General features: G+C 46.8%; 6 protein-coding genes and 1 pseudogene across 7 annotated transcripts; 6 read left to right on the plus strand and 1 right to left on the minus strand.

Annotated features, from left to right (window-relative positions):
* Positions 1-5,758: 5,758 nt before the first annotated feature.
* Positions 5,759-41,819, minus strand: arl11 (ADP-ribosylation factor-like 11). Its single transcript, XM_075477050.1, has 5 exons — positions 41,696-41,819; positions 31,441-31,506; positions 31,257-31,372; positions 6,046-6,223; positions 5,759-5,947 (listed from the first exon to the last, which is right to left on the minus strand). The coding sequence occupies exons 1-5, from the start codon at positions 41,789-41,791 to the stop codon at positions 5,819-5,821; spliced, it is 585 nt and encodes a 194-aa protein (XP_075333165.1). The 5' UTR covers positions 41,792-41,819; the 3' UTR covers positions 5,759-5,818.
* Positions 41,820-43,769: 1,950 nt separating this feature from the next.
* On the plus strand, positions 43,770-47,089 carry eef1b2 (eukaryotic translation elongation factor 1 beta 2). The gene is made up of 7 exons (XM_075477236.1): positions 43,770-43,913; positions 44,873-44,995; positions 45,070-45,202; positions 46,262-46,328; positions 46,512-46,637; positions 46,809-46,876; positions 46,965-47,089. Exons 1-7 carry the CDS (start codon positions 43,834-43,836, stop codon positions 47,049-47,051), a joined length of 684 nt encoding a protein of 227 aa, XP_075333351.1. The 5' UTR covers positions 43,770-43,833; the 3' UTR covers positions 47,052-47,089.
* Positions 47,090-47,473: 384 nt separating this feature from the next.
* zdbf2 (zinc finger, DBF-type containing 2) lies at positions 47,474-85,784 on the plus strand. Its single transcript, XM_075477237.1, has 11 exons — positions 47,474-47,619; positions 49,604-49,691; positions 50,657-50,691; positions 50,761-50,791; positions 50,873-50,969; positions 51,066-51,214; positions 72,058-72,526; positions 72,621-72,734; positions 77,619-77,959; positions 84,440-84,584; positions 84,657-85,784. Exons 3-11 carry the CDS (start codon positions 50,670-50,672, stop codon positions 85,428-85,430), a joined length of 2,142 nt encoding a protein of 713 aa, XP_075333352.1. The 5' UTR covers positions 47,474-47,619; positions 49,604-49,691; positions 50,657-50,669; the 3' UTR covers positions 85,431-85,784.
* Positions 85,785-93,759: 7,975 nt separating this feature from the next.
* LOC142391284 (CD59 glycoprotein-like) lies at positions 93,760-99,890 on the plus strand. Its single transcript, XM_075477051.1, has 5 exons — positions 93,760-93,783; positions 94,017-94,102; positions 96,633-96,734; positions 98,312-98,385; positions 99,470-99,890. Exons 2-5 carry the CDS (start codon positions 94,042-94,044, stop codon positions 99,590-99,592), a joined length of 360 nt encoding a protein of 119 aa, XP_075333166.1. The 5' UTR covers positions 93,760-93,783; positions 94,017-94,041; the 3' UTR covers positions 99,593-99,890.
* A 10,922-nt stretch (positions 99,891-110,812) lies between these two features.
* Positions 110,813-129,098, plus strand: LOC142391475 (sorting nexin-9-like). Of its 2 annotated transcripts, none has more exons than XM_075477238.1 (16): positions 110,813-110,933; positions 113,742-113,828; positions 113,900-113,974; positions 118,063-118,147; positions 118,288-118,435; positions 120,250-120,334; positions 120,415-120,540; positions 123,574-123,691; positions 123,952-124,082; positions 124,162-124,265; positions 125,387-125,490; positions 127,190-127,344; positions 127,421-127,510; positions 127,776-127,890; positions 128,746-128,837; positions 128,913-129,098. In XM_075477238.1, the coding sequence occupies exons 1-16, from the start codon at positions 110,922-110,924 to the stop codon at positions 128,958-128,960; spliced, it is 1,575 nt and encodes a 524-aa protein (XP_075333353.1). In that variant the 5' UTR covers positions 110,813-110,921; the 3' UTR covers positions 128,961-129,098. The 2 variants fall into 2 exon arrangements, with proteins under 2 accessions (XP_075333353.1, XP_075333354.1); XM_075477239.1 differs by having other exon boundaries at positions 118,291-118,435.
* A 3,664-nt stretch (positions 129,099-132,762) lies between these two features.
* On the plus strand, positions 132,763-139,002 carry ackr3b (atypical chemokine receptor 3b). The gene is made up of 2 exons (XM_075477052.1): positions 132,763-133,002; positions 137,446-139,002. The coding sequence occupies exon 2, from the start codon at positions 137,462-137,464 to the stop codon at positions 138,566-138,568; it is 1,107 nt and encodes a 368-aa protein (XP_075333167.1). The 5' UTR covers positions 132,763-133,002; positions 137,446-137,461; the 3' UTR covers positions 138,569-139,002.
* Positions 139,003-143,277: 4,275 nt separating this feature from the next.
* The window catches only part of LOC142391286 (E3 ubiquitin-protein ligase TRIM63 pseudogene), a 1,356-nt pseudogene continuing 454 nt past the window's right edge, over positions 143,278-144,179 (plus strand).

A 144,179-nucleotide genomic window follows, 5' to 3' on the forward strand; every position in this document is an offset into this window, starting at 1 on the left:
CCTGTGGTGAAGTTCTGAGGTGCTCTCACCGACGTCTCTCCTCGCGGCTCTCCCGTGCCCGTACGCCTCCTCACCGGCCTCTGCTCACTCGCTCGAGATCCTGTGTCCTCACCCGCGTGTCCAGTTGGCAGGTGAGCAGCTGACGCTCAGCTGATCCCAATCACGACACCAAGCCTGCTCCTTGGCTTTCTCCTCCTTCCGTCCACCATCAAACGCAACAAAGTCCAACTTCAAATCTCCAGCAGTTGTCGACTATTCAGACAGTTTTTGACTTGAATTGTAGAAGCTAAGCCAATGCTTTAAGCCACTGAGGTGTTTCGCTTGTTAAAACCTAATTGACGCGCTTGGACCAAACCATCACGGATGAATGAGTACCCTGTTGCCTTTGAGTTTATACAAACAACTCCGTTTATTTGCCTCTCATGGTCCACGTCTCATGATTACATCCGTACGGAGCATAATATGTTGCTGCACAGCGGTCAAAAACTGTTTTGTTGTCCGGAAACACCTGACGAGCCCCCAACATACATACAATATATATAGGCTGACCCGCCAATCACAATCCGACAACAATTAGACAACAATTAACAAATCTGCTCTTACAGCATTACTACAGCATTACTACAGCATTACTACAGTATTACTACAGCATTACTACAGTAATACTACAGCATTACTACAGCATTACTACAGTAATACTACAGCATTACTACAGCATTACTACAGTAATACTACAGCATTACTACAGTATTATCAAATCAAATTTATTTATATAGCACATTTCATGTACAAACAGTTCAAAGTGCTTTACATAAAATAAAAGCATTGCAGCAGGGAGTGGAAGAAGCATTAAAATACATAAAAGAATATAAAGAGAAACAAATAAAATCATTTAAATGAATTTAAAAACCAGCAACAGTCTAGAGAAGTTAAAAGATATTTCATGCATAGACACATGAGAACAGAAATGTTTTTAACCTGGATTTAAAAATGTCTCCATTTGGTGAAAGTTTAATCTCCACTGGCAGTTTGTTCCACTTGTTTGCAGCATAACAGATAAATGCTGCTTCTCCATGTTTAGTCTGGACTCTGGACTGGACCAGCTGACCTGAGTCCTTGGATCTAAGAGCTCTGCTGGCTTTATATTATCTGAACAGATCACAGACTGTAAACCATCAGCAGGCTTTTAAAATCTATTCTGTGACTGACTGGAAGCCAGAGTAAAGATTTTAAAGCTGCTGTGATGTGTTCAGATCTCTTAGTCCGGGTTAAAACTCCAGCAGCAGCGTTCTGGATGAGCTGCAGATGTTTAATGCTCTTTTTGGGAAGTCCAGTTAAAAGAGCATTTTTTTTTTATTTGACCTTTATTTATCCAGGAAGGTCCCATTGAGGTGTGAAACCTCTTCTCACAGGGAGTCCTGGCCAAGACGGCATATGCACATGCATAAGACATAAAGACAAACAAATATTAGACAAAGGCTAGTAAGCCAGACAGGCAAGCACTAAAAAAAGGAAAAAAAAATGTGAAAAAAAAAGCAAACACACAACAGACAGGAATACAGGGGACCACAAAAGACACAGAATGACATAAAAAAACAAACAATAAAACTGATAACCTAAAAACAGTACAGCATTACAGTGATGGAGTCTACTGGAGATGAATGCATGGATGAGATTCTCCTGGAAACCTTTAATTCTGTTGATGTTTCTGAGGTGGTAAAAAGCTGCCTTGGTGACAGCTTTGATGTGGCTGCTGAAAGTCAGATCTGAGTCTATCAACACTCCGAGGTTACCGACTCGCTCAGTGATTGTAAGGTCCCGAGTCTCAAGATATTTACCAACGCTGACCCTCTTCTCTTTGCTACCAAACAGAATGATCTCAGTTTTGTCTTCATTTAATTGTAGAAAATTCTCTCTCATCCAGGTGTTTACTTCCTCCAGACACTGACACAGTACGTCTGCTGGGCTGCAGTCGTCCGGTGACAGAGACACATAAAGTTGTGTATCGTCTGCATAACTGTGATAATTGATGTTAAAGTTCTGCAATATCTGACCCAAAGGGAGCATATACAAGTTAAACAGAAGAGGTCCAAGAATCGACCCCTGGGGGACTCCACAAGTCATGGCCACTCGCTCAGATTCATAGCTGCCAACTGTAACAAAATAACTCCGGCCTTCTAAGTAGGACCTGAACCAGTTAAGGACGGCTCCAGAAAGTCCAACCCAGTTTTCCAGCCTGCGCAACAGGATTCTGTGATCTACAGTATCAAACGCAGCGCTGAGGTCCAACAGAACCAGGACTGAAACATTACCAGAATCAGTATTCAACCTAATGTCGTTTAACACTTTGACCAGAGCTGTTTCAGTGCTGTGATGACGTCTGAAGCCTGATTGAAAGTTATCAAGACTTCCACTTTCATTCAGAAAGTTGTTGAGCTGGTTAAATACGACTTTCTCAATAATCTTAGATATAAAAGAGAGATTAGAGACAGATCTGTAGCTGTTCATCATAGAGGCGTCTAGAGTTCTCTTCTTTAGGAGTGGCTTAATGGCAGCTGTCTTTAGTGACTTGGGAAAAATGCCTGATGCCAGTGAGCTGTTAACTATTCGTAGGAGATCACTTTCTACTGAGGTAAAAACAGTTTTTAAAAAGTCGGATGGTATTAATATATTGACTACCAGCGGTTTTTACAGAATTATGTCGTAGACTCCCAGCGTTCTAAACCATTTTTTTGACATTTTTTGTACAGTCACAGCATATTATGTGATAGGGCCACTGAAACATGTTATGGCTCGTTTGAAAGCTGAGACTTTAAACTCTTTGTGGGTCAAAACTGCGTGTCTCTAGGTGGCGCCATTAGCGAGCTATCCTTAGCTAAACCAAGGCGGGTATCCACCAAAATCAACAACAAACTGAGATATCGGGGCTTTTGTGAAACGTGCGCTCTTTCAGCCTGTCGCACTTTAGATACTTACATATCCGGGTCAGAGGATTTGCGTCGTGTCGCATGTTGCAAAGCTAACCTGTTCATAAGACCGCCTCCTTAGACTTGTCGCGTGTCTTCTTCTCCTTCTTGTTGTTTGTTTATGTTACTTTACCATCACCCTCTGGAAACCGACACGTGCGATTGGACAAAATGCGGAAATGTACAACAATCAATGCAGCGTTATCAAAATTGTTCTTGAGTTGACGCAAAGCCATTGGCGTAATGATCAAAATGTCCAGATGATGACACCAGTTTTTGACTGCCATCTATGTCAGTTCTGTTCATCACATAATTACAAAAATCACACAGAATGTGCATTAGAATGTATAGATTCAGAATCCATAAAAAAAAACGTAAAAACGTATTTTTATGGTTTGGGAGCCAACGCATGGGCAGTAAAAACGTAGTTTTACGTGACTTGGGAGTCAATGTGTTAAGTCCAGAGAACAAGTTGTTGATTTCAGATGCTGAACTGTTTCCTCTAGGATTTTTAAATCAACAATATTAAATTGTGACATAACGTCAGAGTTATTTCTAGGTTTTAGACACAGATTAGTTTTCTTGTTTGTCTGTGTTGCGTGAATGTTTTGTCTAATCGTTTAGATTTTTTGGCTAAAAAACTTTGCAAATCCGTTGCATTTCTCTGTGGAGAGGAGGTCTGGGTTTGACTGTTTAGGAGGATTTGTGAGTTTTTCAACATAGCAAACAGAGTTCGAGACTAGTCTCTGGTCCTTTATGTCCCCGGCAGGGTCTGTTTGTTGACTAGTCTCTGGTCCTTTATGTACTCGGGAGGGTCCGTTTGTTGACTAGTCTCTGGTCCTTTATGTACTCGGGAGGGTCTGTTTGTTGACTAGTCTCTGGTCCTTTATGTCCTTGGCAGGGTCCGTTTGTTGACTAGTCTCTGGTCCTTTATGTCCTTGGCAGGGTCCGTTTGTTGACTAGTCTCTGGTCCTTTATGTACTCGGGAGGGTCTGTTTGTTGACTAGTCTCTGGTGCTTTATGTCCTTGGCAGGGTCCGTTTGTTGACTAGTCTCTGGTCCTTTATGTACTCGGGAGGGTCCGTTTGTTGACTAGTCTCTGGTCCTTTATGTACTTGGGAGGGTCCGTTTGTTGACTAGTCTCTGGTCCTTTATGTACTCGGGAGGGTCCGTTTGTTGACTAGTCTCTGGTCCTTTATGTACTTGGGAGGGTCTGTTTGTTGACTAGTCTTTGGTCCTTTATGTACTCGGGAGGGTCCGTTTGTTGACTAGTCTCTGGTCCTTTATGTACTCGGGAGGGTCCGTTTGTTGACTAGTCTCTGGTCCTTTATGTCCTTGGGAGGGTCCGTTTGTTGACTAGTCTCTGGTCCTTTATGTACTCGGGGGGGTCTGTTTCTTGACTAGTCTCTGGTCCTTTATGTCCTCGGCAGGGTCTATTTGTTGACTAGTCTCTGGTCCTTTATGTACTCGGGAGGGTCCGTTTGTTGACTAGTCTCTGGTCCTTTATGTACTCGGCAGGGTCCGTTTGTTGACTAGTCTCTGGTCCTTTATGTACTTGGGAGGGTCCGTTTGTTGACTAGTCTCTGGTCCTTTATGTCCTCGGCAGGGTCTGTTTGTTGACTAGTCTCTGGTCCTTTATGTACTCGGGAGGGTCCGTTTGTTGACTAGTCTCTGGTCCTTTATGTCCTCGGCAGGGTCTGTTTGTTGACTAGTCTCTGGTCCTTTATGTACTCGGGAGGGTCTGTTTGTTGACTAGTCTCTGCTCCTTTATGTCCTCGGCAGGGTCCGTTTGTTGACTAGTCTCTGGTCCTTTATATACTCGGGAGGGTCCGTTTGTTGACTAGTCTCTGGTCCTTTATGTCCTCTGCAGGGTCTGTTTGTTGACTAGTCTCTGGTCCTTTATGTACTCGGGAGGGTCCGTTTGTTGACTAGTCTCTGCTCCTTTATGTCCTCGGCAGGGTCCGTTTGTTGACTAGTCTCTGGTCCTTTATGTCCTTGGGAGGGTCCGTTTGTTGACTAGTCTCTGGTCCTTTATGTCCTCGGCAGGGTCCGTTTGTTGACTAGTCTCTGGTCCTTTATGTCCCTGGGAGGGTCCGTTTGTTGAATAGTCTTTGGTCCTTTATGTCCTTGGGAGGGTCCATTTGTTGACTAGTCTCTGCTCCTTTATGTCCTCGGCAGGGTTCGTTTGTTGACTAGTCTCTGGTCCTTTATGTCCTCGGCAGGGTCCGTTTGTTGACTAGTCTCTGGTACTTTATGTCCTCGGCAGGGTCCGTTTGTTGACTAGTCTCTGGTCCTTTATGTCCCCGGGAGGGTCCGTTTGTTGAATAGTCTTTGGTCCTTTATGTCCTTGGGAGGGTCCGTTTGTTGAATAGTCTTTGGTCCTTTATGTCCCCGGGAGGGTCCGTTTGTTGACTAGTCTTTGGTCCTTTATGTCCCCGGGAGGGTCCGTTTGTTGAATAGTCTTTGGTCCTTTATGTCCTTGGGAGGGTCCGTTTGTTGACTAGTCTCTGGTCCTTTATGTCCCCGGGAGGGTCCGTTTGTTGAATAGTCTTTGGTCCTTTATGTCCTTGGGAAGGTCCGTTTGTTGACTAGTCTCTGCTCCTTTATGTCCCCGGGAGGGTCCGTCTCTGGTCTTTGGTTGGGACACCTCTGAGGGTCCGCTGGCTGAACTGTGTGAATTTAACTCAGTTTGTTATCTTATATCACATGTATTCACTTTGATGATGGAAGTGGAAAGGAAATCAAAAGGAACTGATCGAGGTATTGATCTATAATCAGACACAATCAGACGTCTGTGTGGTCACCAAAACATTTATTTAATCACAGTAGAATACATAGAAGGTCGTTGGTTCCTCAGCTCCTCTTGATCAGCTTGCTGACCGACAGGAAGGCCTGCTGCAGACCCAGTCCCTGCAGGGCGCTGCAAGCCTGCACCTCCCACAGCCGGTCCAGGTAGCTTTTCAGGTCCAGCTGGGTGGACACCTGAGGGGGGGGAGAACAAAGTGTCAGCCAGGTTCTGGTTCTGGTTCTGATTCTGTTAAACTCTGAGCGGGTGTGTTCTGGTTCTGATCCGTTCCTACCTCCCGTATGGTCATGGAGTTGGGCAGATCCTTCTTGTTGGCCAGCACTATCAGAGGAACCCCCCGCAGCCTCTCATCACTCAGGACCATCTTCAGCGCCTTCCGGGCCTCGGGCAAGCGGGCGCTGCTGCTGCTGTCCACCACGAACACCAGCGCCTTGCAGTTATCCAGGTAGAACCTGCAGAACCAGGCAGAACCTGCAGTTATCCAGGTAGAACCTGCAGTTATTCAGGTAGAACCTGTAGTTATCCAGGTAGAACCTGCAGAACCTGCAGTTATTCAGGTAGAACCTGCAGTTATTCAGGTAGAACCTGCAGAACCAGGTAGAATCTGCAGTTATTCAGGTAGAACCTGCAGTTATTCAGGTAGAACCTGCAGTTATTCAGGTAGAACCTTTAGAACCAGGTAAAACCTGCAGTTATTCAGGTAGAACCTGTAGTTATCCAGCTAGAACCTGCAGAACCAGGTAGAACCTGTAGTTATCCAGGTAGAACCTACAGAACCAGGTAGAACCTGCAGTTATTCAGGTAGAACTTGAAGTTATTCAGGTAGAACCTGCAGTTATCCAGGTAGAACCTGCAGTTATTCAGGTAAAACCTGCAGTTATTCAGGTAGAACCTGCAGAACCAGGTAGAACCTGCGGTTATCCAGGTAGAACCTGCAGAACCAGGTAGAACCTGCGGTTATCCAGGTAGAACCTGCAGAACCAGGTAGAACCTGCGGTTATTAAGGTAGAACCTGCAGAATCAGGAAGAACCTGCAGTTATTCAGGTAGAACTTGCAGTTATCCAGGTAGAACCTGCAGTTATTCAGGTAGAACCTGTAGTTATTCAGGTAGAACCTGTAGTTATCCAGGTAGAACCTGCAGAACAAGGTAGAACCTGCAGAACCAGGCAGAACCTGCAGTTATCCAGGTAGAACCTGCAGTTATTCAGGTAGAACCTGCAGAACCAGGCAGAACCTCCATTTAGTCAGGTAGAACCTGCAGAACCAGGTAGAACCTGCAGTTATCCAGGTAGAACCTGTAGAACCAGGTAGAACCTGCAGAACCAGGTAGAACCTGCAGAACCAGGTGGAACCTGCAGTTATTCAGGTAAAACCTGCAGTTATCCAGGCAGAACCTGCAGTTAGTCAGGTAGAACCTGCAGAACCAGGTAGAACCTGCAGTTATTCAGGTAGAACCTGCAGAACCAGGCAGAACCTGCAGTTATCCAGGTAGAACCTGCAGAACCAGGTAGAACCTGCAGTTATCCACGTAGAACCTGCAGTTATCCAGGTAGAACCTGCAGAACCAGGTAGAACCTGCAGTTATTCAGGTAGAACCTGCAGAACCAGGTAGAACCTGCAGTTATCCAGGTAGAACCTGTAGAACCAGGCAGAACCTGCAGAACCAGGTGGAACCTGCAGTTATTCAGGTAAAACCTGCAGTTATCCAGGCAGAACCTGCAGTTAGTCAGGTAGAACCTGCAGAACCAGGTAGAACCTGCAGTTATTCAGGTAGAACCTGCAGAACCAGGTAGAACCTGCATTTATTCAGGTAGAACCTGCAGAATCAGGTAGAACCTTCAGTTATTCAGGTAGAACTTGCAGTTATCCAGGTAGAACCTGCAGTTATTCAGGTACAACCTGCAGAACCTGCAGTTATTCAGGTAGAACATTTAGAACCAGGTAGAACCTGCAGTTATTCAGGTAGAACCTGTAGTTATCCAGGTAGAACCTGCAGAACAAGGTAGAACCTGCAGAACCAGGCAGAACCTGCAGTTATCCAGGTAGAACCAGGCAGTTATTCAGGTAGAACCTGCAGAACCAGGCAGAACCTCCATTTAGTCAGGTAGAACCTGCAGAACCAGGTAGAACCTGCAATTATCCAGGTAGAACCTGTAGAACCAGGTAAAACCTGCAGAACCAGGTGGAACCTGCAGTTATTCAGGTAAAACCTGCAGTTATCCAGGCAGAACCTGCAGTTAGTCAGGTAGAACCTGCAGAACCAGGTAGAACCTGCAGTTATTCAGGTAGAACCTGCAGAACCAGGTAGAACCTGCAGTTATCCAGGTAGAACCTGCAGAACCAGGTAGAACCTGCAGAACCAGGTAGAAACTGCAGTTATCCAGGTAGAACCTGCAGAACCAGGTAGAACCTGCAGTTATCCAGGTAGAACCTGCAGAACCAGGTAGAACCTGCAGTTATTCAGGTAGAACCTGCAGTTATCCAGGTAGAACCTGCAGTTAGTCAGGTACAACCTGCAGAACCAGGCAGAACCTGCAGTTATCCAGGTAGAACCTGTAGAACCAGGCAGAACCTGCAGAACCAAGTGGAACCTGCAGTTATTCAGGTAGAACCTGCAGTTATCCAGGCAGAACCTGCAGTTAGTCAGGTAGAACCTGCAGAACCAGGTAGAACCTGCAGTTATTCAGGTAGAACCTGCAGAACCAGGTAGAACCTGCAGTTATCCAGGTAGAACCTGCAGAACCAGGTAGAACCTGCAGTTATTCAGGTAGAACCTGCAGTTATCCAGGTAGAACCTGCAGTTATTCAGGTAGAACCTGCAGTACCAGGCAGAACCTGCAGTTATTCAGGTAGAACATTTAGAACCAGGTAGAACCTGCAATTATTCAGGTAGAACCTGCAGAACAAGGTAGAACCTACAGTTAGTCAGGTAGAACCTGTAGTTATCCAGGTAGAACCTGCGGTTATCCAGGTAGAACCTGCAGAACCAGGTAGAACCTGCGGTTATTAAGGTAGAACCTGCAGAATCAGGAAGAACCTGCAGTTATTCAGGTAGAACTTGCAGTTATCCAGGTAGAACCTGCAGTTATTCAGGTAGAGCCTGTAGTTATTCAGGTAGAACCTGTAGTTATCCAGGTAGAACCTGCAGAACAAGGTAGAACCTGCAGAACCAGGCAGAACCTGCAGTTATCCAGGTAGAACCTGCAGTTATTCAGGTAGAACCTGCAGAACCAGGCAGAACCTCCATTTAGTCAGGTAGAACCTGCAGAACCAGGTAGAACCTGCAGTTATCCAGGTAGAACCTGTAGAACCAGGTAGAACCTGCAGAACCAGGTAGAACCTGCAGAACCAGGTGGAACCTGCAGTTATTCAGGTAAAACCTGCAGTTATCCAGGCAGAACCTGCAGTTAGTCAGGTAGAACCTGCAGAACCAGGTAGAACCTGCAGTTATTCAGGTAGAACCTGCAGAACCAGGCAGAACCTGCAGTTATCCAGGTAGAACCTGCAGAACCAGGTAGAACCTGCAGTTATCCACGTAGAACCTGCAGTTATCCAGGTAGAACCTGCAGAACCAGGTAGAACCTGCAGTTATTCAGGTAGAACCTGCAGAACCAGGTAGAACCTGCAGTTATCCAGGTAGAACCTGTAGAACCAGGCAGAACCTGCAGAACCAGGTGGAACCTGCAGTTATTCAGGTAAAACCTGCAGTTATCCAGGCAGAACCTGCAGTTAGTCAGGTAGAACCTGCAGAACCAGGTAGAACCTGCAGTTATTCAGGTAGAACCTGCAGAACCAGGTAGAACCTGCAGAACCAGGTAGAACCTGCATTTATTCAGGTAGAACCTGCAGAATCAGGTAGAACCTTCAGTTATTAAGGTAGAACTTGCAGTTATCCAGGTAGAACCTGCAGTTATTCAGGTACAACCTGCAGAACCTGCAGTTATTCAGGTAGAACATTTAGAACCAGGTAGAACCTGCAGTTATTCAGGTAGAACCTGTAGTTATCCAGGTAGAACCTGCAGAACAAGGTAGAACCTGCAGAACCAGGCAGAACCTGCAGTTATCCAGGTAGAACCAGGCAGTTATTCAGGTAGAACCTGCAGAACCAGGCAGAACCTCCATTTAGTCAGGTAGAACCTGCAGAACCAGGTAGAACCTGCAATTATCCAGGTAGAACCTGTAGAACCAGGTAAAACCTGCAGAACCAGGTGGAACCTGCAGTTATTCAGGTAAAACCTGCAGTTATCCAGGCAGAACCTGCAGTTAGTCAGGTAGAACCTGCAGAACCAGGTAGAACCTGCAGTTATTCAGGTAGAACCTGCAGAACCAGGTAGAACATGCAGTTATCCAGGTAGAACCTGCAGTTATCCAGGTAAAACCTGCAGAACCAGGTAGAACCTGCAGTTATCCAGGTAGAACCTGCAGAACCAGGTAGAACCTGCAGTTATCCAGGTAGAACCTGCAGAACCAGGTAGAACCTGCAGTTATTCAGGTAGAACCTGCAGTTATCCAGGTAGAACCTGCAGTTAGTCAGGTACAACCTGCAGAACCAGGCAGAACCTGCAGTTATCCAGGTAGAACCTGTAGAACCAGGCAGAACCTGCAGAACCAAGTGGAACCTGCAGTTATTCAGGTAGAACCTGCAGTTATCCAGGCAGAACCTGCAGTTAGTCAGGTAGAACCTGCAGAACCAGGTAGAACCTGCAGTTATTCAGGTAGAACCTGCAGAACCAGGTAGAACCTGCAGTTATCCAGGTAGAACCTGCAGAACCAGGTAGAACCTGCAGTTATTCAGGTAGAACCTGCAGTTATCCAGGTAGAACCTGCAGTTATTCAGGTAGAACCTGCAGTACCAGGCAGAACCTGCAGTTATTCAGGTAGAACATTTAGAACCAGGTAGAACCTGCAATTATTCAGGTAGAACCTGCAGAACAAGGTAGAACCTACAGTTAGTCAGGTAGAACCTGCAGTTATCCAGGTAGAACCTGCAGTTAGTCAGGTAGAACCTGCAGAACCAGGTAGAACCTGCAGTTATTCAGGTAGAAAGGTAAGGTAAGGTAAGGTGACTTTATTTGTACCCGAAGAACCTGCAGAACCAGGTAGAACCTGCAGTTATCCAGGTAGAACCTGCAGTTATCCAAGTAGAACCTGTAGAATCAAGTAGAACCTGCAGTTATCCAGGCAGAACCTGCAGTTATCCAGGCAGAAACTGTAGTTATACAGGTAGAACCTGCAGAATCAGGTAGAACCTGCAGTTATCCAGGTAGAACCTGCAAAACCAGGTAGAACCTGCAGTTATCCAGGTAGAACCTGCAGTTATCCAGGTAGAACCTGCAGTTATTCAGGTAGAACCTGCAGTTATCCAGGTAGAACCTGCAAAACCAGGTAGAACCTGCAGTTATCCAGGTAGAACCTGCAGTTATCCAGGTAGAACGTGCAGAACCAGGCAGAACATGCAGAACCAGGCAGAACCTGCAGTTATTAAGGCAGAACCTGCAGTTATCCAGGCAGAAACTGTAGTTATACAGGTAGAACCTGCAGAATCAGGTAGAACCTGCAGTTATCCAGGTAGAACCTGTAGTTATCCATATAGAACCTGCAGAACCAGGTAGAACCTGCAGTTATACAGGTAGAACCTGCAGTTATTCAGGTAGAACCTGCAAAACCAGGTAGAACCTGTAAAACCAGGTAGAACCTGCAGTTATACAGGTAGAACCTGCAGTTATTCAGGTAGAACCTGCAGTTATCCAGGTAGAACCTGCAGTTATTCAGGTAGAACCTGCAGTTATCCAGGTAGAACCTGCAGTTATCCAGGTAGAACCTGAAGTTATCCAGGTAGAACCTGCAAAACCAGGTAGAACCTGCAGTTATACAGGTAGAACCTGCAGTTATTCAGGTAGAACCTGCAGTTATCCAGGTAGAACCTGCAGTTATCCAGGTAGAACCTGCAGTTATCCAGGTAGAACCTGCAGTTATTCAGGTAGAACCTGCAGTTATCCAGGTAGAACCTGCAAAACCAGGTAGAACCTGAAGTTATCCAGGTAGAACCTGCAGTTATCCAGGTAGAACATCCAGAACCAGGCAGAACATGCAGAACCAGGCAGAACCTGCAGTTATTCAGGTAGAACCTGCAGTTATTCAGGTAGAACCTGCAGAACCAGGTAAAACCTGCAGTTATCCAGGTAGAACCTGCAGTTATCCAGGTAGAACCTGCAGAACCAGGTAAAACCTGCAGTTATCCAGGTAAAACCTGCAGTTATCAAGGCAGAACCTGCAGTTATCCAGGTAGAACCTGCAGTTATCCAGGTAGAACCTGCAAAACCAGGTAGAACCTGCAGTTATTCAGGTAGAACCTGCAGTTATACAGGTAGAACCTGCAGTTATCCAGGTAGAACCTGCAGTTGTTCAGGTAGAACCTGCAAAACCAGGTAGAACCTGCAGAACCAGGTAAAACCTGCAGTTATCAAGGCAGAACCTGCAGTTATCCAGGTAGAACCTGCAGTTATCCAGGTAGAACCTGCAAAACCAGGTAGAACCTGCAGTTATTCAGGTAGAACCTGCAGTTATACAGGTAGAACCTGCAGTTATCCAGATAGAACCTGCAGAAACAGGTAGAACCTGGAGTTATCCAGGTAGAACCTACAAAACTAGGTAGAACCTGCAGTTATTCAGGTAGAACCTGCAATTATACAGGTAGAACCTGCAGTTATCCAGGTAGAACCTGCAGAAACAGGTAGAACCTGCAGTTATCCAGGTAGAACCTGCAAAACCAGGTAGAACCTGCAGTTATTCAGGTAGAACCTGCAGTTATCCAGGTAGAACCTGCAGTTATATAGGTAGAACCTGCAGTTATTCAGGTAGAACCTGCAGTTATCCAGGTAGAACCTGCAGTTATTCAGGTAGAACCTGCAGTTATCCAGGTAGAACCTGCAGTTATTCAGGTAGAACCTGCAGTTATCCAGGTAGAACCTGCAAAACCAGGTAGAACCTGCAGTTATCCAGGTAGAACATGCAGAACCAGGCAGAACCTGCAGTTATTCAGGTAGAACCTGCAGTTATCCAGGTAGAACCTGAAGTTATCCAGTCAGATTCTGCAGTTATCCAGGTAGAACCTGCAGTTATCCAGGTAGAACCTGCAAAACCAGGTAGAACCTGCAGTTATACAGGTAGAACCTGCAGTTATCCAGGTAGAACCTGCAGTTGTACAGGTAGAACCTGCAGTTATTCAGGTAGAACCTGCAGTTGTTCAGGTAGAACCTGCAGTTATCCAGGTAGAACCTGGAAAACCAGGGAGAACCTGCAGTTATCCAGGTAGAACCTGCAGTTATCCAGGTAGAACATGCAGAACCAGGCAGAACATGCAGAACCAGGCAGAACCTGCAGTTATTCAGGTAGAACCTGCAGTTATCTAGGTAGAACCTGCAGTTATCCAGGTAGAACATGCAGAACCAGGCAGAACATGCAGAACATGCAGAACATGCAGAACCAGGCAGAACCTGCAGTTATCCAGGTAGAACCTGCAGAACCAGGTAAAACCTGCAGTTATCCAGGTAGAACCTGCAGAACCAGGTAAAACCTGCAGTTATCCAGGTAGAACCTGCAGTTATCGAGGGAGAGCCTGCAGTTATCCAGGTAGAACCTGCAGTTATTCAGGTAGAACCTGCAGTTATCCAGGTAGAACCTGCAGTTATTCAGGTAGAACCTGAGGTTATCCAGGTAGAACCTGCAGTTATTCAGGTAGAACCTGCAGTTATCCAGGTAGAACCTGCAAAACCAGGTAGAACCTGCAGTTATCCAGGTAGAACATGCAGAACCAGGCAGAACCTGCAGTTATTCAGGTAGAACCTGCAGTTATCCAGGTAGAACCTGAAGTTATCCAGTCAGATTCTGCAGTTATCCAGGTAGAACCTGCAGTTATCCAGGTAGAACCTGCAAAACCAGGTAGAACCTGCAGTTATACAGGTAGAACCTGCAGTTATCCAGGTAGAACCTGCAGTTGTACAGGTAGAACCTGCAGTTATTCAGGTAGAACCTGCAGTTGTTCAGGTAGAACCTGCAGTTATCCAGGTAGAACCTGGAAAACCAGGGAGAACCTGCAGTTATCCAGGTAGAACCTGAAGTTATCCAGTCAGATTCTGCAGTTATCCAGGTAGAACCTGCAGTTATCCAGGTAGAACCTGCAGAACCAGGTAAAACCTGCAGTTATCCAGGTAGAACCTGCAGTTATCCAGGTAGAACCTGCAGAACCAGGCAGAACCTGCAGTTATTCAGGTGAAACCTGCAGTTATTCAGGTAGAACCTGCAGTTATTCAGGTGGAACCTGCAGTTATCCAGGTAGAACCTGCAGTTATCCAGGTAGAACCTGCAGTTATCCAGGTAGAACATGCAGAACCAGGCAGAACATGCAGAACCAGGCAGAACCTGCAATTATTCAGGTAGAACCTGCAGTTATCTAGGTAGAACCTGCAGTTATCCAGGTAGAACATGCAGAACCAGGCAGAACATGCAGAACATGCAGAACCAGGCAGAACCTGCAGTTATCCAGGTAGAACCTGCAGAACCAGGTAAAACCTGCAGTTATCCAGGTAGAACCTGCAGAACCAGGTAAAACCTGCAGTTATCCAAGTAGAACCTGCAGTTATCGAGGGAGAGCCTGCAGTTATCCAGGTAGAACCTGCAGTTATCCAGGTAGAACCTGCAGTTATCCAGGTAGAACCTGCAGAACCAGGCAGAATCTGCAGTTATCCAGGTAGAACCTGCAGTTATTCAGGTAGAACCTGCAGAACGAGGCAGAACCTGCAGTTATTCAGGCAAAACCTGCAATTATCCATGTAGAACCTGCAAAACCAGGTAGAACCTGCAGTTATCCAGGTAGAACCTGCAGTTATTCAGGTAGAACCTGCAGAACCAAGCAGAACCTGCAGTTATTCGGGTAGAACCTGCAGAACAAGGAAGAACCTGCAGAACGAGGCAGAACCTGCAGTTATCCAGGTAGAACCTGCAGTTATTCAGGTAGAACCTGCAGAACGAGGCAGAACCGGCAGTTATTCAGGTAGAACCTGCAGTTATCCAGGTAGAACCTGAAGAACCAGGTAGAACCTGCAGTTATTCAGGTAGAACCTGCAGTTATTCAGGTAGAACCTGCAGTTATCCAGGTAGAACCTGCAGAACCAGGCAGAACCTGCAGTTATTCAGGCAGAACCTGCAGTTATCCAGTTAGAACCTGCAGAACCAGGTAGAACCTGCAGTTATTCAGGTAGCACCTGCAGTTATTCAGGTAGAACCTGCAGTTATTCAGGTAGAACCTGCAAAACAAGGCAGAACCTGCAGTTATTCAGGTAGAACCTGCAGTTATCCAGGTAGAACCTGCAGAACCAGGCAGAACATGCAGAACCAGGCAGAACCTGCAGTTATTCAGGTGAAACCTGCAGTTATTCAGGTAGAACCTGCAGTTATCCAGGTAGAACCTGCAGAACCAGGTAAAACCTGCAGTTATCCAGGTAGAACCTGCAGTTATCCAGGTAGAACGTGCAGAACCAGGCAGAACCTGCAGTTATTCAGGTGAAACCTGCAGTTATTCAGGTAGAACCTGCAGTTATTCAGGTGGAACCTGCAGTTATCCAGGTAGAACCTGCAGTTATCCAGGTAGAACCTGCAGTTATTCAGGTGGAACCTTTAGTTATCCAGGTAGAACCTGCAGTTATCCAGGTAGAACCTGCAGAACCAGGCAGAACCTGCAGTTATCCAGGTAGAACCTGCAGAACCAGGTAGAACCTGCAGTTATTCAGGTAGAAAGGTAAGGTAAGGTAAGGTGACTTTATTTGTACCCGAAGAACCTGCAGAACCAGGTAGAACCTGCAGTTATCCAGGTAGAACCTGCAGTTATCCAGGTAGAACCTGTAGAATCAAGTAGAACCTGCAGTTATCCAGGCAGAACCTGCAGTTATCCAGGCAGAAACTGTAGTTATACAGGTAGAACCTGCAGAATCAGGTAGAACCTGCAGTTATACAGGTAGAACCTGCAGTTATCCAGGTAGAACCTGCAGTTGTACAGGTAGAACCTGCAGTTATTCAGGTAGAACCTGCAGTTGTTCAGGTAGAACCTGCAGTTATCCAGGTAGAACCTGGAAAACCAGGGAGAACCTGCAGTTATCCAGGTAGAACCTGCAGTTATCCAGGTAGAACATGCAGAACCAGGCAGAACATGCAGAACCAGGCAGAACCTGCAGTTATTCAGGTAGAACCTGCAGTTATCTAGGTAGAACCTGCAGTTATCCAGGTAGAACATGCAGAACCAGGCAGAACATGCAGAACATGCAGAACATGCAGAACCAGGCAGAACCTGCAGTTATCCAGGTAGAACCTGCAGAACCAGGTAAAACCTGCAGTTATCCAGGTAGAACCTGCAGAACCAGGTAAAACCTGCAGTTATCCAGGTAGAACCTGCAGTTATCGAGGGAGAGCCTGCAGTTATCCAGGTAGAACCTGCAGTTATTCAGGTAGAACCTGCAGTTATCCAGGTAGAACCTGCAGTTATTCAGGTAGAACCTGAGGTTATCCAGGTAGAACCTGCAGTTATTCAGGTAGAACCTGCAGTTATCCAGGTAGAACCTGCAAAACCAGGTAGAACCTGCAGTTATCCAGGTAGAACATGCAGAACCAGGCAGAACCTGCAGTTATTCAGGTAGAACCTGCAGTTATCCAGGTAGAACCTGAAGTTATCCAGTCAGATTCTGCAGTTATCCAGGTAGAACCTGCAGTTATCCAGGTAGAACCTGCAAAACCAGGTAGAACCTGCAGTTATACAGGTAGAACCTGCAGTTATCCAGGTAGAACCTGCAGTTGTACAGGTAGAACCTGCAGTTATTCAGGTAGAACCTGCAGTTGTTCAGGTAGAACCTGCAGTTATCCAGGTAGAACCTGGAAAACCAGGGAGAACCTGCAGTTATCCAGGTAGAACCTGAAGTTATCCAGTCAGATTCTGCAGTTATCCAGGTAGAACCTGCAGTTATCCAGGTAGAACCTGCAGAACCAGGTAAAACCTGCAGTTATCCAGGTAGAACCTGCAGTTATCCAGGTAGAACCTGCAGAACCAGGCAGAACCTGCAGTTATTCAGGTGAAACCTGCAGTTATTCAGGTAGAACCTGCAGTTATTCAGGTGGAACCTGCAGTTATCCAGGTAGAACCTGCAGTTATCCAGGTAGAACCTGCAGTTATCCAGGTAGAACATGCAGAACCAGGCAGAACATGCAGAACCAGGCAGAACCTGCAATTATTCAGGTAGAACCTGCAGTTATCTAGGTAGAACCTGCAGTTATCCAGGTAGAACATGCAGAACCAGGCAGAACATGCAGAACATGCAGAACCAGGCAGAACCTGCAGTTATCCAGGTAGAACCTGCAGAACCAGGTAAAACCTGCAGTTATCCAGGTAGAACCTGCAGAACCAGGTAAAACCTGCAGTTATCCAAGTAGAACCTGCAGTTATCGAGGGAGAGCCTGCAGTTATCCAGGTAGAACCTGCAGTTATCCAGGTAGAACCTGCAGTTATCCAGGTAGAACCTGCAGAACCAGGCAGAATCTGCAGTTATCCAGGTAGAACCTGCAGTTATTCAGGTAGAACCTGCAGAACGAGGCAGAACCTGCAGTTATTCAGGCAAAACCTGCAATTATCCATGTAGAACCTGCAAAACCAGGTAGAACCTGCAGTTATCCAGGTAGAACCTGCAGTTATTCAGGTAGAACCTGCAGAACCAAGCAGAACCTGCAGTTATTCGGGTAGAACCTGCAGAACAAGGAAGAACCTGCAGAACGAGGCAGAACCTGCAGTTATCCAGGTAGAACCTGCAGTTATTCAGGTAGAACCTGCAGAACGAGGCAGAACCGGCAGTTATTCAGGTAGAACCTGCAGTTATCCAGGTAGAACCTGAAGAACCAGGTAGAACCTGCAGTTATTCAGGTAGAACCTGCAGTTATTCAGGTAGAACCTGCAGTTATCCAGGTAGAACCTGCAGAACCAGGCAGAACCTGCAGTTATTCAGGCAGAACCTGCAGTTATCCAGTTAGAACCTGCAGAACCAGGTAGAACCTGCAGTTATTCAGGTAGCACCTGCAGTTATTCAGGTAGAACCTGCAGTTATTCAGGTAGAACCTGCAAAACCAGGCAGAACCTGCAGTTATTCAGGTAGAACCTGCAGTTATCCAGGTAGAACCTGCAGAACCAGGCAGAACATGCAGAACCAGGCAGAACCTGCAGTTATTCAGGTGAAACCTGCAGTTATTCAGGTAGAACCTGCAGTTATCCAGGTAGAACCTGCAGAACCAGGTAAAACCTGCAGTTATCCAGGTAGAACCTGCAGTTATCCAGGTAGAACGTGCAGAACCAGGCAGAACCTGCAGTTATTCAGGTGAAACCTGCAGTTATTCAGGTAGAACCTGCAGTTATTCAGGTGGAACCTGCAGTTATCCAGGTAGAACCTGCAGTTATCCAGGTAGAACCTGCAGTTATTCAGGTGGAACCTTTAGTTATCCAGGTAGAACCTGCAGTTATCCAGGTAGAACCTGCAGAACCAGGCAGAACCTGCAGTTATCCAGGTAGAACCTGCAGAACCAGGTAGAACCTGCAGTTATTCAGGTAGAAAGGTAAGGTAAGGTAAGGTGACTTTATTTGTACCCGAAGAACCTGCAGAACCAGGTAGAACCTGCAGTTATCCAGGTAGAACCTGCAGTTATCCAGGTAGAACCTGTAGAATCAAGTAGAACCTGCAGTTATCCAGGCAGAACCTGCAGTTATCCAGGCAGAAACTGTAGTTATACAGGTAGAACCTGCAGAATCAGGTAGAACCTGCAGTTATCCAGGTAGAACCTGCAAAACCAGGTAGAACCTGCAGTTATCCAGGTAGAACCTGCAGTTATCCAGGTAGAACCTGCAGTTATTCAGGTAGAACCTGCAGTTATCCAGGTAGAACCTGCAAAACCAGGTAGAACCTGCAGTTATCCAGGTAGAACCTGCAGTTATCCAGGTAGAACGTGCAAAACCAGGCAGAACATGCAAAACCAGGCAGAACCTGCAGTTATTAAGGCAGAACCTGCAGTTATCCAGGCAGAAACTGTAGTTATACAGGTAGAACCTGCAGAATCAGGTAGAACCTGCAGTTATCCAGGTAGAACCTGTAGTTATCCATATAGAGCCTGCAGAACCAGGTAGAACCTGCAGTTATACAGGTAGAACCTGCAGTTATTCAGGTAGAACCTGCAAAACCAGGTAGAACCTGTAAAACCAGGTAGAACCTGCAGTTATACAGGTAGAACCTGCAGTTATTCAGGTAGAACCTGCAGTTATCCAGGTAGAACCTGCAGTTATTCAGGTAGAACCTGCAGTTATCCAGGTAGAACCTGCAGTTATTCAGGTAGAACCTGCAGTTATCCAGGTAGAACCTGCAGTTATCCAGGTAGAACCTGCAAAACCAGGTAGAACCTGCAGTTATACAGGTAGAACCTGCAGTTATCCAGGTAGAACCTGCAGTTGTACAGGTAGAACCTGCAGTTATTCAGGTAGAACCTGCAGTTGTTCAGGTAGAACCTGCAGTTATCCAGGTAGAACCTGGAAAACCAGGGAGAACCTGCAGTTATCCAGGTAGAACCTGAAGTTATCCAGTCAGATTCTGCAGTTATCCAGGTAGAACCTGCAGTTATCCAGGTAGAACCTGCAGAACCAGGTAAAACCTGCAGTTATCCAGGTAGAACCTGCAGTTATCCAGGTAGAACCTGCAGAACCAGGCAGAACCTGCAGTTATTCAGGTGAAACCTGCAGTTATTCAGGTAGAACCTGCAGTTATTCAGGTGGAACCTGCAGTTATCCAGGTAGAACCTGCAGTTATCCAGGTAGAACCTGCAGTTATCCAGGTAGAACATGCAGAACCAGGCAGAACATGCAGAACCAGGCAGAACCTGCAATTATTCAGGTAGAACCTGCAGTTATCTAGGTAGAACCTGCAGTTATCCAGGTAGAACATGCAGAACCAGGCAGAACATGCAGAACATGCAGAACCAGGCAGAACCTGCAGTTATCCAGGTAGAACCTGCAGAACCAGGTAAAACCTGCAGTTATCCAGGTAGAACCTGCAGAACCAGGTAAAACCTGCAGTTATCCAAGTAGAACCTGCAGTTATCGAGGGAGAGCCTGCAGTTATCCAGGTAGAACCTGCAGTTATCCAGGTAGAACCTGCAGTTATCCAGGTAGAACCTGCAGAACCAGGCAGAATCTGCAGTTATCCAGGTAGAACCTGCAGTTATTCAGGTAGAACCTGCAGAACGAGGCAGAACCTGCAGTTATTCAGGCAAAACCTGCAATTATCCATGTAGAACCTGCAAAACCAGGTAGAACCTGCAGTTATCCAGGTAGAACCTGCAGTTATTCAGGTAGAACCTGCAGAACCAAGCAGAACCTGCAGTTATTCGGGTAGAACCTGCAGAACAAGGAAGAACCTGCAGAACGAGGCAGAACCTGCAGTTATCCAGGTAGAACCTGCAGTTATTCAGGTAGAACCTGCAGAACGAGGCAGAACCGGCAGTTATTCAGGTAGAACCTGCAGTTATCCAGGTAGAACCTGAAGAACCAGGTAGAACCTGCAGTTATTCAGGTAGAACCTGCAGTTATTCAGGTAGAACCTGCAGTTATCCAGGTAGAACCTGCAGAACCAGGCAGAACCTGCAGTTATTCAGGCAGAACCTGCAGTTATCCAGTTAGAACCTGCAGAACCAGGTAGAACCTGCAGTTATTCAGGTAGCACCTGCAGTTATTCAGGTAGAACCTGCAGTTATTCAGGTAGAACCTGCAAAACCAGGCAGAACCTGCAGTTATTCAGGTAGAACCTGCAGTTATCCAGGTAGAACCTGCAGAACCAGGCAGAACATGCAGAACCAGGCAGAACCTGCAGTTATTCAGGTGAAACCTGCAGTTATTCAGGTAGAACCTGCAGTTATCCAGGTAGAACCTGCAGAACCAGGTAAAACCTGCAGTTATCCAGGTAGAACCTGCAGTTATCCAGGTAGAACGTGCAGAACCAGGCAGAACCTGCAGTTATTCAGGTGAAACCTGCAGTTATTCAGGTAGAACCTGCAGTTATTCAGGTGGAACCTGCAGTTATCCAGGTAGAACCTGCAGTTATCCAGGTAGAACCTGCAGTTATTCAGGTGGAACCTTTAGTTATCCAGGTAGAACCTGCAGTTATCCAGGTAGAACCTGCAGAACCAGGCAGAACCTGCAGTTATCCAGGTAGAACCTGCAGAACCAGGTAGAACCTGCAGTTATTCAGGTAGAAAGGTAAGGTAAGGTAAGGTGACTTTATTTGTACCCGAAGAACCTGCAGAACCAGGTAGAACCTGCAGTTATCCAGGTAGAACCTGCAGTTATCCAGGTAGAACCTGTAGAATCAAGTAGAACCTGCAGTTATCCAGGCAGAACCTGCAGTTATCCAGGCAGAAACTGTAGTTATACAGGTAGAACCTGCAGAATCAGGTAGAACCTGCAGTTATCCAGGTAGAACCTGCAAAACCAGGTAGAACCTGCAGTTATCCAGGTAGAACCTGCAGTTATCCAGGTAGAACCTGCAGTTATTCAGGTAGAACCTGCAGTTATCCAGGTAGAACCTGCAAAACCAGGTAGAACCTGCAGTTATCCAGGTAGAACCTGCAGTTATCCAGGTAGAACGTGCAAAACCAGGCAGAACATGCAAAACCAGGCAGAACCTGCAGTTATTAAGGCAGAACCTGCAGTTATCCAGGCAGAAACTGTAGTTATACAGGTAGAACCTGCAGAATCAGGTAGAACCTGCAGTTATCCAGGTAGAACCTGTAGTTATCCATATAGAACCTGCAGAACCAGGTAGAACCTGCAGTTATACAGGTAGAACCTGCAGTTATTCAGGTAGAACCTGCAAAACCAGGTAGAACCTGTAAAACCAGGTAGAACCTGCAGTTATACAGGTAGAACCTGCAGTTATTCAGGTAGAACCTGCAGTTATCCAGGTAGAACCTGCAGTTATTCAGGTAGAACCTGCAGTTATCCAGGTAGAACCTGCAGTTATTCAGGTAGAACCTGCAGTTATCCAGGTAGAACCTGCAGTTATCCAGGTAGAACCTGAAGTTATCCAGGTAGAACCTGCAAAACCAGGTAGAACCTGCAGTTATACAGGTAGAACCTGCAGTTATTCAGGTAGAACCTGCAGTTATCCAGGTAGAACCTGCAGTTATCCAGGTAGAACCTGCAGTTATTCAGGTAGAACCTGCAGTTATCCAGGTAGAACCTGCAAAACCAGGTAGAACCTGAAGTTATCCAGGTAGAACCTGCAGTTATCCAGGTAGAACATCCAGAACCAGGCAGAACATGCAGAACCAGGCAGAACCTGCAGTTATTCAGGTAGAACCTGCAGTTATCCAGGTAGAACCTGCAGAACCAGGTAAAACCTGCAGTTATCCAGGTAGAACCTGCAGTTATCCAGGTAGAACCTGCAGAACCAGGTAAAACCTGCAGTTATCCAGGTAAAACCTGCAGTTATCAAGGCAGAACCTGCAGTTATCCAGGTAGAACCTGCAGTTATCCAGGTAGAACCTGCAAAACCAGGTAGAACCTGCAGTTATTCAGGTAGAACCTGCAGTTATACAGGTAGAACCTGCAGTTATCCAGGTAGAACCTGCAGAAACAGGTAGAACCTGCAGTTATCCAGGTAGAACCTGCAAAACCAGGTAGAACCTGCAGAGTTACAGGTAGAACCTGCAGTTATTCAGGTAGAACCTGCAGTTATCCAGGTAGAACCTGCAGTTATATAGGTAGAACCTGCAGTTATTCAGGTAGAACCTGCAGTTATCCAGGTAGAACCTGCAGTTATATAGGTAGAACCTGCAGTTATTCAGGTAGAACCTGCAATTATTCAGGTAGAACCTGCAGTTATCCAGGTAGAACCTGCAAAACCAGGTAGAACCTGCAGTTATCCAGGTAGAACATGCAGAACCAGGCAGAACATGCAGTTATTCAGGTAGAACCTGCAGTTATCCAGGCAGAACCTGAAGTTATCCAGGCAGATTCTGCAGTTATCCAGGTAGAACCTGCAGTTATCCAGGTAGAACCTGCATAATCAGGTAGAACCTGCAGTTATCCAGGTAGAACCTGCAGTTGTACAGGTAGAACCTGCAGTTATTCAGGTAGAACCTGCAGTTGTTCAGGTAGAACCTGCAAAACCAGGTAGAACCTGCAGAACCAGGTAAAACCTGCAGTTATCAAGGCAGAACCTGCAGTTATCCAGGTAGAACCTGCAGTTATCCAGGTAGAACCTGCAAAACCAGGTAGAACCTGCAGTTATTCAGGTAGAACCTGCAGTTATACAGGTAGAACCTGCAGTTATCCAGATAGAACCTGCAGAAACAGGTAGAACCTGGAGTTATCCAGGTAGAACCTGCAAAACTAGGTAGAACCTGCAGTTATTCAGGTAGAACCTGCAATTATACAGGTAGAACCTGCAGTTATCCAGGTAGAACCTGCAGAAACAGGTAGAACCTGCAGTTATCCAGGTAGAACCTGCAAAACCAGGTAGAACCTGCAGTTATTCAGGTAGAACCTGCAGTTATTCAGGTAGAACCTGCAGTTATCCAGGTAGAACCTGCAGTTATATAGGTAGAACCTGCAGTTATTCAGGTAGAACCTGCAGTTATCCAGGTAGAACCTGCAGTTATTCAGGTAGAACCTGCAGTTATCCAGGTAGAACCTGCAGTTGTTCAGGTAGAACCTGCAGTTATCCAGGTAGAACCTGCAAAACCAGGTAGAACCTGCAGTTATCCAGGTAGAACATGCAGAACCAGGCAGAACCTGCAGTTATTCAGGTAGAACCTGCAGTTATCCAGGTAGAACCTGAAGTTATCCAGTCAGATTCTGCAGTTATCCAGGTAGAACCTGCAGTTATCCAGGTAGAACCTGCAAAACCAGGTAGAACCTGCAGTTATACAGGTAGAACCTGCAGTTATCCAGGTAGAACCTGCAGTTGTACAGGTAGAACCTGCAGTTATTCAGGTAGAACCTGCAGTTGTTCAGGTAGAACCTGCAGTTATCCAGGTAGAACCTGGAAAACCAGGGAGAACCTGCAGTTATCCAGGTAGAACATGCAGAACCAGGCAGAACATGCAGAACCAGGCAGAACCTGCAGTTATTCAGGTAGAACCTGCAGTTATCTAGGTAGAACCTGCAGTTATCCAGGTAGAACATGCAGAACCAGGCAGAACATGCAGAACATGCAGAACATGCAGAACCAGGCAGAACCTGCAGTTATCCAGGTAGAACCTGCAGAACCAGGTAAAACCTGCAGTTATCCAGGTAGAACCTGCAGAACCAGGTAAAACCTGCAGTTATCCAGGTAGAACCTGCAGTTATCGAGGGAGAGCCTGCAGTTATCCAGGTAGAACCTGCAGTTATTCAGGTAGAACCTGCAGTTATCCAGGTAGAACCTGCAGTTATTCAGGTAGAACCTGAGGTTATCCAGGTAGAACCTGCAGTTATTCAGGTAGAACCTGCAGTTATCCAGGTAGAACCTGCAAAACCAGGTAGAACCTGCAGTTATCCAGGTAGAACATGCAAAACCAGGCAGAACCTGCAGTTATTCAGGTAGAACCTGCAGTTATCCAGGTAGAACCTGAAGTTATCCAGTCAGATTCTGCAGTTATCCAGGTAGAACCTGCAGTTATCCAGGTAGAACCTGCAAAACCAGGTAGAACCTGCAGTTATACAGGTAGAACCTGCAGTTATCCAGGTAGAACCTGCAGTTGTACAGGTAGAACCTGCAGTTATTCAGGTAGAACCTGCAGTTGTTCAGGTAGAACCTGCAGTTATCCAGGTAGAACCTGGAAAACCAGGGAGAACCTGCAGTTATCCAGGTAGAACCTGAAGTTATCCAGTCAGATTCTGCAGTTATCCAGGTAGAACCTGCAGTTATCCAGGTAGAACCTGCAGAGCCAGGTAAAACCTGCAGTTATCCAGGTAGAACCTGCAGTTATCCAGGTAGAACATGCAGAACCAGGCAGAACCTGCAGTTATTCAGGTGAAACCTGCAGTTATTCAGGTAGAACCTGCAGTTATTCAGGTGGAACCTGCAGTTATCCAGGTAGAACCTGCAGTTATCCAGGTAGAACCTGCAGTTATCCAGGTAGAACATGCAGAACCAGGCAGAACATGCAGAACCAGGCAGAACCTGCAGTTATTCAGGTAGAACCTGCAGTTATCTAGGTAGAACCTGCAGTTATCCAGGTAGAACATGCAGAACCAGGCAGAACATGCAGAACATGCAGAACCAGGCAGAACCTGCAGTTATCCAGGTAGAACCTGCAGAACCAGGTAAAACCTGCAGTTATCCAGGTAGAACCTGCAGAACCAGGTAAAACCTGCAGTTATCCAAGTAGAACCTGCAGTTATCGAGGGAGAGCCTGCAGTTATCCAGGTAGAACCTGCAGTTATCCAGGTAGAACCTGCAGTTATCCAGGTAGAACCTGCAGAACCAGGCAGAACCTGCAGTTATCCAGGTAGAACCTGCAGTTATTCAGGTAGAACCTGCAGAACGAGGCAGAACCTGCAGTTATTAAGGCAAAACCTGCAATTATCCATGTAGAACCTGCAGAACCAGGTAGAACCTGCAGTTATCCAGGTAGAACCTGCAGTTATTCAGGTAGAACCTGCAGAACCAAGCAGAACCTGCAGTTATTCGGGTAGAACCTGCAGAACAAGGAAGAACCTGCAGAACGAGGCAGAACCTGCAGTTATCCAGGTAGAACCTGCAGTTATTCAGGTAGAACCTGCAGAACGAGGCAGAACCTGCAGTTATTCAGGTAGAACCTGCAGTTATCCAGGTAGAACCTGAAGAACCAGGTAGAACCTGCAGTTATTCAGGTAGAACCTGCAGTTATTCAGGTAGAACCTGCAGTTATCCAGGTAGAACCTGCAGAACCAGGCAGAACCTGCAGTTATTCAGGCAGAACCTGCAGTTATCCAGTTAGAACCTGCAGAACCAGGTAGAACCTGCAGTTATTCAGGTAGCACCTGCAGTTATTCAGGTAGAACCTGCAGTTATTCAGGTAGAACCTGCAAAACCAGGCAGAACCTGCAGTTATTCAGGTAGAACCTGCAGTTATCCAGGTAGAACCTGCAGAACCAGGCAGAACATGCAGAACCAGGCAGAACCTGCAGTTATTCAGGTGAAACCTGCAGTTATTCAGGTAGAACCTGCAGTTATCCAGGTAGAACCTGCAGAACCAGGTAAAACCTGCAGTTATCCAGGTAGAACCTGCAGTTATCCAGGTAGAACGTGCAGAACCAGGCAGAACCTGCAGTTATTCAGGTGAAACCTGCAGTTATTCAGGTAGAACCTGCAGTTATTCAGGTGGAACCTGCAGTTATCCAGGTAGAACCTGCAGTTATCCAGGTAGAACCTGCAGTTATTCAGGTGGAACCTTTAGTTATCCAGGTAGAACCTGCAGTTATCCAGGTAGAACCTGCAGAACCAGGCAGAACCTGCAGTTATCCAGGTAGAACCTCCAGTTATTCAGGTGGAACCTGCAGTTATCCAGGTAGAACCTGCAGAACCAGGCAGAACCTGCAGTTAACCAGTTAGAACCTGCAGAACCAGGTAGAACCTGCAGTTATTCAGGTAGCACCTGCAGTTATTCAGGTAGAACCTGCAGTTATTCAGGTAGAACCTGCAGAACCAGGCAGAACCTGCAGTTATTCAGGTAGAACCTGCAGTTATCCAGGTAGAACCTGCAGAACCAGGCAGAACATGCAGAACCAGGCAGAACCTGCAGTTATTCAGGTGAAACCTGCAGTTATTTAGGTAGAACCTGCAGTTATCCAGGTAGAACCTGCAGAACCAGGTAAAACCTGCAGTTATCCAGGTAGAACCTGCAGTTATCCAGGTAGAACCTGCAGAACCAGGCAGAACCTGCAGTTATCCAGGTAGAACCTGCAGTTATTCAGGTGGAACCTGCAGTTATCCAGGTAGAACCTGCAGTTATCCAGGTAGAACCTGCAGTTATTCAGGTGGAACCTGCAGTTATCCAGGTAGAACCTGCAGTTATCCAGGTAGAACCTGCAGAACCAGGCAGAACCTGCAGTTATCCAGGTAGAACCTGCAGAACCAGGCAGAACCTGCAGTTATCCAGGTAGAACCTCCAGTTATTCAGGTGGAACCTGCAGTTATTTAGGTAGAACCTGCAGAACCAGGTAGAACCTTCAGTTATCCAGGTAGAACCTGCAGAATCAGGTAGAACCTGCAGTTATCCAGGGAGAACCTGCAGTTATTCAGGTAGAACCTGCAGTTATCCAGGTAGAACCTGCAGAATCAGGAAGAACCTGTAGTTATCCAGGTAGAACCTGCAGTTATTCAGGTAGAATTTGCAGTTATTCAGGTAGAACCTGCAGAACCAGGCAGAACCTGCAGTTATTCAGGTAGAACCTTCAGTTATCCAGGTAGAACCTGCAGAACCAGGTAGAACCTTCAGTTATCCAGGTAGAACCTGCAGAATCAGGTAGAACCTGCAGTTATCCAGGTAGAACCTGCAGTTATTCAGGTAGAACCTGCAGTTATCCAGGTAGAACCTTTAGAATCAGGAAGAACCTGCAGTTATCCAGGTAGAACCTGCATAATCAGGTAGAACCTGCAGTTATCCAGGTAGATCCTGCAGTTATTCAGGTAGAACCTGCAGTTATCCAGGTAGAACCTGCAAAACCAGGTAGAACCTGCACTTATTCAGGTAGAACCTGCAGTTATCCAGGTAGAACCTGCAGTTATTCAGGTAGAACCTGCAGTTATCCAGGTAGAACCTGCAAAACCAGGTAGAACCTGCAGTTATTCAGGTAGAACCTGCAGTTATACAGGTAGAATCTGCAGTTATCCAGGTAGAACCTGCAGTTATTCAGGTGGAACCTGCAGTTATAAAGGTAGAACCTGCAGTCATCCAGGTAGAACCTGCAAAACCAGGTAGAACCTGTAGTTATCCAGGTAGAACCTGCAGTTATCCAGGTAGAACATGCAGAACCAGGCAGAACATGCAGAACATGCAGAACCAGGCAGAACCTGCAGTTATCCAGGTAGAACCTGCAGAACCAGGTAAAACCTGCAGTTATCCAGGTAGAACCTGCAGTTATCGAGGCAGAGCCTGCAGTTATCCAGGTAGAACCTGCAGTTATCCAGGTAGAACCTGCAGAACCAGGCAGAACCTGCAGTTATCCAGGTAGAACCTGCAGTTATTCAGGTAGAACCTGCAAAACGAGGCAGAACCTGCAGTTATTCAGGCAGAACCTGCAATTATCCATGTAGAACCTGCAGAACCAGGTAGAACCTGCAGTTATCCAGGTAGAACCTGCAGTTATTCAGGTAGAACCTGCAGAACCAAGCAGAACCTGCAGTTATTCGGGTAGAACCTGCAGAACAAGGAAGAACCTGCAGTTATTCAGGTAGAACCTGCAGTTATCCAGGTAGAACCTGCAGTTATTCAGTTAGAACCTGCAGAACGAGGCAGAACCTGCAGTTATTCAGGTAGAACCTGCAGAACCAGGCAGAACCTGCAGTTATTCAGGTAGAACCTGCAGTTATCCAGGTAGAACCTGCAGAACCAGGCAGAACCTGCAGTTATTCAGGCAGAACCTGCAGTTATCCAGTTAGAACCTGCAGAACCAGGTAGAACCTGCAGTTATTCAGGTAGCACCTGCAGTTATTCAGGTAGAACCTGCAAAACCAGGCAGAACCTGCAGTTATTCAGGTAGAACCTGCAGTTATCCAGGTAGAACCTGCAGAACCAGGCAGAACATGCAGAACCAGGCAGAACCTGCAGATATTCAGGTGAAACCTGCAGTTATTCAGGTAGAACCTGCAGTTATCCAGGTAGAACCTGCAAAACCAGGTAAAACCTGCAGTTATCCAGGTAGAACCTGCAGTTATCCAGGTAGAACCTGCAGAACCAGGTAGAACCTTCAGTTATCCAGGTAGAACCTGCAGAATCAGGTAGAACCTGCAGTTATCCAGGGAGAACCTGCAGTTATTCAGGTAGAACCTGCAGTTATCCAGGTAGAACCTGCAGAATCAGGAAGAACCTGTAGTTATCCAGGTAGAACCTGCATAATCAGGTAGAACCTGCAGTTATCCAGGTAAAACCTGCAGTTATTCAGGTAGAACCTACAGTTATCCAGGTAGAACCTGCAAAACCAGGTAGAACCTGCAGTTATTCAGGTAGAACCTGCAGTTATCCAGGTAGAACCTGCATAATCAGGTAGAACCTGCAGTTATCCAGGTAGAACCTGCAAAACCAGGTAGAACCTGCAGTTATTCAGGTAGAACCTGCAGTTATACAGGTAGAATCTGCAGTTATCCAGGTAGAACCTGCAGTTATTCAGGTAGAACCTGCAGTTATAAAGGTAGAACCTGCAGTCATCCAGGTAGAACCTGCAAAACCAGGTAGAACCTGTAGTTATCTAGGTAGAACCTGCAGTTATCCAGGTAGAACATGCAGAACCAGGCAGAACATGCAGAACATGCAGAACCAGGCAGAACCTGCAGTTATCCAGGTAGAACCTGCAGAACCAGGTAAAACCTGCAGTTATCCAGGTAGAACCTGCAGTTATCGAGGCAGAGCCTGCAGTTATCCAGGTAGAACCTGCAGTTATCCAGGTAGAACCTGCAGAACCAGGCAGAACCTGCAGTTATCTAGGTAGAACCTGCAGTTATTCAGGTAGAACCTGCAGAACGAGGCAGAACCTGCAGTTATTCAGGCAGAACCTGCAATTATCCATGTAGAACCTGCAAAACCAGGTAGAACCTGCAGTTATCCAGGTAGAACCTGCAGTTATTCAGGTAGAACCTGCAGAACCAAGCAGAACCTGCAGTTATTCGGGTAGAACCTGCAGAACAAGGAAGAACCTGCAGTTATTCAGGTAGAACCTGCAGTTATCCAGGTAGAACCTGCAGTTATTCAGGTAGAACCTGCAGAACGAGGCAGAACCTGAAGTTATTCAGGTAGAACCTGCAGTTATCCAGGTAGAACCTGAAGAACCAGGTAGAACCTGCAGTTATTCAGGTAGAACCTGCAGAACCAGGCAGAACCTGCAGTTATTCAGGTAGAACCTGCAGTTATCCAGGTAGAACCTGCAGAACCAGGCAGAACCAGCAGTTATTCAGGCAGAACCTGCACTTATCCAGTTAGAACCTGCAGAACCAGGTAGAACCTGCAGTTATTCAGGTAGCACCTGCAGTTATTCAGGTAGAACCTGCAGTTATTCAGGTAGAACCTGCAAAACCAGGCAGAACCTGCAGTTATTCAGGTAGAACCTGCAGTTATCCAGGTAGAACTTGCAGAACCAGGCAGAACATGCAGAACCAGGCAGAACCTGCAGATATTCAGGTGAACCCTGCAGTTATTCAGGTAGAACCTGCAGTAATCCAGGTAGAACCTGCAGAACCAGGTAAAACCTGCAGTTATCCAGGTAGAACCTGCAGTTATCCAGGTAGAACCTGCAGAACCAGGTAGAACCTTCAGTTATCCAGGTAGAACCTGCAGAATCAGGTAGAACCTGCAGTTATCCAGGGAGAACCTGCAGTTATTCAGGTAGAACCTGCAGTTATCCAGGTAGAACCTGCAGAATCAGGAAGAACCTGTAGTTATCCAGGTAGAACCTGCATAATCAGGTAGAACCTGCAGTTATCCAGGTAGAACCTGCAGTTATTCAGGTAGAACCTGCAGTTATCCAGGTAGAACCTGCAAAACCAGGTAGAACCTGCAGTTATTCAGGTAGAACCTGCAGTTATCCAGGTAGAACCTGCATAATCAGGTAGAACCTGCAGTTATCCAGGTAGAACCTGCAAAACCAGGTAGAACCTGCAGTTATTCAGGTAGAACCTGCAGTTATACAGGTAGAACCTGCAGTTATTCAGGTAGAACCTGCAGTCCTCCAGGTAGAACCTGCAAAACCAGGTAGAACCTGCAGTTATCCAGGTAGAATCTGCAGTTATCCAGGTAGAACCTGCAGTTATTCAGGTAGAACCTGCAGTTATAAAGGTAGAACCTGCAGTCATCCAGGTAGAACCTGCAAAACCAGGTAGAACCTGTAGTTATCCAGGTAGAATCTGCAGTTATCCAGGTAGAACCTGCAGTTATCCAGGTAGAACATGCAGAACCAGGCAGAACATGCAGAACCAGGCAGAACCTGCAGTTATCCAGGTAGAACATGCAGAACCAGGTAGAACCTGCAGAACCAGGTAAAACCTGCAGTTATCCAGGTAGAACCTGCAGTTATCGAGGCAGAGCCTGCAGTTATCCAGGTAGAACCTGCAGTTATCCAGGTAGAACCTGAAGAACCAGGCAGAACCTGCAGTTATTCAGTTTGAACCTGCAGAACCAGTTACAACCTGTAGAACCAGGTAGAACCAGGTAGAAGGGTTAGGTAACCCAGGACTCACCTCCAGTTGGGCCTCATGCTTTTCTGGCCGCCCACATCCCAAACTGTCAAAGACGTCTTCTTGTCCAGCTCCAGCGTCCCCACGTTGAAGCCGACGGTTGGAGATGTCTCCATCACCTGAAAATGAACGCAAAATCAGTCTCACCTCCACCCGAACGGTAGCACCACCTGAGCGGGACACTCACCTGTCCTGTGAGGAGCCGGGCCAGAAGGGTGGACTTCCCCGAGGAATCCAGACCGAGGAGGACCACCTGGAGAGAGAGAGACCGGATCAGGGTTAGGGACAACTCACCTGAGGACAGGTGGAGGAGCAGCCCTGACACACACAGAGGGACCACTCACCTGAGGACAGGTGGAGGAGAAGCCCTGACACACACAGAGGGACCACTCACCTGAGGACAGGTGGAGGAGCAGCCCTGACACACACAGAGGGACCACTCACCTGAGGACAGGTGGAGGAGCAGCCCTGACACACACAGAGGGACCACTCACCTGAGGACAGGTGGAGGAGCAGCCCTGACACACAGAGGGACCACTCACCTGAGGACAGGTGGAGGAGCAGCCCTGACACACACAGAGGGACCACTCACCTGAGGACAGGTGGAGGAGCAGCCCTGACACACACAGAGGGACCACTCACCTGAGGACAGGTGGAGGAGCAGCCCTGACACACACACGCAGAGGGACCACTCACCTGAGGACAGGTGGAGGAGCAGCCCTGACACACACAGAGGGACCACTCACCTGAGGACAGGTGGAGGAGCAGCCCTGACACACACAGAGGGACCACTCACCTGAGGACAGGTGGAGGAGCAGCCCTGACACACACAGAGGGACCACTCACCTGAGGACAGGTGGAGGAGCAGCCCTGACACACACAGAGGGACCACTCACCTGAGGACAGGTGGAGGAGCAGCCCTGACACACACAGAGGGACCACTCACCTGAGGACAGGTGGAGGAGCAGCCCTGACACACAGAGGGACCACTCACCTGAGGACAGGTGGAGGAGCAGCCCTGACACACACAGAGGGACCACTCACCTGAGGACAGGTGGAGGAGCAGCCCTGACACACACAGAGGGACCACTCACCTGAGGACAGGTGGAGGAGCAGCCCTGACACACACACGCAGAGGGACCACTCACCTGAGGACAGGTGGAGGAGCAGCCCTGACACACACAGAGGGACCACTCACCTGAGGACAGGTGGAGGAGCAGCCCTGACACACACACACAGAGGGACCACTCACCTGAGGACAGGTGGAGGAGCAGCCCTGACACACACAGAGGGACCACTCACCTGAGGACAGGTGGAGGAGCAGCCCTTACACACAGAGGGACCACTCACCTGAGGACAGGTGGAGGAGCAGCCCTGACACACAGAGGGACCACTCACCTGAGGACAGGTGGAGGAGCAGCCCTGACACACAGAGGGACCACTCACCTGAGGACAGGTGGAGGAGCAGCCCTGATACACACAGAGGGACCACTCACCTGAGGACAGGTGGAGGAGCAGCCCTGAAACACACACACACAGAGGGACCACTCACCTGAGGACAGGTGGAGGAGCAGCCCTGACACACAAACAGAGGGACCACTCACCTGAGGACAGGTGGAGGAGCAGCCCTGACACACACACACAGAGGGACCACTCACCTGAGGACAGTTGGAGGAGCAGCCCTGACACACACACACACAGAGGGACCACTCACCTGAGGACAGGTGGAGGAGCAGCCCTGACACACACAGAGGGACCACTCACCTGAGGACAGGTGGAGGAGCAGCCCTGACACACACAGAGGGACCACTCACCTGAGGACAGGTGGAGGAGCAGCCCTGACACACACACGCAGAGGGACCACTCACCTGAGGACAGGTGGAGGAGCAGCCCTGACACACGCAGAGGGACCACTCACCTGAGGACAGGTGGAGGAGCAGCCCTGACACACACAGAGGGACCACTCACCTGAGGACAGGTGGAGGAGCAGCCCTGACACACACACACACACAGAGGGACCACTCACCTGAGGACAGGTGGAGGAGCAGCCCTGACACACACACAGAGGGACCACTCACCTGAGGACAGGTGGAGGAGCAGCCCTGACACACAGAGGGACCACTCACCTGAGGACAGGTGGAGGAGCAGCCCTGACACACACACACACACACAGAGGGACCACTCACCTGAGGACAGGTGGAGGAGCAGCCCTGACACACACAGAGGGACCACTCACCTGAGGACAGGTGGAGGAGCAGCCCTGACACACACAGAGGGACCACTCACCTGAGGACAGGTGGAGGAGCAGCCCTGACACACACAGAGGGACCACTCACCTGAGGACAGGTGGAGGAGCAGCCCTGACACACACACGCAGAGGGACCACTCACCTGAGGACAGGTGGAGGAGCAGCCCTGACACACACACACAGAGGGACCACTCACCTGAGGACAGGTGGAGGAGCAGCCCTGACACACAGAGGGACCACTCACCTGAGGACAGGTGGAGGAGCAGCCCTGACACACACAGAGGGACCACTCACCTGAGGACAGGTGGAGGAGCAGCCCTGACACACACAGAGGGACCACTCACCTGAGGACAGGTGGAGGAGCAGCCCTGACACACACACGCAGAGGGACCACTCACCTGAGGACAGGTGGAGGAGCAGCCCTGACACACACACACAGAGGGACCACTCACCTGAGGACAGGTGGAGGAGCAGCCCTGACACACACAGAGGGACCACTCACCTGAGGACAGGTGGAGGAGCAGCCCTGACACACACAGAGGGACCACTCACCTGAGGACAGGTGGAGGAGCAGCCCTGACACACACACGCAGAGGGACCACTCACCTGAGGACAGGTGGAGGAGCAGCCCTGACACACACAGAGGGACCACTCACCTGAGGACAGGTGGAGGAGCAGCCCTTACACACACAGAGGGACCACTCACCTGAGGACAGGTGGAGGAGCAGCCCTTACACACAGAGGGACCACTCACCTGAGGACAGGTGGAGGAGCAGCCCTGACACACAGAGGGACCACTCACCTGAGGACAGGTGGAGGAGCAGCCCTGACACACACAGAGGGACCACTCACCTGAGGACAGGTGGAGGAGCAGCCCTGACACACACAGAGGGACCACTCACCTGAGGACAGGTGGAGGAGCAGCCCTGATACACACAGAGGGACCACTCACCTGAGGACAGGTGGAGGAGCAGCCCTGACACACACACACACACAGAGGGACCACTCACCTGAGGACAGGTGGAGGAGCAGCCCTGACACACACACAGAGGGACCACTCACCTGAGGACAGGTGGAGGAGCAGCCCTGACACACAAACAGAGGGACCACTCACCTGAGGACAGGTGGAGGAGCAGCCCTGACACACACAGAGGGACCACTCACCTGAGGACAGGTGGAGGAGCAGCCCTGACACACGCAGAGGGACCACTCACCTGAGGACAGGTGGAGGAGCAGCCCTGACACACGCAGAGGGACCACTCACCTGAGGACAGGTGGAGGAGCAGCCCTGACACACACAGAGGGACCACTCACCTGAGGACAGGTGGAGGAGCAGCCCTGACACACACAGAGGGACCACTCACCTGAGGACAGGTGGAGGAGCAGCCCTGACACACACACAGAGGGACCACTCACCTGAGGACAGGTGGAGGAGCAGCCCTGACACACACAGAGGGACCACTCACCTGAGGACAGGTGGAGGAGCAGCCCTGACACACACAGAGGGACCACTCACCTGAGGACAGGTGGAGGAGCAGCCCTGACACACACAGAGGGACCACTCACCTGAGGACAGGTGGAGGAGCAGCCCTGACACACACACGCAGAGGGACCACTCACCTGAGGACAGGTGGAGGAGCAGCCCTGACACACACACGCAGAGGGACCACTCACCTGAGGACAGGTGGAGGAGCAGCCCTGACACACACACACAGAGGGACCACTCACCTGAGGACAGGTGGAGGAGCAGCCCTGACACACGCAGAGGGACCACTCACCTGAGGACAGGTGGAGGAGCAGCCCTGACACACACAGAGGGACCACTCACCTGAGGACAGGTGGAGGAGCAGCCCTGACACACACAGAGGGACCACTCACCTGAGGACAGGTGGAGGAGCAGCCCTGACACACACAGAGGGACCACTCACCTGAGGACAGGTGGAGGAGCAGCCCTGACACACACACACAGAGGGACCACTCACCTGAGGACAGGTGGAGGAGCAGCCCTGACACACACAGAGGGACCACTCACCTGAGGACAGGTGGAGGAGCAGCCCTGACACACACAGAGGGACCACTCACCTGAGGACAGGTGGAGGAGCAGCCCTGACACACACAGAGGGACCACTCACCTGAGGACAGGTGGAGGAGCAGCCCTGACACACAGAGGGACCACTCACCTGAGGACAGGTGGAGGAGCAGCCCTGACACACACAGATGGACCACTCACCTGAGGACAGGTGGAGGAGCAGCCCTGACACACACAGAGGGACCACTCACCTGAGGACAGGTGGAGGAGCAGCCCTGACACACACACGCAGAGGGACCACTCACCTGAGGACAGGTGGAGGAGCAGCCCTGACACACACAGAGGGACCACTCACCTGAGGACAGGTGGAGGAGCAGCCCTGACACACACAGAGGGACCACTCACCTGAGGACAGGTGGAGGAGCAGCCCTGACACACAGAGGGACCACTCACCTGAGGACAGGTGGAGGAGCAGCCCTGACACACACAGAGGGACCACTCACCTGAGGACAGGTGGAGGAGCAGCCCTGACACACACAGAGGGACCACTCACCTGAGGACAGGTGGAGGAGCAGCCCTGACACACACAGAGGGACCACTCACCTGAGGACAGGTGGAGGAGCAGCCCTGACACACGCAGAGGGACCACTCACCTGAGGACAGGTGGAGGAGCAGCCCTGACACACACAGAGGGACCACTCACCTGAGGACAGGTGGAGGAGCAGCCCTGACACACACAGAGGGACCACTCACCTGAGGACAGGTGGAGGAGCAGCCCTGACACACACAGAGGGACCACTCACCTGAGGACAGGTGGAGGAGCAGCCCTGACACACACACGCAGAGGGACCACTCACCTGAGGACAGGTGGAGGAGCAGCCCTGACACACACACGCAGAGGGACCACTCACCTGAGGACAGGTGGAGGAGCAGCCCTGACACACACACACAGAGGGACCACTCACCTGAGGACAGGTGGAGGAGCAGCCCTGACACACGCAGAGGGACCACTCACCTGAGGACAGGTGGAGGAGCAGCCCTGACACACACAGAGGGACCACTCACCTGAGGACAGGTGGAGGAGCAGCCCTGACACACACAGAGGGACCACTCACCTGAGGACAGGTGGAGGAGCAGCCCTGACACACACAGAGGGACCACTCACCTGAGGACAGGTGGAGGAGCAGCCCTGACACACACACACAGAGGGACCACTCACCTGAGGACAGGTGGAGGAGCAGCCCTGACACACACAGAGGGACCACTCACCTGAGGACAGGTGGAGGAGCAGCCCTGACACACACAGAGGGACCACTCACCTGAGGACAGGTGGAGGAGCAGCCCTGACACACACAGAGGGACCACTCACCTGAGGACAGGTGGAGGAGCAGCCCTGACACACAGAGGGACCACTCACCTGAGGACAGGTGGAGGAGCAGCCCTGACACACACAGATGGACCACTCACCTGAGGACAGGTGGAGGAGCAGCCCTGACACACACAGAGGGACCACTCACCTGAGGACAGGTGGAGGAGCAGCCCTGACACACACACGCAGAGGGACCACTCACCTGAGGACAGGTGGAGGAGCAGCCCTGACACACACAGAGGGACCACTCACCTGAGGACAGGTGGAGGAGCAGCCCTGACACACACAGAGGGACCACTCACCTGAGGACAGGTGGAGGAGCAGCCCTGACACACACAGAGGGACCACTCACCTGAGGACAGGTGGAGGAGCAGCCCTGACACACACAGAGGGACCACTCACCTGAGGACAGGTGGAGGAGCAGCCCTGACACACACAGAGGGACCACTCACCTGAGGACAGGTGGAGGAGCAGCCCTGACACACACACGCAGAGGGACCACTCACCTGAGGACAGGTGGAGGAGCAGCCCTGACACACACAGAGGGACCACTCACCTGAGGACAGGTGGAGGAGCAGCCCTTACACACACAGAGGGACCACTCACCTGAGGACAGGTGGAGGAGCAGCCCTGACACACACACACACACAGAGGGACCACTCACCTGAGGACAGGTGGAGGAGCAGCCCTGACACACACACACAGAGGGACCACTCACCTGAGGACAGGTGGAGGAGCAGCCCTTACACACAGAGGGACCACTCACCTGAGGACAGGTGGAGGAGCAGCCCTGACACACACAGAGGGACCACTCACCTGAGGACAGGTGGAGGAGCAGCCCTGACACACAGAGAGGGACCACTCACCTGAGGACAGGTGGAGGAGCAGCCCTGATACACACAGAGGGACCACTCACCTGAGGACAGGTGGAGGAGCAGCCCTGACACACACACACACACAGAGGGACCACTCACCTGAGGACAGGTGGAGGAGCAGCCCTGACACACACACAGAGGGACCACTCACCTGAGGACAGGTGGAGGAGCAGCCCTGACACACAAACAGAGGGACCACTCACCTGAGGACAGGTGGAGGAGCAGCCCTGACACACACACACAGAGGGACCACTCACCTGAGGACAGGTGGAGGAGCAGCCCTGACACACGCAGAGGGACCACTCACCTGAGGACAGGTGGAGGAGCAGCCCTGACACACACAGAGGGACCACTCACCTGAGGACAGGTGGAGGAGCAGCCCTGACACACACAGAGGGACCACTCACCTGAGGACAGGTGGAGGAGCAGCCCTGACACACACACAGAGGGACCACTCACCTGAGGACAGGTGGAGGAGCAGCCCTGACACACACAGAGGGACCACTCACCTGAGGACAGGTGGAGGAGCAGCCCTGACACACACAGAGGGACCACTCACCTGAGGACAGGTGGAGGAGCAGCCCTGACACACACAGAGGGACCACTCACCTGAGGACAGGTGGAGGAGCAGCCCTGACACACACAGAGGGACCACTCACCTGAGGACAGGTGGAGGAGCAGCCCTGACACACACAGAGGGACCACTCACCTGAGGACAGGTGGAGGAGCAGCCCTGACACACAGAGGGACCACTCACCTGAGGACAGGTGGAGGAGCAGCCCTGACACACACAGAGGGACCACTCACCTGAGGACAGGTGGAGGAGCAGCCCTGACACACACAGAGGGACCACTCACCTGAGGACAGGTGGAGGAGCAGCCCTGACACACACAGAGGGACCACTCACCTGAGGACAGGTGGAGGAGCAGCCCTGACACACACAGAGGGACCACTCACCTGAGGACAGGTGGAGGAGCAGCCCTGACACACAGAGGGACCACTCACCTGAGGACAGGTGGAGGAGCAGCCCTGACACACACAGAGGGACCACTCACCTGAGGACAGGTGGAGGAGCAGCCCTGACACACACAGAGGGACCACTCACCTGAGGACAGGTGGAGGAGCAGCCCTGACACACACACGCAGAGGGACCACTCACCTGAGGACAGGTGGAGGAGCAGCCCTGACACACACACACAGAGGGACCACTCACCTGAGGACAGGTGGAGGAGCAGCCCTGACACACACACACAGAGGGACCACTCACCTGAGGACAGGTGGAGGAGCAGCCCTGACACACACAGAGGGACCACTCACCTGAGGACAGGTGGAGGAGCAGCCCTGACACACACAGAGGGACCACTCACCTGAGGACAGGTGGAGGAGCAGCCCTGACACACACACACAGAGGGACCACTCACCTGAGGACAGGTGGAGGAGCAGCCCTGACACACACAGAGGGACCACTCACCTGAGGACAGGTGGAGGAGCAGCCCTGACACACAGAGGGACCACTCACCTGAGGACAGGTGGAGGAGCAGCCCTGACACACACAGATGGACCACTCACCTGAGGACAGGTGGAGGAGCAGCCCTGACACACAGAGGGACCACTCACCTGAGGACAGGTGGAGGAGCAGCCCTGACACACACACACAGAGGGACCACTCACCTGAGGACAGGTGGAGGAGCAGCCCTGACACACACAGAGGGACCACTCACCTGAGGACAGGTGGCGGAGCAGCCCTGACACACACACGCAGAGGGACCACTCACCTGAGGACAGGTGGAGGAGCAGCCCTGACACACACAGAGGGACCACTCACCTGAGGACAGGTGGAGGAGCAGCCCTGACACACACAGAGGGACCACTCACCTGAGGACAGGTGGAGGAGCAGCCCTGACACACAGAGGGACCACTCACCTGAGGACAGGTGGAGGAGCAGCCCTGACACACACAGAGGGACCACTCACCTGAGGACAGGTGGAGGAGCAGCCCTGACACACACAGAGGGACCACTCACCTGAGGACAGGTGGAGGAGCAGCCCTGACACACACACGCAGAGGGACCACTCACCTGAGGACAGGTGGAGGAGCAGCCCTGACACACACAGAGGGACCACTCAGCTGAGGACAGGTGGAGGAGCAGCCCTGACACACACACGCAGAGGGACCACTCACCTGAGGACAGGTGGAGGAGCAGCCCTGACACACACAGAGGGACCACTCACCTGAGGACAGGTGGAGGAGCAGCCCTGACACACACACGCAGAGGGACCACTCACCTGAGGACAGGTGGAGGAGCAGCCCTGACACACACAGAGGGACCACTCACCTGAGGACAGGTGGAGGAGCAGCCCTGACACACACAGAGGGACCACTCACCTGAGGACAGGTGGAGGAGCAGCCCTGACACACACACACAGAGGGACCACTCACCTGAGGACAGGTGGAGGAGCAGCCCTGACACACACAGAGGGACCACTCACCTGAGGACAGGTGGAGGAGCAGCCCTTACACACAGAGGGACCACTCACCTGAGGACAGGTGGAGGAGCAGCCCTGACACACAGAGGGACCACTCACCTGAGGACAGGTGGAGGAGCAGCCCTGACACACACAGAGGGACCACTCACCTGAGGACAGGTGGAGGAGCAGCCCTGACACACACACACACACAGAGGGACCACTCACCTGAGGACAGGTGGAGGAGCAGCCCTGACACACACACAGAGGGACCACTCACCTGAGGACAGGTGGAGGAGCAGCCCTGACACACACACAGAGGGACCACTCACCTGAGGACAGGTGGAGGAGCAGCCCTGACACACACACACACAGAGGGACCACTCACCTGAGGACAGGTGGAGGAGCAGCCCTGACACACACAGAGGGACCACTCACCTGAGGACAGGTGGAGGAGCAGCCCTGACACACGCAGAGGGACCACTCACCTGAGGACAGGTGGAGGAGCAGCCCTGACACACGCAGAGGGACCACTCACCTGAGGACAGGTGGAGGAGCAGCCCTGACACACGCAGAGGGACCACTCACCTGAGGACAGGTGGAGGAGCAGCCCTGACACACACAGAGGGACCACTCACCTGAGGACAGGTGGAGGAGCAGCCCTGACACACACAGAGGGACCACTCACCTGAGGACAGGTGGAGGAGCAGCCCTGACACACACAGAGGGACCACTCACCTGAGGACAGGTGGAGGAGCAGCCCTGACACACACACACACACACACAGAGGGACCACTCACCTGAGGACAGGTGGAGGAGCAGCCCTGACACACAGAGGGACCACTCACCTGAGGACAGGTGGAGGAGCAGCCCTGACACACACACAGAGGGACCACTCACCTGAGGACAGGTGGAGGAGCAGCCCTGACACACACACACAGAGGGACCACTCACCTGAGGACAGGTGGAGGAGCAGCCCTGACACACGCAGAGGGACCACTCACCTGAGGACAGGTGGAGGAGCAGCCCTGACACACACAGAGGGACCACTCACCTGAGGACAGGTGGAGGAGCAGCCCTGACACACACAGAGGGACCACTCACCTGAGGACAGGTGGAGGAGCAGCCCTGACACACACAGAGGGACCACTCACCTGAGGACAGGTGGAGGAGCAGCCCTGACACACACACACAGAGGGACCACTCACCTGAGGACAGGTGGAGGAGCAGCCCTGACACACACAGAGGGACCACTCACCTGAGGACAGGTGGAGGAGCAGCCCTGACACACACAGAGGGACCACTCACCTGAGGACAGGTGGAGGAGCAGCCCTGACACACACAGAGGGACCACTCACCTGAGGACAGGTGGAGGAGCAGCCCTGACACACACAGAGGGACCACTCACCTGAGGACAGGTGGAGGAGCAGCCCTGACACACAGAGGGACCACTCACCTGAGGACAGGTGGAGGAGCAGCCCTGACCCATTTCTTCTTCTTCTTCTCTTTCAGCTCGACAGAAACTCAGCTGAAGCCTCTGAGCTGCTTTCATGTCCGTTCATGTCTGCAGCCAATAGGAGAGCAGGGAGCCATCAGGGCGGGTCATGTGACCGCAGGGCAGGTGTGACTGCATTTCTGTTCCAGAGACAGAACACACCCACCTGTAAACACACCCACCTGTAAACACATGCAGAGTGGTTAAAGAGAGAGTGGCGACACTCCCACAGACTTCTATAGAAAGAAAGGAATGCGGAAGTCACGTGGGTCAGGGAGACGCCAATAGTTCCAAACAAGACCTCAATTACTTGTCAAGAACAATTACCGTTAAGTTAATAAAATAACAGCATTTTAAACGTTTTTTACATTTTTGAGCATAAGCTATCAGAAGTATACTCTTAGATATCGTTATTTTTACATTTGGTTAGCATGAAATGTTGATGTTGATGTTAAAAATGGAATGGATTTAGAGACCTAACTGAAACCATGGTAACGGAGGCTAACGTGAGGTAATTAACGTGGTCATTTCACTAAAGTCCGTTAACTTTTTATTGTCAGGTGACATTATGTAAAGTTGTTTTAATTGTTAGGTTTTAAAACATTACCAAAATACTATATAGGCCTATAGTAATAATACATTTAATACATTTTTGGTATTTCTGACGTATTTTCTCCGGTAAATTGATTAAATTACAACATTTTTGGCATAGTGAGGCATTAGCTGACTGGTCTTTAATTAAGTAAGTTTTTTTCAGCATGACTTTGCAGCTGTGATAATGAATTTATTAATTTCTCTGTTGTTGTCGTCAGGGAGGTCAGCAGATGTGGTGCTCGCTGCTGTCATGCTGCCATGGATCAACCCTTATTAGGGCTTCAGCCGATTTCTACAATGCCCAAACCCTTAAATTTGATCAAATACAGTTCATTGTTGCAGATTAATCTACCCAACAGTATAAATAGCAGTAAAAAAACTTTATTAAGGCTTGTTTTACATTTTCCATGATGACATTTTATAATAAAATGTTTGGTTTAAATCTGTTTTGTTTATTTTTTTCACAACTGACACATTTATTTTGTCATTAATATGGTTTTAACCAGAAAAAAGTTAAATTCATATTTTAATCCATCCATTATACCCGCTGAATCCGTCGGTTGGGTCGCAGGGGGGCTCATTGTCCATCTGACACCAGAGAGAACAGACAGACTGAATGTTTGGGACAACAGGAGTAAGTCCTGGGAACAGACAGTAACGTCAGGCTCTGTTGGAGGATGTGGATCTGAAGGTAAGCTGGACCACTGGCATGATTCATTGTTTATCTCTGTTTGTTTATCTTTGTTGTTTATCTCTGTTGTTTATTTCTGTTTGTTATTTATCTCTGTTTGTTATTATCTCTGTTTCTTGTTTATCTCTGTTTGTTTTTTATTTCTGTTTGTTATTTATCTCTGTTTGTTATTTATCTCTGTTTGTTGTTTATCTCTGTTTCTTGTTTATCTCTGTTTGTTTTTTATCTCTGTTTCTTGTTTATCTCTGTTTCTTGTTTATCTCTGTTTGTTGTTTATCTGTTTGTTTTTTATTTCTGTTTGTTATTTATCTCTGTTTGTTGTTTATCTCTGTTTGTTTTTTATCTCTGTTTCTTGTTTATCTCTGTTTGTTTTTTATCTCTGTTTCTTGTTTATCTCTGTTTGTTGTTTATCTCTGTTTGTTGTTTATTTCTGTTTGTTGTTTATCTCTGTTTGTTGTTTATCTCTGTTTGTTTTTTATCTCTGTTTCTTGTTTATCTCTGTTTGTTGTTTATTTCTGTTTGTTGTTTATCTCTGTTTGTTGTTGATCTCTGTTCCTCCTACTCTGTCTGACCGTGTTTCTTTACGTTTCTGTGATTCTGTTGTAGCCGCCATTGTCTTGCATGTTTCATGTAAAAACAGAAGTCCTCCTCCCGTCTCCTCCCCTCCTCCGTCTTCTTCCTCCAGGAGGAGGGCCGGTGTCCGGTGAGGAGGAGTCTGTCTCCGTGTATAAAGCCGGCTCCTCCCGTCTCCTCCCTCCTTCTTCTTCCTCCTCCGGCGGCTCCTTGGTACTCCTCGCGGTTCTTCTTCTTCATCATGGGCTTCGGTGACCTGAAATCCGCCCCCGGCCTCAAAGTGCTCAACGTGTTTCTGTCGGACCGCAGCTACGTTGAAGGGTGAGCGCGCTGAGGTCTGCAGGCAGCCGCAGAAACTCTGAGAGAGCTCGGTGTAACTGCTGGAGCAGGCGCCATCTTGGCTCCGCGCTAGGCTAACGGCGCTAGGCTAACGGAGCTAACCGTTAGCTGGTAGGTTAGCTATTAGAATAACGGGCCGCTCACCGGAAAGTGTCCTTGTTTCCGTGGCCGTGTTTCGGCTGCAGGTGACTGAATGTTGGACGGTTGAGTTTGAGTTCATTTCAACGTTTTTGGGTTCGATGCGACGTAGCTGTTAGCACCACGTGACCCGAACATGTTAGCTGCTGCTGCGCGTGCTGCAGCTAGTAACGGCCGGTATATACACAGTATATATAATATATATATTAAAGGTGGAATTAAATGTGGTATTAAAGTGTGTTCCTTAAGCTGCTACATCACGTTCTATTGTGCTGTAGTAGCTTTTATTTTTATATATTTTTATTTTATTAGTCTGAAACATATATTGGTTGGTCTGTGATCAGTCGGTGTTGGTCGGTGTTGGTCTGTGATCAGTCGGTGTTGGTCAGTGGTTGGTCGGTGTGCATCTGTTTCTGGAACCTGAGCTGGTTGGTAGTCTTTTCCCTCCCACTAACCATGTTCCCATCTGCCCAAAGGTTGGTCAGTGTTGGTCAGGGGTTGGTCAGGGGTTGGTCAGTGGTTGGTCAGTGTTGGTCAGTGGTTGGTCGGGGTTGGTCGGTGTTGGTCGGTGTTGGTCAGGGGTTGGTCAGGGGTTGGTCAGGGGTTGGTCAGTGTTGGTCAGTGGTTGGTCGGGGTTGGTCAGTGGTTGGTCAGTGGTTGGTCGTGGTTGGTCGGTGTTGGTCTGTGATCAGTCGGTGTTGGTCGGTGTTGGTCAGTGGTTGGTCGGTGTGCATCTGTTTCTGGAACCTGAGCTGGTTGGTAGTCTTTTCCCTCCCACTAACCATGTTCCCATCTGCCCACAGGTTTGTCCCCTCTCAGGCTGATGTGGCCGTCTTTGAGGCCATCTCGGCCCCGCCCCCGGCCGACCTGTGCCACGCCCTCCGCTGGTACAACCACATAAAGTCCTACCAGGCCCAGAAGAACAGGTGAGCCTGCTGACATGAGGGCGGGGCCCACAGGTGTGACTTCAGTGGGTTAAACCCCGCCTCCTGTCTGCCAGTCTTCCAGGTGTGAAGAAGCCTCTGGGTCAGTACGGCCCCTCAGGTGTGGCTGACACCACCTCAAGCTCCGCCCCCGCCGCCTCAAACGATGACGACGACGATGACATCGACCTGTTCGGCTCAGACGAGGAGGTGAGGTCACAGGGGTAGCACAGTTGCAGCACAGGTGCGTCACAGTGCAGCACAGGTGCGTCACAGGTGCGTCACAGTTGCAGCACAGGTGCGTCACAGGTGCGTCACAGTGCAGCACAGGTGCGTCACAGTGCAGCACAGGTGCGTCACAGTGCAGCACAGGTGCGTCACAGTGCAGCACAGGTGCGTCACAGTGCAGCACAGGTGCGTCACAGTGCAGCACAGGTGCGTCACAGTTGCGTCATAGTTGCAGCACAGTTGCGTCACAGTGCAGCACAGTTGCGTCACAGTTGCAGCACAGGTGCGTCACAGTGCAGCACAGGTGCGTCACAGTGGCAGCACAGTTGCGTCACAGTGCAGCACAGTTGCGTCACAGGTGCGTCACAGTTGCGTCATAGTTGCAGCACAGTTGCGTCACAGTGCAGCACAGTTGCGTCACAGTTGCAGCACAGGTGCGTCACAGTGCAGCACAGGTGCGTCACAGTGGCAGCACAGTTGCGTCACAGTGCAGCACAGTTGCGTCACAGGTGCGTCACAGTTGCGTCACGTTGCAGCACAGTTGCGTCACAGTGCAGCACAGGTGCGTCACAGTGCAGCACAGGTGCGTCACAGTGGCAGCACAGGTGCGTCACAGGTGCGTCACAGGTGCAGCACAGTTGCAGCACAGGTGCGTCACAGGTGCGTCACAGTGCAGCACAGGTGCGTCACAGTGCAGCACAGGTGCGTCACAGTGCAGCACAGGTGCGTCACAGTGCAGCACAGGTGCGTCACAGTGCAGCACAGGTGCGTCACAGTGCAGCACAGGTGCGTCACAGTTGCGTCACAGTTGCAGCACAGTTGCGTCACAGTGCAGCACAGGTGCGTCACAGTGCAGCACAGGTGCGTCACAGTGGCAGCACAGGTGCGTCACAGTGGCAGCACAGGTGCGTCACAGTGGCAGCACAGGTGCGTCACAGTGGCAGCACAGGTGCGTCACAGTGCAGCACAGGTGCGTCACAGGTGCGTCACAGTGCAGCACAGGTGGAGGTGTGTGGTTTAACCCTGGGTTCTGTTTGACAGGAAGACGCTGAGGCTGCCAGGGTGAAGGAGCAGCGCCTGGCAGAATACGCCGCCAGGAAGTCCAAGAGTACGTATTGATGGAGATATTGATCAGCTGATTGATTATCAGACTCTGGATGATGATCACCTTTCACCATCTTTCGGCTGACGCCTGATGGACACCTTTTCTTTTACCTGACGAGTCTCCGGCTCTGTTGGTGTAGCTTGGTGTGGTTTCCATGACAACTGACTCCTCCTCCTCCTCCTCCAGAGCCCGCCCTCATCGCCAAGTCTTCGCTCCTATTGGACGTGAAGCCGTGGGACGACGAGACGGACATGTCCAAGCTGGAGGAGTGCGTACGCAGCATCCAGATGGACGGGCTGGTCTGGGGACAGTGTAAGTGCTGATCGGCTTATTGATCAGGTTTATTGGGGCAGAGCTGATGATCTGACAAACCATCTTTCGTCTGAAGTCTGATGGACACTCAGTGGTCTGATACCTGCTCGGCTGCATTGAACTGATTAACCGGTGTCAGCTGTTACTGATCAGTGTGACTCTGTCCTGCAGCCAAACTGGTTCCCGTGGGTTACGGCATCAAGAAGCTGCAGATCGGCTGCGTGGTCGAAGACGACAAGGTGACCAACCCTCCTCCTGCTGCTTCTCCAGCATCGCTCGTTCTTCCTCTAACGTGCGTGCGCTCACCTGTCTGACTTTGTGTTTCAGGTGGGCACGGACATCCTGGAGGAGCAGATCACGGCATTCGAGGACTTCGTGCAGTCGATGGACGTCGCTGCTTTCAACAAGATCTGAAATTAATAAAAAGCACTTAAAAAAGATTCAAACGAAAACATCTCCTGAGCTTCTTTGTGTTGACGAGAAGTCTGTTTTCACATCTTGGACGTTTTTCTAAAACTATTTATTCTCATTTTAGTCTGAATAAAATAAAAAGATGGATTATAAAACAGTTCAGATTTCTGTAGAGATGGGGATCTCTTATTGTAATTCTAATTATGATCACAATTAATTGAATTCCAATTGGCTTGAATTGGACTTTATTATCTAAGTGCCTTGAGATGACATTTGTTGTATTTGGCGCTATATAAATAAAAATGAATTGAATCTCATTAAAACGTCAAATTAAACATGTTTTACTTTGATCCACTGGATGTATTTAATTATGTTTGAGTGGCGGCATTTAAAGCGCCCCGTTCAGCAGTGCTGGCTGTGGGTGTAGTTCCCTGCTCAGCCTGCTAGGGGCAGCACCTCCGCCGCGGCTGCAGGAATCAGCAGAAGAAGAGTCGGACCGGAAACTAAACGGCAGCAGGGGAGCGCGCGGCCGAAGAAGACATCTCTTGAGAGGATTAAATAAACACTGCAGGTAAAAACAAATTAAAACTAAACGATGACCGACATGAAAAGCCAGCGGCGTTCAGTCCCAGCAGCCAATCAACGCCTCCGGAGGCGCCTCGCGGCTAACGGCATGCTAGCAGCTAAGCGCGTGCTAACGTCCACAGTAGCCAAAGCAGACGGGCCACGTCAGCGATGACGTCACCACGGTGGTTACCGTTAGAGCGGTTTAAACCGGCGCTAACCTGAGATTAACTGCTGCTAGTTAACTTTAGACCTGATTAAACCAGTGGACCCGCAGCGGGAAAGGCCAGCCAATCACGGCCCGGAGCGGGGCTGCTCCTGGTCTACAGAGGCTGGTTTCACCCAAACTGGTTCATCTGGAAATGTTTCAAACTGGTTTCACCCAAACTAATTCATCTGGAAATGTTTCAAACTGGTTTCACCCAAACTAATTCATCTGGAAATGTTTCAAACTGGTTTCACCCAAACTGGTTTCACCCAAACTAATTCATCTGGAAATGTTTCAAACTGGTTTCACCCAAACTAATTCATCTGGAAATGTTTCAAACTGGTTTCACCCAAACTGGTTTCACCCAAACTAATTCATCTGGAAATGTTTCAAACTGGTTTCACCCAAACTAATTAATCTGGAAATGTTTCAAACTGGTTTCACCCAAACTAATTCATCTTTTAAATGTTTCAAACTGGTTTCACCCAAACTAATTAATCTGGAAATGTTTCAAACTGGTTTCAGCCAAACTAATTCATCTGGAAATGTTTCAAACTGGTTTCAGCCAAACTAATTCATCTGGAAATGTTTCAAACTGGTTTCACCCAAACTAATTAATCTGGAAATGTTTCAAACTGGTTTCAGCCAAACTAATTCATCTGGAAATGTTTCAAACTGGTTTCAGCCAAACTAATTCATCTGGAAATGTTTCAAACTGGTTTCACCCAAACTGGTTTCACCCAAACTAATTAATCTGGAAATGTTTCAAACTGGTTTCACCCAAACTAATTAATCTGGAAATGTTTCAAACTGGTTTCACCCAAACTAATTCATCTTTTAAATGTTTCAAACTGGTTTCACCCAAACTAATTCATCTGGAAATGTTTCAAACTGGTTTCACCCAAACTAATTCATCTGGAAATGTTTCAAACTGGTTTCACCCAAACTAATTAATCTGGAAATGTTTCAAACTGGTTTCACCCAAACTAATTCATCTTTTAAATGTTGTAAACTGGTTTCAGCCAAACTAATTCATCTGGAAATGTTTCAAACTGGTTTCACCCAAACTGATTTCACCCAAACTAATTAATCTGGAAATGTTTCAAACTGGTTTCACCCAAACTAATTCATCTTTTAAATGTTGTAAACTGGTTTCAGCCAAACTAATTCATCTGGAAATGTTTCAAACTGGTTTCACCCAAACTGATTTCACCCAAACTAATTAATCTGGAAATGTTTCAAACTGGTTTCACCCAAACTAATTAATCTTTTAAATGTTTCAAACTGATTTCACCCAAACTAATTAATCTGGAAATGTTTCAAACTGGTTTCACCCAAACTAATTCATCTTTTAAATGTTGTAAACTGGTTTCAGCTAAACTAATTAATCTGGAAATGTTTCAAACTGGTTTCACCCTCACTAATTAATCTTTTAAATGTTTCAAACTGGTTTCACCCAAACTAATTAATCTGAAAATGTTTCAAACTGGTTTCACCCTCACTAATTAATCTTTTAAATGTTTCAAACTGGTTTCAGCCAAACTGGTTTCACCCTCACTAATTCATCTTTTAAATGTTTCAAACTGGTTTCACCCAAACTAATTCATCTTTTAGATGTAAACTGGTTTCACCCTAATTCATCTGGAAAATGTTTCTAATGATCACTTAGTAATTTTCTGTAGGCCAGAGTCGGTTTACCCTGCCCGGTCACCATGGTAACCGATGCTGTCTGCTCTGAGGAGAAAGCAAACTGTTGTTTTTGTTTACTGTTGCTCTCTCATAGGCTCATGGAAGTTCTCATCTGGTTACCATTGGTTACAGCATGGAGCGCTCTGATTGGACAGACGCCCTAGTGACCTTACTGCCTGCAAGTGAGTCCTCAGTATGTTTCTGTGTTATGGAGCAAACTATATAAAGTTCAGTTAATTATTATTAAAGATCAGCTGTTGTTGCAGATGGAGAACGAAATAAAATCTAAATCAGCTGACTAACATGCAGAAAGCTGAAGTGTAGCAGAGAGGGAGGTGTGGGAGAAACCTCCAGAATAGTCCGGATAGTCTTAGAGCTGTTAAAGCTGTTCCTGCAGCCAGGTCCAGGGCTGTGTTCGAAACCGCATACTTCTCCCACCACTCCCACTAACTTTAACTTTTTTAAGTTCCCGGATGCATACTAGATTCTCTGAAATGTTGGGTATGCATCATGAGGTCACTACTCATACTCAAACTACCCAAGATGCAACGTAACGTGACGTCGCCGATCGTCATTTCCTGTCAAAACGGTTTCAAGCTAGCTACAACGAGGGTAGGTTCACTTCCTGTTTTCAAAACAAAAGCACCAATTGTATGGTAGTGGCTTTCCCTATGATAAAAGGCAACGGGTATTTTATTTTGTGAAAATAACCGGAAGTGCGTTGCTCACTGCGGCTAGCTTTAGTAGCGCAGAATTCGTGGGAACAAAATTGTAAAAAGCCGGTATTTTGTCAGGTTTTCAACACGTTGGAGATCTAAACGACTACTTTCTCACCTGAAAATGTTTCAAATGTTGCTAAAGTTTACAGAGTTTAGAGCTTAAAGGGAAATCAGCTTCAGGCCGGCTGATTTCGGCTCAGGCAGGAGCGAAATGCATTGTGGGTAAACGCTCTGCATACTGTCTGATCGATGAGTATGTAGTATGCAGCATGCAGTATGTAGTATGTAGTAGGCGGTTTCGAACACAGCCCATGTTTCAGTCTGACATGTTTCAGTGTGACTGACGTGTTTACCGGTGCTTTCAGGATACAGGTGTTACAGGTAGGATCACCTGTGAGTGTCAGTAACGAGCTTCTCCTGTGTTTCAGGTCACCTGTCAGGATGTCAGACTCCCACGATGAAGGTAAAAACACAAACTCTGACATCATCTGTGTGCACGTTCCACCGTCTGACTGAACTCTGTGTTTGTCAGGTGACCAGAGGAAGGCGGAGCCTGCCAGCAGGTGCGTGTCAACCAATGAGCTCTGAATCTGTTCCGTGGGCGGGTTGAACGGTGCTCCTCACCTGTGTTGTCTGTCCGACAGAATATGGGCGGAGCCTCAGCCGGGTCCATCCAGGTGTGAGCCGAGCAGACGGGGTTACTGTGGATACTGCAGAGTCCTGTACAGTAACCTGGACCAGGTAACCTGGACCAGGTGCAGACACTCAGAATCTGACCTATAACAGAGCTGATAAAACAGATAATTAACTGATGACATCATCCTGTGTGTGTCCCAGCACCTGTCCAGCCTCAGACACCTGGATTCAGTCCGGACCTCCTCCAGAAGCTCCGCCTCTTCAGCCTCCAACCGGACCAGACTGACCCTGCTGGAGCGCTTCCTGCAGGACGTTCAGCAGCACCACCCGCACCGCTACGGCGATGCCAGGTAACTAAAACAAACACACCTGAGCCAGCACGGTGAGCCAAGGATATAAAACAAACACACCTGAGCCAGCACGGTGAGCCTAGGATATAAAACAAACACACCTGAACCAGCATGGTGAGCCTAGGATACTAAAACAAACACACCTGAGCCAGCATGGTGAGCCTAGGATACTAAAACAAACACACCTGAGCCAGTATGGTGAGCCAAGGATATAAAACAAACACACCTGAACCAGCACGGTGAGCCTAGGATACTAAAACAAACACACCTGAGCCAGCATGGTGAGCCAAGGATATAAAACAAACACACCTGAACCAGTATGGTGCGCCTAGGATATAAAACAAACACACCTGAGCCAGCATGGTGAGCCTAGGATATAAAACAAACACACCTGAGCCAGCATGGTGAGCCAAGGATATAAAACAAACACACCTGAACCAGTATGGTGCGCCTAGGATACTAAAACAAACACACCTGAGCCAGCATGGTGAGCCAAGGATATAAAACAAACACACCTGAGCCAGCATGGTGAGCCTAGGATACTAAAACAAACACACCTGAGCCAGCATGGTGAGCCAAGGATATAAAACAAACACACCTGAGCCAGCATGGTGAGCCTAGGATACTAAAACAAACACACCTGAGCCAGCATGGTGCGCCTAGGATACTAAAACAAACACACCTGAGCCAGCATGGTGAGCCAAGGATATAAAACAAACACACCTGAACCAGTATGGTGCGCCTAGGATACTAAAACAAACACACCTGAGCCAGCATGGTGAGCCTAGGATACTAAAACAAACACACCTGAGCCAGCATGGTGAGCCAAGGATATAAAACAAACACACCTGAGCCAGCATGGTGAGCCTAGGATACTAAAACAAACACACCTGAGCCAGCATGGTGAGCCTAGGATATAAAACAAACACACCTGAGCCTGCATGGTGCGCCTAGGATATAAAACAAACACACCTGAACCAGTATGGTGCGCCTAGGATACTAAAACAAACACACCTGAGCCAGCATGGTGCGCCTAGGATACTAAAACAAACACACCTGAACCAGCATGGTGAGCATAGGATACTAAAACAAACACACCTGAGCCAGCATGGTGCGCCTAGGATACTAAAACAAACACACCTGAGCCAGCACGGTGAGCCTAGGATACTAAAACAAACACACCTGAGCCAGCATGGTGAGCCTAGGATATAAAACAAACACACCTGAGCCAGCATGGTGAGCCTAGGATACTAAAACAAACACACCTGAGCCAGTATGGTGAGCCAAGGATATAAAACAAACACACCTGAACCAGCACGGTGAGCCTAGGATACTAAAACAAACACACCTGAGCCAGCATGGTGAGCCAAGGATATAAAACAAACACACCTGAACCAGTATGGTGCGCCTAGGATATAAAACAAACACACCTGAGCCAGCATGGTGAGCCTAGGATATAAAACAAACACACCTGAGCCAGCATGGTGAGCCAAGGATATAAAACAAACACACCTGAACCAGTATGGTGCGCCTAGGATACTAAAACAAACACACCTGAGCCAGCATGGTGAGCCAAGGATATAAAACAAACACACCTGAGCCAGCATGGTGAGCCTAGGATACTAAAACAAACACACCTGAGCCAGCATGGTGAGCCAAGGATATAAAACAAACACACCTGAGCCAGCATGGTGAGCCTAGGATACTAAAACAAACACACCTGAGCCAGCATGGTGCGCCTAGGATACTAAAACAAACACACCTGAGCCAGCATGGTGCGCCTAGGATACTAAAACAAACACACCTGAACCAGCATGGTGAGCCAAGGATATAAAACAAACACACCTGAACCAGTATGGTGCGCCTAGGATACTAAAACAAACACACCTGAGCCAGCATGGTGCGCCTAGGATACTAAAACAAACACACCTGAACCAGCATGGTGAGCCTAGGATACTAAAACAAACACACCTGAGCCAGCATGGTGCGCCTAGGATACTAAAACAAACACACCTGAGCCAGCATGGTGAGCCTAGGATATAAAACAAACACACCTGAGCCTGCATGGTGCGCCTAGGATATAAAACAAACACACCTGAACCAGTATGGTGCGCCTAGGATACTAAAACAAACACACCTGAGCCAGCATGGTGCGCCTAGGATACTAAAACAAACACACCTGAACCAGCATGGTGAGCCTAGGATACTAAAACAAACACACCTGAGCCAGCATGGTGCGCCTAGGATACTAAAACAAACACACCTGAGCCAGCATGGTGCGCCTAGGATACTAAAACAAACACACCTGAACCAGCATGATGAGCCAAGGATATAAAACAAACACACCTGAGCCAGCATGGTGAGCCTAGGATACTAAAACAAACACACCTGAGCCAGCATGGTGAGCCTAGGATACTAAAACAAACACACCTGAGCCAGTATGGTGAGCCTAGGATACTAAAACAAACACACCTGAGCCAGTATGGTGAGCCTAGGATACTAAAACAAACACACCTGAGCCAGTATGGTGAGCTTAGGATATAAAACAAACACACCTGAGCCAGCATGGTGCGCCTAGGATACTAAAACAAACACACCTGAGCCAGCATGGTGAGCCTAGGATACTAAAACAAACACACCTGAGCCAGCATGGTGCGCCTCGGATACTAAAACAAACACACCTGAACCAGTATGGTGAGCCTAGGATATAAAACAAACACACCTGAACCAGCATGGTGAGCCTAGGATATAAAACAAACACACCTGAGCCAGCATGGTGAGCCTAGGATACTAAAACAAACACACCTGAACCAGCATGGTGAGCCAAGGATATAAAACAAACACACCTGAGCCAGCATGGTGAGCCAAGGATATAAAACAAACACACCTGAGCCAGCATGGTGCGCCTAGGATACTAAAACAAACACACCTGAGCCAGCATGGTGAGCCAAGGATATAAAACAAACACACCTGAGCCAGCATGGTGCGCCTAGGATACTAAAACAAACACACCTGAACCAGCATGGTGAGCCAAGGATATAAAACAAACACACCTGAGCCAGCATGGTGAGCCAAGGATATAAAACAAACACACCTGAGCCAGCATGGTGCGCCTAGGATATAAAACAAACACACCTGAGCCAGCATGGTGCGCCTAGGATACTAAAACAAACACACCTGAGCCAGCATGGTGCGCCTAGGATATAAAACAAACACACCTGAGCCAGCATGGTGCGCCTAGGATACTAAAACAAACACACCTGAGCCAGCATGGTGAGCCAAGGATACTAAAACAAACACACCTGAGCCAGCATGGTGCGCCCAGGATACTAAAACAAACACACCTGAACCAGCATGATGAGCCTAGGATATAAAACAAACACACCTGAGCCAGCATGGTGAGCTTAGGATATAAAACAAACACACCTGAACCAGCATGATGAGCCTAGGATACTAAAACAAACACACCTGAGCCAGCATGGTGAGCCTAGGATACTAAAACAAACACACCTGAACCAGCATGGTGAGCCAAGGATATAAAACAAACACACCTGAGCCAGCATGGTGAGCCAAGGATATAAAACAAACACACCTGAGCCAGCATGGTGAGCCTAGGATACTAAAACAAACACACCTGAACCAGTATGGTGAGCCTAGGATACTAAAACAAACACACCTGAGCCAGCATGGTGAGCCTAGGATATAAAACAAACACACCTGAGCCAGCATGGTGAGCCTAGGATACTAAAACAAACACACCTGAGCCAGCATGGTGAGCCAAGGATATAAAACAAACACACCTGAGCCAGCATGGTGAGCCTAGGATACTAAAACAAACACACCTGAGCCAGCATGGTGAGCCTAGGATACTAAAACAAACACACCTGAGCCAGCATGGTGAGCCTAGGAAACTAAAACAAACACACCTGAACCAGCATGGTGAGCCTAGGATACTAAAACAAACACACCTGAGCCAGCATGGTGAGCTTAGGATACTAAAACAAACACACCTGAACCAGCATGGTTAGCCAAGGATATAAAACAAACACACCTGAGCCAGCATGGTGCGCCTAGGATACTAAAACAAACACACCTGAGCCAGTATGGTGAGCCTAGGATACTAAAACAAACACACCTGAGCCAGCATGGTGAGCCTAGGATATAAAACAAACACACCTGAGCCAGCATGGTGAGCCTAGGATACTAAAACAAACACACCTGAACCAGCATGGTGAGCCTAGGATACTAAAACAAACACACCTGAACCAGTATGGTGAGCCTAGGATACTAAAACAAACACACCTGAGCCAGTATGGTGAGCCTAGGATATAAAACAAACACACCTGAGCCAGCATGGTGAGCCTAGGATATAAAACAAACACACCTGAGCCTGCATGGTGCGCCTAGGATATAAAACAAACACACCTGAACCAGTATGGTGCGCCTAGGATACTAAAACAAACACACCTGAGCCAGCATGGTGCGCCTAGGATACTAAAACAAACACACCTGAACCAGCATGGTGAGCCTAGGATACTAAAACAAACACACCTGAGCCAGCATGGTGCGCCTAGGATACTAAAACAAACACACCTGAGCCAGCATGGTGCGCCTAGGATACTAAAACAAACACACCTGAACCAGCATGATGAGCCAAGGATATAAAACAAACACACCTGAGCCAGCATGGTGAGCCTAGGATACTAAAACAAACACACCTGAGCCAGCATGGTGAGCCTAGGATACTAAAACAAACACACCTGAGCCAGTATGGTGAGCCTAGGATACTAAAACAAACACACCTGAGCCAGTATGGTGAGCTTAGGATATAAAACAAACACACCTGAGCCAGCATGGTGCGCCTAGGATACTAAAACAAACACACCTGAGCCAGCATGGTGAGCCTAGGATACTAAAACAAACACACCTGAGCCAGCATGGTGCGCCTCGGATACTAAAACAAACACACCTGAACCAGTATGGTGAGCCTAGGATATAAAACAAACACACCTGAACCAGCATGGTGAGCCTAGGATATAAAACAAACACACCTGAGCCAGCATGGTGAGCCTAGGATACTAAAACAAACACACCTGAACCAGCATGGTGAGCCAAGGATATAAAACAAACACACCTGAGCCAGCATGGTGAGCCAAGGATATAAAACAAACACACCTGAGCCAGCATGGTGCGCCTAGGATACTAAAACAAACACACCTGAGCCAGCATGGTGAGCCAAGGATATAAAACAAACACACCTGAGCCAGCATGGTGCGCCTAGGATACTAAAACAAACACACCTGAACCAGCATGGTGAGCCAAGGATATAAAACAAACACACCTGAGCCAGCATGGTGAGCCAAGGATATAAAACAAACACACCTGAGCCAGCATGGTGCGCCTAGGATATAAAACAAACACACCTGAGCCAGCATGGTGCGCCTAGGATACTAAAACAAACACACCTGAACCAGTATGGTGAGCCTAGGATATAGAACAAACACACCTGAACCAGCATGGTGAGCCTAGGATACTAAAACAAACACACCTGAACCAGCATGGTGAGCCAAGGATATAAAACAAACACACCTGAGCCAGCATGGTGAGCCAAGGATATAAAACAAACACACCTGAGCCAGCATGGTGAGCCTAGGATACTAAAACAAACACACCTGAACCAGTATGGTGAGCCTAGGATACTAAAACAAACACACCTGAGCCAGCATGGTGAGCCTAGGATATAAAACAAACACACCTGAGCCAGCATGGTGAGCCTAGGATACTAAAACAAACACACCTGAGCCAGCATGGTGAGCCAAGGATATAAAACAAACACACCTGAACCAGTATGGTGCGCCTAGGATATAAAACAAACACACCTGAGCCAGCATGGTGAGCCTAGGATATAAAACAAACACACCTGAGCCAGCATGGTGAGCCAAGGATATAAAACAAACACACCTGAACCAGTATGGTGCGCCTAGGATACTAAAACAAACACACCTGAGCCAGCATGGTGAGCCAAGGATATAAAACAAACACACCTGAGCCAGCATGGTGAGCCTAGGATACTAAAACAAACACACCTGAGCCAGCATGGTGAGCCAAGGATATAAAACAAACACACCTGAGCCAGCATGGTGAGCCTAGGATACTAAAACAAACACACCTGAGCCAGCATGGTGCGCCTAGGATACTAAAACAAACACACCTGAGCCAGCATGGTGAGCCAAGGATATAAAACAAACACACCTGAACCAGTATGGTGCGCCTAGGATACTAAAACAAACACACCTGAGCCAGCATGGTGAGCCTAGGATACTAAAACAAACACACCTGAGCCAGCATGGTGAGCCAAGGATATAAAACAAACACACCTGAGCCAGCATGGTGAGCCTAGGATACTAAAACAAACACACCTGAGCCAGCATGGTGAGCCTAGGATATAAAACAAACACACCTGAACCTGCATGGTGCGCCTAGGATATAAAACAAACACACCTGAACCAGTATGGTGCGCCTAGGATACTAAAACAAACACACCTGAGCCAGCATGGTGCGCCTAGGATACTAAAACAAACACACCTGAACCAGCATGGTGAGCATAGGATACTAAAACAAACACACCTGAGCCAGCATGGTGCGCCTAGGATACTAAAACAAACACACCTGAGCCAGCACGGTGAGCCTAGGATACTAAAACAAACACACCTGAGCCAGCATGGTGAGCCTAGGATATAAAACAAACACACCTGAGCCAGCATGGTGAGCCTAGGATACTAAAACAAACACACCTGAGCCAGTATGGTGAGCCAAGGATATAAAACAAACACACCTGAACCAGCACGGTGAGCCTAGGATACTAAAACAAACACACCTGAGCCAGCATGGTGAGCCAAGGATATAAAACAAACACACCTGAACCAGTATGGTGCGCCTAGGATATAAAACAAACACACCTGAGCCAGCATGGTGAGCCTAGGATATAAAACAAACACACCTGAGCCAGCATGGTGAGCCTAGGATACTAAAACAAACACACCTGAGCCAGCATGGTGCGCCTAGGATACTAAAACAAACACACCTGAGCCAGCATGGTGCGCCTAGGATACTAAAACAAACACACCTGAACCAGCATGGTGAGCCAAGGATATAAAACAAACACACCTGAACCAGTATGGTGCGCCTAGGATACTAAAACAAACACACCTGAGCCAGCATGGTGCGCCTAGGATACTAAAACAAACACACCTGAACCAGCATGGTGAGCCTAGGATACTAAAACAAACACACCTGAGCCAGCATGGTGCGCCTAGGATACTAAAACAAACACACCTGAGCCAGCATGGTGAGCCTAGGATATAAAACAAACACACCTGAGCCTGCATGGTGCGCCTAGGATATAAAACAAACACACCTGAACCAGTATGGTGCGCCTAGGATACTAAAACAAACACACCTGAGCCAGCATGGTGCGCCTAGGATACTAAAACAAACACACCTGAACCAGCATGGTGAGCCTAGGATACTAAAACAAACACACCTGAGCCAGCATGGTGCGCCTAGGATACTAAAACAAACACACCTGAGCCAGCATGGTGCGCCTAGGATACTAAAACAAACACACCTGAACCAGCATGATGAGCCAAGGATATAAAACAAACACACCTGAGCCAGCATGGTGAGCCTAGGATACTAAAACAAACACACCTGAGCCAGCATGGTGAGCCTAGGATACTAAAACAAACACACCTGAGCCAGTATGGTGAGCCTAGGATACTAAAACAAACACACCTGAGCCAGTATGGTGAGCTTAGGATATAAAACAAACACACCTGAGCCAGCATGGTGCGCCTAGGATACTAAAACAAACACACCTGAGCCAGCATGGTGAGCCTAGGATACTAAAACAAACACACCTGAGCCAGCATGGTGCGCCTCGGATACTAAAACAAACACACCTGAACCAGTATGGTGAGCCTAGGATATAAAACAAACACACCTGAACCAGCATGGTGAGCCTAGGATATAAAACAAACACACCTGAGCCAGCATGGTGAGCCTAGGATACTAAAACAAACACACCTGAACCAGCATGGTGAGCCAAGGATATAAAACAAACACACCTGAGCCAGCATGGTGAGCCAAGGATATAAAACAAACACACCTGAGCCAGCATGGTGCGCCTAGGATACTAAAACAAACACACCTGAGCCAGCATGGTGAGCCAAGGATATAAAACAAACACACCTGAGCCAGCATGGTGCGCCTAGGATACTAAAACAAACACACCTGAACCAGCATGGTGAGCCAAGGATATAAAACAAACACACCTGAGCCAGCATGGTGAGCCAAGGATATAAAACAAACACACCTGAGCCAGCATGGTGCGCCTAGGATATAAAACAAACACACCTGAGCCAGCATGGTGCGCCTAGGATACTAAAACAAACACACCTGAGCCAGCATGGTGCGCCTAGGATATAAAACAAACACACCTGAGCCAGCATGGTGCGCCTAGGATACTAAAACAAACACACCTGAGCCAGCATGGTGAGCCAAGGATACTAAAACAAACACACCTGAGCCAGCATGGTGCGCCCAGGATACTAAAACAAACACACCTGAACCAGCATGATGAGCCTAGGATATAAAACAAACACACCTGAGCCAGCATGGTGAGCTTAGGATATAAAACAAACACACCTGAGCCAGCATGGTGAGCCTAGGATACTAAAACAAACACACCTGAACCAGCATGGTGAGCCAAGGATATAAAACAAACACACCTGAGCCAGCATGGTGCGCCCAGGATACTAAAACAAACACACCTGAACCAGCATGATGAGCCTAGGATATAAAACAAACACACCTGAGCCAGCATGGTGAGCTTAGGATATAAAACAAACACACCTGAGCCAGCATGGTGAGCCTAGGATACTAAAACAAACACACCTGAACCAGCATGGTGAGCCAAGGATATAAAACAAACACACCTGAGCCAGCATGGTGAGCCAAGGATATAAAACAAACACACCTGAGCCAGCATGGTGAGCCTAGGATACTAAAACAAACACACCTGAACCAGTATGGTGAGCCTAGGATACTAAAACAAACACACCTGAGCCAGCATGGTGAGCCTAGGATATAAAACAAACACACCTGAGCCAGCATGGTGAGCCTAGGATACTAAAACAAACACACCTGAGCCAGCATGGTGAGCCAAGGATATAAAACAAACACACCTGAGCCAGCATGGTGAGCCTAGGATACTAAAACAAACACACCTGAGCCAGCATGGTGAGCCTAGGATACTAAAACAAACACACCTGAGCCAGCATGGTGAGCCTAGGAAACTAAAACAAACACACCTGAACCAGCATGGTGAGCCTAGGATAAATCAAATCAAATCAAATCAAATTTATTTATATAGCACATTTCATGTACAAACAGTTCAAAGTGCTTTACATAAAATAAAAGCATTGCAGCAGGGAGTGCAAGAAGCATTAAAAATACATAAAAGAATTTAAAAAGAAACAAATAAAATCATTTAAATGAATTTAAAAACAGGCAACAGTCTAGATAAGTTAAAAGATATTTCATGCATAGACACATGAGAACAGAAATGTCTTTAACCTGGATTTAAAAATGTCTACATTTGCTGAAAGTTTAATCTCCACTGGCAGTTTGTTCCACTTGTTAGCAGCATAACAGCTAAATGCTGCTTCTCCATGTTTAGTCTGGACTCTGGACTGAACCAGCTGACCTGAGTCCTTGGATCTAAGAGCTCTGCTGGGTTTATATTCTCTGAACATATCACAGATGTATTTTGGGCCTAAACCGTTCTGGGATTTGTAAACCATCAGCAGGCTTTTAAAATCTATTCTGTGACTGACTGGAAGCCAGTGTAAAGATATTAAAACTGGTGTGATGTGTTCAGATCTCTTAGTCCGGGTTAAAACTCTAGCAGCAGCGTTCTGGATGAGCTGCAGATGTTTAATGCTCTTTTTGGGAAGTCCAGTTAAAAGAGCATTACAGTAATCGAGTCTACTGGAGATGAATGCATGGATGAGTTTCTCCTGGTCTTTTTGGGAGAGGAAACCTTTAATTCTGTTGATGTTTCTGAGGTGGTAAAAAGCTGCCTTGGTGACAGCTTTGATGTGGCTGCTGAAAGTCAGATCTGAGTCTATCAACACTCCGAGGTTACGAACCTGGTCAGTGATTGTAAGGTTCCGAGTCTCAAGATATTTACCAACGCTGACCCTCTTCTCTTTGCTACCAAACAGAATGATCTCAGTTTTGTCTTCATTTAATTGTAGAAAATTCTCTCTCATCCAGGTGTTTACTTCCTCCAGACACTGACACAGTACGTCTGCTGGGCTGCAGTCGTCCGGTGACAGAGACACATAAAGTTGTGTATCGTCTGCATAACTGTGATAATTGATGTTAAAGTTCTGCAATATCTGACCCAAAGGGAGCATATACAAGTTAAACAGAAGAGGTCCAAGAATTGACCCCTGGGGGACTCCACAAGTCATGGCCACTCGCTCAGATTCATAGCTGCCAATTGTAACAAAATAACTCCGGCCTTCTAAGTAGGACCTGAACCAGTTAAGGACCGCTCCAGAAAGTCCAACCCAGTTTTCCAGCCTGTGCAACAGGATTCTGTGATCTACAGTATCAAACGCAGCGCTGAGGTCCAACAGGACCAGGACTGAAACATTACCAGAATCAGTATTCAACCTGATGTCGTTTAACACTTTGACCAGAGCTGTTTCAGTGCTGTGATGACGTCTGAAGCCTGATTGAAAGTTATCAAGACTTCCACTTTCATTCAGAAAGTCGTTGAGCTGGTTAAATACAACTTTCTCAATAATCTTAGATATAAAAGAGAGATTAGAGACAGGTCTGTAGTTGTTCATCATAGAGGCGTCTAGAGTTCTCTTCTTTAGGAGTGGCTTAATGGCAGCTGTCTTTAGTGACTTGGGAAAAATGCCTGATGCCAGTGAGCTGTTAACTATTTGTAGGAGATCACTTTCTACTGAGGTAAAAACAGTTTTTAAAAAGTCGGATGGTATTATGTCCAGAGAACAAGTTGTTGATTTCAGATGCCGAACTGTTTCCACTAGGATTTTTAAATTAACAATATTAAATTGTGACATAACATCAGAGTTATTTCTAGGTTTTAGACACAGATTAGTTTTCTTGTTTTTCTGTGTTGCGTGAATGTTTTGTCTAATTGTTTTGATTTTTTGGCTAAAAAAGTTGGCAAATTCGTTGCATTTCTCAGTGGAAAGGAGGTCTGGGTTTGACTGTTTAGGAGGATTTGTGAGTTTTTCAACCATAGCAAACAGAGTTTGAGAATTGTTGACATTCTTATTAATCATTTCAGATAAATGCAGCTGTCTGGCCTTGCACAGCTCATTGTTATAACTACGCAGGCTTTGTTTGTACAGCTCATAGTAAATCTGAAGCTTTGTTTTCCTCCATTTACGTTCAGCTTTCCTGCATTCTCTTTTCAGGTTTTTGACCGTAGTGGTGTTTCTCCATGGTGTTTTCTGTTTGATCAAGGTGCTCTTGATTCTTATCGGTGCAACAGCTTCCATTACATTAAAAATTTTCAAGTTAAAATGATCCAGCATTCCTTCAACCGACTCTGCACTCATTGTTGGTAACATAGCTATGGCCTCCCTAAACTGAGCACTTGTTTTCTCATTGATGTGCCTCTTCTTAACTGAGAAGCTGGTTGTTTGAACATTCTGAGTAATATGTAAATCAAATAAAATACAAAAATGGTCAGACAAGGCCAAATCAGTAACAACAACAGAAGAAATATCAACACCTTTAGAAATGACCAGGTCCAGAATGTGACCTCGAAGGTGAGTTGGTTCTGTTACATGTTGCCACAAACCAAACATGTCCAGCACAGAAGAAAATTCTTTGGCATTACCATCCGTCATATTATCTATGTGAATGTTAAAATCCCCGGTCAAGATGAAATGGTTAAAATCAGTTGAAATAACAGACAATAATTCAGAAAAATCATCAATAAAACTTGCACAGTATCCTGGAGATCTGTAAATGATTAAGAACAGGATTTTAGGAACACCCTTTAAAATAAAACTCAGATATTCAAAAGAAGTGAAATCACCAAATGAGATCTCTTTACACTGGAATGTATCTTTAAATAAAGCAGCTTCACCCCCACCTTTCCTACCATTTCGGCATTTATCCATAAAACTAAAGTTTGGGGGAGCTGCTTCATTAAGAACAGTAGCGCTTGTGCTCTCTGTTAACCATGTTTCTGTCAGAAAAAGAAAATCTAAATTGTGTGAAATTATGAAGTCATTAACTAACAGTGACTTATTGGACAGAGATCTAATATTAAGTAAAGCTAGCTTTGTGGAGTTTACACTGGTCTCTGTTGTATTCTGAGTTGTACGTGGTACCGTTAACAAATTAGATAGATTCACCCTGGAAGTTGACTGTTTTCGATTCCTTCTTTTACTAACTAAAACAGGAAGCCTATTGGGTCCCAGCTTGTTCTCAGAACAGCTGTCAGAAGTCGGACTTCTATAGCAGGGACCCTGAACACATCATGGCATGGTATCTTTGTTTTGAACAGTACTATCTTTGTTTTGAACTCTGGATGTTGTGCTGCTCCTTGAACACCCTGCACATCCCCTTGTGTCCTGCTCTGCCAGGACAGATGATGTAAGAGGAGGAGGAGGGGGTGCCCTGCGTTTCTCGGTTGATGGTGGTCGCTGGAGTCCTGGCTGGGATAGAGACATCCTTTGGAGACCTTGGGTGATGTGGAGTAAAGAGTCTGGTGAGGGGGGAGGGCTGGGGGTTGTTTGCCTCACTGCTGTGTCCTTCAGTCTAATCTGTACAGTCATGTTTGGGTTTGCCGTCCCAACAGCATGACGTAAATGTGCACCAAGTAATCTGCATCCAGTTCGATTGGGATGCACGCCATCAGCTCTGAAACGCTCCTTACAGTTCCAAAAGATATTAAAGTTATCAATGAAATTAATCCCATGGGCGATGCATGCATTTGACAACCATGTGTTCAGGCCAAGAAGTCTGCTGAAAAGTTCAATTCCTTTACCCACAGTAGGAATGGGGCCTGAAATGGAGACCCGGTGTGCTCCATAGTGACACAGTCTCTCCAACAGCAGAGAAAAATCCTTCTTCAGGATCTCAGAGCCAGTCTTCCTCCTCAGAATATCAAAAGACCCTGTATGGACAATGATCCTCGTGCCATCTGGATGAGTAGACAGAATGGTCGGCAAAATATCTATCAGTTCCCTGACTGATGTATCAGAAAAAGTTATATTTTCCGTCTTTGCCATTCTGACATGCTGTGTTATAGAGTCCCCGATTAGAATGGTGTCTATTCCTTTTTGTGTGGAGGTGTCGATCGCTTCTGTAGTCCTCACCTTGGTTGTGGGATTTGGGCTTCTCCTGATGATCTGGTTAGCAATAGGCTGAGGTTTGGGGCCATTTCTCTTGTTTCTCTTCATGTTTGGGTTACATTCATCATCACACACTCTATTTGGAGTCAACGGATCGTATCTATTGTGCAATAGAACTTCAGGTGGCGGAGTGAGTGCTGGAGATTTAGGTTTCGTGCTGGATTTACCTCTGCGACGGACAACATGAGACCAGATCCTGGCTGGGGTTGATGATTTGGGTTTGGCACCAACACTGTTCCAGTGGGAGATGTCAGTCGGACCGTCCGGTTTGGAAGCTTGACCAGATATTCCAGTGTCATTTGAACAGATCCAGGGAAGTGTGTCAGCCAGGGCTGCAGTGTGAGATTCCACATCAGCTGTGATCCCGTGTAGAAAGATCTGAGTTAGTCCTTTGTCACATGAAGGCTCCACAGCCTGCGCAGGAGCTATCATAGAGTCAATAAATTCCTCGTCGTTACGAATGTCTTGCAGCGTTTCAATCCTCTTCTCGAGCTGTGCTACCTTCGCAAAGAGTAGCTCACACTGTGTGCAGCTCACTGATACTGCAGGGTTAGGAGACATTGTTCTGTCCGATTCTCTTTGTAAACAAGAGGGCTAATACCGTTTACAAATACACAATTAAAAGAAAAAGAATAAAAGAATAAAATTATATCCAAGACTTGTGGAAAGAAGTAGAATGATTTAAAAGCGAATAAAGCAATAAGCAGCAGGAGGAAGCAGGAGGAAGCAGAGACACGTCTGCACTCTTCAGAAGCAGGAAGTAAACTAAAACGGATACTAAAACAAACACACCTGAGCCAGCATGGTGAGCTTAGGATACTAAAACAAACACACCTGAACCAGCATGGTTAGCCAAGGATATAAAACAAACACACCTGAGCCAGCATGGTGCGCCTAGGATACTAAAACAAACACACCTGAGCCAGTATGGTGAGCCTAGGATACTAAAACAAACACACCTGAGCCAGCATGGTGAGCCTAGGATATAAAACAAACACACCTGAGCCAGCATGGTGAGCCTAGGATACTAAAACAAACACACCTGAACCAGCATGGTGAGCCTAGGATACTAAAACAAACACACCTGAACCAGTATGGTGAGCCTAGGATACTAAAACAAACACACCTGAGCCAGTATGGTGAGCCTAGGATATAAAACAAACACACCTGAGCCAGCATGGTGAGCCTAGGATATAAAACAAACACACCTGAGCCTGCATGGTGCGCCTAGGATATAAAACAAACACACCTGAACCAGTATGGTGCGCCTAGGATACTAAAACAAACACACCTGAGCCAGCATGGTGCGCCTAGGATACTAAAACAAACACACCTGAACCAGCATGGTGAGCCTAGGATACTAAAACAAACACACCTGAGCCAGCATGGTGCGCCTAGGATACTAAAACAAACACACCTGAGCCAGCATGGTGCGCCTAGGATACTAAAACAAACACACCTGAACCAGCATGATGAGCCAAGGATATAAAACAAACACACCTGAGCCAGCATGGTGAGCCTAGGATACTAAAACAAACACACCTGAGCCAGCATGGTGAGCCTAGGATACTAAAACAAACACACCTGAGCCAGTATGGTGAGCCTAGGATACTAAAACAAACACACCTGAGCCAGTATGGTGAGCTTAGGATATAAAACAAACACACCTGAGCCAGCATGGTGCGCCTAGGATACTAAAACAAACACACCTGAGCCAGCATGGTGAGCCTAGGATACTAAAACAAACACACCTGAGCCAGCATGGTGCGCCTCGGATACTAAAACAAACACACCTGAACCAGTATGGTGAGCCTAGGATATAAAACAAACACACCTGAACCAGCATGGTGAGCCTAGGATATAAAACAAACACACCTGAGCCAGCATGGTGAGCCTAGGATACTAAAACAAACACACCTGAACCAGCATGGTGAGCCAAGGATATAAAACAAACACACCTGAGCCAGCATGGTGAGCCAAGGATATAAAACAAACACACCTGAGCCAGCATGGTGCGCCTAGGATACTAAAACAAACACACCTGAGCCAGCATGGTGAGCCAAGGATATAAAACAAACACACCTGAGCCAGCATGGTGCGCCTAGGATACTAAAACAAACACACCTGAACCAGCATGGTGAGCCAAGGATATAAAACAAACACACCTGAGCCAGCATGGTGAGCCAAGGATATAAAACAAACACACCTGAGCCAGCATGGTGCGCCTAGGATATAAAACAAACACACCTGAGCCAGCATGGTGCGCCTAGGATACTAAAACAAACACACCTGAACCAGTATGGTGAGCCTAGGATATAAAACAAACACACCTGAACCAGCATGGTGAGCCTAGGATACTAAAACAAACACACCTGAACCAGCATGGTGAGCCAAGGATATAAAACAAACACACCTGAGCCAGCATGGTGAGCCAAGGATATAAAACAAACACACCTGAGCCAGCATGGTGAGCCTAGGATACTAAAACAAACACACCTGAACCAGTATGGTGAGCCTAGGATACTAAAACAAACACACCTGAGCCAGCATGGTGAGCCTAGGATATAAAACAAACACACCTGAGCCAGCATGGTGAGCCTAGGATACTAAAACAAACACACCTGAGCCAGCATGGTGAGCCAAGGATATAAAACAAACACACCTGAGCCAGCATGGTGAGCCTAGGATACTAAAACAAACACACCTGAGCCAGCATGGTGAGCCTAGGATACTAAAACAAACACACCTGAGCCAGCATGGTGAGCCTAGGAAACTAAAACAAACACACCTGAACCAGCATGGTGAGCCTAGGATACTAAAACAAACACACCTGAGCCAGCATGGTGAGCTTAGGATACTAAAACAAACACACCTGAACCAGCATGGTTAGCCAAGGATATAAAACAAACACACCTGAGCCAGCATGGTGCGCCTAGGATACTAAAACAAACACACCTGAGCCAGTATGGTGAGCCTAGGATACTAAAACAAACACACCTGAGCCAGCATGGTGAGCCTAGGATATAAAACAAACACACCTGAGCCAGCATGGTGAGCCTAGGATACTAAAACAAACACACCTGAACCAGCATGGTGAGCCTAGGATACTAAAACAAACACACCTGAACCAGTATGGTGAGCCTAGGATACTAAAACAAACACACCTGAGCCAGTATGGTGAGCCTAGGATATAAAACAAACACACCTGAGCCAGCATGGTGAGCCTAGGATATAAAACAAACACACCTGAGCCTGCATGGTGCGCCTAGGATATAAAACAAACACACCTGAACCAGTATGGTGCGCCTAGGATACTAAAACAAACACACCTGAGCCAGCATGGTGCGCCTAGGATACTAAAACAAACACACCTGAACCAGCATGGTGAGCCTAGGATACTAAAACAAACACACCTGAGCCAGCATGGTGCGCCTAGGATACTAAAACAAACACACCTGAGCCAGCATGGTGCGCCTAGGATACTAAAACAAACACACCTGAACCAGCATGATGAGCCAAGGATATAAAACAAACACACCTGAGCCAGCATGGTGAGCCTAGGATACTAAAACAAACACACCTGAGCCAGCATGGTGAGCCTAGGATACTAAAACAAACACACCTGAGCCAGTATGGTGAGCCTAGGATACTAAAACAAACACACCTGAGCCAGTATGGTGAGCTTAGGATATAAAACAAACACACCTGAGCCAGCATGGTGCGCCTAGGATACTAAAACAAACACACCTGAGCCAGCATGGTGAGCCTAGGATACTAAAACAAACACACCTGAGCCAGCATGGTGCGCCTCGGATACTAAAACAAACACACCTGAACCAGTATGGTGAGCCTAGGATATAAAACAAACACACCTGAACCAGCATGGTGAGCCTAGGATATAAAACAAACACACCTGAGCCAGCATGGTGAGTCTAGGATACTAAAACAAACACACCTGAACCAGCATGGTGAGCCAAGGATATAAAACAAACACACCTGAGCCAGCATGGTGAGCCAAGGATATAAAACAAACACACCTGAGCCAGCATGGTGCGCCTAGGATACTAAAACAAACACACCTGAGCCAGCATGGTGAGCCAAGGATATAAAACAAACACACCTGAGCCAGCATGGTGCGCCTAGGATACTAAAACAAACACACCTGAACCAGCATGGTGAGCCAAGGATATAAAACAAACACACCTGAGCCAGCATGGTGAGCCAAGGATATAAAACAAACACACCTGAGCCAGCATGGTGCGCCTAGGATATAAAACAAACACACCTGAGCCAGCATGGTGCGCCTAGGATACTAAAACAAACACACCTGAGCCAGCATGGTGCGCCTAGGATACTAAAACAAACACACCTGAGCCAGCATGGTGCGCCTAGGATACTAAAACAAACACACCTGAACCAGCATGGTGAGCCAAGGATATAAAACAAACACACCTGAACCAGTATGGTGCGCCTAGGATACTAAAACAAACACACCTGAGCCAGCATGGTGCGCCTAGGATACTAAAACAAACACACCTGAACCAGCATGGTGAGCCTAGGATACTAAAACAAACACACCTGAGCCAGCATGGTGCGCCTAGGATACTAAAACAAACACACCTGAGCCAGCATGGTGAGCCTAGGATATAAAACAAACACACCTGAGCCTGCATGGTGCGCCTAGGATATAAAACAAACACACCTGAACCAGTATGGTGCGCCTAGGATACTAAAACAAACACACCTGAGCCAGCATGGTGCGCCTAGGATACTAAAACAAACACACCTGAACCAGCATGGTGAGCCTAGGATACTAAAACAAACACACCTGAGCCAGCATGGTGCGCCTAGGATACTAAAACAAACACACCTGAGCCAGCATGGTGCGCCTAGGATACTAAAACAAACACACCTGAACCAGCATGATGAGCCAAGGATATAAAACAAACACACCTGAGCCAGCATGGTGAGCCTAGGATACTAAAACAAACACACCTGAGCCAGCATGGTGAGCCTAGGATACTAAAACAAACACACCTGAGCCAGTATGGTGAGCCTAGGATACTAAAACAAACACACCTGAGCCAGTATGGTGAGCTTAGGATATAAAACAAACACACCTGAGCCAGCATGGTGCGCCTAGGATACTAAAACAAACACACCTGAGCCAGCATGGTGAGCCTAGGATACTAAAACAAACACACCTGAGCCAGCATGGTGCGCCTCGGATACTAAAACAAACACACCTGAACCAGTATGGTGAGCCTAGGATATAAAACAAACACACCTGAACCAGCATGGTGAGCCTAGGATATAAAACAAACACACCTGAGCCAGCATGGTGAGCCTAGGATACTAAAACAAACACACCTGAACCAGCATGGTGAGCCAAGGATATAAAACAAACACACCTGAGCCAGCATGGTGAGCCAAGGATATAAAACAAACACACCTGAGCCAGCATGGTGCGCCTAGGATACTAAAACAAACACACCTGAGCCAGCATGGTGAGCCAAGGATATAAAACAAACACACCTGAGCCAGCATGGTGCGCCTAGGATACTAAAACAAACACACCTGAACCAGCATGGTGAGCCAAGGATATAAAACAAACACACCTGAGCCAGCATGGTGAGCCAAGGATATAAAACAAACACACCTGAGCCAGCATGGTGCGCCTAGGATATAAAACAAACACACCTGAGCCAGCATGGTGCGCCTAGGATACTAAAACAAACACACCTGAGCTAGCATGGTGCGCCTAGGATATAAAACAAACACACCTGAGCCAGCATGGTGCGCCTAGGATACTAAAACAAACACACCTGAGCCAGCATGGTGAGCCAAGGATACTAAAACAAACACACCTGAGCCAGCATGGTGCGCCTAGGATACTAAAACAAACACACCTGAACCAGCATGATGAGCCTAGGATATAAAACAAACACACCTGAGCCAGCATGGTGAGCTTAGGATATAAAACAAACACACCTGAACCAGCATGATGAGCCTAGGATACTAAAACAAACACACCTGAGCCAGCATGGTGAGCCTAGGATACTAAAACAAACACACCTGAACCAGCATGGTGAGCCAAGGATATAAAACAAACACACCTGAGCCAGCATGGTGAGCCAAGGATATAAAACAAACACACCTGAGCCAGCATGGTGAGCCTAGGATACTAAAACAAACACACCTGAACCAGTATGGTGAGCCTAGGATACTAAAACAAACACACCTGAGCCAGCATGGTGAGCCTAGGATATAAAACAAACACACCTGAGCCAGCATGGTGAGCCTAGGATACTAAAACAAACACACCTGAGCCAGCATGGTGAGCCAAGGATATAAAACAAACACACCTGAGCCAGCATGGTGAGCCTAGGATACTAAAACAAACACACCTGAGCCAGCATGGTGAGCCTAGGATACTAAAACAAACACACCTGAGCCAGCATGGTGAGCCTAGGAAACTAAAACAAACACACCTGAGCCAGTATGGTGAGCCTAGGATACTAAAACAAACACACCTGAGCCAGTATGGTGAGCCTAGGATACTAAAACAAACACACCTGAGCCAGTATGGTGAGCCTAGGATATAAAACAAACACACCTGAGCCAGCATGGTGAGCCTAGGATACTAAAACAAACACACCTGAACCAGCATGGTGAGCCTAGGATACTAAAACAAACACACCTGAGCCAGCATGGTGAGCCAAGGATATAAAACAAACACACCTGAGCCAGCATGGTGAGCCTAGGATACTAAAACAAACACACCTGAACCAGCATGGTGAGCCTAGGATACTAAAACAAACACACCTGAGCCAGCACGGTGAGCCTAGGATACTAAAACAAACACACCTGAGCCAGCATGGTGAGCCTAGGATACTAAAACAAACACACCTGAGCCAGCATGGTGAGCCTAGGATATAAAACAAACACACCTGAGCCAGCATGGTGAGCCTAGGATACTAAAACAAACACACCTGAGCCAGCATGGTGAGCCTAGGATACTAAAACAAACACACCTGAGCCAGCATGGTGAGCCTAGGATATAAAACAAACACACCTGAGCCAGCATGGTGAGCCTAGGATACTAAAACAAACACACCTGAACCAGCATGGTGAGCCTAGGATACTAAAACAAACACACCTGAGCCAGCACGGTGAGCCTAGGATACTAAAACAAACACACCTGAGCCAGCATGGTGAGCCTAGGATACTAAAACAAACACACCTGAGCCAGCATGGTGAGCTTAGGATACTAAAACAAACACACCTGAACCAGCATGGTGAGCCTAGGATACTAAAACAAACACACCTGTCCTGTTTATGATGCTTTGTTTACATATCTGTCTCCAGGCCGTCCCACGCTGACCTTCCTTCGACCTCCGCCCCTTTGGTACCGAGGGTGGAGCTTGATGAGCTCCATTTCTCTGACAACGATAGTCGGTTCGTAGCCACCCGAGAACACCTGCCCAGCTCTGATGATGTGTCATCTCAGCCAGCCAATCAGGAGGGGGACTGTGGCGCTCACAGCCAGTCAGGACAGGGGGCCCGTGAGGGAGGGGCCATTCCTGCTAGGGCACCACACCTCAGGGCCACGCCCCCTCTGCCTCAGGCCCCGCCCCCCGTCCACAGGAAAGCCCACAGGAAGACCAACCGCAGGAAAAGCAGCGACTGCTCCTCTCAGCCTCCCACAGGTCCCAGGGCTTCCAAAGACCTGGGTGTCCAGGCCCAGGACCAGGCCCAGGCCCAGGACCAGGACCAGGACCAGGACCAGGACCTCTGCTGGGACAGCACCGACCTGCTGGACCAGACCATCGAGGAGGTGGGTCAGACAGGAAGTAACGAAGGAAGGCGGTCCTCTTATCATCCAGCTGTTGTTGAAGTCTCTGTCCCTGTTTTGGGTTCGGACTCCTCAGGTGATCCAGGTGCGTTGCCATGGTGACGGGTCCCAGGAGGAGGAGACTGAGAGCTTCCAGCTCAGCCTTCCGGCCTCCAGTGAAAAGCCGACTGAAGACTGGGACCCTTTGCAGGTCTGTGAGCAGGGGGGGGGGGTTCTGTTTCCTAGGGTTCTGATGCTGGATGTTTCTCTTCAGGGGGTCTGTGAGCGGGGGGGGGGGGGGGGGTCTGTTTCCTAGGGTTCTGATGCTGGATGTGTCTCTTCAGGGGGTCTGTGAGCAGGGGGGGCGGGTTCTGTTTCCTAGGGTTCTGACCCTGGATGTTTCTCTTCAGGGGGTCTGTGAGCAGGGGGGGGGGGGCGGGTTCTGTTTCCTAGGGTTCTGACCCTGGATGTTTCTCTTCAGGGGGTCTGTGAGCAGGGGGGGGGGTTCTGTTTCCTAGGGTTCTGACCCTGGATGTTTCTCTTCAGGGGGTCTGTGAGCAGGGGGGGGGGCGGGTTCTGTTTCCTAGGGTTCTGACCCTGGATGTTTCTCTTCAGGGGGTCTGTGAGCAGGGGGGGGGGCGGGTTCTGTTTCCTAGGGTTCTGACCCTGGATGTTTCTCTTCAGGGGGTCTGTGAGCAGGGGGGGCGGGTTCTGTTTCCTAGGGTTCTGACCCTGGATGTTTCTCTTCAGGGGGTCTGTGAGCAGGGGGGGGGGGTTCTGTTTCCTAGGGTTCTGATGCTGGATGTTTCTCTTCAGGGGGTCTGTGAGCAGGGGGGGGGGGTTCTGTTTCCTAGGGTTCTGACCCTGGATGTTTCTCTTCAGGGGGTCTGTGAGCGGGGGGGGGGGGCGGGTTCTGTTTCCTAGGGTTCTGACCCTGGATGTTTCTCTTCAGGGGGTCTGTGAGCAGGGGGGGGGGGGTCTGTTTCCTAGGGTTCTGACCCTGGATGTTTCTCTTCAGGGGGTCTGTGAGCAGGGGGGGGCGGGTTCTGTTTCCTAGGGTTCTGACCCTGGATGTTTCTCTTCAGGGGGTCTGTGAGCAGGGGGGGCGGGTTCTGTTTCCTAGGGTTCTGACCCTGGATGTTTCTCTTCAGGGGGTCTGTGAGCAGGGGGGGGGGGGTTCTGTTTCCTAGGGTTCTGACCCTGGATGTTTCTCTTCAGGGGGTCTGTGAGCAGGGGGGGGGGGGTTCTGTTTCCTAGGGTTCTGATGCTGGATGTGTCTCTTCAGGGGGTCTGTGAGCAGGGGGGGGGGTTCTGTTTCCTAGGGTTCTGACCCTGGATGTTTCTCTTCAGGGGGTCTGTGAGCAGGGGGGGGGGGGTTCTGTTTCCTAGGGTTCTGATGCTGGATGTGTCTCTTCAGGGGGTCTGTGAGCAGGGGGGGGGGTTCTGTTTCCTAGGGTTCTGATGCTGGATGTGTCTCTTCAGGGGGTCTGTGAGCAGGGGGGGGGGTTCTGTTTCCTAGGGTTCTGACCCTGGATGTTTCTCTTCAGGGGGTCTGTGAGCAGGGGGGGGGTTCTGTTTCCTAGGGTTCTGATGCTGGATGTTTCTCTTCAGGGGGTCTGTGAGCAGGGGGGCGGGGTTCTGTTTCCTAGGGTTCTGATGCTGGACGTTTCTCTTCAGGGGGTCTGTGAGCAGGGGGGGCGGGGTTCGGGTTCTGTTTCCTAGGGTTCTGATGCTGGATGTGTCTCTTCAGGGGGTCTGTGAGCAGGGGGGGGGGGGGGGTTCTGTTTCCTAGGGTTCTGACCCTGGATGTTTCTCTTCAGGGGGTCTGTGAGCAGGGGGGGCGGGTTCTGTTTCCTAGGGTTCTGATGCTGGATGTGTCTCTTCAGGGGGTCTGTGAGCAGGGGGGGGGTTCTGTTTCCTAGGGTTCTGATGCTGGATGTGTCTCTTCAGGGGGTCTGTGAGCAGGGGGGGGGGGGGTTCTGTTTCCTAGGGTTCTGACCCTGGATGTGTCTCTTCAGGGGGTCTGTGAGCAGGGGGGGGGGGGGGGGTTCTGTTTCCTAGGGTTCTGACCCTGGATGTGTCTCTTCAGGGGGTCTGTGAGCAGGGGGGGGCGGGTTCTGTTTCCTAGGGTTCTGACCCTGGATGTGTCTCTTCAGGGGGTCTGTGAGCAGGGGGGGGGGGGGTTCTGTTTCCTAGGGTTCTGACCCTGGATGTTTCTCTTCAGGGGGTCTGTGAGCAGGGGGGGGCGGGTTCTGTTTCCTAGGGTTCTGACCCTGGATGTTTCTCTTCAGGGGGTCTGTGAGCAGGGGGGGGGTTCTGTTTCCTAGGGTTCTGATGCTGGATGTTTCTCTTCAGGGGGTCTGTGAGCAGGGGGGGGGGGGTTCTGTTTCCTAGGGTTCTGACCCTGGATGTGTCTCTTCAGGGGGTCTGTGAGCAGGGGGGGCGGGTTCTGTTTCCTAGGGTTCTGATGCTGGATGTTTCTCTTCAGGGGGTCTGTGAGCGGGGGGGGGGGGGGGTTCTGTTTCCTAGGGTTCTGATGCTGGATGTTTCTCTTCAGGGGGTCTGTGAGCAGGGGGGGGGGGGGGTCTGTTTCCTAGGGTTCTGATGCTGGATGTTTCTCTTCAGGGGGTCTGTGAGCAGGGGGGGGGGGGGTTCTGTTTCCTAGGGTTCTGACCCTGGATGTGTCTCTTCAGGGGGTCTGTGAGCAGGGGGGGGGGTTCTGTTTCCTAGGGTTCTGATGCTGGATGTGTCTCTTCAGGGGGTCTGTGAGCAGGGGGGGCGGGTTCTGTTTCCTAGGGTTCTGACCCTGGGTGTTTCTCTTCAGGGGGTCTGTGAGCAGGGGGGGGTGGGTTCTGTTTCCTAGGGTTCTGATGCTGGATGTTTCTCTTCAGGGGGTCTGTGAGCAGGGGGGGGGGGGTTCTGTTTCCTAGGGTTCTGACCCTGGGTGTTTCTCTTCAGGGGGTCTGTGAGCAGGGGGGGGGGTTCTGTTTCCTTGGGTTCTGACCCTGGATGTTTCTCTTCAGGGGGTCTGTGAGCAGGGGGGGGGGTTCTGTTTCCTAGGGTTCTGACCCTGGATGTTTCTCTTCAGGGGGTCTGTGAGCAGGGGGGGGGGGTTCTGTTTCCTAGGGTTCTGATGCTGGATGTTTCTCTTCAGGGGGTCTGTGAGCAGGGGGGGGGGGGGTTCTGTTTCCTAGGGTTCTGACCCTGGATGTTTCTCTTCAGGGGGTCTGTGAGCAGGGGGGGCGGGTTCTGTTTCCTAGGGTTCTGATGCTGGATGTGTCTCTTCAGGGGGTCTGTGAGCAGGGGGGGGGTTCTGTTTCCTAGGGTTCTGATGCTGGATGTGTCTCTTCAGGGGGTCTGTGAGCAGGGGGGGGGGGGGTTCTGTTTCCTAGGGTTCTGACCCTGGATGTGTCTCTTCAGGGGGTCTGTGAGCAGGGGGGGGGGGGGGGGGGTTCTGTTTCCTAGGGTTCTGACCCTGGATGTGTCTCTTCAGGGGGTCTGTGAGCAGGGGGGGCGGGTTCTGTTTCCTAGGGTTCTGACCCTGGATGTGTCTCTTCAGGGGGTCTGTGAGCAGGGGGGGGGGGGGTTCTGTTTCCTAGGGTTCTGACCCTGGATGTTTCTCTTCAGGGGGTCTGTGAGCAGGGGGGGGCGGGTTCTGTTTCCTAGGGTTCTGACCCTGGATGTTTCTCTTCAGGGGGTCTGTGAGCAGGGGGGGGGTTCTGTTTCCTAGGGTTCTGATGCTGGATGTTTCTCTTCAGGGGGTCTGTGAGCAGGGGGGGGGGGGTTCTGTTTCCTAGGGTTCTGACCCTGGATGTGTCTCTTCAGGGGGTCTGTGAGCAGGGGGGGCGGGTTCTGTTTCCTAGGGTTCTGATGCTGGATGTTTCTCTTCAGGGGGTCTGTGAGCGGGGGGGGGGGGGGTTCTGTTTCCTAGGGTTCTGATGCTGGATGTTTCTCTTCAGGGGGTCTGTGAGCAGGGGGGGGGGGGGGTCTGTTTCCTAGGGTTCTGATGCTGGATGTTTCTCTTCAGGGGGTCTGTGAGCAGGGGGGGGGGGGGTTCTGTTTCCTAGGGTTCTGATGCTGGATGTGTCTCTTCAGGGGGTCTGTGAGCAGGGGGGGCGGGTTCTGTTTCCTAGGGTTCTGATGGTGGATGTTTCTCTTCAGGGGGTCTGTGAGCGGGGGGGGGGGGGGGGTTCTGTTTCCTAGGGTTCTGATGCTGGATGTTTCTCTTCAGGGGGTCTGTGAGTGGGGGGGGGGGGTTCTGTTTCCTAGGGTTCTGACCCTGGATGTTTCTCTTCAGGGGGTCTGTGAGCAGGGGGGGGTTCTGTTTCCTAGGGTTCTGATGCTGGATGTTTCTCTTCAGGGGGTCTGTGAGCAGGGGGGGGGGGGGGGTTCTGTTTCCTAGGGTTCTGATGCTGGATGTGTCTCTTCAGGGGGTCTGTGAGCAGGGGGGGCGGGTTCTGTTTCCTAGGGTTCTGACCCTGGGTGTTTCTCTTCAGGGGGTCTGTGAGCAGGGGGGGGTGGGTTCTGTTTCCTAGGGTTCTGATGCTGGATGTTTCTCTTCAGGGGGTCTGTGAGCAGGGGGGGGGGGGGTTCTGTTTCCTAGGGTTCTGACCCTGGGTGTTTCTCTTCAGGGGGTCTGTGAGCAGGGGGGGGGGTTCTGTTTCCTTGGGTTCTGACCCTGGATGTTTCTCTTCAGGGGGTCTGTGAGCAGGGGGGGGGGTTCTGTTTCCTAGGGTTCTGACCCTGGATGTTTCTCTTCAGGGGGTCTGTGAGCAGGGGGGGGGGGTTCTGTTTCCTAGGGTTCTGATGCTGGATGTTTCTCTTCAGGGGGTCTGTGAGCAGGGGGGGGCGGGTTCTGTTTCCTAGGGTTCTGATGCTGGATGTTTCTCTTCAGGGGGTCTGTGAGCAGGGGGGGGGGTTCTGTTTCCTAGGGTTTGATGCTGGATGTTTCTCTTCAGGGGTCTGTGAGCAGGGGGGGGGGGGGGTTCTGTTTCCTAGGGTTCTGACCCTGGATGTTTCTCTTCAGGGGGTCTGTGAGCAGGGGGGGGGGGCGGTTCTGTTTCCTAGGGTTCTGATGCTGGATGTTTCTCTTCAGGTCTGCCAGCCAGGTGACACACCTGTCCAGGTGACCCAGGCGGGGGGGCCGGACCTCGGCCGGCTCATGAACGTTCAGGTGCACCTGGAGGACCAGGTGTACTCGCACCAGCTGAACTCCGCCCTGCACACTGAGAGCAGATGTGGGGCCCGGCAGGACGAGGGTTTCTGGACCCGACCCATAGAAGAGGTCCTGCCGGTCCCAGAATACATCCCAGAATCCTTCCGGGGAAAGACCTGGATCCAGATCGAGCAGGAGGACGAGGAAAGGGTGGAGAGGCTGGTCCAACAGTTCAGACGAGGAAGATTTATGTGCTACTTCGACACAGAGTCGCTGGCCAGGTAACAGAACCGCTCACCGTTTTATCATCAGATGTAGAACAGAACCGCTCACCTGTTTATCATCAGATGTAGAACAGAACCGCTCACCTGTTTATCATCAGGTGAAGAACAGAACCGCTCACCTGTTTATCATCAGGTGTAGAACAGAACCGCTCACCTGTTTATCATCAGGTGTAGAACAGAACCGCTCACCTGTTTATCATCAGGTGAAGAACAGAACCGCTCACCTGTTTATCATCAGATGTAGAACAGAACCGCTCACCTGTTTATCATCAGGTGTACAACAGAACCGCTCACCTGTTTATCATCAGGTGTACAACAGAACCGCTCACCTGTTTATCATCAGGTGTAGAACAGAACCGCTCACCTGTTTATCATCAGATGTAGAACAGAACCGCTCACCTGTTTATCATCAGGTGTACAACAGAACCGCTCACCTGTTTATCATCAGGTGTAGAACAGAACCGCTCACCTGTTTATCATCAGATGTAGAACAGAACCGCTCACCTGTTTATCATCAGATGAAGAACAGAACCGCTCACCTGTTTATCATCAGATGTAGAACAGAACCGCTCACCTGTTTATCATCAGGTGTAGAACAGAACCGCTCACCTGTTTATCATCAGATGTAGAACAGAACCGCTCACCTGTTTATCATCAGGTGTACAACAGAACCGCTCACCTGTTTATCATCAGGTGTACAACAGAACCGCTCACCTGTTTATCATCAGGTGTAGAACAGAACCGCTCACCTGTTTATCATCAGGTGTAGAACAGAACCGCTCACCTGTTTATCATCAGATGTAGAACAGAACCGCTCACCTGTTTATCATCAGATGTAGAACAGAACCGCTCACCTGTTTATCATCAGATGTAGAACAGAACCGCTCACCTGTTTATCATCAGGTGTAGAACAGAACCGCTCACCTGTTTATCATCAGATGTAGAACAGAACCGCTCACCTGTTTATCATCAGGTGAAGAACAGAACCGCTCACCTGTTTATCATCAGGTGAAGAACAGAACCGCTCACCTGTTTATCATCAGGTGTAGAACAGAACCGCTCACCTGTTTATCATCAGGTGTACAACAGAACCGCTCACCTGTTTATCATCAGGTGTAGAACAGAACCGCTCACCTGTTTATCATCAGGTGTAGAACAGAACCGCTCACCTGTTTATCATCAGATGTAGAACAGAACCGCTCACCTGTTTATCATCAGATGTAGAACAGAACCGCTCACCTGTTTATCATCAGGTGAAGAACAGAACCGCTCACCTGTTTATCATCAGGTGTAGAACAGAACCGCTCACCTGTTTATCATCAGGTGAAGAACAGAACCGCTCACCTGTTTATCATCAGGTGAAGAACAGAACCGCTCACCTGTTTATCATCAGGTGAAGAACAGAACCGCTCACCTGTTTATCATCAGATGTAGAACAGAACCGCTCACCGTTTTATCATCAGATGTAGAACAGAACCGCTCACCTGTTTATCATCAGGTGTAGAACAGAACCGCTCACCTGTTTATCATCAGGTGTAGAACAGAACCGCTCACCTGTTTATCATCAGGTGTAGAACAGAACCGCTCACCTGTTTATCATCAGATGTAGAACAGAACCGCTCACCTGTTTATCATCAGATGTAGAACAGAACCGCTCACCTGTTTATCATCAGGTGTAGAACAGAACCGCTCACCTGTTTATCATCAGGTGAAGAACAGAACCGCTCACCTGTTTATCATCAGGTGAAGAACAGAACCGCTCACCTGTTTATCATCAGATGTAGAACAGAACCGGTCACCTGTTTATCATCAGGTGAAGAACAGAACCGCTCACCTGTTTATCATCAGGTGAAGAACAGAACCGCTCACCTGTTTATCATCAGGTGAAGAACAGAACCGCTCACCTGTTTATCATCAGGTGAAGAACAGAACCGCTCACCTGTTTATCATCAGGTGAAGAACAGAACCGCTCACCTGTTTATCATCAGGTGTAGAACAGAACCGCTCACCTGTTTATCATCAGATGTAGAACAGAACCGCTCACCTGTTTATCATCAGGTGTAGAACAGAACCACTCACCTGTTTATCATCAGATGTAGAACAGAACCGCTCACCTGTTTATCATCAGGTGTAGAACAGAACCGCTCACCGTTTTATCATCAGATGTAGAACAGAACCGCTCACCTGTTTATCATCAGGTGTAGAACAGAACCGCTCACCTGTTTATCATCAGGTGTAGAACAGAACCGCTCACCTGTTTATCGTCAGGTGAAGAACAGAACCGCTCACCTGTTTATCATCAGATGTAGAACAGAACCGCTCACCTGTTTATCATCAGATGTAGAACAGAACCGCTCACCTGTTTATCATCAGATGTAGAACAGAACCGCTCACCTGTTTATCATCAGGTGTAGAACAGAACCGCTCACCTGTTTATCATCAGATGTAGAACAGAACCGCTCACCTGTTTATCGTTAGATGTAGAACAGAACCGCTCACCTGTTTATCGTCAGGTGTAGAACAGAACCGCTCACCTGTTTATCATCAGATGTAGAACAGAACCGCTCACCTGTTTATCATCAGATGTAGAACAGAACCGCTCACCTGTTTATCGTCAGGTGTAGAACAGAACCGCTCACCTGTTTATCATCAGATGTAGAACAGAACCGCTCACCTGTTTATCATCAGATGAAGAACAGAACCGCTCACCTGTTTATCGTCAGGTGTAGAACAGAACCGCTCACCTGTTTATCATCAGATGTAGAACAGAACCGCTCACATGTTTATCGTCAGGTGTAGAACAGAACCGCTCACCTGTTTATCATCAGGTGTAGAACAGGTGGCAGACCCGACAGGGACCGGATCACTTTGAGTCATTACCTGGTTGATAAGGGGAAAACAAATCTTCAACCAAACTGACGTTTAGAGTAAAAAGTGGGTTTCTGTTATTGGACTTCTGTGCTCATCACGGACTGTCCATAAGGAACACCATGTTCAGGCATAAGGGGGTCCATATGTGCACTTGGCCCCAGGACACCCTGGGCCGCAGCTCGATGATCGACACTCGGGTGAAGAGAGGGGCGGAGCTTCAACTGATCACCACCTGGTTGTGAGTTGGCTCCGCTGATGGGGGAGGAAGCTGGTCAGACCTGGCAGGCCCAAACGTATTGTGAGGGTCTGTTGGGAACGTCTGGCGGAATCCCCTGTAAGGAAGAGTTTCAACTCCCACCTCCGGCAGAGCTTCCACCCCGGGGGAGGTGGGGGACATTGAGCCCGAATGGGCCATGTCCCGGGGGAGGTGGGGGACATTGAGCCCGAATGGGCCATGTCTCGGGGGAGGTGGGGGACATTGAGCCCGAATGGGCCATGTCCCGTGCCTCCATTGTTGAGGCGGCCGACCGGAGCTGTGGCCGTGAGGTGGTCGGTGCCTGTCGTGGCGGCAATCCCCGAACCCGCTGGTGGACCCCAGTGGTGAGGGAAGCCGTCAAGCTAAAGAAGGAGTCGTATCGGGCCTTTTTGGCCAGTGAGACTCTGGAAGCAGCTGATGGTACCGACAGGCAGAGCGGAACGCAGCCTCGGCGGTTGCTGAGGCAAAAACTCGGGCTTGGGAGGAGTTCGGGGAGGCCATGGAGAACGACTTCCGGACGGCCTCGAGGAGATTCTGGTCCACCATCCGGCGGCTCAGGGGGGGAAGCGGTGCACCGTCAACAATGTGTATGGTGAGGGCGGGGCTCTGCTGACTTCAACTAGGGACGTCGTGAGTCGGTGGGGGGAATACTTCGAGGGCCTCCTCAATCCTACCGACACGCCTTCCGATGAGGAAGCAGAGTTGGGGAGCTCGGACGTGGGGCCTCCCATTTCTGGGGCCTAGGTTGCCGAGGTGGTCAAAAAACTCCTCGGTGGCCCCGGGGGTGGATGAGGTCCGTCCTGAGTTCCTCAAGGCTCTGGATGTTGTAGGGCTGTCTTGGTTGATACGCCTCTGCAGCATCGCGTGGACATTGGGGGCAGTGCCTCTGGACTGGCAGATCGGGGGGGTCGTATAGATGTTGGCCCCGTATTTACTTGATGTGAGACGGCTGTCTTGAATGTTTTCCACTTGTGACTTATCTTTCTCTCTTGAGAATGATGGGTTCTGGCCTTATATGGCCCTAACCCAATGATTGGTTCTGGCCTTATATGGCCTTATATTGCCCTAACCCAGGGGTCGGCAACCCAAAATGTTCAAAAAGCCATATTGGCCCAAAAAAACAAAAACCATACCTGTCTGGAGCCGCGAAAATCTAAAAGCCTTATAAGGCAACATAGACTGTCAATACATAAGCTGTATGCCTACTATTAAAATGACTAAGTATGCTACAAATACAAAATGAACATTCATGATTTAAAGGTTAATTTTCCCTGCAGCGCATCCTGGAGAGAATTACGCACCACGTGACTACTGATGTACGATAGGCCTATTGCTGCTTCAAGTTTAGCCTAACTTCCATTACAATATTAATGTGTTATGTTTTGTTGCACTGATTAAATTATAGATATACAAGAAGAAATACATATTTTTGGTGCCATCTTTTTTTATTTTGAGGTCTCCAGAACAAAAAAGTACATAGCCTCAGGCTATTTTCAGACCTTGTGGAAATGAAATGTTCTCTTCAAACGTCAATAACAATAGAACTCACTGTTCAATAACATTCAACAGAGCGCAAAAAACACGCAGCCTGTCGTTAAAACGCAGCTTGCAATTATAAAAAATAAAACGGCAGCCTTTCGAAAAGGTAAGTACCAAGTTAAGTAGCCTAAGTCAGTGCAAATGAGTAAAATAAATAAAACAAGCTTTTAATTCTCCCCCTTACTCAGCGTCAGACATTAAATAAATCGGTTACAATCGCAAAGGAGTAGCGTAGCCTGCAATTAAAAGGCAGCTTGCTTAAAAATTCAACAGTCAGTCGAAATTAACAAAATTAAAATGAGACGGATAGGCTAAACTTCGATTTCTGTGCATTATCCTCTTCTCTTTAGTTCGCAAATGCCACGCAGTCAGTGCAACTGTCAAACACAGCATCCTTCTCTTCCCCCCTCAGCTACAGACACGTAGGCTACGTCATCGGACCTGAGTGACAAAACACAATAATTGTGTCATTCCAAATATATATATATAAACTGACAAAATCAGAAACCCATTCATAAAAACAGCCACTTTGTTAGGCCTAAATATGCGCCCTGACGGGATTGTGTTCTCACCTGTTCAATGTGACTTCTGTTTTCGGACATCACTGGACAGCTTCTCAACATCGGGCATGTGAGATGTAACTTTAATCTTGACGCAGGACTGCAAGCTGTCATCTGTGAGGCGGGTGCGGTATTTGGATTTGATATAGTTCATGTTTGAGAAGATCTGCTCGCACATATATGTTGATCCAAACATGGATAATACTGCAAATGCGTATTTCTTCATGTTACTATAAGTGTCGGGAAGAGCCTTCCATGTTTCAAACACAAGTTTCTCTGGTGTTGGGAGGCTTTCAATTTCGCTCCATTTGTGGTTTTGGGCAGCATGGGCTTTCTGGCGGCTGACGTCTTCAAGCTCTGCTGTCAGACTTTTGAATTTGGCAACCCACAAATCTTTGTCAGCTATATCGGCCATTTCCATTTCGAGGTGAGCTTGATTTACTCCTGGGAATGTTTTCAGCAAGGAAGGGTCAATTTCCAGGGGTGTGACAGGGAAAGACAGGGTCACTTTTTCCTTTCGGAACTCACTAAATCTTCTCCCAAATGCAGCTTGCATGTCAACGATTGCACCTTGCAAATAATCACTGTTGAGTGTGTGATCGTGATGGGCGTCTTTGAACTCTCTCAGGGATGAGAAGTGGGAGAGCGCGCCTCGCTCTACATCCCTGGCGAATACTGTCAGCTTGCGCTCGAATGACAAAACGGCTTCCAGCATTTGAAGCACAGTGTTTCCCCGCTCCTGGAGACTTTTATTGAGCGTGTTTAGGTGACGTGTCATGTCAACCATGTAGTGCAGTTTTTCAAGCCACTTGGTGTCTTCCAGTTGTGGGTAGTTCAGGTCTTTGCTTTTCAGGAATGTTTTCACGTGTTCTAAACACGCAACAAAGCGACGCAAAACTTCGCCCCTGGATAGCCAGCGGACTTTGTTGTGCAGCAGGAGATCCGCATATTCGCTGTCAACTTCATCTAGCAATTCATGGAACTGGCGGTGGTTTAATGCTTTTGCGATTATTTTGTTCACAATCTGGATGACAAGGTTCATCACCTCCATACACTCCGGTGGGAATGTTTGCGCACACAGCTCCTCTTGGTGCAATATGCAATGGAATGCAAGCAGATTCCGATCCAATGCTTTCTGTAGTAAAGTCACAAACCCCTAACCCCTATATGGCCCTAACCCTTCTAACCCTTCCCTGATTGGTTGGTAGAAACCAACGTGGACGTCAAAATGAACAGGAACTTTCTTCACAGGTACGGTAGGAGGAGTCAAAGTAAGAAGAGGCTCAGTGAGAATCGGGGGGTGGAGCCAGCCGTCCTGCCGTTGGTGGACATGGACGATGGTGACTCAGCGTATGTCAGGAGGAGGCGGAGCTTCAGACTGGCTGCCAGGTGTCAGGTGAGTCAGTCACACACCTTTCGACCGAGCTGAAAAACAAACGCCTCACCTGTTTGTTCTTTCCCTTCTCAGGTGGTCAAAGTCAGCCGCAGCACTCAGACCATCCGATTGGTCGTCCCAGCAGTCCGTCCGTCAGCTCCAGAAGCCCCGCCCCCCAGCGTCCCCGCCGCAGAGAGGACGCCTGAGAGACAGACGTGGCGTTTCCTCCCGAGTTTTTACTCTGGGATCGTCACACCTGTGCAGCCGCGCACCTCGTTGGTCTACCTGCTGTGTTCGTCCTCAGGCTCCGACCCGGCGGCGCCGGAGGACGCCACGCCGAAGCGCTCCCGCAGACGGCTCCGCCCCCTGGAGCTGCAGAGACTAAAGGTGAAATACAAGCGCCTTCCTGTTCGGTTCTACGAGCCCAGAACCAACCGCATCTTAAAGAACCCTCCCAAGGGCTCGCTGCTGCTCAGAGGCTCCGCCCCTTCAGGCCCGCCGCCTTCCTGCGTCCGTCAGCTGTTCCGAAGTCTGAGTCCAGACCTGAACGCAGACCGGCGGCCCGGCGAGGTCCCCAAAGGAGAGGGCGTCCTCCTGAGCACGTATCAGGCCCCGCCCCCAACCTTCAGCGGCAGGTCGGAGCAGCGCCGCGGGGGGCGGAGCCACGGGGCGCGGAGCGAGGGGCCACGGGCGCCAGCCTCCAAAAGGAGGACCAGGGCTCAGGCCCCGCCCCCTCAGCCCAGGAGGGAGGGCCTGCGAAGGACCAGACCCAGCAGGGCACTCTCTGGCTCCACAGGCCCCGCCCACCTCATCTCCCGCCGGAGCCGGGGGCGAAGGGGGCGGGGCATCGACAGGGGGCGAAGGTAGCAGATTATTTATTGTTCCATATACTGAAGCTGCGACAGTAAGGAGCTCATCTGGGGAAATTAAACGCATATTCCAGTCTTTGTTTTTAATTCCATGAACTTCAAACCAAATTTAAAATGAGTTTTATCATTTTTACACATTTTATTGAAATAATGAAGCTGTTTCTGCTGCGCTGAAATTTATTTTTATAATTTTCAGTTTGTTTATCTCGATGGAAGCGCAGACATCACAGAGTTATTTACACACTGAACTCACCTGCCACCTTTTGCACAGGTGCGCTCCTTTATACTTTTCTACCTTTTGTGTTTGTTTGAATATGAAGCGTTCGTGTTTAATAAAGTTTTATTATGTGAACACGAGTCACCTGCTCAGTTTGTTCTCGGTGTTGGAGTCTGCTCAGCGGCTTCCAGAAGCTCTTACCTGGACACAAAGTTAAGAAAACATCGGGCCTCATGCAACAACCGCACAGATTTGTTCTTAAGTCGTGCGTACGAGTGATTTAAGAGAACATTCACCAATCTGTTGGTATTTTACGTTTTCTTTCAGGTACGAACAGAATTTAGTGATCCAGAGCTGTCGTAGGAGTTTCCTAAAGTAGCCTGCTGTTATTCCAATCATGTTTGCTTGACTAATGGATTGTATATTTAATTACTTGAAGCAAACATAAATAAATATATACATTATACCCCATAATGATGCTGACATTATTCTGTTTGACTTAAATTATGCACTAATCGAAGGTTAATCTGACTCTGTATATAACAAGGTCAATGGGAAGCGTAACCAGCGGCTGACTTTCTCCTTTTGGATGCTTTAGCGCAGGGGTGTCAAAGTGGTCCATGAAAGGGCCGTGTGGGTGCAGGTTTCTGTTCAAACCTTGCAACAGCACAGCTGACTTGTTTCATTCAATCAACTGAACTGTCTGCACTGAAGCTCTTACCAGAAACAAGTCAGCTGTGCTGTTGCATGGTTAGAACAAAAACCTGCACCCACGCTGCCCTTTCATGGACCAGTTTGACACCCCTGCTTTAGCGCGTCAGGCTCTTGGAAGAGAGCGTGTGCTCCGAGAACGTGTAGATATCCTGCAGAGACAGACGAATGGCTGACATCCTGATTTAGATCACCAAGCACTGTGCTGCTGTATATATGCAGCTATACTGCTGGAGCCACAACTCCAGAGAGAAACACGCCGATCAAACCCAATTCCACCACACGCCCAGGTCCTCACCACCCTTGGGTTTTTGGCCTCTGGAACCTTTCAGAGGGAGATTGGAGACAGATCGGGGGTGTCCCAGTCCTCTGTGAGCCGTGCGATCCCCTTGGTCATCAAAGCTCTCATCAGTTTATCACCCATGGTGCATCAGATTCCCATACACCGCTGTCCAACAAGTACACATTAAGAGGGACTTTCATGCCGTGGCTGGACTGCCAAACATAACCGGAGTAACAGACTGCACACATATACGCATCAGAGCACCAAGAGCTGAAGGCCGGGTGGGTGTGTCTCCATACAGCGGGGGGGCAAACTGCTCTATAACCCAGAGAAGGCATGCCAGATCTGCACAATATTGCCATGAACGAGGGTCTCCACCTGAACCAGCCCAGGCAGACCAGAAGGTGCCAGAAGACCCCCCTCATGGACCCCCCTCATGGACCCCCCATCAAAGAGCCATCATGACGAGGCAACAGCTGATTGCACGGCTTTAGTAGCTGTTGTAGTCAGTGGCTCTGACCACCAGGGGGCGCCAGAACAATGTGTTAAAGATGAAACAGAAGACGCAACAGCAGGAATGTGTTTATACTAACAGGAGAAAATAACTTTTAAAGACAATAAGACCTCAAAGAGGAAAAAAGGTTTTCAGATTTGTAAACTGGCAGAAAGTGAAGCGTGAGCCTGTTTCCACATGGATGTGCCTGTTGGTGCCTGTTGGTGCCTGTTGGTGTGCATGGAGCTGCCTCTTTAAGGGAGTTTGGACCGAAAACAAAGTTTCAGAGCAATCTGTTGGTTTCCTGAGCTAGGAAATTGTTTTTGAATTGGCTCTATATGAATGAATTGGATTATTTTATAAATAAATATGATTACAATGAATTGAATTCCAATTGGCTTGAATTGGACTTTATTATCTAAGTGCCTTGAGATGACTTTTGTTGTATTTGGCGCTATATAAATAAAAATGAATTGAATTGAATTGAATTTAAGGGTCCGAGCCTGTCGGTGTGCATAGAGCTGCCTCTTTAAGGGTCCGATGGAGCTGATGGAGGGATCTCGGGTCATGGCTGACAGCTGCAGCATCACACCTGTAGGCAGGAAGTTGACCGAGAGGCCGAGAGGCTGCCTGAAATGAATGTTTCATGAGTGGCCGAGTGGCCTGATGAGGACAAACAAACCGACTGCTGTGACGAAGCTCCGAACAGACGCTGTTGTTGTCCTCCTCTGCTCTTTTGTTCGGGGTCACACTGAGGCTCCTTGTTTGTTTGAGTTCGGGTCGTTCCAGGTCCAGACACTGGATCTTTTCTTCGTCTGTGCTGAGATAAACGTCCAAACAGAGGCTGTCATCCAGCTCCACCATCACATCATCACGGCCTCACGCCATCAGCCGAGCGTCCACAGCCGCGCTCCAGGTCTGACATGAGCGTTATTACAGCTGACGGTCAAACTGAAGCGTCCAAAAACCATCAAGAGATTAGAAGAAAGAGGAGGAAAACACAACAAAACAGACGGTGGACCCAACACTGGTCCAGGTTCCACTTTAAGAAGCTTCGGTCTGAGTCCATGAGGGTTCTGCAGGAAGTACCCAACAGTCACCACAATTACCCTCTGAGTATGTGGGCATCAAGTCCATGAGGGTTCTGCAGGAAGTACCCAACAGTCACCACAATTACCCTCTGAGTATGTGGGCATCAAGTCCATGAGGGTTCCACAGGAAGTACCCCACAGTCCCCACAATTACCCTCTGTGTATGTGGGCATCAAGTCCATGAGGGTTCCACAGGAAGTACCCAACAGTCACCTCAATTACCCTCTGAGTATGTGGGCATCAAGTCCATGAGGGTTCCACAGGAAGTACCCCACAGTCCCCACAATTACCCTCTGTGTATGTGGGTATCAAGTCCATGAGGGTTCCACAGGAAGTACCCAACAGTCCCCACAATTACCCTCTGAGTATGTGGACATCAAGTCCATGAGGGTTCCACAGGAAGTACCCAACAGTCACCTCAATTACCCTCTGAGTATGTGGGCATCAAGTCCATGAGGGTTCCACAGGAAGTACCCCACAGTCCCCACAATTACCCTCTGTGTATGTGGGCATCAAGTCCATGAGGGTTCCACAGGAAGTACCCAAAAGTCCCCACAATTACCCTCTGAGTATGTGGACATCAAGTCCATGAGGGTTCCACAGGAAGTACCCAAAAGTCCCCACAATTACCCTCTGAGTATGTGGGCATCAAGTCCATGAGGGTTCCACAGGAAGTACCCAAAAGTCCCCACAATTACCCTCTGAGTATGTGGGCATCAAGTCCATGAGGGTTCCACAGGAAGTACCCAACAGTCCCCCCAATTACCCTCTGAGTATGTGGGCATCAAGTCCATGAGGGTTCCACAGGAAGTACCCAACAGTCCCCACAATTACCCTCTGAGTATGTGGGCATCAAGTCCATGAGGGTTCCACAGGAAGTACCCAACAGTCCCCACAATTACCCTCTGAGTATGTGGGCATCAAGTCCGTGAGGGTTCCACAGGAAGTACCCAACAGTCCCCACAATTACCCTCTGAGTATGTGGGCATCAAGTCCATGAGGGTTCCACAGGAAGTACCCAACAGTCACCTCAATTACCCTCTGAGTATGTGGGCATCAAGTCCATGAGGGTTCCACAGGAAGTAAATTATCAGGCCCCTCTCTGAGGAACCAGCTGCCAGTTTGGTAGGCAGAGCCTTCAGTTATCAGGCCCCTCTCTGTGGAACCAGCTGCCAGTTTGGGAGGCAGAGCCTTCAGTTATCAGGCCCCTCTCTGTGGAACCAGCTGCCAGTTTGGGAGGCAGAGCCTTCGGTTATCAGGCCCCTCTCTGTGGAACCAGCTGCCAGTTTGGGAGGCAGAGCCTTCGGTTATCAGGCCCCTCTCTAAGGAACCAGCTGCCAGTATGGGAGGCAGAGCCTTTAGTAGCGCCGAATTCGTGGGAACAAAATTGTAAACAGCCGGTATTTTGTCAGGTTTTCAACACGTTGGGGATCTAAACGACTACTTTCTCTCCTGAAAATGTTTCAAATGTTGCTAAAGTTTACAGAGTTTAGAGCTTAAGAGAAATCAGCTTCAGGCCGGCTGATTTCGGCTCGGGCAGGAGCGAAATGCATTGTGGGTAAACGCTCTGCATACTGTCTGATCGATGAGGATGTAGTATGTAAGTATGTAGTATGTAGTATGCAGTATGCAGTATGTAGTATGTAAGAATGTAGTATGTAAGTATGTAGTATGCAGTATGCAGTATGTAGTATGTAAGAATGTAGTATGTACTGGAGATGCATTTAGCTGCCTTTGAATATTCTGACCTGGTGGTGGTAGCCTGGCTCCTTCTGTCTGCCCACACTGACTTGCTTCAGGTTGGGAGCTGCCAGGGCTGCTGGTTTCATGGCTGGGGTCTGTCTGGTTCTGATCTGGGCCTGATCTGGGTCTGACTTGTGCTTCTTTACAAAGAAGTCTTTTCATTGTTATCTGTCCCTACACAAAATAAGACAGCCTGGTTAAACCTCAATATTGTGTTAATCTTAAACTATTTGTTTCCATTCTTGTGCTTTAACTTACTTTAAAACCAACTCCAAGCCTAGCTGTTATATAAAATTAAACCAGATCATGTAGGTCAGTCAGTTTAAGTACCTTGGCTAAAGTTATACTTTTAGACCTTTATAATAACAAAAAAGCTTTTCATCAGTTTCATCTAATGTTACAGTTATGAAATCCTTATGAACTGTGTTGATTATACACTGTGTTGATTAAACACCCCCATCCCCCACGGGTGCAACGCCCCTGGGGTTAGGGTTAGGGGTTAGCTTCGGGGAGCAGGAACCGTAACTGAGCCAGACGTGGCCCGGATTTTGGCCCAGATCTGTTTGTTGTCCATGTTTCCTGATCAATAATCTCATCACCTGTGCACAGGTGTGTCCACGGATCCGGTCTGACCTCATCATGTTTATGTTTATGCATTTGGCAGACAGGCAGGTAGGGTAAGGGGGTCTAAGGACCTAGGGTTAAATCAAATCAAATCAAATCAAATTTATTTATATAGCACATTTCATGTACAAACAGTTCAAAGTGCTTTACATAAAATAAAAGCATTGCAGCAGGGAGTGCAAGAAGCATTAAAAATACATAAAAGAATATAAAAAGAAACAAATAAAATCATTTAAATGAATTTAAAAACAGGCAACAGTCTAGATAAGTTAAAAGATATTTCATGCATAGACACATGAGAACAGAAATGTCTTTAACCTGGATTTAAAAATGTCTACATTTGCTGAAAGTTTAATCTCCACTGGCAGTTTGTTCCACTTGTTAGCAGCATAACAGCTAAATGCTGCTTCTCCATGTTTAGTCTGGACTCTGGACTGAACCAGCTGACCTGAGTCCTTGGATCTAAGAGCTCTGCTGGGTTTATATTCTCTGAACATATCACAGATGTATTTTGGGCCTAAACCGTTCTGGGATTTGTAAACCATCAGCAGGCTTTTAAAATCTATTCTGTGACTGACTGGAAGCCAGTGTAAAGATATTAAAACTGGTGTGATGTGTTCAGATCTCTTAGTCCGGGTTAAAACTCTAGCAGCAGCGTTCTGGATGAGCTGCAGATGTTTAATGCTCTTTTTGGGAAGTCCAGTTAAAAGAGCATTACAGTAATCGAGTCTACTGGAGATGAATGCATGGATGAGTTTCTCCTGGTCTTTTTGGGAGAGGAAACCTTTAATTCTGTTGATGTTTCTGAGGTGGTAAAAAGCTGCCTTGGTGACAGCTTTGATGTGGCTGCTGAAAGTCAGATCTGAGTCTATCAACACTCCGAGGTTACGAACCTGGTCAGTGATTGTAAGGTTCCGAGTCTCAAGATATTTACCAACGCTGACCCTCTTCTCTTTGCTACCAAACAGAATGATCTCAGTTTTGTCTTCATTTAATTGTAGAAAATTCTCTCTCATCCAGGTGTTTACTTCCTCCAGACACTGACACAGAACGTCAGCTGGGCTGCAGTCGTCCGGTGACAGAGACACATAAAGTTGTGTATCGTCTGCATAACTGTGATAATTGATGTTAAAGTTCTGCAATATCTGACCCAAAGGGAGCATATACAAGTTAAACAGAAGAGGTCCAAGAATTGACCCCTGGGGGACTCCACAAGTCATGGCCACTCGCTCAGATTCATAGCTGCCAATTGTAACAAAATAACTCCGGCCTTCTAAGTAGGACCTGAACCAGTTAAGGACCGCTCCATAAAGTCCAACCCAGTTTTCCAGCCTGTGCAACAGGATTCTGTGATCTACAGTATCAAACGCAGCGCTGAGGTCCAACAGGACCAGGACTGAAACATTACCAGAATCAGTATTCAACCTGATGTCGTTTAACACTTTGACCAGAGCTGTTTCAGTGCTGTGATGACGTCTGAAGCCTGATTGAAAGTTATCAAGACTTCCACTTTCATTCAGAAAGTCGTTGAGCTGGTTAAATACAACTTTCTCAATAATCTTAGATATAAAAGAGAGATTAGAGACAGGTCTGTAGTTGTTCATCATAGAGGCGTCTAGAGTTCTCTTCTTTAGGAGTGGCTTAATGGCAGCTGTCTTTAGTGACTTGGGAAAAATGCCTGATGCCAGTGAGCTGTTAACTATTCGTAGGAGATCACTTTCTACTGAAGTAAAAACAGTTTTTAAAAAGTCGGATGGTATTATGTCCAGAGAACAAGTTGTTGATTTCAGATGCCGAACTGTTTCCTCTAGGATTTTTAAATTAACAATATTAAATTGTGACATAATGTCAGAGTTATTTCTAGGTTTTAGACACAGATTAGTTTTCTTGTTTTTCTGTGTTGCGTGAATGTTTTGTCTAATTGTTTTGATTTTTTGGCTAAAAAAGTTGGCAAATTCGTTGCATTTCTCAGTGGAAAGGAGGTCTGGGTTTGACTGTTTAGGAGGATTTGTGAGTTTTTCAACCATAGCAAACAGAGTTTGAGAATTGTTGACATTCTTATTAATCATTTCAGATAAATGCAGCTGTCTGGCCTTGCACAGCTCATTGTTATAACTACGCAGGCTTTGTTTGTACAGCTCATAGTAAATCTGAAGCTTTGTTTTCCTCCATTTACGTTCAGCTTTCCTGCATTCTCTTTTCAGGTTTTTGACCGTAGTGGTGTTTCTCCATGGTGTTTTCTGTTTGATCAAGGTGCTCTTGATTCTTATCGGTGCAACAGCTTCCATTACATTAAAAATTTTCAAGTTAACCTAACCTAACCTAACCTAAACCTAAACCTAACCTAAGGTTAGGTAACCTAACCTAACCTAAACCTAACCTAAGGAGGTAGAACCATGCAGAGGTTAGGGTTAGGATTTGAACCCAGGTCACCTACATGAAAGGGGGCAATCTTACCACTTACCACTACACTATCCAGTCCTCCAAGAACATCATTGAGCTAAGAACAGAAGAGCTTTCAAACTCAGGCTCCTCCCAGTGGGTGTGGCCTTTGAGCTGCAGTCCTCAGGCTCCTCCCAGGGGGCGTGGTCTCTGAGCTGCAGTCCTCAGGCTCCTCCCAGTGGGCGTGGCCTCTGAGCTGCAGTCCTCAGGCTCCTCCCAGTGGGCGTGGCCTCTGAGCTGCAGTCCTCAGGCTCCTCCCAGTGGGTGTGGCCTCTGAGCAGCAGTCCTCAGGCTCCTCCCAGTGGGTGTGGCCTCTGAGAAGCAGTCCTCAGGCTCCTCCAAGTGGGTGTGGCCTTTGAGCTGCAGTCCTCAGGCTCCTCCCAGTGGGCGTGGCCTCTGAGCTGCAGTCCTCAGGCTCCTCCCAGTGGGCGTGGCCTCTGAGCTGCAGTCCTCAGGCTCCTCCCAGTGGGTGTGGCCTCTGAGCAGCAGTCCTCAGGCTCCTCCCAGTGGGTGTGGCCTCTGAGCAGCAGTCCTCAGGCTCCTCCAAATGGGCGTGGCCTCTGAGCAGCAGTCCTCAGGCTCCTCCAAATGGGTGTGGCCTCTGAGCAGCAGTCCTCAGGCTCCTCCCAGGGGGTGTGGCCTCTGAGCTGCAGTCCTCAGGCTCCTCCCAGGGGGTGTGGCCTCTGAGCTGCAGTCAGTCGCTGTTTCAGCTCCTCATCTTCATCATTAACAGAGCTGCAGCTGCTGGTGAGTACACGCTCAGTACACGCTCAGTAGTCAGTACTCAGTACTCAGTAGTCAGTAGTCAGTAGTCAGTAGTCAGTACTCAGTACTCAGTAGTCAGTACTCAGCAGTCAGTACTCAGTACTCAGTACTCAGTAGTCAGTAGTCAGCAGTCAGTACTCAGTACTCAGTAGTCAGTACTCAGCAGTCAGTACTCAGTACTCAGTGATAACTCTGTGTTGTTCTTTGTGTTTCAGGTGCCACACTGTGAGCTGTGCTGAGATGAAAATGAAGCGCTCCCTGGGGATCTGCCTGCTGATCTGCTCCACTCTGATCGGACTCGGTACGTTTCATCCTCAGCACTGTTCCAGTTGTTGGGGAAACATTTCTTTGTGGCTGGTGGTCAGTGATGAATGGTTTGTGGGTAAATATGTGAGGTCAGGGGATGAAATGTTTCTGTAACAAACTCTCTTATTTGATATAAACAAACATGCCAGCTCCTTCTGTTCTGAGGGCTCAAACATCTGGCTGAATAAACCTCAGAGCAGAGTTTTCCGGCTGTTTAACCTCTCAGGGGTTAAAACTGGGTTCAGATCTTTGACTGGACCGTCCTCTGTGGATTATTGGAACTTATCGGTCCACCTCTTCTACAGCTTCGGTTTCTGGACAGATTTTCCTCAAACTCCCGCTGACACCACAAAGAATTCATGTTGGATCTGTAATGATCCGGTTTTACATCCATCTGTCCGGATGATCCTGATTTTTGGTGGACTTCCATCTGTCCGGATGATCCTGATCTTTGGTGGACTTCCATCTGTCTGGATGATCCTGATCTTTGGTGGACTTCCATCTGTCCGGATGATCCTGATCTTTGGTGGACTTCCATCTGTCCGGATGATCCTGATCTTTGATGGACTTCAGTTCAAACATCACCAGGATCAAACTCCTGGAGTCCCACTTCGGCTTCGGTCTATGATGAAGGTATTCCAGGACCCTTGGATACTGATTTTGATCTTTCTGGGTCTCAGAGATCTCACCCCACTGGTTAAAGAAAAGATGCTCTGATCATCCCTGATGTGTTGGGAGTTCTGATGAAACTTTTCCCTTAAAGAAGCCGTTTTTCTGTTTGTTACGTTTGACAAATCCTTTCTTAACTGGCAGTCCAACAGTCCTTAGTTTAGTTTGTGTTTTCCTTAAATAAGTCTTAAATGAGATCACCTGTTCATGATTGTAAAGCTTTCCTGACTGGGTTAGGGTTTAGGGTGATGAGGTCCGCACGCTCTGTGGAACTGTTCAGCAACCGAACACATGGGGGCAGCATTCCCCCAGTTTCCCTTCTGATGTGGAAGAGTGTCTCTTCTTCTTCTTCTCATGGAGTCAGACGGACGAATAGGATCTGTGTTCAGCATTAGATCTGTGAGGAGGAATATTTCCCTTCAGAAACTGGATGTGTTTGTGTCCAACCTGAAGAAAAACCTGTTCCACGACCGCTATGATTGGCTGCTCGGCAGGAAGTCAGTTAGATCGGAAACACTACCAGCTCCAACTCATTGGAGTAGTATATTTGAGGTTATATAGAATATCATTTAATCATCATGGTTGGTCATTTAAAAGCTAATAAAAAAACTTTTACAGAGGTCTCAGGATTATACTCTTCTTCAGATGATTCCCACTAACAGAGGAACCCACCTGAGTCCAAACCTTTCAGCTGTGGAAACGCCCTGAAACTTCAGATCACTTTGCAGGTTAGGGTTAGAGTTAACCCTGAGAGTTAGGCTTATGGTTAGGGTTAACCCTGAGAGTTAGGCTTATGGTTAGGGTTAACCCTGAGCGTTAACCCTGAGAGTTAGGGTTATGGTTAGGGTTAACCCTGAGAGTTAACCCTGAGAGTTAGGGTTATGGTTAGGGTTAACCCTGAGAGTTAGGTATTAGAACCCTAAGAGTTAACCCTGAGAGTTACGGTTATGGTTAGGGTTAACCCTGAGAGTTAGGGTTATGGTTAGGGTTAACCCTGAGAGTTAGGTATTAGAACCCTAAGAGTTAACCCTGAGAGTTACGGTTATGGTTAGGGTTAACCCTGAGAGTTAGGGTTATGGTTAGGGTTAACCCTGAGAGTTAGGTATTAGGGTTAGGGTTAACCCTGAGAGTTAGGGTTATGGTTAGGGTTAACCCTGAGAGTTAGGTATTAGGGTTAGGGTTAACCCTAAGAGTTAACCCCGAGAGTTAGGGTTAGGGTTAGGGTTAACCCTGAGAGTTAGGGTTATGGTTAGGGTTAACCCTGAGAGTTAGGTATTAGGGTTAGGGTTAACCCTAAGAGTTAACCCCGAGAGTTAGGGTTATGGTTAGGGTTAACCCTGAGAGTTAGGGTTAGGGTTAGGGTTAACCCTGAGAGTTAGGTATTAGGGTTAGGGTTAACCCTGAGAGTTAGGGTTAGGGTTAGGGTTAACCCTGAGAGTTAGGTGTTAGGGTTAGGGTTAACCCTGAGAGTTAGGTATTAGGGTTAGGGTTAACCCTGAGCGTTAGGTATTAGGGTTAGGTTTAACCCTAAGAGTTAACCCTGAGAGTTAGGGTTATGGTTAGGGTTAACCTTGAGAGTTAACCCTGAGAGTTAACCCTAACTTCCATCTGATCAGAGAATGATCAATGTTTTTAGACCAAGCTCAGCTCACAATCTTGTCTCAGGAGGTGATGATTTAAGACTGATTTCAGGTTCTTCGGCAGCTGAAGGATCCGGACTCATCTGTACCAGAGATTCAGTAGAACCGGTTTAAACTGAACATTTAGGGTTCTTAGGAGTTAAACTTTGCGACCAAAGGAAGGCAGGTCGATGCTCGAGTCTTCACAGACCTGAACTGGAACTCTGTTGCTTTCAGGGTCAGCCATCCGGTGTTTCAGCTGTAAGGACTACACAGCGAGCTGCTCCAAACAACGAGAATGCAGCTATGACGACGCCTGCCTCACGCTCACCGAGAGAGGTACGGCCACACCTGCACACCTGTACACCTGCACACCTGTACATCTGTACACCTGTACACCTGCACACCTGGACACCTGTACACCTGTTCACCTGTACACCTGTACACCTGTACACCTGTACACCTGTACACCTGTTCACCTGTACACCTGTACACCTGTACGCCTGTACACCTGCACACCTGCACACCTGTACACCTGCACACCTGTACATCTGTACACCTGCACACCTGCACACCTGTACATCTGCACATCTGCACACCTGCACACCTGTACACCTGTACACCTGCACACCTGCACACCTGTGCACTTGCACACCTGCACACCTGTACACCTGTACACCTGCACACCTGCGCACCTGTACACCTGTACATCTGCACACCTGTACACCTGCGCACCTGCGCACCTGCACACCTGTACACCTGCACACCTGTACATCTGTACACCTGTACACCTGCACACCTGGACACCTGTACACCTGTTCACCTGTCCACCTGTACACCTGTACGCCTGTACACCTGCACACCTGCACACCTGTACATCTGCACATCTGCACACCTGCACACCTGTACACCTGTACATCTGCACACCTGCGCACCTGCGCACCTGCACACCTGTGCACCTGTACACCTGTACATCTGCACACCTGCACACCTGTGCACTTGCACACCTGTACATCTGCACACCTGCACACCTGTACACCTGCACACCTGCACACCTGTGCACTTGCACACCTGCACACCTGTACACCTGTACACCTGCACACCTGCGCACCTGTACACCTGTACATCTGCACACCTGTACACCTGCGCACCTGCGCACCTGCACACCTGTACACCTGCACACCTGCGCACCTGCGCACCTGTACACCTGTACATCTGCACACCTGTACACCTGCGCACCTGCGCACCTGCACACCTGTACATCTGCACACCTGCACACCTGTACATCTGCACACCTGCACACCTGTACACCTGTACACCTGCACACCTGGACACCTGTACACCTGTTCACCTGTCCACCTGTACACCTGTACGCCTGTACACCTGCACACCTGCACATCTGCACATCTGCACACCTGCACACCTGCACACCTGTACACCTGTACATCTGCACACCTGCACACCTGCGCACCTGCACACCTGTACACCTGCACACCTGTACATCTGCACACCTGCGCACCTGCACACCTGCACACCTGTACACCTGCACACCTGCACACCTGCGCACTTGCACACCTGCGCACCTGTACACCTGTACATCTGCACACCTGTGCACCTGCGCACCTGCGCACCTGCGCACCTGCGCACCTGTACACCTGTACACCTGCGCACCTGCGCACCTGTACACCTGCGCACCTGTACACCTGTGCACCTGTACACCTGTACACCTGCGCACCTGCGCACCTGTACACCTGCGCACCTGTACACCTGTACACCTGCGCACCTGTACACCTGTACACCTGCGCACCTGTACACCTGTACACCTGCACCTTAGGGAGGTTCCCGGGTTAAACAGTGTTAGATGGTGCTGGACCAGGAGGATCCACAGAGACCCTAACCCTGTTACTGTCCTGCAGGTGGGATGACCTTCCGTCAGTGTCTGAAGTATTCAGACTGCGAGTACGGCCGACTGGCCCAGATGTTCCCCCAGGTAACACTTAGTTTACATCTGTGCACGTTGTCACACGCAGCTCAGAAAAGTGCACGCACACCCGGTAACCCTTACCCTAACCCTAACCCTCGACAAAGACTGAAAGTTTGATTCAGTTCACTTCCACAGAAAAAGTTCCATCAGTCCAAAAGCCTAACCCTTATGGGTAACCGATAAGTAATCTAATTCTAAAGAGAAAGCAAACAGGTTCAGTTCATTTTGTCCTGATCTCATGTTCTTCTGAACAAAAACCCATAAACTCAGATAGAAGTTTAGGATCCAAACCCCAACAAACCCCCCAACGGTTTGTTGGGGTTGGGGGGGCCTGAGAAGGTGGGCGCCGTCATCAGAGCATTTCCTCAGAAGCTCCGTGTTGTTGGGTTACAGAACCAAACAGCAGCTTTTAAAACATCCAATCAGAGGTGTCCAGACCTTTTAGCTCCGCCCTAAAATATGCTGACCAATCAGTGAGTCCCAAAGGTATAAGTCTTAAGTTTATTGATCTTTTCTGTCTGATCATTTATTGATCTTTTCTATCTGATCATTTATTGATCTTTTCTATCTGATCATTTATTGATCTTTTCTATCTGATTATTTATTGATCTTTTCTATCTGATTATTTATTGATCTTTTCTATCTGATTATTTATTGATCTTTTCTGTCTGATCATTTATTGATCTTTTCTATTTGATCAGTTATTGATCTTTTCTGTCTGATCATTTATTGATCTTTTCTATCTGATTATTTATTGATCTTTTCTATTTGATCAGTTATTGATCTTTTCTGTCTGATCATTTATTGATCTTTTCTATCTGATTAGTTATTGATCTTTTCTATCAGATCAGTTATTGATCTTTTCTATCTGATCAGTTATTGATCTTTTCTATCTGATCCTCTATTGATCTTTTCTGTCTGATCGTTTATTGATCTTTTCTGTCTGATCATTTATTGATCTTTTCTATCTGATCATTTATTGATCTTTTCTATCTGATCCTTTATTGATCTTTTCTATCTGATCATTTATTGATCTTTTCTATCTGATCTTTTCTATCTGATCATTTATTGATCTCTATCATTCCTCCAGGTGTCCAGCTTCACCTTCAAGTGCTGCAACTCTGACCTGTGTAACTCCGCCCCTTCCACTGCAGCGAGCTCTGTGATTGGTCTGCTGGCCTCTGTGGCGGTCATGTGGTGGTGCATTCACTGAAGACTCTGGAGCGCCCCCTGGTGTCCTCTGTAACTGCAGCAGCTTCTCTAATTGAGTTATTGATCGCTCTGTGTGTGATGCCTAACCGATGCCCACTTATCAGTCACTGTGGTCACTTCATCAGATTTATACATTAGAGGTTCGGATCACATCGTTTTATCATGTAAACACATAAATGTTCATCTCAGAGGAAATTTCCAAAGCTTCACACGAAGATTTTCTGTCTAACTTGGTTTGAAATGGCTCACAGACCTGAAACCAGCCTCCATGTTAATCAATAAAGCTTTAAAAAAGAAAAGTCTGGACTTTTACTCACTTTTTTTATTAAAAAGTCAAAGGTTTTTCATGTTGGTTAATGTTTTATGAAGGAAGAAGAAGAACGTTTGGCTCTGAGGTCGAGCTGAAAACACTGATGGTTTGAAATAACAACATCCCTGATCCCTGAACAGCTCAACATCTGGTTTCTCATACAGAAACATCCCTGATCCATGAACAGCTCAACATCTGGTTTCTCATACAGAAACATCCCTGAACAGCTCAACATCTGGTTTCTCATACAGAAACATCCCTGAACAGGTCAACATCTGGTTTCTCATACAGAAACATCCCTGAACAGGTCAACATCTGGTTTCTCATACAGAAACATCCCTGAACAGCTCAACATCTGGTTTCTCATTCAGAAAGATCCCCGAACAGGTCAACATCTGGTTTCTCATACAGAAACATCCCTGAACAGCTCAACATCTGGTTTCTCATACAGAAAGATCCCTGAACAGGTCAACATCTGGTTTCTCATTCAGAAAGATCCCCGAACAGGTCAACATCTGGTTTCTCATACAGAAACATTCCTGATCCCTGAACAGCTCAACATCTGGTTTCTCATTCAGAAAGATCCCCGAACAGGTCAACATCTGGTTTCTCATACAGAAACATTCCTGATCCCTGAACAGCTCAACATCTGGTTTCTCATACAGAAACATCCCTGAACAGCTCAACATCTGGTTTCTCATACAGAAACATCCCTGAACAGGTCAACATCTGGTTTCTCATACAGAAACATCCCTGAACAGGTCAACATCTGGTTTCTCATACAGAAACATCCCTGAACAGCTCAACATCTGGTTTCTCATTCAGAAAGATCCCCGAACAGGTCAACATCTGGTTTCTCATACAGAAACATCCCTGATCCCTGAACAGCTCAACATCTGGTTTCTCATACAGAAACATCCCTGAACAGCTCAACATCTGGTTTCTCATACAGAAACATCCCTGAACAGCTCAACATCTGGTTTCTCAGACAGAAACATCCCCGAACAGGTCAACATCTGGTTTCTCATACAGAAACATCCCTGAGCAGGTCAACATCTGGTTTCTCATTCAGAAACATCCCTGAACAGCTCAACATCTGGTTTCTCATTCAGAAAGATCCCCGAACAGGTCAACATCTGGTTTCTCATACAGAAACATCCCTGAACAGCTCAACATCTGGTTTCTCATACAGAAACATCCCTGAATAGCTCAACATCTGGTTTCTCATACAGAAAGATCCCTGAACAGGTCAACATCTGGTTTCTCATTCAGAAAGATCCCCGAACAGGTCAACATCTGGTTTCTCATTCAGAAACATCCCCGAACAGCTCAACATCTGGTTTCTCATTCAGAAACATCCCTGAACAGGTCAACATCTGGTTTCTCATACAGAAACATCCCTGAACAGCTCAACATCTGGTTTCTCATTCAGAAACATCCCTGAATAGCTCAACATCTGGTTTCTCATACAGAAACATCCCTGAACAGCTCAACATCTGGTTTCTCATACAGAAACATCCCTGAACAGGTCAACATCTGGTTTCTCATACAGAAACATCCCTGAATAGCTCAACATCTGGTTTCTCATACAGAAACATCCCCGAACAGCTCAACATCTGGTTTCTCATTCAGAAACATCCCCGAACAGCTCAATATCTGGTTTCTCATTCAGAAACATCCCTGAATAGCTCAACATCTGGTTTCTCATACAGAAACATCCCCGAACAGGTCAACATCTGGTTTCTCATACAGAAACATCCCTGAATAGCTCAACATCTGGTTTCTCATTCAGAAAGATCCCCGAACAGGTCAACATCTGGTTTCTCATACAGAAACATCCCTGAACAGCTCAACATCTGGTTTCTCATTCAGAAAGATCCCCGAACAGGTCAACATCTGGTTTCTCATACAGAAAGATCCCTGAACAGGTCAACATCTGGTTTCTCATTCAGAAAGATCCCCGAACAGGTCAACATCTGGTTTCTCATACAGAAAGATCCCTGAACAGGTCAACATCTGGTTTCTCATTCAGAAACATCCCTGAACAGCTCAACATCTGGTTTCTCATTCAGAAACATCCCTGAACAGCTCAACATCTGGTTTCTCATACAGAAACATCCCTGAACAGGTCAACATCTGGTTTCTCATTCAGAAAGATCCCTGAACAGCTCAACATCTGGTTTCTCATACAGAAACATCCCTGAACAGGTCAACATCTGGTTTCTCATTCAGAAACATCCCTGAACAGCTCAACATCTGGTTTCTCATACAGAAACATCCCTGAACAGGTCAACATCTGGTTTCTCATACAGAAACATCCCTGAACAGCTCAACATCTGGTTTCTCATTCAGAAACATCCCCGAACAGCTCAACATCTGGTTTCTCATTCAGAAACATCCCTGAACAGCTCAACATCTGGTTTCTCATTCAGAAAGATCCCCGAACAGGTCAACATCTGGTTTCTCATACAGAAAGATCCCTGAACAGGTCAACATCTGGTTTCTCATTCAGAAACATCCCTGAACAGCTCAACATCTGGTTTCTCATTCGGAAACATCCCCGAACAGGTCAACATCTGGTTTCTCATACAGAAACATCCCCGAACAGGTCAACATCTGGTTTCTCATTCAGAAACATCCCCGAACAGCTCAACATCTGGTTTCTCATACAGAAACATCCCCGAACAGGTCAACATCTGGTTTCTCATACAGAAAGATCCCTGAACAGGTCAACATCTGGTTTCTCATTCAGAAACATCCCTGAACAGGTCAACATCTGGTTTCTCATTCAGAAACATCCCTGAACAGCTCAACATCTGGTTTCTCATTCGGAAACATCCCCGAACAGGTCAACATCTGGTTTCTCATACAGAAACATCCCTGAACAGCTCAACATCTGGTTTCTCATACAGAAACATCCCTGAATGAGCTCATTAGGGCGTAAAACACAGCTGGCAGTCAGATGATTGGAATCAACTTCTTTAATTAATTTACATTTTTACGGTTTGTAATTTTTTATTGACTCAAGAATCAAACAATTCAATCATAAAACACAATTTCATTGATCAGTTTTAATGTAAACTGAGCATATTTCTGAATGATCACCTGGTTTTTACTGATCAGCATCTTGGTGGTAAACGTGGTTCCACTGGGGTCAATATTTGATTATATTCATGTTAAACTTTAGGAAATTTGCTAAGTTTAAAAGTTAACTCTAGTATTCTGCTGTAGTAATCCACAGTGAACAGTATAACAGATTTAACATTAACGTTGGATAGTAACATCAGTAAAGATATCAGTAATTTCCTGATACTCAACAACACTGTAATGACATAATATAACATTTTCACAGTGCAGTAATCTTTTTACAGTGTATAGTAGTATTTACTTACAGTATATAGTAGTAGTTATTTACAGTATATAGTAGTAGTTATTTACAGTCTATACTTGTAGTTATTTACAGTGTATAGTAGTATTTACTTACAGTGTATAGTAGTAGTTATTTACAGTGTATAGTAGTAGTTATTTACAGTCTATACTTGTAGTTATTTACAGTGTATAGTAGTAGTTATTTACAGTATATAGTAGTAGTTATTTACAGTGTATAGTAGTAGTTATTTACAGTGTATACTTGTAGTTATTTACAGTGTATAGTAGTAGTTATTTGCAGTGTATAGTAGTAGTTATTTACAGTGTATACTTGTAGTTATTTACAGTGTATAGTAGTAGTTATTTACAGTGTATAGTAGTAGTTATTTACAGTGTATAGTAGTATTTACTTACAGTGTATAGTAGTAGTTATTTACAGTGTATACTTGTAGTTATTTACAGTGTATAGTAGTAGTTATTTACAGTGTATAGTAGTATTTACTTACAGTGTATAGTAGTAGTTATTTACAGTGTATAGTAGTAGTTATTTACAGTGTATAGTAGTAGTTATTTACAGTGTATACTTGTAGTTATTTACAGTGTATAGTAGTAGTTATTTACAGTGTATAGTAGTATTTACTTACAGTGTATAGTAGTAGTTATTTACAGTGTATACTTGTAGTTATTTACAGTGTATAGTAGTAGTTATTTACAGTGTATAGTAGTATTTACTTACAGTGTATAGTAGTAGTTATTTACAGTGTATAGTAGTAGTTATTTACAGTGTATAGTAGTATTTACTTACAGTGTATAGTAGTAGTTATTTACAGTGTATACTTGTAGTTATTTACAGTGTATAGTAGTAGTTATTTACAGTGTATAGTAGTATTTACTTACAGTGTATAGTAGTAGTTATTTACAGTGTATAGTAGTATTTACTTACAGTGTATAGTAGTAGTTATTTACAGTGTATACTTGTAGTTATTTACAGTGTATAGTAGTAGTTATTTACAGTGTATAGTAGTAGTTATTTACAGTGTATAGTAGTACTTACTTACAGTGTATACTTGTAGTTATTTACAGTGTATAGTAGTAGTTATTTACAGTGTATACTTGTAGTTATTTACAGTGTATAGTAGTAGTTATTTACAGTGTATAGTAGTAGTTATTTACAGTGTATAGTAGTATTTACTTACAGTGTATAGTAGTAGTTATTTACAGTGTATAGTAGTAGTTATTTACAGTGTATAGTAGTAGTTATTTACAGTGTATACTTGTAGTTATTTACAGTGTATAGTAGTAGTTATTTACAGTGTATAGTAGTATTTACTTACAGTGTATAGTAGTAGTTATTTACAGTGTATACTTGTAGTTATTTACAGTGTATAGTAGTAGTTATTTACAGTGTATAGTAGTATTTACTTACAGTGTATAGTAGTAGTTATTTACAGTGTATAGTAGTAGTTATTTACAGTGTATAGTAGTAGTTATTTACAGTGTATAGTAGTATTTACTTACAGTGTATAGTAGTAGTTATTTACAGTGTATACTTGTAGTTATTTACAGTGTATAGTAGTAGTTATTTACAGTGTATAGTAGTATTTACTTACAGTGTATAGTAGTAGTTATTTACAGTGTATAGTAGTATTTACTTACAGTGTATAGTAGTAGTTATTTACAGTGTATACTTGTAGTTATTTACAGTGTATAGTAGTAGTTATTTACAGTGTATAGTAGTAGTTATTTACAGTGTATAGTAGTATTTACTTACAGTGTATACTTGTAGTTATTTACAGTGTTTAGTAGTAGTTATTTACAGTGTATAGTAGTATTTACTTACAGTGTATAGTAGTAGTTATTTACAGTGTATACTTGTAGTTATTTACAGTGTATAGTAGTAGTTATTTACAGTGTATAGTAGTAGTTATTTACAGTGTATACTTGTAGTTATTTACAGTGTATAGTAGTAGTTATTTACAGTGTATAGTAGTATTTACTTACAGTGTATAGTAGTAGTTATTTACAGTGTATAGTAGTAGTTATTTACAGTGTATACTTGTAGTTATTTACAGTGTATAGTAGTAGTTATTTACAGTGTATAGTAGTATTTACTTACAGTGTATAGTAGTAGTTATTTACAGTGTATAGTAGTATTTACTTACAGTGTATAGTAGTAGTTATTTACAGTGTATACTTGTATTTATTTACAGTGTATAGTAGTAGTTATTTACAGTGTATACTTGTATTTATTTACAGTGTATAGTAGTAGTTATTTACAGTGTATAGTAGTAGTTATTTACAGTGTATACTTGTAGTTATTTACAGTGTATAGTAGTATTTACTTACAGTGTATAGTAGTAGTTATTTACAGTGTATAGTAGTAGTTATTTACAGTGTATACTTGTAGTTATTTACAGTGTATAGTAGTAGTTATTTACAGTGTATAGTAGTATTTACTTACAGTGTATAGTAGTAGTTATTTACAGTGTATAGTAGTATTTACTTACAGTGTATAGTAGTAGTTATTTACAGTGTATACTTGTATTTATTTACAGTGTATAGTAGTAGTTATTTACAGTGTATACTTGTATTTATTTACAGTGTATAGTAGTAGTTATTTACAGTGTATAGTAGTAGTTATTTACAGTGTATACTTGTAGTTATTTACAGTGTATAGTAGTAGTTATTTACAGTGTATAGTAGTAGTTATTTACAGTGTATAGTAGTAGTTATTTACAGTGTATAGTAGTAGTTATTTACAGTGTATAGTAGTATTTACTTACAGTGTATACTTGTAGTTATTTACAGTGTTTAGTAGTAGTTATTTACAGTGTATAGTAGTATTTACTTACAGTGTATAGTAGTAGTTATTTACAGTGTATACTTGTAGTTATTTACAGTGTATAGTAGTAGTTATTTACAGTGTATAGTAGTAGTTATTTACAGTGTATACTTGTAGTTATTTACAGTGTATAGTAGTAGTTATTTACAGTGTATAGTAGTATTTACTTACAGTGTATAGTAGTAGTTATTTACAGTGTATAGTAGTAGTTATTTACAGTGTATACTTGTAGTTATTTACAGTGTATAGTAGTAGTTATTTACAGTGTATAGTAGTATTTACTTACAGTGTATAGTAGTAGTTATTTACAGTGTATAGTAGTATTTACTTACAGTGTATAGTAGTAGTTATTTACAGTGTATACTTGTATTTATTTACAGTGTATAGTAGTAGTTATTTACAGTGTATACTTGTATTTATTTACAGTGTATAGTAGTAGTTATTTACAGTGTATAGTAGTAGTTATTTACAGTGTATACTTGTAGTTATTTACAGTGTATAGTAGTATTTACTTACAGTGTATAGTAGTAGTTATTTACAGTGTATAGTAGTAGTTATTTACAGTGTATACTTGTAGTTATTTACAGTGTATAGTAGTAGTTATTTACAGTGTATAGTAGTATTTACTTACAGTGTATAGTAGTAGTTATTTACAGTGTATAGTAGTATTTACTTACAGTGTATAGTAGTAGTTATTTACAGTGTATACTTGTATTTATTTACAGTGTATAGTAGTAGTTATTTACAGTGTATACTTGTATTTATTTACAGTGTATAGTAGTAGTTATTTACAGTGTATAGTAGTAGTTATTTACAGTGTATACTTGTAGTTATTTACAGTGTATAGTAGTAGTTATTTACAGTGTATAGTAGTAGTTATTTACAGTGTATAGTAGTAGTTATTTACAGTGTATACTTGTAGTTATTTACAGTGTATAGTAGTAGTTATTTACAGTGTATACTTGTATTTATTTACAGTGTATAGTAGTAGTTATTTACAGTGTATAGTAGTAGTTATTTACAGTGTATACTTGTAGTTATTTACAGTGTATAGTAGTAGTTATTTACAGTGTATAGTAGTAGTTATTTACAGTGTATAGTAGTAGTTATTTACAGTGTATACTTGTAGTTATTTACAGTGTATAGTAGTAGTTATTTACAGTGTATAGTACCGTATTTTCTGCACTATAAGGCGCACTTAAAAGCCTATAATTTTCTCAAAAAACAAAAGTGCGCCTTATAACCCGGAGCGCTTTATATATGGATTTATTCTTGTTAGCTTACGGACCCCGAAGCGATTTTGTGTGGTACACGGCGCTCTGTCAAAATGATTTAGTAACACTTTGGTAAACTACAAAGGCGCACCGCAGCATTACGTTTACAGTAGTCATGAGAGTAATATATATTGTGATTCACCATAATAATAACAAAATTGAACAGTGGGTTATTGAACAGAGAGCAGCGGATAGAAGCGTCTCTACAGTCTCTATTCGACTGAAGGTAACAGCGTTAGCACGGGACATGAATGTCAGTGTCAACAGGGCGTTCAAAGTTAAACTGCGAGCTGCGTGGGAGCAGTGGATGACAGAAGGCGAACACATATTCACCAAGGGAGGGAGACAGCGCCGGGCGACTTTCGCTACTATCTGCCAATGGATCGTGGATGCCTGGGCTAAGGCACGATTTTATAAGTTACGTTTTCGAATCATCACTGAACTGCCAGGTAACAGCAACGACACTGTTTTGTTTCGCTTAATGCGCCTTATAGCCCGGTGCGCTTTATATATGAAAAAAGATCGAAAATAGACCATTCATTGACAGTGCGCTTTATAATCCAGTGCGCTCTATAGTGCGGAAAATACGGTAGTAGTTATTTACAGTGTATATTAGTAGTTATTTACAGTGTATACTTGTATTTACTTACAGTATATAGTAGAACTGATACACCAGGCAGGCCGGGGTTGTGTTCCCACTTTTAAAGGAAAGGGACCGGAGGGTACTCAGCCTCCCCAGGACTGTTGGAGACTCCAACCGACTGATGAACCTCAAATTCAGGGGGAGCAGTGTGGTTTTTTCCCAAGTCGTGGAGAAGTGGACCTGATGTTTACCCTCACAGAGTCACTGAGGGATCATGGGAGTTTGACCATCTAGTCTAAGTGTGTTTTATGGACTTAAAGCAGGCTGTAAGAAAGCTGGAGACAGAGTGGCGTTCCTGTAAAGATAGTTTAATAACGTATAAGAAAGCCCTTCGTAAAGCTAGAACTGCTTATTATTCATCATTGATAGAAGAGAATAAGAATAATCCCAGGTTTCTTTTCAGCGCTGTAGCCAGTCTGACTAAGAGTCCGAGCTCTGCTGAGCCAGTTATTCCTTTAACTCTCAGCAGTGATGATTTCATGAGTTTCTTTATTAATAAAATTGTTTCTATCAGAGAGAAGATTGATGGAGTCCTTCCCACTATTATCAGTGATGTATCATCAAGTACAGCAGCTTTAGAAGTATCTTTAGAACCTGATTTGTATTTAGACGGCTTCTGCCCAGTTGATCTCTCTGAACTAACAACAGCAATAGTCTCTTCTAAACCATCAACTTGTGTTTTAGACCCAATCCCAACCAGACTGTTCAAGGAGGTTTTCCCATTAATTGACACTTCCATATTGGATTTGATCAATCTGTCTTTGTTGACAGGATATGTACCTCAGACTTTTAAGGTTGCTGTAATTAGTCATGGAGTTCCCCAGGGTTCTGTGCTTGGACCGATTCTTTTCACTTTATACATGCTTCCATTAGGTAACATTATTAGACAGCATGGCATAAATTTCCATTGCTATGCTGATGATACTCAGCTGTACTTATCTATAAAACCAGATGAACCCAATAGGTTGGTCAGACTACAAGCATGTCTTAAAGACATAAAGACCTGGATGACTCAGAACTGTCTGCTGCTAAATTCAGACAAAACTGAAGTCGTTATCTTTGGACCTGAGCGTTTCATGGAGAAATTGTCTAGCTATATAGTTACTCTAGATGGTATTTCCTTGGCTTCTAGTTCTACAGTGAGGAACCTTGAAGTTATTTTTGACCAGAATTTATCATTTGACTCACATATAAAACAGGTTTCTAGGACTGCCTTCTTTCACCTTCGTAATATTGTTAAAATCAGGAACATCTTGTCTCAGAGTGATGCAGAAAAACTGCTCCATGCATCTGTTACTTCAGGATTGGACTACTGTAATTCTTTATTATTGGGCTGTCCCACATATTCTCTGAAAAGCCTTCAGCTGATCCAAAATGCTGCAGCCAGAGTTCTGATGAGAACTAACAGCCTTCAGTTATCAGGCCCCTCTCTGTGCTTTAAGGCTTATTTTTATAGGATAGAGTAGTATTTTTAAGGCTTATTTTTATAGGGTACAGTAGTATTTTTAAGGCTTATTTTTATAGGGTACAGTAGTATTTTTAAGGTTTATTTTTATAGGGTACAGTAGTATTTTTAAGGCTTATTTTTATAGGATACAGTAGTATTTTTAAGGCTTATTTTTATAGGGTACAGTAGTATTTTTAAGGCTTATTTTTATAGGGTACAGTAGTATTTTTAAGGCTTATTTTTATAGGGTACAGTAGTATTTTTAAGGCTTATTTTTATAGGATACAGTAGTTTTTTTAAGGCTTATTTTTATAGGGTACAGTAGTATTTTTAAGGCTTATTTTTATAGGGTACAGTAGTATTTTTAAGGCTTATTTTTATAGGGTACAGTAGTATTTTTAAGGCTTATTTTTATAGGATACAGTAGTTTTTTTAAGGCTTATTTTTATAGGGTACAGTAGTATTTTTAAGGCTTATTTTTATAGGGTACAGTAGTATTTTTAAGGTTTATTTTTATAGGGTACAGTAGTATTTTTAAGGCTTATTTTTATAGGGTACAGTAGTTTTTTTAAGGCTTATTTTTATAGGGTACAGTAGTTTTTTTAAGGCTTATTTTTATAGGGTACAGTAGTATTTTTAAGGCTTATTTTTATAGGGTACAGTAGTATTTTTAAGGCTTATTTTTATAGGGTACAGTAGTATTTTTAAGGCTTATTTTTATAGGGTACAGTAGTATTTTTAAGGCTTATTTTTATAGGGTACAGTAGTATTTTTAAGGCTTATTTTTATAGGGTACAGTAGTTTTTTTAAGGCTTATTTTTATAGGGTACAGTAGTATTTTTAAGGCTTATTTTTATAGGATACAGTAGTATTTTTAAGGCTTATTTTTATAGGGTACAGTAGTTTTTTTAAGGCTTATTTTTATAGGGTACAGTAGTATTTTTAAGGTTTATTTTTATAGGATACAGTAGTATTTTTAAGGTTTATTTTTATAGGGTACAGTAGTTTTTTTAAGGCTTATTTTTATAGGGTACAGTAGTATTTTTGTGATGTTCTTTTACAGGGTACAGTAGTATTTTAACTGTTTTCTTCGGGGCATCTCCACATGTAACAGGACACTTTCCAGGAAACGCCCAGTTAACTGAACACTGACCCGCGTTTCCGGTTTGTGATTTCACTCCGTGAAGTTTTCTTGTTACGTCAGAGGACACCGGAAATGCCCTTTCAGAATAAAACGTTCCTTTGCAGCGGTTCTGTATAAAAGGTAAAGCCAAACATCAGCGTTTACTCACAGGATGTTTGGGGCTCTTATTGTGGAAGGATGTCCGGAAGTCCCATGCGCGTGCCTGACACCTTGACGCAGCGGTCGCGTGCTGTGCCGTGAGGCGACGGGATGAAGCTTCTGATCAGAACCGAACCTTAAAACCTTCTGCTGTGACGTCAGCATGGCTACAAAGGTAAGAACTCACCTGAACCTGATGGCGGGAACGCGGCTGCTGCCGCCGCCGGCGCGCAGGGACTCAGAAAAAGAAAGATGAGGTGCAGGTACACAGAGCAGCAGCTGCGCGTGAGACGGGTGGAGAAAACACAGGGACAGGTGGAGGCTACAGCAGGTAACAGGTGGTGTTTGTGCGTTTCTGTCAGACAATATTCAAACTGAACTTTGCATACAAACAGGAAACAGGTGCTATGATGAGGTATTTACCTCCAAACAGCTCCAAAACCTCGGTCCAGAGTCCTGACCCAGAGTCCTGACCCAGAGTCCTGGACCCAGAGTCCTGACCCAGAGTCCTGACCCAGAGTCCTGGACCCAGAGTCCTGGACCCAGAGTCCTGACCCAGAGTCCTGGACCCAGAGTCCTGGACTCCTGGACTCTGGGTTTATCTCAGTTCATTGTTTGTTCCCCCCCTCGGTGAGGGTGAGGAAAACAAAGACGTGATTTCAGTGTTCGAATTATCCACCGGGCTTCGGGGGGGTTGGACTTTTTGCGGATCAATTGATGACGTCACCCCCCCCCCCAAAAAAAATAAATAAATCATGATAATATCATGATATGCAAACACAACAATACGTTATCATTTGCAAACTCCCTGCTAGAGCCTCATATGAATCAAGTGACCACGTTCGCGGGAAGATCACATCAAAGCACTCGTCTCCGTAAACTCCGTGTTGCCAGATTGGGCTGTTTTGGATGACCGTCTGCGGGTAAAAATGGGTATTGGGCGAGTTTTTCTGTATCTGTATACGGCTCTATGGCCATAGAAATAAATAGAATTCAGTTTAGACTGGTTTAGTTTAGATTTAGTGCCTCCAGGCGGGGTTTGAGCATGTTTGGAAATCATCTGGCAACCCTGCAAAATCCGCGCTGCGCAGGTGAATTCAGCTCAAATCTGCACGCAGCACTGTCAAGTTCAACCACCTAGCCAAAGTTTGCCTCACACACGTTGCTGCAGCAGGACGTTGCTAACTTTCCAGTTAGCAACAAGCACAGCAGCAGAACCAACACATGCAGAATAATACATAAATATTAAACCTAGCAACGACCCAACTTCAAACAGCTGTATGGCTTACCAAAAGCCCACTAGCAAACTAGCAACTAGCCATTATGTAGTGCCCACGAAACGCAATCAAGAAATGTCAATCAGCAAAGTGAACCCAATGACGCATACAGAATCAAGCTGTAAATGATCAGACTACAACTGCCAAATTCAACATAGCTTGTAATGTCCGCTGTAAACAGTGTGCGCTTTTCTTGAGATTGAAAAGTGCTATCAGACAGCCCCGTGGTGTCATGGTACACTGCTAGCTGCTATATGAAATGATTTCAAACAGAGTCAAAATTATGATTAATCCTATATTTGTCACGGCGGACATATGGTAAGGAATCCCATTTTTCCTACCTCTTTGTGGGCATGCTATCCTTTTTGCCTCCTTGCTAGACACAGCTATCCTTGCTTCCTGCTTGGTGGAGTCACACTATCCATTTGCCTTCTTCTAACTTAGTTAAATGATATTATTCCAATTGTGCTTTAAACACATGATAAGCCTTGTACTTTATTTTCTGACATCAAGTATGTTGGTTGGTGTATTCTGGATTAGAGCAGTCTGCCTCTGTCTTTGAACTGAGACTACTTGTGCATGTTGACTCGATGGAATTCCTCTGATGTAGTCCTAGGCTAACTTTTTTCTCATGGGAGAAAGGGAAGGGCGGTCACCTGTCTTGAGTGTTTGTAAGTTCAGTGCTTTTTAAAGTTGAAATAATATTAGTCTAATTTGTTAGTTTCATTTAACAAATCACGGGAAACCTCCACCTTGACACCTTAAATCCACGCGCTCGCATCTCAAACATCTTTTTAACGGGCATCAAAACCCTGCATCTCAGTGCTGCCGATGTTTTGGACTCTGCGCGAGCTGCCTGCGAACATGCGAAACGCCCGCTGGTGGTACAGTCCATGGAAGGGGTGTTCCAAAACGCATTTTATTTGTTTATTCATAGTACACATTGAAAAATACTAAGTAACAAGACATTTTCAACACCTGATTTTAATAATAGATCCATTTTTTCATTACCCCCCCAAAAGTGTAATTTAGTCCCATTTGGGGGCTATCAAGTCTCAATCGGGGGGGTCAGACCCCCCCGGTACCCCCCATAATTCGAACACTGCGTGATTTAAAATGTCATGTTGGAACAGAACTTTGTTTAACAACAAACACAAGCAGAACGGTGTAAAACTTGCATAGATTCTGGTGTGAGCACAGCGGTGAATATGTGACCAATGCTTTGTGTGGACAGGAAGATGGTGGTCCCACTGACAAACAGACATTTCCTGTCAGGAAGACCCTCAGTGACAGCCAGCAGGAACCAGCTGATGAGGGACTGATCATCTGAAGCAACAACACCGAGGATAGGGTTATGGTTAGGGTTGGGGTTAGGGTTAGGTATTAGGAGATTATAACTCAGTGGGATAGGGTTATGGTTAGGGTTAAGGTTAGGGGATGGTTAGGGTTAAGGTTAGGGTTAGGGTTAGTGAAAGGGAAAGGTTATATACATGATAATTGATGGAATTATGAATTTGTTAAAAAATATTAATTCAAAATTCATTTTTGGCTCAGGGTTAGGGTTACGTTAGGTTAGGGTTAGGGTTAGGGTTGGGTTAGGGAGGGTTAGTGTTGGGATAGGGTTAACGGGTTAGGGTTAGGGTTAGGGTTGGGTTAGGGAGGGTTAGGGTTGGGATAGGGTTAACGGGTGTGTTTGTGTGTTTCAGGCTCAGGTTCTGTACGACTTCACAGCCGAACCAGGAAACAACGAGCTTTCAGTCAGACAGGGAGAGACTGTCACAGTGATCGACCTGGTACGTGCATTATTTATCCTGTACGAATACACCAAGTACACACCCAGAACTAACATGTATCTGTTGTACAGGCTGTGGGCGGAGGCTGGATCGCAGCCCAGAATTCTAGCGGACAAACTGGACTGGTACCTGAGGGATATTTACAGGTGAGCAGGACAAGGTCACAAAATACAAATACAGCCTTTATTGACAGAATCGCAAAGATAGAAAACACCCACAGAGAAATAAAAAACTACCATCACAAAGAGACAGAAACCATCAAAGAGACAGAAACCATCACAAAGAGACAGAAACCATCAAAAAGAGATACAAAAACATCACAGAGACAGAAAAACCATCACAAACAGACACAAAAACCATCACAAAGAGACACAAAAACATCACAAAGAGACACAAAAACATCAGAGACAGAAACCATCACAAAGAGACAGAAACCATCACAAACAGACACAAAAACCATCACAAACAGACACATAAAACATCACAAAGAGACACAAAAACCATCACAAACAGACACAAAAAACATCACAAAGAGACACAAAAACATCACAAAGAGACAAAAACCATCACAGACACAAAAACATCACAAAGAGACAGAAAAACCATCACAAAGAGACAGAAACCATCACAAAGAGACGGAAACCATCACAAAGAGACAGAAACCATCACAAAGAGACACAAAAACATCACAAAGAGACAGAAACCATCACAAAGAGACAGAAACCATCACAAAGAGACACAAAAACATCACAAAGAGACGGAAACCATTACAAAGAGACACAAAAACATCACAAAGAGACACAAAAACATCACAAAGAGACGGAAACCATCACAGAGACAAAAACCATCACAAAGAGACGGAAACCATCACAAAGAGACGGAAACATCACAAAGAGACACAAAAACATCACAAAGAGACAGAAAAACATCACAGAGACAAAAACCATCACAAAGAGACGGAAACCATCACAAAGAGACGGAAACATCACAAAGAGACAGAAAAACATCACAGAGACAAAAACCATCACAAAGAGACGGAAACCATCACAAAGAGACGGAAACATCACAAAGAGACACAAAAACATCACAAAGAGACAGAAAAACATCACAAAGAGACAGAAAAAACATCACAAAAAGACAGAAACCATCACAAAGAGACAGAAACCATCACAAAGAGACAGAAACCATCACAAAGAGACACAGAAACATCACAAAGAGACAGAAACCATCACAAAGAGACACAGAAACATCACAAAGAGACAGAAAAACATCACAAAGAGACACAAAAACCATCACAGAGAGACAGAAACCATCACAAAGAGACACAGAAACCATCACAAAGAGACACAGAAACCATCACAAAGAGACACAAAAACATCCCAGACACAAAAAACATCACAAAAAGACAGAAACCATCACAAAGAGACACAAAAACATCACAAAGAGACAGAAAAACCATCACAAAGAGACACAAAAACATCACAAAAAGACAGAAAAAACATCACAGACAGAAAACATCACAAAGAGACAAAAACCATCACAGACACAAAAACATCACAAAGAGACAGAAAAACCATCACAGAGACAGAAACCATCACAAAGAGACAGAAACCATTACAAAGAGACACAAAAACATCACAAAGAGACACAAAAACATCCCAGACACAAAAAACATCACAAAGAGACACAAAAACATCACAAAAAGACACAAAAAACATCACAGACAGAAAACATCACAAAGAGACAAAAACCATCACAGACACAAAAACATCACAAAGAGACACAAAAACATCACAAAAAGACACAAAAAACATCACAGACAGAAAACATCACAAAGAGACAAAAACCATCACAGACACAAAAACCATCACAAACAGACACAAAAACATCCCAGACACAAAAAACATCACAGAGACAGAAACCATCACAAAGAGACAGAAACCATCACAAAGAGACAGAAAACCATCAGAAAGAGACACAAAACCATCAGAAAGAGACACAAAACCATCAGAAAGAGACAGAAAAACATCACAGAGACAGAAAAACATCACAGAGACAGAAAAACATCACAGAGAGACAGAAAAACATCACAAAGAGACACAAAACCATCACAAAGAGACACAAAACCATCACAAAGAGACAGAAAAACATCACAGAGACACAAAACCATCACAAAGAGACACAAAAACATCACAAAGAGACAGAAAAACATCACAGAGACAAAAACCATCACAAAGAGACAGAAACATCACAAAGAGACACAAAAACATCACAAAGAGACACAAAAACATCACAAAGAGACAGAAAAACATCCCAGACAGAAACCATCACAAAGAGACAGAAACCATCACAAAGAGACACAAAAACATCCCAGACACAAAAACATCACAAAGAGACAGAAAAACATCACAAAGAGACAGAAACCATCACAAAGAGACACAAAACCATCACAGAGACAGAAACATCACAAAGAGACACAAAAACATCCCAGACAGAAACCATCACAAAGAGACAGAAACCATCACAAAGAGACACAAAAACATCCCAGACACAAAAACATCACAAAGAGACAGAAAAACATCACAAAGAGACAGAAAAACATCACAAAGAGACAGAAAAACATCACAAAGAGACAGTAACCATCACAAAGAGACAGAAACCATCACAAAGAGACAGAAACCATCACAAAGAGACACAAAACCATCGCAGACACAAAAAACATCACAAAGAGACAGAAAAACCATCACAAAAAGACAGAAACCATCACAAAGAGACAGAAACCATCACAATGAGACAGAAAAACATCACAGAGACAGAAAACCATCAGAAAGAGACACAAAACCATCAGAAAGAGACACAAAACCATCACAAAGAGACAGAAACCATCACAGAGACAGAAAAACATCACAGAGAGACAGAAAAACATCACAAAGAGACACAAAACCATCGCAGAGACACAAAACCATCGCAGAGACACAAAACCATCACAGAGACACAAAACCATCACAAAGAGACACAAAAACCATCACAAAGAGACAAAAACATCACAAAGAGACTGAAACCATCACAAAGAGACAGAAACCATCACAAAGAGACAGAAACCATCACAAAGAGACGGAAACCATCACAAAGAGACACAAAAACATCACAAAGAGACACAAAACATCCCAGACACAAAAAACATCACAAAGAGACTGAAACCATCACAAAGAGACTGAAACCATCACAAAGAGACAGAAACCATCACAAAGAGACACAAAAACATCACAGAGACAAAAACTATCACAAAGAGACGGAAACCATCACAAAGAGACAGAAACATCACAAAGAGACACAAAAACATCACAGAGACAGAAACATCACAAAGAGACACAAAAACATCACAGAGACAGAAAAAACATCAGAGACAAAAACCATCACAAAGAGACAGAAAAACCATCACAAAGAGACACAAAAAACATCACAAAGAGACAGAAACCATCACAAAGAGACACAAAAACATCCCAGACACAAAAAACATCACAAAGAGACAGAAACCATCACAAAGAGACAGAAAACCATCACAGAGACAAAAACATCACAATGAGACAGAAAAACATCACAGAGACAGAAAACCATCAGAAAGAGACACAAAACCATCAGAAAGAGACACAAAACCATCAGAAAGAGACACAAAACCATCACAAAGAGACAGAAACCATCACAAAGAGACAGAAAAACATCACAGAGACAGAAAACCATCAGAAAAAGACACAAAACCATCAGAAAGAGACACAAAACCATCAGAAAGAGACAGAAAACCATCACAGAGACACAAAACCATCGCAGAGACACAAAACCATCACAAAGAGACACAAAACCATCACAAAGAGACACAAAACCATCACAAAGAGACACAAAAACCATCACAAAGAGACACAAAACATCCCAGACACAAAAAACATCACAAAGAGACTGAAACCATCACAAAGAGACAGAAACCATCACAAAGAGACAGAAACCATCACAAAGAGACAGAAAAACATCACAAAGAGACACAAAACCATCACAAAGAGACAGAAACCATCACAAAGAGACAGAAACCATCACAAAGATACAAAAACCATCACAAAGAGACAGAAACCATCACAAAGAGACAGAAACCATCACAAAGATACAAAAACCATCACAAAGATACAAAAACCATCACAAAGAGACAGAAACCACCTTCTCATGTAATGCAGTTATGTTTCAGATTGGTGGAGACTTGTCCTCAGGCGGTGCAGCTTTTGTCAACAGAACCGGGGGTTGGGACAGTCGAGGATATCCACCCTCACAGGGTAACGCTTGTTTTTTTATTCCCAGCAGACCTGTTTTATTTAACGTGAGTTTTATGTTTTATTCAAAATGTGGAACGGGTTTGTTCAAAGCTGGTCGGGCGCTGAGGGGAAATAGTTGTAAGGAATAAAAGTGTCTCCAGAAGCCGTTGACGATGATGATGGGGAGTGGGACGATGACTGGGATGACCAATCGGTGAGCAGTTACCATGGCAACGGTCAGGTGGAGGAGGAGAGCGGGACATCAGGACGGAGTATGCATGGACCATCCGTCAAGATCGCCCTCAACAAGTAATCACGTTTTGAAAAAACACAAGAAACTGGTGGAGTCCAGTGGGTGGTGTCAGAAGCCTGTAGAGTCCAGTGGGTGGTCTCAGAAGCCTGTAGAGTCCGGTGGGTGGTGTCAGAAGCCTGTAGAGTCCGGTGGGTGGCGTCAGAAGCCTGTAGAGTCCAGTGGGTGGTGTCAGAAGCCTGTAGAGTCCGGTGGGTGGTGTCAGAAGCCTGTAGAGTCCGGTGGGTGGCGTCAGAAGCCTGTAGAGTCCGGTGGGTGGTGTCAGAAGCCTGTAGAGTCCGGTGGGTGGCGTCAGAAGCCTGTAGAGTCCGGTGGGTGGCGTCAGAAGCCTGTAGAGTCCGGTGGGTGGCGTCAGAAGCCTGTAGAGTCCAGTGGGTGGTGTCAGAAGCCTGTAGAGTCCGGTGGGTGGTGTCAGAAGCCTGTAGAGTCCGGTGGGTGGCGTCAGAAGCCTGTAGAGTCCGGTGGGTGGCGTCAGAAGCCTGTAGAGTCCGGTGGGTGGCGTCAGAAGCCTGTAGAGTCCGGTGGGTGGCGTCAGAAGCCTGTAGAGTCCGGTGGGTGGCGTCAGAAGCCTGTAGAGTTAAATTTGATTCAGTTTTATTTGTATAGCACCAAATCAGTCATCTCAAGGCACTTAAATAAAATAGTCCAGTGGGTCCCAAACTTTCTCTGCTGGGCCCTTTCGGTACATAAGAAAATGTTTGCCAGCACTGCAACTTGTCTTTGCACCTGTTTTTGTCTGTAAACTCGTCTTTGTGCTCTGGATGTTTTGTCTCCAAGTGTTAGCTTAGCTTGTTTGGCTTCAAGCTGTCACAAACTCCTCATTACCCACCGCTGTACAGGTGAAGCCAAAGGCAAGATACGTGTCATCATATCCTGTGTCAGATATGTGTCATCATTAGGGATGGGAATTGATAAGATTTTTACGATGCCAATTCCATTTTCGATTCTGCTTAACGATTCGGTTCTTTGTCGGTTCCCTTATCGATTCTCATTTGGAGAAAAAGGACAACAAACCGGTCGATCAGCATCAACTTTGTTTAGTTTAGAAGTAACACGAGTCATGGCCTCACAAACCCAACAACGGTGAGGTCCACATTGGTCTATCCTGGCCTGGGTAATTTAACTCTTCCTGCTCTGGTGAAAGGAGAAGCTGGAGGTAGAGGTGAACTGGGGGTAGTACCACCAGCCTCTGGCTCTGAGCCAGTCAGGCTCTGTCTCTCATGATTTCATCTAAATGTAATGCCTGAGAAGGCATTCATTTAACCTTAACCGTTACTAACAGCAGCTTTTACAATCAGGCAAATGGTGCTAACATGATAGGCAGTGTTTGTTAGTTAGTTACCTGCAGTGTTAGCCGAGGACATGCTAACGTTGCTAACGTTGCTAACGTTGCTGGGTTCAGATTCACCAACGTTAGTCCGGAGCAGATCGAAAACGCGACATTCATTCATAGTTATTGCATGTTGGTAGTATTTCCTCCCTTTGGTGAAATATTCACTTTGCAAGTTGCCCTGTTGTCGTCTTTTTTAGGGATGTGTAACCAAACTTTCCAGCGTTTGCACCGCTTGGGCGCCATGTTTACTGTTGGCTGCTGGCTGCGCTGGACTCGCCACGCAACGCTGCGTGGTGACGTCATTCGCGCCCACTGGAATCGATAAGGGAATCGTTTGCAAAATGGCCAAACGATTCCAAGGAATTGAAACACTGGGAACCGGTTCTCAACAAGAACCGGTTCTCGATTCCCATCCCTAGTCATCATATCCTGGAGCAGCTGGGTCTGAGAGCACAGAAAAGTATTGTGGTGTCTCCTCAGGTTCCCGTTCTCCAAAGGCCCGAGTCCGGAGGTCTTCCTGTTGGCCAAACCACCTGCAGACAGCAGAGACAGACTTCCTGTCTATGTGAGTCCTCAGGCCGACCAATCATTGTCCCTGACCTGTCTTGCTGCGCTCTCATTGGTTCCTGCTCCTTGTCCAATCAGGTGGGAGAGGTGGGTCCGGTCTGGCTCTACCCGACTTCTCCTCTGGAATGCTGGATCCAAGACCCGAAGAAAGAGTCCAAACTGTACGGCCTGAAGAGCTTCATCGAGTACCAGATCCTGCCCAGCGTGAGTAATACTCAGAAGTACTCTGCAGTACTCAGATATATTCAGTAGTACTCAGCAGTATTCAGCAGTATTCAGCAGTACTCAGAAGTATTCAGTAATATTCAGTAGTACTCAGAAGTACTCAGATATATTCAGTAATATTCAGTAGTACTCAGAAGTACTCAGGTATATTCAGTAATATTCAGTAGTACTCAGAAGTACTCAGATATATTCAGTAATATTCAGTAGTACTCAGAAGTACTCAGGTATATTCAGTAATATTCAGTAGTACTCAGTAGTACTCAGATATATTCAGTAATACTCAGTAGTACTCAGCAGTACAGATATATTCAGTAATATTCAGCAGTACTCAGATATATTCAGTAATACTCAGCAGTACTCAGATATATTCAGTAATACTCAGCAGTACTCAGATATATTCAGTAATACTCAGCAGTACTCAGATATATTCAGTAATACTCAGCAGTACTCAGATATATTCAGTAATACTCAGTAGTACTCAGCAGTACTCAGATATATTCAGTAATACTCAGCAGTACTCAGATATATTCAGTAATACTCAGTAGTACTCAGCTGTACTCAGATATATTCAGTAATACTCAGCAGTACTCAGATATATTCAGTAATACTCAGCAGTACTCAGATATATTCAGTAATACTCAGCAGTACTCAGATATATTCAGCAGTACTCAGCAATACTCAGTAATATTCAGTAATACTCAGCAGTACTCAGTAATATTCAGTAATACTCAGATATATTCAGCAGTACTCAGCAGTACTCAGATATATTCAGTAATACTCAGCAGTACTCAGCAGTACTCAGATATATTCAGTAATACTCAGCAGTACTCAGATATATTCAGTAATACTCAGTAGTACTCAGCAGTACTCAGATATATTCAGTAATACTCAGCAGTACTCAGATATATTCAGTAATACTCAGTAGTACTCAGCAGTACTCAGATATATTCAGTAATATTCAGCAGTACTCAGATATATTCAGTAATACTCAGTAATACTCAGCAGTACTCAGTAATATTCAGTAATACTCAGTAGTACTCAGCAGTACTCAGATATATTCAGTAATACTCAGCAGTACTCAGATATATTCAGTAATACTCAGTAATACTCAGCAGTACTCAGATATATTCAGTAATACTCAGCAGTACTCAGATATATTCAGTAATACTCAGTAGTACTCAGCAGTACTCAGATATATTCAGTAATATTCAGCAGTACTCAGATATATTCAGTAATACTCAGTAATACTCAGCAGTACTCAGGTATATTCAGTAATACTCAGTAGTACTCAGCAGTACTCAGATATATTCAGTAATACTCAGCAGTACTCAGATATATTCAGTAATACTCAGTAATACTCAGCAGTACTCAGATATATTCAGTAATACTCAGCAGTACTCAGATATATTCAGTAATACTCAGCAGTACTCAGATATATTCAGTAATACTCAGTAATACTCAGCAGTACTCAGATATATTCAGTAATACTCAGCAGTACTCAGATATATTCAGTAATACTCAGTAGTACTCAGATATATTCAGTAATACTCAGCAGTACTCAGATATATTCAGTAATACTCAGTAATACTCAGCAGTACTCAGATATATTCAGTAATACTCAGCAGTACTCAGATATATTCAGTAATACTCAGCAGTACTCAGATATATTCAGTAATACTCAGTAGTACTCAGCAGTACTCAGATATATTCAGTAATACTCAGTAATACTCAGCAGTACTCAGATATATTCAGTAATACTCAGATATATTCAGTAATACTCAGCAGTACTCAGATATATTCAGTAATACTCAGCAGTACTCAGATATATTCAGTAATACTCAGCAGTACTCAGATATATTCAGCAGTACTCAGCAATACTCAGTAATATTCAGTAATACTCAGCAGTACTCAGTAATATTCAGTAATACTCAGATATATTCAGCAGTACTCAGCAGTACTCAGCAGTACTCAGCAGTACTCAGATATATTCAGTAATACTCAGTAATACTCAGCAGTACTCAGTAATATTCAGTAATACTCAGTAGTACTCAGCAGTACTCAGATATATTCAGTAATACTCAGCAGTACTCAGATATATTCAGTAATACTCAGTAGTACTCAGCAGTACTCAGATATATTCAGTAATACTCAGTAATACTCAGCAGTACTCAGATATATTCAGTAATACTCAGTAGTACTCAGATATATTCAGTAATACTCAGATATATTCAGTAATATTCAGCAGTACTCAGATATATTCAGTAATACTCAGCAGTACTCAGATATATTTAGTAATACTCAGCAATACTCAGTAATATTCAGTAATACTCAGATATATTCAGTAATACTCAGATATATTCAGTAATACTCAGCAGTACTCAGTAATATTCAGCAGTACTCAGCAATACTCAGATATATTCAGCAGTACTCAGCAGTACTCAGCAGTACTCAGATATATTCAGTAATACTCAGTAGTACTCAGATATATTCAGTAATACTCAGATATATTCAGTAATACTCAGCAGTACTCAGTAATATTCAGTAATATTCAGTAATACTCAGATATATTCAGCAGTACTCAGCAGTACTCAGCAGTACTCAGATATATTCAGTAATACTCAGTAGTACTCAGATATATTCAGTAATACTCAGATATATTCAGTAATACTCAGCAGTACTCAGTAATATTCAGCAGTACTCAGCAATACTCAGTAATATTCAGTAATACTCAGCAGTACTCAGTAATATTCAGTAATATTCAGTAATACTCAGATATATTCAGCAGTACTCAGCAGTACTCAGCAGTACTCAGATATATTCAGTAATACTCAGCAGTACTCAGCAGTACTCAGATATATTCAGTAATACTCAGCAGTACTCAGATATATTCAGTAATACTCAGCAGTACTCAGCAGTACTCAGATATATTCAGCAGTACTCAGCAGTACTCAGATATATTCAGTAATACTCAGCAGTACTCAGAAGTACTTACAGTATTTTTCTGTCCTGAAGACCACCAACAGACCTGTCAATCATCGATACAAGCATTTTGATTGGCTGTATGAACGCCTGCTGGAGAAGTTCGGCTCCGTGCTGCCCATCCCCTCACTACCTGATAAACAGGTGACAGGTGAGCAGTTACCGTAGCAACAGCACGCAGGTAAGCAGTTACCGTAGCAACAGCACGCAGGTGAGCAGTTACCGTAGCAACAGCACGCAGGTGAGCAGTTACCGTAGCAACAGCACGCAGGTAAGCAGTTACCGTAGCAACAGCACGCAGGTAAGCAGTTACCGTAGAAACAGCACGCAGGTAAGCAGTTACCGTAGCAACAACACACACATACACCCACCTGTCTCTGGTCTCACCTGTCCCTGGTCTCTGTCTCTCAGGCCGGTTTGAGGACGACTTCATCAGGACCAGGATGGAGCGTCTGCAGGCCTGGATGACTCGGATGTGTCGCCATCCCATCATCTCTCAGAGCGAAGTCTTCCAGCTGTTCCTCACCTACAGAGATGAGAGGGTAGGTTAGGCCCCGCCCCCTGCAGGTGCCCTGTCTCATTCTGGATCCTGATTGGCTAAGGCACAGTTTGCTCTTTCAGGAGTGGAAGGCGGGGAAGAGGCGGGCGGAGAAAGACGAAACCGTGGGTCCCATGATGTTCAGCCTGGTTGAGCCTGAGGCAGCCGAGCTGGATGCCACCCAAGTGTAAGTTTAACCCTGGGCTGTGACTGTCAGGCTCCACCCAGGTGTAAGTTTAACCCCGGGCTCTGACTGTCAGGCTCCACCCAGGTGTAAGTTTAACCCTTGGCTGTGACTGTCAGGCTCCACCCACTATAAGTTTAACCCTGGGCTGTGACTGTCAGGCTCCACCCAGGTGTAAGTCAACTTTATGAATACCTGTTTAACCCTGGGCTGTGACTGTCAGGCTCCACCAGGGTTTAAGTTTAACCCTGGGCTGTGACTGTCAGGCTCCACCCAGGTGTAAGTTGAACCCTGGGCTGTGACTGTCAGGCTCCACCCATATGTACCTTTTTAACCCTGGGCTGTGACTGTCAGGCTCCACCCAGATGTACCTGTTTTAACCCTGGGCTGTGACTGTCAGTTTCCACCCACTATAAGTTTAACCCTGGGCTGTGACTGTCAGGCTCCACCCAGGTGTAAGTCACCTTTATGAATACCTGTTTAACCCTGGGCTGTGACTGTCAGGCTCCACCCACTATAAGTTTAACCCTGGGCTGTGACTGTCAGGCTCCACCCAGGTGTAAGTCACCTTTATGAATACCTGTTTAACCCTGGGCTGTGACTGTCAGGCTTCAGGCAGGTGTAAGTCACCTTTATGAATACCTGTTTAACCCTGGGCTGTGACTGTCAGGCTCCACCCAGGTGTAAGTCACCTTTATGAATACCTGTTTAACCCTGGGCTGTGACTGTCAGGCTTCAGGCAGGTGTAAGTCACCTTTATGAGTACCTGTTTAACCCTGGGCTTTGAGGACACATACATGCAGCTTTATAAAGAGGGCAGGTGAGGTATCAGGGCTGGTAATTTAAAGCTACACTTCAGGTGTCACTTCAATTCAATTCAGTTTATTTATATATTGCAAATTACAACAAATGTCATCTCAAGGCACTTAAATGATATAAATAACTATAGTAAATATTATAGTCCAATCCAAACTGATTTAGTTTAATTCATTGTAATCTGAATCATTTTCAAAATAATCCAATTAATTCATATAGAGCCAATTCAAAAACAATTTCCTAGCTCAGGAAACAAACAGATTGCACCGAAACTTCGTGTGAATGTGTATTTGTGTGTTTCTGTGTAGTGAACAGAGATGTGAACAGCACAGTCGGTTCACAAAGGCAATGGACGACGGAGTCAGGGAGCTGCTGAATGTTGGGCACACACACTGGAAACGCTGCGTTGGACGTGAGTACGAACACTGAAACACGGGTCCACACGGGTGCAAAGTGTCTTAGGAACAGAGTTTAACTGTGTCTCAGAACAGCTGTAGAGGGAAAATAGATCCCCATTAAAAGAAGTAAAATAATAAGATTCAAATCTTATTGTTTTGGTGTTGTGTTTAACTCTGTTATCCATGGATGTGGTGTTGTGTTTAACTCTGTTATCCATGGATGTGGTGTTGTGTTTGACTCCGTTATCCATGGATGTGGTGTTGTGTTTGACTCCGTTATCCATGGATGTGGTGTTGTGTTTGACTCAGTTATCCATGGATGTGGTGTTGTGTTTAACTCTGTTATCCATGGATGTGGTGTTGTGTTTGACTCAGTTATCCATGGATGTGGTGTTGTGTTTGACTCCGTTATCCATGGATGTGGTGTTGTGTTTGACTCCGTTATCCATGGATGTGGTGTTGTGTTTGACTCCGTTATCCATGGATGTGGTGTTGTGTTTGACTCAGTTATCCATGGATGTGGTGTTGTGTTTGACTCAGTTATCCATGGATGTGGTGTTGTGTTTAACTCTGTTATCCATGGATGTGGTGTTGTGTTTAACTCTGTTATCCATGGATGTGGTGTTGTGTTTAACTCTGTTATCCATGGATGTGGTGTTGTGTTTGATTCCGTTATCCATGGATGTGGTGTTGTGTTTGATTCCGTTATCCATGGATGTGGTGTTGTGTTTGACTCAGTTATCCATGGATGTGGTGTTGTGTTTGACTCCGTTATCCATGGATGTGGTGTTGTGTTTGATTCCGTTATCCATGGATGTGGTGTTGTGTTTGACTCCGTTATCCATGGATGTGGTGTTGTGTTTGACTCCGTTATCCATGGATGTGGTGTTGTGTTTGATTCCGTTATCCATGGATGTGGTGTTGTGTTTGATTCCGTTATCCATGGATGTGGTGTTGTGTTTGACTCAGTTATCCATGGATGTGGTGTTGTGTTTGATTCCGTTATCCATGGATGTGGTGTTGTGTTTAACTCTGTTATCCATGGATGTGGTGTTGTGTTTGACTCCGTTATCCATGGATGTGGTGTTGTGTTTGATTCCGTTATCCATGGATGTGGTGTTGTGTTTGACTCAGTTATCCATGGATGTGGTGTTGTGTTTGATTCCGTTATCCATGGATGTGGTGTTGTGTTTGACTCCGTTATCCATGGATGTGGTGTTGTGTTTGATTCCGTTATCCATGGATGTGGTGTTGTGTTTGATTCCGTTATCCATGGATGTGGTGTTGTGTTTGATTCCGTTATCCATGGATGTGGTGTTGTGTTTGATTCCGTTATCCATGGATGTGGTGTTGTGTTTGACTCCGTTATCCATGGATGTGGTGTTGTGTTTGATTCCGTTATCCATGGATGTGGTGTTGTGTTTGACTCCGTTATCCATGGATGTGGTGTTGTGTTTGACTCCGTTATCCATGGATGTGGTGTTGTGTTTGATTCCGTTATCCATGGATGTGGTGTTGTGTTTGACTCCGTTATCCATGGATGTGGTGTTGTGTTTGACTCCGTTATCCATGGATGTGGTGTTGTGTTTGACTCCGTTATCCATGGATGTGGTGTTGTGTTTGACTCCGTTATCCATGGATGTGGTGTTGTGTTTGACTCCGTTATCCATGGATGTGGTGTTGTGTTTGACTCCGTTATGTTGTGTTATCCAGCGCTGCCTAAGGAGTACGAGCGGATTGGCCGAGCCTTCGGGAACCTGTCGGCTGTTTTTAACAGCAGCATGTATCCAGGTGAGGAGACGCTGACAGACGCCCTGACGGCCGCCGGAAAAACCTACGAGGACATCGCTCAGATCGTCGCACAGCAGGTGACTCGCACACGCCGTGATTAATGAGCGTTGCCATGGTTTTCTGCTTCGTTTACACGCCGTTTGATGTTTCCAGCCTCAGAAGGATCTGCACTTCCTGCTGGAGACCAACAGCGAGTACAAGGGCCTGCTGGGATGTTTCCCCGAGATCATCACCGTGCACAAGGTGAGAGGGGGGGGGGGGCGGGGCCAGGGGGCGGGGCCTCACCTGTATGTGTTTTCAGGCTGCGGTGGAGAAGGTGGGAGGGTGGGCGTGTCCAAGGGGGCGGGGCCTCACCTGTATTTGTTTTCAGGCTGCGGTGGAGAAGGTGGGAGGGTGGGCGTGTCCAAGGGGGCGGGGCCTCACCTGTATGTGTTTTCAGGCTGCGGTGGAGAAGGTGGGAGGGTGGGCGTGTCCAAGGGGGCGGGGCCTCACCTGTATTTGTTTTCAGGCTGCGGTGGAGAAGGTGAGGGAAGCCGACCGGCTGGTTTCTGCAGGCAGACTGAGCATCAGCGACCGGAGGAGCATGAACCAGCGTCTGAGCAGCATGAGCTACTCCCTGCAGGGTACTACAGACAGTACTACAGAAAGTACTACAGACAGTACTACAGAAAGTACTACAGACAGTACTACAGAAAGTACTACAGACAGTACTACAGAAAGTACTACAGACATTACTATACACTATGCAATGTACTACAGAAAGTACTATACACTATGCAATGTACGACAGACAGTACTATACACTATGCACTGTACTACAGAAAGTACTAAAGAACGTACTATAGATTATGCACTATACGACAGACAGTACTACAGACAGTACTACAGAAAGTACTATACAATATGCACTGTACTAAAGAAAGTACTTTACATTAGGCACTGTACTACAGAAAGTACTATACACTATGCACCGTACTACAGAAAGTACTACAGAAAGTACTATACACTATGCACTGTACTACAGAAAGTACTACAGAAAGTATTATACACTATGCACTGTACTACAGAATGTACTACAGAAAGTACTATACATTATGCACTGTACGACAGACAGTACTACAGACAGTATTACAGACAGTATTACAGACAGTACAAAGTACTACAGAAAGTACTACAGACAGTACTTCAGACAGTACTACAGACAGTACAAAGTACTACATACAGTACTACAGACAGTACTACAGACAGTACTACAGACAGTACTACAGACAGTACAAAGTACTACAGACAGTACTACAGACAGTACTTCAGACAGTACTACAGACAGTACAAAGTACTACAGAAAGTACTACAGACAGTACTTCAGACAGTACTACAGACAGTACAAAGTACTACAGACAGTACTACAGAAATTACTACAGACAGTACAAAGTACTACAGAAAGTACTACAGGGTAACCGAACATCTTTCTTTTCCAGCTGAGATGAACCATTTCCATAGCAACCGTATCTATGACTATAACCGCGTGATGCAGTGTTACCTGGAGCAGCAGGTGACCTTCTACCAGCAGGTGAGGACAGGAAGGGGGCGGGGCCAGGTGTGGTGACGTGTGACATCACCTCCTTTCTGCTCTCTGATTGGTCAGATCGCCGATAAGCTGAGAGAAGCTCTGAGCCACTTCACCACGCTGTGAGGGCGGAGCCTGATGATGTCAGAGATGATGTCAGAGATGACGCCATCCGAGACTGTTACCAGTAGAAGCTTTTTGAATATAACTCTGAATACTGATTCATTTTAACAGATTTTACTCAATAAATTTATCTTTCTACCACCTCTGCTGTGTGTGTGTCCTCACTGCTGAAAACATCTGGAAACATCTGTATGTGTCCTCACTGCTGAAAACACCTGGAAACATCTGTATGTGTCCTCACTGCTGAAAACATCTGGAAACATCTGTGTGTGTCCTCACTGCTGAAAACATCTGGAAACATCTGTATGTGTCCTCACTGCTGAAAACACCTGGAAACATCTGTATGTGTCCTCACTGCTGGAAACATCTCTGTGTGTCCTCACTGCTGAAAACATCTGGAAACATCTGTATGTGTCCTCACTGCTGAAAACACCTGGAAACATCTGTATGTGTCCTCACTGCTGAAAACATCTGGAAACATCTGTATGTGTCCTCACTGCTGAAAACACCTGGAAACATCTGTATGTGTCCTCACTGCTGGAAACATCTCTGTGTGTCCTCACTGCTGAAAACATCTGGAAACATCTGTATGTGTCCTCACTGCTGAAAACATCTGGAAACATCTGTGTGTGTCCTCACTGCTGAAAACACCTGGAAACATCTGTGTGTGTCCTCACTGCTGAAAACATCTGGAAACATCTGTGTGTGTCCTCACTGCTGAAAACATCTGGAAACATCTGTGTGTGTCCTCACTGCTGGAAACATCTGTGTGTGTCCTCACTGCTGAAAACATCTGGAAACATCTGTGTGTGTCCTCACTGCTGAAAACATCTCTGTGTGTCCTCACTGCTGAAAACATCTGGAAACATCTGTGTGTGTCCTCACTGCTGGAAACATCTGTGTGTGTCCTCACTGCTGGAAACATCTGTGTGTGTCCTCGCTGCTGAAAACATCTGTGTGTGTCCTCACTGCTGGAAACATCTGTGTGTGTCCTCACTGCTGAAAACATCTGGAAACATCTGTGTGTGTCCTCACTGCTGGAAACATCTGTGTGTGTCCTCACTGCTGAAAACATCTGGAAACATCTGTGTGTGTCCTCACTGCTGGAAACATCTGTGTGTGTCCTCACTGCTGAAAACATCTGGAAACATCTGTGTGTGTCCTCACTGCTGAAAACATCTGGAAACATCTGTGTGTGTCCTCACTGCTGAAAACATCTGGAAACATCTGTATGTGTCCTCACTGCTGGAAACATTTGTGTGTGTCCTCACTGCTGAAAACATCTGTGTGTGTCCTCACTGCTGAAAACATCTGTGTGTGTCCTCACTGGTGAAAACATCTGTATGTGCCCTCGCTGCTGAAAACATCTGTGTGTGTCCTCACTGCTGGAAACATCTGGAAACATCTCTGTGTGTCCTCACTGCTGGAAACATCTGTGTGTGTCCTCACTGCTGAAAACATCTGGAAACATCTGTATGTGTCCTCACTGCTGGAAACATCTGTGTGTCCTCACTGCTGAAAACATCTGGAAACATCTGTGTGTGTCCTCACTGCTGAAAACATCTGTGTGTGTCCTCACTGCTGAAAACATCTGGAAACATCTCTGTGTGTCCTCGCTGCTGAAAACATCTGGAAACATCTCTGTGTGTCCTCACTGCTGGAAACATCTGGAAACATCTGTATGTGTCCTCACTGCTCGAAACATCTGTGTGTCCTCACTGCTGGAAACATCTGTATGTGTCCTCACTGCTGGAAACATCTGTGTGTGTCCTCACTGCTGAAAACATATGTGTGTGTCCTCACTGGTGAAAACATCTGTATGTGCCCTCGCTGCTGAAAACATCTGTGTGTGTCCTCACTGCTGGAAACATCTGGAAACATCTCTGTGTGTCCTCACTGCTGGAAACATCTGTGTGTGTCCTCACTGCTGAAAACATCTGGAAACATCTGTGTGTGTCCTCACTGCTGAAAACATCTGTGTGTGTCCTCACTGCTGAAAACATCTGTGTGTGTCCTCACTGCTGAAAACATCTGGAAACATCTCTGTGTGTCCTCGCTGCTGAAAACATCTGGAAACATCTCTGTGTGTCCTCACTGCTGGAAACATCTGGAAACATCTGTATGTGTCCTCACTGCTCGAAACATCTGTGTGTCCTCACTGCTGGAAACATCTGTGTGTGTCCTCACTGCTGGAAACATCTGTATGTGTCCTCACTGCTGGAAACATCTGTGTGTGTCCTCACTGCTGAAAACATCTGGAAACATATGTGTGTGTCCTCACAGCTGGAAACATCTGTGTGTGTCCTCGCTGCTGAAAACATCTGGAAACATCTGTGTGTGTCCTCACTGCTGGAAACATCTGGAAACATCTGTGTGTGTCCTCACTGCTGAAAACAACTGGAAACATCTGTATGTGTCCTCACTGTTGGAAACATCTGTGTGTGTCCTCACTGCTGAAAACATCTAGAAACATCTGTATGTGTCCTCACTGCTGAAAACATCTGTATGTGTCCTCACTGCTGAAAACATCTGGAAACATCTGTATGTGTCCTCACTGCTGAAAACATCTGGAAACATCTGTATGTGTCCTCACTGCTGAAAACATCTGGAAACATCTGTATGTGTCCTCACTGCTGGAAACATCTGGAATCCTGTTGGACCTTCTGACAGAACAGGCTCCGCCCACCATCTGCTATAACTGCTCTGTGTTTAGCTCAGTTAGGCTGGTGGTCTCACTGTGACCTCTGACCCCGAGGCAGGAAGCTGCAGTCTGCTGCCCCCTGCTGGTTGACCCCAAGATCTCAGGATTAGACTGTGACGGGTCTGAAGAACCTGGAAAACCTGGAAAACCTTCCAAGGACAGAACAGATGAGGCTACAGGTGTTTCTGTAAAATCAGCCGTTTACTGCATGGAGTCTGGCTCAGGCTCAGGAAGAGAACCGGCTCATTCGAATTATTCATCAGTGATCTGATTTTACAGATCAATTAAAAACAGAGATTTTATACAACATTTTCTTATATTCAGTGTTTTAACTTCATATGAGACGCACTCAGCCTTTTCTGTAATCTTATTAATCTTTTAATTTGTGGAAAAAGTTGAATAATAATCGTTTTAAAACGTTCTTCTGCATCGACTTTGTTCATGTCTGAAAATTTTTTCTTCTCAGTTTTTACACATTAAACACAAACATATTTTTTCATATTTTATTCTTTTTTAAATTGGAATCAAACCATAAATATTTTGACTGAATGAACCAGAAAAGATGAAATAATCCTTTCTGCGTTAGTTGGATTTGTTTTTCAGACTCTTGCAGCTTTAGGCCCAGTTTTATAATATTAATATTTATTTAATCACGTTTGAATCTTAATAGGATAAAATGTATTTTATGGTTTTCTCACTGCTTTTAGAATATTTTATATTTTTATTTTTTTCCCAGAAATATTTTATTGAAGTTTTTCAGTGAAAAACACAAACATACAACAAACTGAACAAGCTTTTCACTGTTTAATTCCCCTTCCTTTAAGAACAAGGTGAAGGTGATCTAACCAGCAGAAAAGCTGAAAAGAAAGAAAGAAAATATATATATCTATATATATATAGATATATATATCTATATATATATATATATATAATAATACAAAATAAAAAATAATAAAAAATAAATAAATGAAAAATGATAAAAAATAAAAATAATCCCCACAAACATCGCTTCTCTAACTTAGGTTATTATTGTGTTATTTAGTGTTTTAGTGACTTGGAGGTCTGCAGCTTTTTCTCTGAGTACTCCTCTCTGGGGGCGTTTCTTCTTCTTTTTATCTCGGTTGAACTGAAGACCCTCTGAGACCCCCTCTGACCGGCGGACTGCGCAGACTCTGGTCCAGCCCTGCCCCCGGATCGGCACCGTGTCGGCCTGAGCCGAACCCTCCGGATCCCCAGCCCGCAGGCTCCACTCTCCCGGCCCGCAGGCTCCACTCTCCCGGCCCGCAGGCTCCACTCTCCCGGCTCTCCCGGCTCTCCATCCCGGTTCGGCTTCTGTCTGCAGAGGTGAGTCACACACCGCGCCTGCTGCAGAAAGACACGGGTTTTCTCAGAATAAGCGGAGCAGGCGCGTGCACGTACGCGCGCAGGTGACACCGGTTGTCAGCACTGAGCAGGCGCGTGTTGCGGTGAGATCGGCGCACAGTTGAAACACCAGAAATATTTCACTCTCTGTATTTTGGCCCTTCAGCGCGTCGGTCCAGCAGCTTTCTGCTCCTCCGTGCCCCGGCTCGTGTCCCGGCTCGTGCCCGCAGTTCGGTGTCGGTTCGTGAAACGCGGGCCGTATTTCAGAGGCTGCGCGTGTGTGATGTTTCCCCGCCGCAGGGCTCGCTTCCCACCTTATGAACCCGATGAGGAAGGACTGAAGGCTTCATTTGGGAGGTTTCTGAGTGGAGTCCGGCGGGGACAGAGGTCAGCCGGTTTTACGACTTTAAGTGCTGCTTTATGGCTTTATGGTGCTGCGTGCAGGGGCCTCCCAGCTGGTGACCACCCTGTCTGACCCACTGCTGAATAGGAGCGGTGTATGGGGGGGGCTAGGGCTCAGTATTGATCTCTGATCATGATTTATAAGTCGATGAGAAGTTTATAACCCATTAAAGCCAACAGGGGCCCCATTGATCTGTTATATCTGTTATATCTGGGACTCTGTTCCAGGGGAAGTCCTCACATCTCAATTCTGAATGTTTCCACCTGTTTCTTTACAGCAGTTTTTAGGATTAAAGAATTAAAGAATAGAAGAGTTTAAGAATAGAAGAGTTTAAGAATAAAAGAGTTAAAGAATAGAAGAGTTTAAGAATAAAAGAATTAAAGAATAAAAGAGTTAAAGAATAGAAGAATTAAAGAATAAAAGAGTTGAAGAATAGAAGAATTAAAGAATAGAAGAGTTAAAGAATAGAAGAATTAAAGAATTAAAGAATAAAAGAGTTAAAGAATAGAAGAATTAAAGAATAAAAGAGTTACAGAATAGAAGAATTAAATTAATTAATTAATTAATGCGCTGCCACCCTCAGCAGCGCATTCTAGAACGCATAACATAACATTGTTTTGTTTAACAAACAAAACAAAAATCAATCAACAGCAACTAAGAAAGTGTTTCTGATTTATGATCCATCTTTCCTCAGCTCCTTTCCTCAGCTCCTTTCCTCAGCTCCTTTCCTCAGCTCCTTTCCTCAGCTCCTTTCCTCAGCTCCTTTCCTCAGCTCCTTTCTTCAGCTCCTTTCCTCAGCTCCTTTCCTCAGCTCTTACCCCCTGCTGCGTCCTGTGAGCAGAGTTCCAGCCTAGTTTTGGTGTTGATGAAGGTAGTCCAGCTAGTTGGCTGGGGTTTAAAAAATAAAGCATCTAGCTTCTTAAAACAATCTGTGTTCAACAGAGTAATACATTTGCATCACAAAATGGTTCTCCAGGAAAATGTCAGACCTCACAATCTCTTGGCCCTATTTTCTCTCCCTTCGTATCACTGCCTGCTATGTGGACCGTGCAGACCAAAGTGTAGACCGAGCAGCAAACACCGTAACAGGTGCAGCTGTCGGCAGGCGTCTAACCCTCGATCCTGGGGGCTCTATCCAGGGGGCTCGATCCTAGGGGCTCGTTCCTGGGGGCTCGTTCCTAGGGGCTCGTTCCTGGGGGCTCGTTCCTAAGGGGGTCTTGCCTAAGGACCCCTACGGGAGGTAGTACCTTTCATAAAGGGGTCTTGCCTAAGGGCCCCTACTGGAGGTAGTACCTTTCATACGGGAGTCTTGCCTAAGAACCCCTGGAGGTAGAACCTTTCATAAGGGGGTCTTGCCTAAGAACCCCTGGAGGTAGTACCTTTCATAAGGGGGTCTTGCCTAAGGACCCCTACTGGAGGTAGTACCTTTCATAAGGGGGTATTGCTTAAGGGCCCCTACTGGAGGTAGTACCTTTAATAAGGGGGTCTTGCCTAAGGGCCCCTACTGGAGGTAGTACCTTTCATACTGGAGTCTTGCCTAAGGACCCCTACTGGAGGTAGTACCTTTCATAAGGGGGTCTTACCTATGGACCCCTACTGGAGGTAGTACCTTTCATAAGGGGGTCTTGCCTAAGGACCCCTGCTGGAGGTAGTACCTTTCATAAGGGGGTATTGCCTAAGGACCCCTACGGGAGGTAGTACCTTTCATAAGGGGGTCTTGCCTAAGGGCCCCTACTGGAGGTAGTACCTTTCATATGGGAGTCTTGCCTAAGGACCCCTGGAGGTAGAACCTTTCATAAGGGGGTCTTGCCTAAGGACCCCTACTGGAGGTAGTACCTTTCATAAGGGGGTATTGCCTAAGGACCCCTACGGGAGGTAGTACCTTTCTTATTGGAGTCTTGCCTAAGGACCCCTACTGGAGGTAGTACCTTTAATAAGGGGGTCTTGCCTAAGGGCCCCTACTGGAGGTAGTACCTTTCATATTGGAGTCTTGCCTAAGGACCCCTACTGGAGGTAGTACCTTTCATAAGGGGGTCTTGCCTAAGGGCCCCTACTGGAGGTAGTACCTTTCATATTGGAGTCTTGCCTAAGGACCCCTACTGGAGGTAGTACCTTTCATAAGGGGGTCTTACCTATGGACCCCTACTGGAGGTAGTACCTTTCATAAGGGGGTCTTGCCTAAGGACCCCTACGGGAGGTAGTACCTTTCATAAGGGGGTCTTGCCTAAGGACCCCTACGGGAGGTAGTACCTTTCATAAGGGGTTCTTACCTATGGACCCCTACTGGAGGTAGTACCTTTCATAAGGGGGTCTTGCCTAAGGACCCCTACGGGAGGTAGTACCTTTCATAAGGGGGTCTTGCCTAAGGACCCCTACGGGAGGTAGTACCTTTCATAAGGGGTTCTTACCTATGGACCCCTACTGGAGGTAGTACCTTTCATAAGGGGGTCTTGCCTAAGGACCCCTACGGGAGGTAGTACCTTTCATAAGGGGGTCTTGCCTAAGGACCCCTACGGGAGGTAGTACCTTTCATAAGGGGTTCTTACCTATGGACCCCTACTGGAGGTAGTACCTTTCATAAGGGGGTCTTGCCTAAGGACCCCTACGGGAGGTAGTACCTTTCATAAGGGGGTCTTGCCTAAGGACCCCTACGGGAGGTAGTACCTTTCATAAGGGGTTCTTACCTATGGACCCCTACTGGAGGTAGTACCTTTCATAAGGGGGTCTTGCCTAAGGACCCCTACGGGAGGTAGTACCTTTCATAAGGGGGTCTTGCCTAAGGACCCTTACTGGAGGTAGTACCTTTCATAAGGGGGTCTTACCTATGGACCCCTACTGGAGGTAGTACCTTTCATAAGGGGGTCTTGCCTAAGGACCCCTACTGGAGGTAGTACCTTTCATAAGGGGGTCTTCCCTAAGGACCCCTACTGGAGGTAGAACCTTTCATAAGGGGGTCCTGCCTAAGACCTTTCAGCTTTGTGGGAGTGATCCGGGCTTCTCATTGATCTGCAGACTCTTCGTACAGATCACACTCGAGTTACTGATTGCTCACATTCGCACACAGGCATCATTGTTCTGTCGGTCGGTCCCGTTTCCTGTCAGATGTCTGGCGACCATCTGTTGTCTCAGAGTTTGCGGTCGGGTCAGCAGAGTGTCATGCTGGATCAGCTGTTGGACACAACTGGAAGGTTTTATTTAGGGATTTACCGATCCGCTTTTTTCACCTCCGATATATGAGGTTCAGTATCGTCCGACACAGAAAAAACGCGCGGAATAATGGGAGCAAAGGATTATAAATTATATGTGTGGAAAAGACTGGGATCATTCTTCTGTGCAAGGCAACATCAGACCTAAACATTTCTTTCCTATTTCTTTACAAACAAAAAGACTGAATTATTTATTTATTTAATAATTGTGCACCAGTAAAACAATATTAACCAAAAATATAACGAGTGTAACTGGTTCAGTGCAGTTAGGGATTCAAACTCCAGTGTAAAACTAAATATTAAATAATAAAGGAGCTGAAATTGAGAAAAAAACAACAGCTTCACCAGCTTGGTTGGTAGATTTTCAAAATAAGTAGCAATCAGCTCTTTATAGAGTTTAGTGCAAATGGGAATTAAACATCTGTTACAAAAGCATCTGAACAGAACAATAGCTTGGTAAAAAATCAGAATCAGTCCCAACTTAATAAGTTTATTTCACCACCAGAGGGTGCAGTAGGTCCTCTGATGAATTCCAATGCTGGACAGGACGAGGGGAAATAAAATAAAAAAAATTGGCCGATATGGATCGGCCCATTGTCACCGATACCCTACATCAAATTTTCTTCGATATCGGTACCGACATCCGATCCAAATATCAGATCGGTGCATCCCTGGTTTCATTACATTAATTCCACTTACTGATGGATTTTATTTTGTTAGAAGGACTGAACCCAAATATTAGTCCCCCTCTGGATCCTGGTCCAGATTCCGGTCCAGAACCTGCTGCCTTTTCACTCGTCTCTTCCTGTCTTCCAGGTGGAGTCTCGTCGTCATGAGTCTGAGCACCAGCGACCTCAGTGAGCTGATGGAGCTGTGGGAGGAGCTGAACCTGACCACCGCCGACCACCACAACCTGTCCAGCGTGGAGACGCTGCTGTGTTCGGGCGCCGTCAGCCACGCCGCCCTGCTCCACATCCTCTCCGTCCTCTATATCTTCATCTTCCTGGTGGGCCTCGCCGCCAACGCCTCGGTGGTCTGGGTCACCCTGCGCTCCGACAGGAACCGCCACGAGATGCACCTGTACGTCCTGAACCTGGCGGTGGCCGACCTGTGCGTGGTGGCCACGCTGCCGGTCTGGGTGACCTCGCTCCTGCAGGGCGGGCGCTGGCCGTTCGGAGAGGCCGTCTGTAAGATCACGCACCTGATCTTCAGCGTCAACCTGTTCGGCAGCATCTTCTTCCTCACCTGCATGAGTGTCGACCGCTTCCTGTCCGTCACGCTGCTCGCCAACGCGCCCGGCGGCCGCAGGAAGAAGGCGGTGCGGTGGCTGGTCTGCGTGGGGGTGTGGCTGGCGGCGTTGGCAGCGTCCATCCCTGAGATCTACTTCCTGCAGGCGGTGAAGTCCACACATCTGGACGGTGCCGTCTGCCGGCCGGTGTACCCGCCCAACAACCCGAGGGAGTGGATGGCGGGCATCCAGCTGAGCTTCTTCGTGCTCGGCTTCGCCGTACCCTTCCCCGTCATCGCCGTCTTCTACCTGCTCCTGGCCGTGGCCATCCCTCGCAGCTCGGACCAGGAGCGGCGCACCGGTCGGCGGATCGTCCTGGCCTACATCGCGGTCTTCCTGGTGTGCTGGCTGCCGTTCCACGCCGTCCTGCTGCTGGACACGCTGACGCTGCTGGGCGCGCTGCCCTTCAGCTGCCGGCTGGAGGGCTTCCTGGACGTGGCGCTGCACCTGACGCAGTGCTTCTCACTGCTCCACTGCTGCATCAACCCGCTCCTGTACAACCTGCTCAACAGGAACTACCGCTACGACCTGATGAAGGCCTTCATCTTCAAGTACTCCTCCAAGACGGGGCTCGCCAGACTCATCGAGGCCTCGCACACCTCTGAGACCGAGCTGTCGGTGGTGGCGGTGGACGGCAGCATTCCAACATGAACTCAGAGGAGACCTCCTAAGAACTGGTAGATGGTAGCTGATCCCTCTGACCTTCCATTCCTTACTTGCTGCAGGTGGCAGCACCCTGAACTTTATCCACGATAGACTGTTCTGACGGACGATGGCGTCTTGTTTTTGGCTCTTCTTGGATCCAGCAGAATCTCCATGTCAGCTGCGGTGGTTTGATGCTTCGACTTCCTGTTGGCAAAGTTCTCAGGACCAGGGACTCTGCACCTTGGGGAGACTTTGGAAGACTTTAGTGAACCCTGGACTCTCTGTAAAACCATTCCAGGCGGGTAGAACCAGTACCAGGACACGGCCGTCAGCTTTGTGCTGGTTTGTGAGGACTTGAAGGATGGATTCAAGTTTTGGGACCTCTTTTTAACCTGTTTAAGAGCCCCCATCATGAATAAAACACACACATTAACATCAAATCTTGTTTCCGCTTCCTACCACTAGATGGCAGACATGTTTTATCTGAATTATCCCCTTAGCTCCAGCTAACAGGAAGTGTTTTACCGTTAGCTCGTGCAGCTAACAGGAAGTGTTTGGCCATTAGCTCGTGCAGCTAACAGGAAGTGTTTGGAGATTAGCTCGTGCAGCTAAAAGGAAGTGTTTGGAGATTAGCTCGTGCAGCTAACAGGAAGTGTTTGGCCGTTAGCTCATGCAGCTAACAGGAAGTGTTTGGAGATTAGCTCGTGCAGCTAACAGGAAGTGTTTGGCCGTTAGCTCACGCAGCTAACAGGAAGTGTTTGGCCGTTAGCTCGTGCAGCTAACAGGAAGTGTTTGGCCGTTAGCTCGTGCAGCTAACAGGAAGTGTTTGGCCGTAAGCTCGTGCAGCCAACAGGAATTATTTGGCTGTTAGCTCACGCAGCTAACAGGAAGTGTTTTACCGTTAGCTCGTGCAGCTAACAGGAAGTGTTTGGCCATTAGCTCGTGCAGTGAACAGGAAGTTTTTGGCTGTTAGCTCGCGCAGCTAACAGGAAGTGTTTGGAGATTAGCTTGTGCAGCTAACAGGAAGTTTTTGGCTGTTAGCTCGTGCAGCTAACAGGAAGTGTTTGGAGATTAGCTTGTGCAGCTAACAGGAAGTTTTTGGCCATTAGCTCATGCAGCTAACAGGAAGTGTTTGGAGATTAGCTCGTGCAGCTAACAGGAAGTGTTTGGCCGTCAGCTCGTGCAGCTAACAGGAAGTGTTTGGCCGTCAGCTCGTGCAGCTAACAGGAAGTGTTTGGCCATTAGCTTACGCAGCTAACAGTGAGTGTTTGGCCGTTAGCTCGTGCAGCTAACAGGAAGTGTTTGGCCGTTAGCTCGTGCAGCTAACAGGAAGTGTTTAGCCATTAGCTCATGCAGCTAACAGGAAGTGTTGTTGGCCTGTTAGCTCATGCAGCTAACAGGAAGTGTTTGGCCGTTAGCTCATGCAGCTAACAGGAAGTGTTTGGCCGTTAGCTCATGCAGCTAACAGGAAGTGTTTAGCCATTAGCTCATGCAGCTAACAAGAAGTGTTTAGCCATTAGCTCATGCAGCTAACAGGAAGTGTTTGGCCGTTAGCTCGCGCAGCTAACAGGAAGTGTTTGGCCGTTAGCTCGCGCAGCTAACAGGAAGTGTTTGGCTGTTAGCTCGTGCACCTAACAGGAAGTTTTTGGCCGTTAGCTCGTGCAGCTAACAGGAAGTGTTTGGCCATTAGCTTACGCAGCTAACAGTGAGTGTTTGGCCGTTAGCTCGTGCAGCTAACAGGAAGTGTTTGGCCGTTAGCCCGTGCAGCTAACAGGAAGTGTTTGGCCGTTAGCTCATGCAGCTAACAGGAAGTGTTTGGCCGTTAGCTCATGCAGCTAACAGGAAGTGTTTAGTCGTTAGCTCATGCAGCTAACAGGAAGTGTTTGGCCATTAGCTTACGCAGCTAACAGTGAGTGTTTGGCCGTTAGCTCGTGCAGCTAACAGGAAGTGTTTGGCCGTTAGCCCGTGCAGCTAACAGGAAGTGTTTGGCCGTTAGCTCGTGCAGCTAACAGGAAGTTTTTGGCCGTTAGCTCGTGCAGCTAACAGGAAGTGTTTGGCCGTTAGCCCGTGCAGCTAACAGGAAGTGTTTGGCCGTTAGCTCGTGCAGCTAACAGGAAGTGTTTAGTCGTTAGCTCATGCAGCTAACAGGAAGTGTTTGGCCGTTAGCTCATGCAGCTCAGGGGGGGTCTGAATGGAAACCAGTGTGTCAGCAGTAATGAGGGTTTCTCTGAGTCCTGATGAAGAACCAGGGGGATCAGACCCTCTGAGGAGGACTGGGTTTCTGACTCTGAGAACAGATGAAACTCACAGAGATAAACACCAGTTCTTGGTCCCTCAGACCCTGAGAATCAGGATCTGATTAAAGACGTTTTACTGATTCTTCCCGAGGTTCTTTCTACTGATTTTCTGTTGTTTTTATGAGGATAAAATGAGAGAAAAACATGAAAAAGATCAGAAGCTGGAACAGCTTTGTTCATAGTTGTTCATGAGTTCAGAAAAAGATCAAAAGGGAGAAAATAAAAGTTAAAAACGTGGAAATGTGTTCAGAATCCAGTGATGTCATCAGTGATGTCACCACATGTAAATGAACCTGATTAGATGAACGACCTTCATAACCTTTGGCTCAGACTCAGTATTTAACCTTTGACCCTGTTATATAAATAATAAATAAACTTAAAGTCGGGTTCACCTGATAAACACCTACAGCAGGTCCTGCCTCTGCTCTGCGGATGTTTCACAACTTTCACTTTGAATCTTGTGACCACAACAAGTCACATGTTGTTCCAGGCTTCAGACAAACAAACAAACAAACAAGATCTGAGGTTGTTGTTGTTTCCTCCTTCAGGGCAGCAGCTCATCCTCAGACACCATACCGATGCTTCTCTGACAGGTGACCGAACGCCTGGAGGCATTCTGAGGGCAGCCTGGGGCAGCAGGCTGTTTACCACAGGCTGTTTGTTGTCCTGTTTATCCCAACCATTTAAACCAGTGTTTCCCAACCCTGGTCTTCAAGGCATACTGCCCTGCATGTTTTCCATGTTTCCCTGCTCCAGCACACCTGAATCAAATGAATGGGTCGTCCTCAGCATTCTGGAGAGCTTTAAGACCTGACCCAATTATTTGAATCAGGTGTGCTGGAGCAGGGAAACATGGAAAACATGCAGGGCAGTGTGCCTTGAGGACCAGGGTTGGGAAACACTGCTCTAGATGGTATTTCCTTGGCTTCTAGTTCTACAGTGAGGAACCTTGAAGTTATTTTTGACCAGAATTTATCATTTGACTCGCATATAAAACAGGTTTCTAGGACTGCCTTCTTTCATCTTCGTAATATTGTTAAAATCAGGAACATCTTGTCTCAGAGTGATGCAGAAAAACTGCTCCATGCATCTGTTACTTCAGGATTGGACTACTGTAATTCTTTATTATTGGGCTGTCCCACATATTCTCTGAAAAGCCTTCAGCTGATCCAAAATGCTGCAGCCAGAGTTCTGATGAGAACTAACAGCCTTCAGTTATCAGGCCCCTCTCTGTGCTTTAAGGTTTATTTTTATAGGGTACAGTAGTATTTTTAAGGTTTATTTTTATAGGGTACAGTAGTATTTTTAAGGCTTATTTTTATAGGATACAGTAGTTTTTTTAAGGCTTATTTTTATAGGGTACAGTAGTTTTTTTAAGGCTTATTTTTATAGGATACAGTAGTATTTTTAAGGCTTATTTTTATAGGATACAGTAGTTTTTTTAAGGCTTATTTTTATAGGGTACAGTAGTATTTTTAAGGTTTATTTTTATAGGGTACAGTAGTATTTTTAAGGCTTATTTTTATAGGGTACAGTAGTATTTTTAAGGTTTATTTTTATAGGGTACAGTAGTATTTTTAAGGCTTATTTTTATAGGGTACAGTAGTATTTTTAAGGTTTATTTTTATAGGGTACAGTAGTATTTTTAAGGCTAATTTTTATAGGGTACAGTAGTATTTTTTAGGCTTATTTTTATAGGGTACAGTAGTATTTTTAAGGTTTATTTTTATAGGGTACAGTAGTATTTTTAAGGCTTATTTTTATAGGGTACAGTAGTATTTTTAAGGCTTATTTTTATAGGGTACAGTAGTATTTTTAAGGCTAATTTTTATAGGGTACAGTAGTATTTTTTAGGCTTATTTTTATAGGGTACAGTAGTATTTTTAAGGCTTATTTTTATAGGGTACAGTAGTTTTTTTAAGGCTTATTTTTATAGGGTACAGTAGTTTTTTTAAGGCTTATTTTTATAGGGTACAGTAGTATTTTTAAGGCTTATTTTTATAGGATACAGTAGTATTTTTGTGATGTTTACAGTGTACAGAAATATTTTTTTTACCCAATTATTTGAATCAGGTGTGCTGGAGCAGGGAAACATGGAAAACATGCAGGGCAGTGTTCCTTGAGGACCAGGGTTGGGAAACTGCTTTAAACAACAAACCGTGATGTCATCACTTGTTTTCGTTTGTTTTCTGCTCGGTTCGCTGGAGCAGGTGATGACAGGTGAGGAGAAGTGACCGAGTCCTCGAGCAAAATGTTGTTGTTGAAGGTCTGCAGCCTGAAGTTATTTTGATCTGGGGCACCAACAGCAGGGCAGGGGGCGGAGTCAGGGCGGGTGGGGGCGGAGTCAGGGCGGGATCAGGGCGGGTCCTCCTCGGGTATAAAGCCGGCTGCTGCAGCCCCCTCTCATCAGATCAGAACATGGACATCCAGACTGGCCAGCTGGTGCGGCCCCTCGGCGCCATGGAGAACCTGGAGACGCAGCTGAGCTGCCCCATCTGCCTGGAGATGTTCACCAAGCCCGTGGTCATCCTGCCCTGCCAGCACAACCTGTGCCGCGGCTGCGCCAACGACCTGTACGAGTCCAAGAACCCCTACCACTACTCCGGGGGCACCTTCCGCTGCCCCACCTGCCGCTTCGAGGTGGTGCTGGACCGCCACGGCGTGTACGGGCTGCAGAGGAACCTGCTGGTGGAGAACATCATCGACATCTACAAGCAGCAGCAGGAGAGCGGCGGCCGGCCGGCCGAGGACCCGCCCCTCAAAGACCAGGACGCCAAGGAGCCGCGGTGCGCGGAGCACGAGGACGAGCGCATCAACATCTACTGCGTCAGCTGCCAGACGCCCACCTGCTCCATGTGCAAGGTGTTCGGCCAGCACAAGGACTGCCAGGTGGCGCCGCTGCTCGCCGTCTACCAGAGCCAGAAGGGCGAGCTGCAGGCCGCCGTGGAGCTGCTGGCGGCCGCCAACGGCGGCGTGCAGGCCGCCACGCTGCAGATGGAGGAGACGCGGCGGCAGGTGGAGGAGAACGGCGAGCGGCAGCGGCGGCGGCTGGGCGAGAGCTTCGACCTGCTCTACGCCCTCCTGGAGCAGCGGAAGGCGGAGCTGCTGGAGCACATCGGCGGCGAGGAGCGCGAGAAGGTGGCGGCGCTGCGGACGCTGGCGGAGCAGCACCGGCAGCAGCTGCAGACATGCCAGCAGCTGCAGGAGAAGCTGCAGCAGAGCCTGCAGCGCTGCGGCGCCGCTGAGCTGCTGCTCAGCGCCGCCCAGCTGCTGCAGGACGCCCGGGAGGCGGCGCAGGGCGCGCACCTGCGGCGGCCCGA

This window comes from Odontesthes bonariensis, chromosome 11, assembly GCF_027942865.1.
Source record: "Odontesthes bonariensis isolate fOdoBon6 chromosome 11, fOdoBon6.hap1, whole genome shotgun sequence".
Taxonomy (NCBI): domain Eukaryota; kingdom Metazoa; phylum Chordata; class Actinopteri; order Atheriniformes; family Atherinopsidae; genus Odontesthes; species Odontesthes bonariensis.

Bases quoted from the DNA above. Each gene is read 5' to 3' on its own strand.
- arl11 (XM_075477050.1), bottom strand. From the start codon at position 41,791: ATGAAAGCAGCTCAGAGGCTTCAGCTGAGTTTCTGTCGAGCTGAAAGA. The intron at 31,373-31,440 runs GTGAGTGTCCCG...GTTCATTTTCAG, and splicing joins CCCGGCTCCTCACAGGACAG to GTGATGGAGACATCTCCAAC. The intron at 5,948-6,045 runs GTAGGAACGGAT...CCCCCCCCTCAG, and splicing joins ACTCCATGACCATACGGGAG to GTGTCCACCCAGCTGGACCT.
- eef1b2 (XM_075477236.1), top strand. From the start codon at position 43,834: ATGGGCTTCGGTGACCTGAAATCCGCCCCCGGCCTCAAAGTGCTCAAC. The intron at 44,996-45,069 runs GTGAGCCTGCTG...CCTGTCTGCCAG, and splicing joins TACCAGGCCCAGAAGAACAG to TCTTCCAGGTGTGAAGAAGC. The intron at 46,329-46,511 runs GTACGTATTGAT...CTCCTCCTCCAG, and splicing joins CGCCGCCAGGAAGTCCAAGA to AGCCCGCCCTCATCGCCAAG.
- zdbf2 (XM_075477237.1), top strand. From the start codon at position 50,670: ATGTCAGACTCCCACGATGAAG. The intron at 50,970-51,065 runs GTAACCTGGACC...TGTGTGTCCCAG, and splicing joins TGTACAGTAACCTGGACCAG to CACCTGTCCAGCCTCAGACA. The intron at 77,960-84,439 runs GTAACAGAACCG...CTTTCTTCACAG, and splicing joins GACACAGAGTCGCTGGCCAG to GTACGGTAGGAGGAGTCAAA.
- LOC142391284 (XM_075477051.1), top strand. From the start codon at position 94,042: ATGAAAATGAAGCGCTCCCTGGGGATCTGCCTGCTGATCTGCTCCACT. The intron at 96,735-98,311 runs GTACGGCCACAC...ACTGTCCTGCAG, and splicing joins CCTCACGCTCACCGAGAGAG to GTGGGATGACCTTCCGTCAG. The intron at 98,386-99,469 runs GTAACACTTAGT...TCATTCCTCCAG, and splicing joins TGGCCCAGATGTTCCCCCAG to GTGTCCAGCTTCACCTTCAA.
- LOC142391475 (XM_075477238.1), top strand. The intron at 118,436-120,249 runs GTAATCACGTTT...GTGTCTCCTCAG, and splicing joins GTCAAGATCGCCCTCAACAA to GTTCCCGTTCTCCAAAGGCC. The intron at 120,335-120,414 runs GTGAGTCCTCAG...TTGTCCAATCAG, and splicing joins GAGACAGACTTCCTGTCTAT to GTGGGAGAGGTGGGTCCGGT.
- ackr3b (XM_075477052.1), top strand. From the start codon at position 137,462: ATGAGTCTGAGCACCAGCGACCTCAGTGAGCTGATGGAGCTGTGGGAG.